At 40.4% G+C, this 144,179-nt stretch overlaps 2 protein-coding genes and 1 non-coding gene across 3 annotated transcripts; 1 reads left to right on the forward strand and 2 right to left on the reverse strand.

Moving 5' to 3' along the window:
- The first annotated feature begins 4,596 nt into the window (after positions 1 to 4,596).
- Positions 4,597 to 8,235, forward strand: Ct47c1 (cancer/testis antigen family 47 member C1). The gene is made up of 3 exons (XM_027931766.3): positions 4,597 to 5,311; positions 6,146 to 6,305; positions 8,211 to 8,235. Exons 1-3 carry the CDS (start codon positions 4,597 to 4,599, stop codon positions 8,233 to 8,235), a joined length of 900 nt encoding a protein of 299 aa, XP_027787567.3.
- Positions 8,236 to 12,273: 4,038 nt separating this feature from the next.
- On the reverse strand, positions 12,274 to 62,921 carry Kiaa1210 (KIAA1210 ortholog). Its single transcript, XM_027931776.2, is given in 16 exon segments — positions 12,274 to 12,467; positions 13,923 to 14,028; positions 16,895 to 17,058; positions 18,068 to 20,337; positions 20,746 to 22,369; positions 24,514 to 24,622; positions 26,066 to 26,094; positions 27,397 to 27,474; positions 27,477 to 27,588; positions 35,723 to 35,875; positions 40,244 to 40,381; positions 40,700 to 40,826; positions 48,004 to 48,172; positions 54,164 to 54,234; positions 55,845 to 55,960; positions 62,736 to 62,921. Coding segments are annotated over 16 exon segments (5,646 nt in total).
- LOC114092428 (small nucleolar RNA SNORA61) lies at positions 52,900 to 53,031 on the reverse strand. The gene has a single exon (XR_003582716.1). It is a non-coding gene; the product is annotated as a small nucleolar RNA SNORA61 (small nucleolar RNA).
- Positions 62,922 to 144,179: the final 81,258 nt, after the last annotated feature.

Genomic DNA, 144,179 nt, shown 5'->3' on the forward strand with positions numbered 1-144,179 from the left:
CTGAGAGGATACAAAGGAAGAAAGGAAGGGTGATAGGAAGGCCCTTGGTAGACAGTCAGGTACTGGGCAGGTGGAAGAGAAACGGCACTAATGATGATGATGATTCCAAAGCCCCTTGATTCATTTCATGAATATTGTCCAAACACCTCCCTTGTGCAGAGCCCCATGACAGGTGCCATGGGTGTTACAAACTTGAGGAAGGTCTTGACTTTCACCCTAAAGGGGCTGTGCTTTTCTAGAGAAGTTAAACCATGGCCACACATAATTCAGGATAACCTGGGTAAGGGGAAGCAGACACAGAATAGAAGGCTGCTCAGAGGTGGCAAGTTTTGAGCCAGACTGTACAGGAAATATTTGGATTGGTCTTCCAGGGGTGTTCCCTACCATCCCCAACATTAAATAGAACCCACTTCAGGTTGTGTGGTTCGAGGCCACACCCCTCTCCCATTCTCATCTGGATGATGGATTTATTAATGGAAAAGATTTGGCCACTTACGTTGACTGACAAAAGAGTAGGGTTAGAAAAGAGAGAAACTTTCCCTAAGAAAATCTGAAATCTTGTCTTGTGCCAACTACCCAGCTTGGAAATAATCATATGGGTGATCTTGAGGAGATCAAATGGGTGAGATGGATGGACATGGAAGAAAGGCACCAACTACATACCAGAAATTGGGAGTGTGGCCTCCTGGATGGGTTTTCATCCCCAGACTGTCTCAGGCAGATGACTGAGGCTATGGAATCCATCTCATGTATCTAGGTTACATACCTGTCATAAAGAGAACACACATGTGGGAGCTGAGAGGCAATTTTCCCTGTTTCACTTCAGGGAGTTTCATGAAGCTTCCTGAAGGTACACCTACTCAGTTTTCTCTTTCTCCTTTGTTAGCTAGTGCCAAACTTTTCCCTTTCCAGGGTCTTGGAACCACCTTCAACCATATGGGGAAATAGTTTGATCCCACAGTGAAGGAACCATCTGTTTTGGGATCTTCAATACTTCTTCACAATACCTTGTTATGTGACAATCCCAGTGTCCAGTTCTACCTACTAACACAAACAAGAGAATTCAGGTGTGTCCTTCATTGCCAGAGACTTTAATATTGACAGTAATCAATCAATTCAGTGTTTAGTCCCACTAATCAGTGCAGGATGAAACTGGAGAGGAAATGATTGAGTATAAACTAGACTTTTGGCAAACATTTCAGAACACTGACATTCTATGCAGCCAGCAGGACTTAGTTTCCAGAGATCCTAGACAATCCCCTCTCCCAAGGGGCACAGGAATAACAAGGTATAAAGCACAAGGATGTAGACCATGAACAGTTCTGTTATATTTAGATTTCTTCAAGCAAGCAACAAACAAATCGAAGTTCTAAAGGGGCATTCCATTGATGCATGGAATACACAAATAAATTTGATAAGTGAATAAATGTATGGTTAAGTGAATAGTTAATCAGTTTAGATAGCAGCTGAAGAGGATGGGAAGGCACTCACCAAGGGAATGGGGAAGAAATGAAAGCACAAAGAGGAGTATGTGCTTGTATGGAATGCAGAAAGTCCATATAGTAAAGATTATTTGTAGTAATGATTAATTATCAATGGTAGTAATTATGGCCCCCAGCTGCTTTCCAGGTCCATTTGCCACTCTCCCCTACAGAAATAATTTCATTCCTCTGACAGGTAGGTGCACATGCATGGGCACACATATCCAAGTACTGTATTTATCAGAGCTCTCCAGCAAAACAGAAGAGTATATATAAGATAAGGTTTGTATATTATATATAATATGTATTCTATAATAAGATATGTATAAATATGATAATGGCTTGTGAAGTTATGGAGGTGGACAAGTCCCATGATCTTCTTTCTGCAAGCTGAAGACCCAGGAAGGAAGGTCAGTGGTGTAGTTTAAAGGCCTGAGAACAAAAGAACCAATGGTGTAGATCCAGTCTGAGTCTAAAGGCCTGAGAACAAGTAGTGCAGAGAGCAAAATTTCAATGTCCCAGTTAAAGTAGTCACGCAGAGAGAATAAATTCTCCATTATCTACCTTCTTGTTGTATTCAGGCCCTTGATGGATAGGATGATGCCTACCCACATTGAGGAGAGCAATCCACTTTACCTACTCTATTGATTTATGGAAACATCCTCACAAACACACCAAGAAATAATTTTTAACCAGCCATCTGAATATCCCATGACCCAGTCAAGTTGACACAAAAGATTGTCACACACACACAAACACACATATGCATGCACACACACATCCCTACCTGTGTTACTCTATATCCTGTTCTCCTAATGATGTCCTTTCACTACCAGTTAAACTCTTAGTTTCAGAGCACTGCTGAAATACTTCATCTTGAACACACTTCCAGGCACCAATTCACTTCCCTTCTCCCTCTTCCTAGCTCATAATTCTCTCTCTTGTGCTCCCATAGCACTTTTCACTCATCCCCATTTTTTTCACTTGACACCTGTGCTATCATTATCCAATATCTGTCTTCCCTATAGATAATACAATAGAGCAAGCCAAGAGTTCTTAGACATCTGTGAGTCCCTAGCCACATGCACAACTCTCAGAACAGGGTAGATGCCCAATAAATGTTGGTGAATGAGTGAATGACTAAGGTCTGAAATGTTCAACATGAAGTTTTATGAGTTGACAGATGTTGTATTTATTGCTAGTTTGCTATTTATTTGAGCAGTCATTGATGCTCAAAGTGACTTAAGAATTAGTATTTATGAGTAGCCTGCATGGAACAAATATAGAGGAAATATTTTTGAAAAAATTGAAAAAAAAACTCATGAATTTAGAATAACTTGAAGTAGAATCTGCTAAAATGTGTTACAACTGATGGTGATTAAAAATTATGTGTGGAGCAGAAAAAGGGTTAGTGAACAAACATACACAAATTTTGAAAATAGAATGTATTTAACTCCTATGGTCTAGTCATTGTATTATTTGTCTTCAGTTACATTGCAGAAAACCTTTTAATCCCTCGTGTGCTATTTAGCTAGTAGTGCTGCTGTGGAACTTCATTTACTTTCATGAACTTAACCACTACTGTTCTATGAACTTAATCACAGCAATTCTATGGCTGAACAGTGGTAATGGAAATTTTTGTATGTGATGTTTTTTAGCTCAGGGCTGATATTGAATTATTTTTGATCAAGAAAAATACCTCTCAGTTATTATTATTGAATACTGAATGGCTTTGGAAATTTATATTTGTTGTATGCCTGTTAATGCTTCTTAATAATTCAACCTAAAATCACAAGACAAGCAGTGCTTATATATGAGATTTATACTGGTTAAAGTCATCTCAATGACAATTAATGTTGGTTGAATCAAAGTAATGTCAGGTTACTTTATGTACTTCTCACACGAATGTGCAGTGGATATTTTATCCAAGTTTAAAGTTTCAGTATTTTTCCCAGACTTCTATACAAGTACAAATAAAATTTCCATATTTCAAACATACTTAACTGTACATTTGAATAACTTCCACCTAACTGTCAATTGGAAGTGATTACTCTGCAGTATAATACATGCTCAATAGCACATGTGAAGAGAAGAATCTAATTGAACTTTGTAAAATGTCTTCCAAGAGATGAATATGTTCAATTAAAATCAGATGCTGGCGAGTTGATACCAGTGTTTGAAAGTACCTATCTCTTCGATTTGTATTAGTGCTTCCCATCATATAGCTGTGTGAAGATATTTTCAAAGATGAACAATGTAAAACCTCATTAGAAAAAAACAGATCAACATTTACAATCATTTTTGATGACAGAGAACATTAATACTGAATCTTAACTAAGCAAATGTCATCCTCCCAAAAGAGTTTCATTCTCATCTTAATGAACCCATATCATATTTAAAATATATGCAATTATCATTATGTTCTTAGTTTCAACAATAAAATATTTGTGGAAATTTGTTTTTTTCTCCTGTTATACAAGTACTTTCATAATAACCTCGATTCTGCCTGTAGGCCCTGCAGAGACTAATGTTAACTGTGTGCCCTTTACAGAATAAGTTTTCCCAGCTCAAGGTGCCTTCAAGTAAGACCATTATACTTTCACCAATAATCATCAAAGCAAAATAGACAGGACTGGCGTGGATCTAAAGGGTTGACTTCATTACTAAGACTTCAAAGAAAAGGTAGGTAATACTGAATAGTCCTAGAACCTCAGAGCCTTGATCATTCATTGGATGTAGGGTATGTCAATCTTCACTTTTCAGCAAATGAGTTTAGAGCTTGTTATGAAGGGATGCAGTCCTTTATTGACCCTTTTGACCCTGCCCTATCTCCTGTCTCTCGGAAGTTTTCATTCCTAGTGGGGGTCTTCGGAGGCACAGCCTTAGTTGACAACTCCTGGAGCCTGAGATTGACCCCCTGCCCTTCGCATAGTGGGGCCTCCTTAGGCACCACCGTAGATTGTCCCCTCAGTGGGAGGCTCCTCCACGTTCCCCTCCCCCTCAGACTCCACTACCAACGGCCTTCCCTCAAGGGCAGCCAGCTAGGCCTCCACCATCTTCACTGTCCTCATTGCCCCAGTCCGATTGCAGCCCAGTTGAGGTACCCACTGGTGTCATGTCTGCCACAGGGGATCGAGACCCAACCCAAGAGGGCCCAGTGGGAGAGTGGATGGGGGCTGCTGGAGTGGGTGAAGGGATACACCTCGACTTGGGCCCAGATGGGGGCAACATGGCACCTGAGACCATGGAAGCCCAGGTGGCGGGTTCTGGGGGGATGGAGATCCTGGAGCCTGAGGGAGGCCTAGAGGAGGAAGAGGGAGCTCAGGGCCTAGTCCCGGCCAGAGCCCGGGAGGGCAGCGACGCCGAGGAAGACTCGGACATTGGGCCGGCAGAGGAGGAGGGAGGGGACCTGGAAGAGAGCCAGGACATCCTCGTGGACGCCCGTCAGTTCCCCATGGTTGGCTTCCGCTTCATGTTCCTGGATCTGGTCCACTCCCTTCTGCACCGCATCTACTACAACAACCACATCCTGATCCGCCCCTACCGTGGCCCTGTGGTGGTGCGATCCCTCTCGCCAATGGCGGATGGCTCAAGCGAGCTCCCGGTGCTGCACATACCCCAGAGGCTGAGAATGACGGCCCAATCTCGGGAGGTCCAAGGCGAGGGCCTTCGCTTGGGTCTAGGCCTGCCTGAGGTGGCCACCTCAGTCCTAGAGTTCCAGGAACCAACAGACAACGCAGAGGCAGCCCATGTTTCCGTGGAGCAGACAGAGGAAGTGGCAGAGGAGGAGCAGGCAGACGAGATGATAGATCAGGTCACAGAAATAAGGGGTGAGGAATGGGTGTAGGGGCAGCTGCATGGGTACTTGCTTGTGGCCAGTGGCAGCAAGTGGGGATGGTGTGCTGGCTGAGGGAAGTGGCGAGATCCCCGGGCCTTGGGTTAGGGAAGTGGTGGGTCCTGACCTCCTCCAAATTAAGGCCGAATGTGCCAGGGTAGAAGCCCAATTCAAAGCAACCTTTGCAGTTTTGAAAAAAAATATGCTGTCCTTTACCAACCTGTATTTAATAAGAGTTGGGACTGTCAGTGCGATTTGCCAGCGGACAGATGAATGTCAGGTGTTTAGGAGGGAGCTCGGGAGGAAATGGAAAGAACCCTGGAGGAAAAGAAATAGCAAAGGGTGCACCTCCTCTTTGGTTCACAGCATTTGAAAGTGAAAAAGGTCTTAGAAAGTTGAGCCTAAAAATGATTTGGGAGCACTTGGTAAAAAAGACAGGTTCTGGGGTTAAGGAAACAATTGGCTTCACTGCAGAATTTGTCTTTGAGACAAACAAGTATTTTCCCAACAAAGTTCTGACCAAAACATTGAAAATGCAAACTGACCCAATCACTCTGACCCTTTCTTCCCTAAAGGAGAAGTAATCAGCAGCATTAGGAGGGAGATTTCCTGGGAAGAGGGGAACATGTCACTGTGGAAAAAATTAAGCAGCAAAAATATGAGGGCCATGGAAGGGTGATGTCAACCAGCAGGAAGGTGCCTGGCCATGTTTTCTTAGCTACTTCTTACTTCTCCTGAGGGGAGATGATTGGTGCTGCTGCTGGGTATGAATTGGGCTAGTTTTTCTATGAGTATCTGATTTCACTGTTTGTATTATTCTTCACCAAAGAAATAACTAAATATCAGTATGGTAACTGGAGTGAAGATGATGTAGACTTTGGAGGTGAAGAAGAGAAAGAACAAGAGGAAGAAAAAAAGATGGAAAATGAAAAACAAGAAGAACCTGAAAAGGACACAGATCCACTGGATGGCAGCCCCAGAAAACCCAGGTATCTGTGTACAGCTTTGGGTATCACTCAACAGTTCTGGCCTTTATCTGCTACTGACAGTTTTATGTTTTTGGTTGATTTTTTTTTTGATTCTTGGAAATTGAGAAAAAGTTTATTTAAGATCACATTACATTTGATTTAGCATACTTAGAATGTTACTAGAATACTCATATACCCCTAGTAGTATAAAATATACAATATTGTGATATATACTTCATAGCTACTCATCTGTTCTTGTGAGTCTTTCATCCTCTGGCAACCGCTACAGTGTGGGCTGGGCCAGGTACTAGTGGGGTCTTCATTACTTGGCCATTGAATTGAATTCTCCTGTACTAACTAGGAGGCAACACCTTATAGAATGTGACTACTAACAAATAGCAAAAGTTAGGAACTTCAAGTAGGACCACATTTAGTGCTTAATACCTAAATATTTGTTTAGTTGTTAAGTTTTGTATTTTATGTTAGTCAAAAGGAAGAACCTTGGTCATAGAATGATTATTTATCACTGAGATGTTAATTAAGTCTTAAGCTATGTCTTGTCTTTGAGCATATTTAAATCATCTTTTTTTTTCTTTTTTGCATTTCACAGCTGTGTATTTCACAATAGCTCGTTTCTCATATGGTAGATGTGAAAACTAAGGATCTGGGAGGGTAAGGGTGTGCCATTTGTGGAAACAGCACAGGATTTTAAAGCTTGAGAGATTTATTTAAATGATAGAATGGACTTCAAGTAAAACAAACAACACACACACACACACACACACACACACACACACACATACACACACCAAGAATGTCTGGTGTTCGGCAAGAGAGAGACAAGGTTGGTGTCATCACATAATTGAAGCCCTCAGTTGCATGAACACCTTGATACCCAAGGGTTCGAGCTACTTAGAGGAAAATGTGTTGTTCTTCTGTACTTGTTGAGATACAGCATAAATGAGGCAGGCAAATGTAGAGCCTATTTTCTTAGATATAGAAAGCAATTTATGTTGTATAATTGTTCCTTCATTTTATTCATAGTTGGAAAGAATAGAAAAGGATGAAGAAAGAAGAAAGAATCTGATCTTCACTCTTTTTATGTGTTTGCTTTTCAGAAGCCCAAGGCAATTTTATCAATATTGGTTTCATTCCACAGATCATTACCCCAAAAGTGACATCCAATGATACCTGACTTTTCTATTTATTTATTACACTAATCTACTTATTTATTATGTTTTAATGGCATTTGTTCAAGAGAACAAATAGTTTGTTTTCAATGACTAACTTGAAATATAAGTATATTTTTAAAAAGATAACACTCAAATCTATGTTTTACCTCTTTATCTTCATTTGAAATGGATCACGTTCTACCACTTGGTAAACTTTATTTATAAAGTCTTTTATAGCAGCCTAAACAATTACAATGTCAAGTTTAAAAATGTTTTATGAGGAAAGAGATCGAGGTCAAACCTTTAGTTAAAACTATGTTAGTCATTATATTAGTCACTTAGCCATGTGTGGCCCTTGAGCATGTAAAATGTGATTAAGTCCTATTTAAGATGTACTGTGTGTGTAGAATAAATCTAACATAATTCTCCTATGTATACATATGAAAAAATCTGAGTGAATCTCACCATTGTATACACCCACAAAGATGGGGTCTTAATTAGATATAAGATATACCTCATACTTGTATAATTTTATCAAAATGCATTGTCTTGTATAACTAAGAAGAAACAATAAAAAAGAAAGATCACTTGACTCTTCAGAGTTTGTCCAAAGTGTTTTAGTAGTTCATGGATCCAGGTGATCATGGAGTAATGGGAACTCATAAGTGGGTACTAATGTTCTAAATTCATTTGAGCCTTGGAAACAAGGTTGTGATGGCTAAAATTCCCTCAAATGTTAATTCTCCTATTATAGAAGAGTAGCAAACAAAAAGGTGTAAAAGAGCATACAAAGAAAATAATTTATTCAAGATTTTTGCCCATATTGTCGATTTCATCTATCTCTCAATTCCAATTCATTTTCTTAATCTTAATAAAATATACTTCTTTCAAGCCCTCAAATAAAGATGTACTGTGTGAAAAACAATGTAAAATATCTCAGTAATAACTAATGATATATTGAGATGATAATATATTTGGTTAAACAAAATATGATATTAAAATTATTTTCATCAGTTTCTTTTAAATTTTTTAATGCAGCTACTAGAACATAGATCGAGTTATATGTCTTTTGGACAGAGCTGCTCTAGAGCATGGTTTTGAAGGAAACTTCTTAGTACTTTCCACCTCCTGCCCCCTTCGATGTCAGGCACTTTGTTAATCTATCCTTGTATTGATGAACATTTAGGTTTTTTCCTTCTTTTGGCTATAGTGAATAGTGCTGCTATAATAATTTGCTTACTAGTACTTGTGCAATATTTAAACATGGGTGTATCTACTCCCCTGCACTGGAAACTTCTGAATGATCAGGACTTTAAAGGGTTTTATTTATCTTCCTCTCCCAAAGCCCTAGACACTGAGTTTTCCACATAGTATTTGTTCAGTTAAAGTCTATTAATAAACTAAACTTAGCACATTCAAAAGCCCTTTTTATTGTCACCAGTGCTGATATTTTAAAGTGTACTATCATGTAGTATTCCTTATGGCTAGAATTACACAGTGAGACAGAGGCACAGGGCCTCTAACCATCATTACTTAATTTGAAAGGGCAGGCCAATAGATTGTTTTCCATATAGTGTTATTTGAGGGTCTTCAAACTGGTGTTTATGTTTCATAAGTTGTTAATATGGTATTTCTCTTAGACTTAGACAGGAAGGATGTATGTACTGAGTTCCATACTTTAGAGTCCCTACTTTCGCCCTCTACCAGCCATGACCCTACATATAGGTCCAGGAGACTGTTGAGAACAAGGGTTATTTCCTTGCTAGGCCATGTTTCAGGTAGCTGGGACCTCTGAATAATTTCAAGTCTGCTGCCAGGTTCTGCATGCTCTTCTTGGAACTGTCCTTGGGAGGTTGACTATCCTATCAGGGTATCTGCTCCCAGACCCAAGGGGTGGCTGTTATGCCTGGAACAGAGCATGGAGCCTGGTCTTGGAGACAGGCCAGAACCAAGATCAGAGGAGCAGGGATGGGAAAGAGAACCATGGCAAGGAGGCGGGACTTTGGGGAGTCTGAAAATTCAAAAATCCAACCTAAATCTTCAGGTCATTATTAAGGCACACTTGTTATTTGTAGTATTAGTTTTTTTAAATGTACATTTGTACATTTGTAGTATTAGTTTTTTTTTTAACATGGATCCGCAACTGAACTCTTAATCCAGTTAAATATCTAGTTGGTTAGGCTAAATATCTAATCTAAAACCCTTTTACTTCCCTCATTCCATGCCACACCTTATTGCCTAAGTATAGTGGTCCCATGTTTCCAAAAATGCTGGTTCCAGGAACCCATCTTGCTGTAAGAGTTAGAACTAGTCCCTGAGCTAGGCTGAAGGACAACCACGAACAATCATGTCCCTTCCACTCATCTAGCTGCACCCCTCCACCCATCTCTCTCTTTGCTCCCCAGCTATTCATACACAAAACTTCTTCAATAGCAGTCCCTCCCAATACAAGTGCCCACCTGGAGCCACTGGCTTGGTCAGGCACAACTATGTAGAGACCCTTTATGTGTAGCACAAGGTCTTAAGGACACTTTACTCCTCTGACAAACTTCAGGTCTGAGTTGCCAGGATTCTATTTGACTTCCCTCCCCAAGTCACCAACAGACTGAGACAGACTACCAAATAGGTTTTGTTGAATTTATTTGGTTTGCACATATCAAAAAATCAAGAAAGCTAAAAGAAGCTGAAATCTTGCCAAAATGTGCTTTAGGCGTTAGTAATTCTTAAACTCTTCATTTTAAAACAGAGCTTTGTTAACAGTGGAAAAGAAATTGTTAATGGAAAGTTCTCAGCGTGAGAGTAACCTAATAGAAGTCCACTGTCAGAAAAGTGGGAAGGAAGATATAACAGCTACTCTTCCAAGATTAGCTGGAAAAAGGGCTTCTACTTTAATAAAGTGTTCACTATGGGGATACAAAGGGAATAAATCAAGTCAACTGAAAATCTAGTATACCCAAAAAGGCTAAGCTACAATATCAGGAAAAAAAAAGATATTTTATAGAGAAAATGCAAAATCTAGCATGTATTTGCACAGTGTCACATTATACCACCATCTGCAAAAACCAGCACCAAGTATCTAAATTAGCTCTGGCATCTCATTGCCTCTCTGGACAGTTTTGCATAAAGAAGCATCCCACTCAGAATGTAAAGTCACAGTTAAATTTCTAGGCCTATATTTCTGTTCAAGCAAAGTAGCCCCGGTGACAGAGGATGGTATGGTGATTGCTATCCTGAGAAGTTGTTTCTGAGTCTCTAGGAAAATGAGTTATGTTTACTTCGCAGGTATCTAAGGGAGTGCCCCCCAAATGTTTGATGGGCTTGGGGGTGGAACAAAGGGAAAGGACATGGAAAAGATTTAAGTGACTTCTAGTTCACCTGGATGAGGTTCTAGGGTGGCCTGCACCTTGGAAAGTGAGCCAATTGAGAAGCCAACTGGGGGTCAAGGTGCCCACATCTTTACTCCTGAGCCTGGGAGTTTAGTGGAGACCATGCCACCAGGATGGGAAGGGAGCAGTCAAAATGTACTAGGCTATTTCCCCCTCCCCTCACTGTGACCAACCCTCTCCTCCTGCTTCTTCCTCTCCCACTCTTGTCTTTTTGCATTTTCTCTTCCTCATGTTGGGGGTGAGCAGGTCACTGGGGAGGTTGGGGCTTTCTGACGTAGTAACTTGGGAGGTGCCTGTCTCTAGGAATGGAGGGTGGGGAGAGGCTGGTTTCATCATTTGTGGTTTCCTAGAAGCAGAAAGTTCATTTCTCTGTGGCTTTGTCATAGCAGTGTTGCTTTGGGCTAAATCCTCATGAAGCAGACTGCTAAGGGGAAGGGATTAAGGCTACATGGAGTTCTCCATTATAAGACTGGAGTCAGAGGAGACAGGAGCCCTCTAGTAGCCCCAGACATGCATCAAAGTAGTGAGGTGGTGAGCTCACCAAGTGCCTGATGGAAACAGCAGCTTTTGGCATCTGTAGAACATTGAATTTTGACAAGTACTTGGTGCTTAAGCACTAGGATATTATAATAGGAGGAACATTGACATTTCTGGGCAACTGGAGAAGGTCCCAATGGAGTTGGGATAAGAAGCCAAAAACCGATGAACTAACCATCTAGAGAAGTAGGATAACTTCCAAGAAGCATCGTGCTCATAGAGATGGGTACACATCTGCCAGGGCTGCCACAGATTGAGATGGGGCCTGTGCTCTGTGTTACTGTCACCCAAGTTGAAAGATTGATAAGTGCTGTGTTACTATCACCCAAGTTGAAAGCACTGGAGGCCCCCAGGGACATGTAGAAAGTGTTTCAAAGGGTAATGGGTTGATTAGAAGACTGGCCTTTGCAAAATTTTTCTTGGAGATGCAAAATTTTCACTTCCACCAACCAAAGTAATTCAGCATTTATGTAGGCTCATAAAACCTAAAAACCAATCCCTGGGCCAAATCATCTCAATATTTATTTCCATTAGGATTGCTTTATTTGGTTGAGAAAAACAACCATCTTTTAATTGCTCTAACAAAGTGTTTATATTTTCTTCATTTGAAGGCATATTCTCCAAATTTAAATATTTCACAATTCTACAGCAGTGCAAAGATGGTTCCATAGTTTTATAGAGGAGATGCTGGGTTTCTAGATGCTGGCAGTGACAGTACTGAAAGTTAGGCATTAATGGCATTTATTTCATTCAAAGAGTTAAAAGTTTTAATTCCCATTTCTAAGGCTCTTTTGCTTAATAAAAAATTGTCATAGTAAAGAAATCACTACACAGAATTACTACAGCTATTTGGCAATTATCATTTAAAATGCTGACGCTCCACCCAGGAGCTATTTATTGCATGATCTCTGCTATGTGACTCCATGCTTTGGCTTTCTTCTTGGCCATAGAGAACCAAACAGGCTCATCTGGCTCCACAGGCTCAACAGGCTCCAGTGGCTGTTCGGGCCCAGCTGGAAGACTTGAAGATCGTTTAGTTTCTTTATCTATCGCAGACATGCGAAGTGTCTTCTGATCTTCAAAAGCAACTGGAACCACAGAAAATAAATCACAACCAGTAAGAAGTCCCAGAGATGTTGGTGTATTTTTATAACATGAAATAAAATGTTTCATGTTTTCAGATTTCCCCTGAGTCCCTTTCTCTTAGTACTTTCCACCTCCTGCCCCCTTCGATGTCAGGCTTCTAAAAGTCAGTGCCATGACTTTGGAATGTCAAAGGAGTAAAATCGACATGTGGCCATAAGGGCTTGGCCATGGGAAGTCTTGAGAAGTAATTACTATGTTGTACTGCCAATCTTTGGGTAGTTATTATTGGCTTGTCTTACACTTTTGAACTGAGACCAGAAGGGAAACATATCTGATTGATTCTTTTAAAATTTCAAATCAGGTAGTGTTTTTTTGTTTTTGTTTTTTTTGCCAATTCACAATGTAGTATGAAATTAAATCACTGGTGTCTCAATAGCTCCATCCAATAAAAGTCAATATTAAACAATATTGTAGCAACCACCCCATCCTGGCCAAGCACACTACCTCCCTATTTTCCAGTTCCACACCCTCCCTCATCCTGCTCTATGACTGATTGACTCAGTGACTTCGACTCAACCAGTATTTCTCAATCTTGAATGCACATTAGAATCGCCTATGGCTCTTTTAAAAAATACCAGTGCCCATGTATTTGCTGAACCAACCTCATTGGATAAGCCAGGGCCATCTAATTTTTTTAAAACTCACCAGGTGATTCTAATGCTCAGGGAGAGTTGAAAATGACTTGACAGCAGTGTAGTGCCCATGAAGCAATGAACAGGTCAACTGTTGCTATTTCATGGCTAAAATAATGGGTTCCTGAATTCCTAGTCTAATTTCTTCATGAAGGGGATTAAGGGAGAAGGCAAAGATGGCATCATTTAAATCCATCTTCCCCTCATCCTACTCATGCTGGGAAAATCCCTCTGGCACACAACTCTTACTGATGAGATCACATTATTTTATCACATCACAGTGGTCTTTCAGCAGTTAAAATTTCCCCACTTCTCACATCCCTGCTGAGAATACAGAGGGATTAAACAGTTAAAAATGGTTCGATACCATTAGGCCTTCATAGTGGATTATTTTCAACAATTTTATGGGGGATATAGCAGGTGGAAAAACATCACTGTGCCATGAGCTGGAAAATGACTTGGTATTTTTCTCTTGCATAACTTAGCCGCAAGAATGTTATTAGTGAGTGACAACAGTTTTGTGCCTCCACAGCTTCCTCAGTGAGATGAAAGGCTGGAAGAGCTTCTGAAAGTTATACACTGGACTTAATGTTAGTCATAAGAAATGAATTTTCCTAAAGTAACCGAATATCTGTTATCTTCTTATAGAAGAGTCATGACTGTGATTTGGGGAATAAGAGACAGGTTAACTGAGCTTGCAATTGCAGAAATTTCACAACATTCTTCCAGAGCAGGTTTTTGTGAGATCAGGGGATGTGCTTTTACCTGATTTGGCAGGCTTAGGTGGCTTCGTTGGTGGCATCTTCTCCTGTATATGGACAGTAGAAGTCAAAATCTTTTTTACTTGGCTTTCATTTGCAGAGCCAGCTCCCTTTAATATAAAAATGAAAACAGAAAGCTTGTAAATCCTGACCAACCCCCCCCTCAGCAAATTGCTTATTCAGAAAATCATATGGGGCATTGTATTTTTTGGGGGGTAGGGGAACCAGGGATTAAACCAAGGGATGCTTAACCTTGACCACTGAGCCACATCCTCAGCCCTTTTTATGTTTTATTTAGAGATAGGGTCTCACTAAGTTGCCTAGGGTCCTGCTAAATTCTTGAGGCTGGCTTTGAACTTGCAATCCTCCTGCCTCAGCCTCCCAAGTTGGTGGGATTACAGGAGTGCACCACTGAACCTAGCCATATAGAGCAAGTTCTATCCTGGGCACTACAAGTAGTTCAACAGGATAAAAGGGGGGGGGGGAGATCGACCATATATATATATATATATATATATATATATATATATATATATATATATATATACACATATAAGAAAAGAAATAGCACTGAACCTTTGGTTTAGAATGTATGGTGACAAAACCTAAGCTGGCTCATGTTTACCACCTTTCAGACCTGGAAGAAAAGGTTGTCTGATTATACAAATAGTGTAAACAGAATAACATGATAATTATTTAGCTTGAAAACAACCTTTTCCCCGGCACTTAACAGCAAGCTAGCAGAATGTGATGGCTACAATGAATCTGATCAATTCATTAATTCATTGAAGTGAGTTCCATAGGATTTCTACTTTGCAAAACTTTCTGACATGACTAGAACATTCTTGCATTAGAAAGTGTTGGTATAAGTCTTTTCTAAATTTTCAAATTAACCTCTCCACAATTGGCACACTTTAATGACTTTATACATACTAGGATATTTCCCCCTGACAAAACCTTTCACCAAGGTGGACTTAACTTTTGTATGGTACTCCTCCCATATAAACACAAATGATAAGAAAATATCTTTAAGCAAAAAATTAGTTTTTCACATGATCCTTCAATAACTTTAGTAAGCCCTTAAACGCATTGGAATTGCTGGATGCTATGGTGCACACCTATAATATCAGTGACTCTGGAGGCTGAGGCAAGAGAATCGAAAATTTAAGGCCAGCCTCAGTGACTTAGTGAGAGCCAGTCTGAAATGTTTAAACTGAAAATAAAAAGGGCTGGGAATGTAGCTCAGTGGTAAAGTGCCTCTGGGTTCAATTTCCCAGAAAAAAAATGCATGGGACTTTAGATATATTTTGATATGTTAATTTGATATGATTTCTTGAGACAGCTTTGAGCAATTTTTATAAGGGAGGAAGGCTTCATTCTATCATCCTTGATCCACAGGTAGTACCATTAGCCTAGTTCATTGCATAATATTTTTTTCAAGATTCAGGTAAGTACCACACCAAACCAAATTAACACCTAGAAATCCAAATGTTGAACACATTAAGGTGAATTGTTATCTACTGATATGGAAAGGTGCCCAGAAATGAAATGCTCAAGAAAAAGTAGACAGGCTGGGGTTGCAGTTCAGTGGTAGAGTGCTTGGTTTGCATGCATGAGGCACTGGGTTCAGTCCTCAGCAACATATAAAAATAAATAAATAAAATAAAGATATTGTGTCTATCTACAACTAAAAAAATATTTTATAAAAAAATAGTAAAGTAATCCCCCTTTATCCATGGCTTCACTTTCTATTGTTATAGTTACCTGTGGTCAACTGCAGTCCAAAAATATTAAATGGAAATTTTCAGAAATTTACAAATTTTAAATTGCTTGCTTTTTTTTCATTAACATGATAAAGGTTCAGGTCATCTCACTCCTACTGGGATGTACATTATCCCTTTACCTGGCTTATCTACACTGTATATGTTATCTGACTGTTAGTCACTCAGTACCCATTTTTTTAAACTTATTTTTTTAGTTGTAGATGGATACAATACCTTTATTTTATTTATTTATTTATATGTGTTGCTGAGGATCAAACCCAGTGCCTCACATGTGCTAGGCAAGTGCTCTACCACTGAGCCACAACCCCAGCCCCTCAGCAGCCATCTTAATTATCAGATGAACTGTCAGGATATCACAGTGCTTGTGTTCAAGAAATCCTTATTTTACCTAATAATGGCCCCAACTTGCAAAGAGTAATGATGCTGGCAATTCAGATATACCAAGGAGAAATTGAAAACTGCTTCCTTTAAGTGTACAGGCAAAAATTCTTGACTTAATAAGGAAATAAAAAATCATGCACTGAGGTTGCTTAGATCTATGGTAAGGATTTGACTTCCATCTGTGAAATTGTGAAGAAGAAATAAGAAATACATGCTATTTTTGATGTTGCTCCTCAAACTTCAAATATTAGGGCCACAGTGCATGAACAGTGCTTAGTTAAGATGAAAAAGGCACTAAATTATGGGGCTCAGTACTATATATGGTTTCAGGTATCTACCAGGGATCTTGTATCCCTGTAAAACTAAATACACTAGTCCCCCCCCAGTTAAGGGGGGAACTAGTGTATTTATAGTTTGATTCCCATTTATAAAAATACACATATGTATTTATAAGTATAAAATATGTATAAAGATAGACACTCAACTTTTACCCCAGTGGTTACCTTCATGTTTTTTTTTTTTTTTTTCGTTGTTGTTTTGTCTATTTACACTTATTTCTCAACCAATTTCATGGAATCCTGCTCTAGAATATTTAGGACAGGATTTGATTTATTCATTACTTTTGGCAAACCCTTTAAGAGCATCAAGTAGGTCACATTTGTACAAGTCTTTTCCCCTGCAGAGTCCTCCTGTCTTGATAAATGCTCCCAAAGGGAGGGGGCCTGAATATCTGACAAAGTTCTCAGTGCAAACGTAATCAATGACTCCAGAAACCCTTTTGGAGTGTTTTCTGAGCTGCTTCACATCCTACCCCATATCTAGGATCCTTGGTCTCATCCTTGGCTCCAGTTCTACTTGTGGGTTTTAGCTCCTTTTTAGGAATATAGGCCTGGGAGCCTCTCTGTCTCTGCTTTGTCCTGGTTATCCAAACTGCCTCTGTGATGGCACAGTCTGACTGGTGACAAGAAGACTTTCCTGAGAAAGAAATGAAAGGTATTAGAACTGAAGCAAGGCAGGCACAATAATGTCCCAAATGGGATTCGTGTTAATTACCAAATGAAATTAAACAGATGTCAAGTAGAAAAGGATTCCTTTCTTTTGTGCCCTCCATATAACCCGGCAAGGCAGGAGTCCCTTGGGTAGTTAAGAAGCTGTTCTTAAAAGTGAGCATACTGTCCCCTTACTGGATCCTTTCCTTCTTTTGTCCGTCTCGCTTCTCATCCCCAAATTGGGGCAGGACAATGGTCGTCAGGTGGGCTGGGAAAATTCCTAAGAGGCCATAGGCTTGGGTCATTGATATCATCCCTCCAACTCCAAAGAAAATCTTTGAATTTCCTGCTTGATAGTTCCTCATGCAAGTGTGTGGTTACATAGGTATGTATATACCAGACTATGTGTGGGTTGGAATGATGGTAGAAAGGTTTTGGGAGAGACTTGTGCTCACAAGATCACCTAGCTCTGGATTATTAGACATTTCAGGTAAAGGTCCTAGCTCTGGATTCTTAGACATTTCAGGTAAAGGAAGAAGCTGTGTAAATACAAATATTTACAGTAAACTACAATTTCAGGCTGAGAGTCTGAACATCATGCTATTCTTGAATTGGCTCTGAACAATGTACATGGTGGTTTGGAGGGGTATAATACATGTAAAAGTATTTTGAGAAAAGTTATAAGTCCATCCAAAAGTATGGTGTACAGAGGGTGGGGAGAGGGAGTGAAAAGGTGATCATGTGTCTATTATAAATGTGGGTAGATATCCATACCAGTGCCCCCTTGGGAAGGGGAAGAGTCAAAATGAACTACCTCCAAGTCTATTCATCTAGATTGAGGCATTCCCCTACTCCTACATCCACAACACAGCCCTAGCAAAACAATAACCTAATAGGCAAGGCTAGAACAGACTTCAGACTCATTCAAGGCTTTGCTTTCCCATTCTTTCCTCCACATGGTACCTACTTGCCATCTGGAGAGATAAAAGTCTCACCTGGGGGTATATAAACTGGTGGCCTCTTGAGCATGCTTTCCAATTTATTCCTGTTCTGTTGCTTCTCTGCAAAGTTAGCAATATCACTGAGGTCTTCTGGGGTACTCAGGAACACCTGTGGATTGCTTCTTCTCATGTGCCGTTCCTTGCCCACAGAGTGTGCAATTGGGCCCAAGCGCACTGAAGAAAATTGTGCCAAATTATCTCGTTTCTCATTCTTAAATTTCTGTGGAGAAGGGATTCTTCTCAGTCGGACTCCAAAAAGGTTTTCCACCTCAGCTTCACTGCTGGGTATGCTGGTATGGCCATCATTATGTCCAGTACCACTCTGAAGAACTTCCTCCTTAATGTAAGCACTCCCAGAAATGGGTGTTTTCCCAGGAAGAGTAATGTTGAACTTCCCAGGTTTGTTAGCAGAGACTGGGATGCTCTTAATGAAGTCTTCTGAAACTTGGCTGAATTTCTTGGTTTTATTTGGAGAAACAGGGCATTTTGATAAGGACCAATTGCCTGGATTGTTCTCAAAAATGGTTCCCTCAGCAGCAACATTCGTGGAACTTGAGTGGGTCTGTTGCTGGTATCCAGGATTTCCATATGCCTGGAAAGGATTAACAGGAAAGGAGGCCTCTGCAGGACTGCTCCAATCTACAGGAACATTCCCTGAGCCTGGTGATAAAATTGGTGGCTGCTCAGATCCATCCAAAGTTTGGGAAGGGTGTCTGGAAGGCATATGCTCTTCAGAGATCCTCCACTCTTCTGGGGAGTCATCAGAAACTGAGGAGACTTCCTGCTGGTACTCAAACTTCCCCAGGACCTGGGAAAACTGTCTGGTAGGTACCTGCCCTTTAGAACTGCTCCACTTGCTAGGGACATTCTCTGAATATGAGAGACCTTCTTGTGGGCCTTCAGGCCTCCCCACTGACTGTAAAGGGTGCTTCATAGGTAGCTTCTTCAAAGAAGTGCCTCCCTCAGAGTCAGCATTCTCCCAATCTGAGAAAACATGGTGTTCCATTTTAGGCCTCAGCAAAGATTTGAAAGGATGACTTAGCGAGAGAGGATCTGCATACATGCCCCCATGAACAGAAGCACTCTCTGAGAAGATCTGCTGTGCCATAAACTTCACAAATGACTCGGAAGGACTGGGAAGCAGTGGTTTCTTAGAAAAATCTTCTTCACCAGCAGGATTCTCTAGACGTGAGGACATTTCCTGAACTTTAGACCTCACTGAGAACTGGGTGGGATACTCAGGAGGCAATGCCCTCCCAGAATTACCTTCCTCAACAGTAGCACCCTCAAAACTTGGGGACCCTTTCTGGACTATGTGCTTCATAACAGAACGGGAATGAGGGTTGGAAAGCAGCACGTCTCTAGTACTGCCTCCCTCAATGGTAACACTTTCTGGACTTGTAGAGGCTTGTTGCTCAATTTGAGGGTTCCCGCATGGCTGGTAAGTATATCTGGGAGGTATTGGACAGCTCCGTTCTATAGAAGTGCTCACTGAACCTGAGGAGATTTCTTGCTTGACTGCTGGTCTCTTCTGGGACTGTAAGTGATGTCCAGGAGGTCTCAATTCCATTGAACCACTCCCTTCAGCTGCAGAGTTCTCTGGACCTGCAGAGGTTTGTTGCTCAAGTTTAGAGCTCACCCATGACTGGAAAGGGTTTCTTGGCATTGGCTCCAGAGAACCACTCCATTGTGCAGAAGCACTTGCTGAACCCATGGAGACTGGTTGCTTCATTACTGGTCTCATCGGGGGCTGAGGAGATATTTTGGGAATTGGTGGAGCTTTAGGGATGCCCCACTGGGTATCAGAGCTCTCTGAATTTGCAGAGGCTGGCTTAAATGCAGAGAACAGCCACGACTGCAAAGGGTGTCTGGGAGACACTGACTCTGTAGAAACGTTCCCTTCAACCTGAGGGTTCTCTGCACATGCAGAGACATTTTCCTGAAATGTAGGGTTCATCCATGGTTGGAAGGTGTGTCTGGCAGACACTGGCTCCTCAGGATTGGCCCATTGTGAAGAAATGTTCACTGAGTCTACAGTCATCTGTGGGTGGAAATGAGGCCTCATCAAATGTTTTCCAGGGGGCAGGTCCATGAATATGCCCTTTTCAACAGCAGTGTCTTCTGAGAACATTTGCTGGACTTGAGGATTTGTTATGGACTGGGGAGAATACTTGGGGTACAGTGGTTCCACAGAAGTAATAACTTCTGAACCCGAGAACATGTTTTGTTGAACTTTAGGGTTTATCAAGGGCTTGGAAAGAAGTATAGTAGACCCTTCAATAGCTTTGCTCTCTGGAAATAAGGAAGTTTGCTGCCCCATTGGAGGGTTCAGCCATGTCTGGAAAGGGTGTGTGGGAGGCCTTAGATCCACAGAAATGCTCCCCTCCACAGCAGTACTCCTCGGACTTGCAGAGACCTGTTGTTGGATTAGGGGTCTCCTCATGGACTGAGAATGAAGTTTTGGAGGCAGTGTCTCCATAGAAACCTCTCCCACAACTGCAGCACTGTCTGCACCCAAAGATAATTGTTTCTCAACTTTTGGTCTCACTGAGGGTTGGGAAGAATACCTGGGCAGCACCTCCATAGAAATAACTTCTTCCCTAGTTGTAATATCTGAATGTAAGGAGAGTTTTTGCTCAACTAGAGACCTCTTTAGTCGCTTAGAAGCCATTCTGGGAGGGAGTGGATCCATAAAAATGCCCCACTCAACTGCACTGTTCTCTGGACCTGTGGGACCTTTTGGCCCAAATTTAGGGCTCACCCATGGCTGGAAAGGACAGCTGGGAGATACTGGCTCCAAAGAACTGCTATATCCTGCAGAAAGGCTCACTGAACTTGAGAACACTTGTTGCTGAACTATCTGAGGAGGGTGCCTGGGGGGCATCTGTTTGACGGAAACTTTCCACTCTTTAGGAGTGTTCTTCGAAACTGAGGACACTTCTCTTTGGTCTTGTGGCTTCCCCAAGGCCTGGTCAGAGTTTCTGAGAGATACATCTTCCTCCAAGCTGCTCCAATCATCATCACTGTTGCATTTTTCGGCATAACTATTTGATTCTGTGGAGAATTCTGTATCTTCAGGTTCCTGTAAAACCAGCTTCTCCTGAGACCTGGAGGCGGCAGCAAATCTTTTTGATTCTGAGAAGACTGCTTCAAGCTTTCGCAAGGATCGGGAGAAGCGAATGGTGGCCATTTCCTCAGGACCTCTCCCCTCCTCAAGAATACTATCTGTTTCTGAGGAGGCATCTTCAGGTTGAGGCTTTCCCAAGAACTTGTGAGAATATTCAGGACCCTGATTCTGTTCCAAACCACTCATTTCAACGAAACTTTCTGATTCTGGGAAGCCTTCTTGTTCGCCTTCAAGCTTCTGTGGGGACTGGAAGGAATGTTCAGGAGCCCGCTGCTCCTGAACACTCCCCTCCTCTGAAGCACTATTTGAATCTGAGGACACTTCTTCATCTTCAGGCTTCTCCAAAGACTGGGAAAGGCTTCTGGGAGATAGCCTCTCTGTAGAAAGGCTTCCCTCTGCTACTATATTTGCCACACCTGGAATAATGACTGTAAAGCCCTGGAGAATATTTCCAGGAGACTTTTCTTTGCAGATAGTTGGGACACCCTGGGCTAACTCCATTTTGGACTGGGAATTTTGCAAACCATGGCTGGAAGCTTCTTCTTCCCCTGACTGGACATGTGAAGGATCCCTAAGCACCTGAGCCTCTACTGCCACTGAAAGAATGTCCTCTTCTTGGGCTTTAGAAAGTCTTCCTACCATTGGTAAAAGAGAAGCTCTGCCATCTGGCTTCTTGGCTCCACAGGCCCCATTTTCATGGTAGAGTGGTGGACCACTCACCATGGATTCTACCATGTCTTTAGGTATGGGTTGTGGTGCTGATGCTTTTTTGGCTTTAACTTCTAGGCCAACATTCTTCTTTACCATGTCACCTTTATCTGAAAGCAACTCCTGAGAAGTAGTACTTTCTGCCTGTGGAGTTGTGAACTGCTCCATGGTTTGCTTCTCGAAGGTTAAGTGCCGGAAAGGGCAATCACTGGCAGTCTTCTCCAAATGTGAATAATCATATCTATCACCCAGGATATGCAGTTGACAAGATGGTAGAAGGCATCCTGTTCGCCCATACTCATTTGTTCCCAAAATACTTGAACCTTTCCTTCTACGTCTTCTTCCATATGCTGCCAACATTGGGTAGCCCATGCTCCCAGTAGGATCTGTGTTTGAAGCCTGTTCGGCTATCTTCTGATCATAAATCTCAGTTTTGTTGCTCGGGTCCTGGTTCAAGGTACCTGCACCAAATAGAAATTAGAAAAGGAGAAATGTGTATGCTTTAGACTTCCTAAAACAGGAAATGCTCTATTCTAGCCCAGTTGGTACCTATTTGCTACTGAATTTACTAGCATGAAGAAGCACTGTTCAAAAGACAAAGAATAAATGGGTCACAATTAACTTTCTGTTGTTGAAAATGGTTTCAATCAAAGGGAAATTTCAATTGCATGGACTGATTCCAGGGTTAGCTCATCATCATTTAATAATCGTCTGGTCCACCATTAGGTGCACATAAAAAGAGGCAAATTTTGAACTTGTAACAATGATTATCTTTGAAGAAACTGATGGGGGCAGGGGGAAGGGAAATTTTACTTTCTCTTTAGTATTTTTATTTTCTAATATTTATCTGAACTGCTTGAAATTCCAAATTATGTCCATTTATGCTTTATTTTTTTAGAAAGGTATCATCAGAAATTATCTGAGAGGTAAGAATTTTGCCCAGTTTTCTTCTATTTTCTCCTTTCTTATGTTAAAATAATTCTATGTGATATACATGCACAGCAAATGTTTGAATACATGAAAAGCAATACTTGCAACATTTTAATAATTCAATTGGTCCACAGGCTTCAAGTTAAGCACAAGGTAGCAGTTATACAAATTGCTCCTCTCCTTTCTTAAGGAATTCCTTTTTCTAAGAAACTCAGTTTGATCCCCTGGTGGCAGGGCCCCTTGCTGCCTATCCTTCCTCATAATCCACTGCTTCCCTAGTTCAATCTTGTGTTTTTTTTATACAGCATACTGCACTGAAAATAGCGGGTTGTGCTCCAAAACACTTCTATCACATGGAACACCAAACAAAATGTCTGCCCCTGTAGGTATTGACTCAGTTCTGTCCTCTTTTTGTAAAAAATCTGAAAAAAAAAAATTACTTCCTTTTCTCAGATCTCCCTTCCTCCCTCTATCCATTTTTTTCCTTTCTGGATTGATTTTGTGGTTTGGTTTGTTTTCATGGGAAAATATGATTGAGGATATCCTGTCTTTGAACCCATGTGTGAATCTTTTTTGTAGCAAAAACATTAAATAACTGTTCAACTTAATTTGTGGAACAGGAATTTTGTTTTATCAAATATTGCTTGAAATTAGCTGGCCATTAGCTGCAGCCAATATCCACATTCACATACCCATTAACACACAGAGAGTTTTACTCTGGAGGTATCCATTGGTTGGGAATTTGACAGGTCTTGACTGCCAAGGACATCTGCCTGCAGCTGTACAAGCCCTCTTTGTCCATGGATATGGGAACTGCTTTTGCTATTAACACAAAACCTTTTCTCTGTACTGAAAGGGAAAGGCAACTAAAAAAATTATTTCAGGCCAATTCTGGGGATTTATTTTGTTGTTGTTGTTGTTTTTCTTTTTCTTTCTTTCTTTTTTTGTACCAGGGATTGAACCCAGAGGCACTTAACCACTGAGCAACATCCCCAGCCCTTTTTTTAAAAAAATATTTTATGTTTTATTTGTAGATGGACATAATATCTTCATTTTATTTTTATGTGGTGCTGAGGATCGAACCCAGTGCCTCACACATGCTAGGCAAGCACTCTACCACTGAGCCCTTTTTTGTATTTTATTTAGAGACAGGGTCTCACTGAGTTGCTTAGGGCCTCATTAAGTTGTTGAGGCTGGCTTTGACCTGCGATCCTCCTGCCACTGGGATTACAGGCGTGCACCACTGTGCCTAACCAATTCTGTTATTTTTATCTGGTTCTATTGTTGAAGGGGAATGCAGAAGGGTAATCACTAGCTGTATTCACTGTACTCTACTCTGATATCTGGGCTCATTGAAGAGCTCCACATACACATTAACCTCAGAGAAAATTAAACAAATTTACAAACACACAAAGCACTTCCCTGGTTGGAAATTCATTTAGATAAAACGAGGAACCCATACAAGGTTTACCTAATCCCATACAAGTGACAGCTGTATTAATTTGACAGTTTAGATGGAGAAAACTGGACCAAATTAGAACACATTTTAAACTGGAAGCTCTCTGAGGACCAAGGGCACAGTCTCTGGTAATTCTTGTTCATAACTCATGTCACACTGTACTGTGCAATGAAGTCTAGGATACATGTTTCTGGGTGAGGGTGAAGATGAACCAACCTGTACCATCTTTATTCAGCTTCTTTTGATCAATTTCTTTTGGGTTATTTGTACTCTTTTCTCCTTCAGAAATCAGTGAAAGGCTTGTCTCGTCCTGCTTTGGTTTCATCTAAAACATGGAAAGAAAAATATCAAATCTGATTGACATGCTCTCTACCCTTGTATGATTGCTAAAAAAAAATCAGGAAAAGGGTCATTGATGCTAGGTTTATAACAGTACCAGTAAAGATGGAAGTTATTTCTTTATTTAATGACTTCATTTTACTTATTTATTTTGTGTGGTGCTGAGGATCGAACCCAGTGCCTCACACGTGGGAAGCAAGCACTCCACCACTGAACTACAATCCCAGCCCTAATGGAAGTTAGTTCTAATGACACTCATCAAGAGTTCCCTAGGGATGATTTTACCTATTGAAAGTGAGTGATCCAGATCTGGGGTTCCCAGACTCTAAGTGACATGCTGTAGGAATCTACTGTACCACATTGGAAGGACATAAATCTGAAAATGGAGTTGTTGGACCTTACAACAATCATGCTTTTGGCAACATTGGAATTCTCAGATTTGCTCACTGGACCATGAACCAAATTCAAATCCTGTTTGGCTCTTCTTTGGGAAATTTAATGAAACCATGAATGATGTCTTTCCAGCTCAAAAGAAGAAAGAAGATCAGGGTTTGTTAAGAGGGAAGACAGAAATAGATGAAGAATTCAGTCCTTACACTGAATGGGTTGCAATTAGTTTAGTATAAACAAGGTTTGTAGAGAATTATAGTAGGGTTCTAGAAATGCCAGGATAGCATCAAACAGAACAGTGTTCAGATATTGCTTAGAATAAACCATTTATGACAAGCAACTAAAGGCAGAAATACAACTTTTTATCTTCTCATTCATATTTCCTGAGCTCAAAATAATTTATTGTTGAGTAAATGAGATCAGACAGACCTGGGTTCAAATCTCTTCTCCATCATTTACTTGCTGTGTGACCCTGGGAACATTGTTCTATATATCTCCATGTCCACATCTATAAATTAAGAATTAGGACCCCTTATTTCCGAGCAGAAAGAAAGAGGTGGCAGCCCCTGTATCATAAATGATCCTGGAACTTTTTATATTCATTTATGTGTCAGGGAGAGAGTCACAGAGATGAGGCAGATGTCCCAGCTTTCTCTGAGAGTGATGCCCAGACCTTTTCTATGCAGAAAGAAGAATGTCAGAAGGGTAACACCAAGGTTCCCTTAGCCAATATTCCCTGACTGCCAAGTCTGTGGTGAGGTGTCCAGGGGGATAACATAAGCATAGGGTTTAAAATTGTTCATCCCTTGCTTGACACCAAACCAAGGAGATTGTCTCTACTGCTACCAGAGGTTCTTCCCTGACCCCACACACCTCCAACTGTTCTTTCAAGTCATATTTTGTTTACGTTCTAAAGCAGAGTTAAAATGTCTAAGCAGAGGCAACATTTGGGGTAAAAAAAATCCTGGGCTGGAATTCAGAAAATTGGATTCTGGCTCTGGCTCTATTATCACCTGGGTGTCCACCTTTGGGCCAGTACCTGAACTAGTTGTGTTTTAATGTCTTTCCCTGTGAAATTCTTGCACTACACAGTCATTTAGTCTTCCAGTTCTGATTTTATAGCCTCTTACTTTTAATCCAGAATTGCAGAAGAACTGGGTATTTGATCAAAGTGAATCTTCCACCCAGCATTGTTAAACACCAACATCTTTAAATTCTTAACTTTGGGGGAAATTTTTTCCAAAACATTCCCAATTTTCTTAAACAGGGATCAAGGAACACAATATAACTCTTCTTGATTACCCAAACAAATAGCACACATGATCTATTACATTGGACTATGATAGAGTATATCCCTGAGAGGGAGATTGAAGTAGGAAAGATTCTTTTTTGTGTGTGTGGCGGGGGTGGGTAACCAGGGATTGAACTCAGGAGCACTCAACCACTGAGCCACATCCTCAGCCCTATTTTGTATTTTATTTAGAGTCAGGGTCTCACTGAGTTGCTTAGTGCCTCCTGTTGGCAAGGCTGGCTTTGAACTCACAATCCTCCTGCTTCAGTCTCCTGAGACGCTGGGATTACAGGTGTGCGCCACTGCGCCCGGCAGGAAAGGTTCTTGATCCCTTATACTAAATGATCTCATATTATTTCTGTCATCTCTTTCTGCTATGAGCTGTCATTTCCCTTTGCTCTCAGATCTGAGTCTGATCTGCAGCCATGATTTTATTGTCGTTGTTGTTGTTCTGTTTTGTTTTTGTGATGCTGGGAACAGAACCCAGGGCCTTATACATGCTAGGCAAACATTCCACCACTAAGCTATACCCCAAGTCTATTTTTTTGTGTGGTCATGTTTTTAATACTAGTTTGCCTAAGTACAGCTCTGTTGCTAGAAAGTTGTGTGGTCAAACTCTGTGATAACTCTGCAGAGGTCTTTAGCAGGGTTAACAACACTGTTCTTCATACTTGGAGTTGCTGGAGCCTGACTTCCATACAAGCGGAACAGCGCTATAATTTTTAACTCTCAAATGGGTCTCATTTGATTAATAAGTTAAAAAAAATCCTGATCTGGGCTAGGGTTGAATATCCTCTACCAAGCAGACTGAGTGACCTCCCAGATGCTAAGCCAATAAGCAGGTTCTGGGGCTTACATCCCTGCTTCTGCTTTTTCAGGCCCTCTTATATAAGATCCAAATGGTCAGGACCCACCATCCAACAGACACAAGCTTGCTCATCCCTCTGGAGGGTCAAGGCCAGGACAGCACTCTTGACTTTGCCATCCCAACACCATACCATTCCTGGGGGCAGTCTGCAAAGATGGAACTCATCTTTTCTTATGCAGGAGTTTATTCCCAGGTCTCTTGGAGGACTTACACTCGCTTGAAGGCTCTTCTTTTTTTTGTTTCCTGGGATTTAAAGCCATTTTGTGTCGAGCAGCTGAAGAATCCAGGCGCCCTGGGTGGTGGCTGGGATGCTAAAGCCAACAGGCTGCTGGGTAACATTGGAAGAAGCACATGCAGTTGAGGACTGTGAGAGACCGGTTCCAGTTGATGCTTCAGAGTAGTTCTGGAAAGCGTGGGAGAAAATAAATGAGTCAACCTATATGTTGCCACTCGTCTCAAAGTTGGAAATTCTGGCTGAAGAATTCCTCAATTCCTGGCTGAAGAAATTCTCCTTGAACTACTTTCCCTTTTTCTTCCACTTCTGGTCAATAAAGTTCCACAGTTCCACTGGTCACCTTATAGATGAAAGCAAGAAACAGGAAGCAGTTTGGGTTGTTCTCTTGCTTAGAAAGCATTCAGGGGTTCCCCATTGCGCTCAGGAGACGAACACAAGCACTTAATGGATTTTACAAGATTGGAGGGTTTACATGTTTTCTTGTCTCATATCCCCTGCTTAGGGACAGGAGGACATTTGGCTGGGATGAGAGGTACAACCTGTCAGTGAAACCCAGCAGGGCTCTGGGAGCTTATATTGGCGGGCTGGGTAGTGCAAACAAAATTAGTTTGGAAGAGGACCTGCCTGCAAGTTATATTTTCATAGAGACCGTAAGACCTTTATTTATATTTATGGCTCATGGGAGCAAGGTTGATCTGAGGACCCTAAGGAACTGAGGGCTCCCACCTCTAATGGGGTAGAGATGGAGCTTGTAACCTTGTCACATTATGGCTAGTCTCTATCTCTCTAAACTATTTGGTTCTGGCACACCTAGATAGTTTCCCTGGTAGGAACTTTACATACTCTCCTCTGGGCTTTTGGATAATATTTTCCCTGCTTCCAAGAGACCTCCAGATCTCCTTCCATTCCTAATAAGCTTCAGATTTCTGTGTTTACAGATACCTCTTTGAGGACCACATGATAAGCTGTCTCTACCCTGGACAAGAATAACAAGTGATATAATTTAGCAGGTAGACAGAAATTTATTTTTTTGTTTGTTTTTTGGTACCAGGGATTGAACCCAGAGGTGCTTAACCACTTGAGTCACTGAGCCACATCCCCAGCCCATTTTATTTTTTTTTATTTAGAGACAGGGTCTTGCTAAGTTGCTTAGGGCCTCACTAAGTTGCTGAGGCTGACTTTGAACTTGTGATCCTCCTGCCTCAGCCTCCTGAGCCACTGGGAATACAGGCATGTGCCATCACACCCAGGTAGGCAGAATTTCCATTTGTGTTCACCCACTAAATTCTTTCAAACTACCTCTGCACAGCAAACAGGGACCCCTTTGGTATTTTCAGCTTTCACATGCCTTTAAATTTCCTAACACCAGTATATGCTGATCCAGCAATAACCTAAGCTGCTATCTAAGTTCCAAGAATGGCTCTTTTTTGGCCTGAGATTCCAGTGTCTGGGGACTTAACAGACAGCTAATGGGTCAGGATGATGACAAATGGAGCTCACCGATCTGTTTCTGATTCTGAGAGAAATGGAAAGGAATACTACAGTTGTCTTATGGGACCTATCACACAAATTAAGGATGGTCTCAATCCTTTCTTAACTTCCTTAGGCAATTCATCCATAAATTTATATGACACTACTTCCTGATGTTATCTATTTGTCTTGTGTTCTCTTCATCATGTCAACTCAGGATCTGACTTTCTTAACAAGAGTCCTAAAGTGCAAGAAGTAAAATCAAGAATCAATAAATAGATGGCATCAAACTAAAAAGCTTCTTCACAGTAAAGGAAACAATCAACATGAAGAAAGAGCCTACAGAATGGGAGAAAATCTTTGCCACCTGCACTTCAGATAGAGCATTAATCTCCAGGATATATAAAGAACTCAAAAAACTTAACACCAAAAGCAAAAACAACAACAAATAATAGACACTTCACAGAAGAAATACTATCGGTGTTATGGTTTGGATGTGACGTGTCCCCCAAAAGTTCACATGTAAGATAAATGCAAGAAGGTTCAGAGGAGAAGTGAGTGGATTGTGAAAATCTTAACCCAATCAGTGAATTAATCCTCTGATAGGGATTAACTGAGTGGTAAATGAAGTGGTAGAGTGTTTCTGGAGGAGGTGGGCATTGGGGGTGTGGCTTTGGGGTATATATTTGTATCTGGCAAGTGGAGACCTCTCTCTGCTTTCTGATCATCATGTGAGCTGCTTTCCTCCGCCACACTCTTCCTCTGTGATGTTCAGCCTCACCTTGAGTCCTAAGGAATGGAGCTGACTATCTATGGACACAGACCACTGAAACCATGAGCCCTCAAATAAACTGTTCCTCCTCTATCATTGTTCTGGTCAGGTCTTATTCACAACAGTGAAAAAGCTGACTAAAACAACCAGTCAACAAATATGTGAAAAAATGTTCAACATCTCTAGCAATTAGAAAAATGCAAATTAAAACTACATTGACATTTCATGTCACTCCAGTCAGAATGGCAATAATCAACAATACAAATAACAATAAGTGTTGGTGAGGATGTGGGGAAATGGGTACACTCATACATTGCTGGTGGGACTACAAAATGGTGCAACCACTATGAAAAGCAGTATGGAGATTCCTCAGAAAACTTGGAATGGAACCACTATTTGACCCAGCTACCCCGCTCCTTGGCAGGACTTAAAATCAGCATACTACAGTGACAAAACCACATCAATGTTTACAGCAGCTCAATTTACAATAGCCAACCTATGGAACCAACCTAGGTGTCTTTCAATAGATGAATGGATAAAGAAAATGTGGTGTATAGAATATACTCAGCCATAAAAAAGAATGACTTTATCACTTTTGTCAGAAAATGGATGGATCTGTAGACTTTCTAAGTGAAATAAGCTAATTCTAAAAAAAAAAGGTTGAATGTTCTCTCTGATATGTGGATGCTAACATACAACAAGTGTGGTGGGGGAGAATAGAAGTTCAGTGGATTAGACAGAGGGGAATGAAGGGAAGGGAGGGGGATATGAAATAGGAAAGACAATAGAATGAATCACAAATAACTTTCCTATGTTCATATATGAATATACGACCAATGAAACTCCACATGATGTTCAATCACAAGACTGGGATCCTAATTAGAATAAGATGTACTCCATGTTTAATATATCAATATATACTGTCCTGACATATATATCTAAAAAGAACAAATTTAAGAAACTTCTTGTACAACATTAAAAAAAAAAGACGAAGAAGTACAGGAAGTTCCTAATCCCACCAAATGTCTTAGAATAGGAGCCAGAAATGTATGGATTTCCTCTGGGAAGTAGAGCTCCTTATTAGGCTCTTTCCTCTCCCTCAGCCCTACTGGTTAGGAGTAACCTAGAAAAGTGAACACAGGAGCCAACCACAGGATTTTATAGTTACCAGAGAAAGCAAACTGAACTTTTCCTGGAAAGACTAAAAATTGAGTAGAGGAAATGGAACTCCTTTCTCTACCTCTCCTTCCCCAACCTCTGCAACCCTATTCTTCCCTTCCTGTACTCTGACAGCCAACATGTCCTCTCTGTACCAAATGTGCACATTATTAAGGAAGACTGAGAAATTTTCAATTCTCCTGTGTTTTAGAAGGGGTTTATCACAGACATCTTCTAATTAACATCTGGAGTTAATAAGCTCCTTTTGCCTCAACATCTGCCCCAATCAGTGCCAGGCCTGGCCCTACTAACCCAGAATCTTCCTGAAGAGGAAACATGGTTGGACCTTGGACCAGGAGAAGAGATCCTTTGGCACTGATTGGTAGGTGGCCATACACTCCTTTGCTGTTAGCTAGGGTAAGGACAGCTCTTTGGAAAATTAAAACACATTTTGGCTTCATGTTCTCCTTCTGTCAAGTATCTAGACCCAGCACAAAGTAGTTCAGTCAATTTACCCTTTGGTCATCCTTTTAATATCTTCCTTTTCTATGGTATGATGCTAGTTTCCCCACTTCCTTTCCTGTTGATAAGGAAACACTTGAGGAAAGAGACAGAGCAGGACAGTTGTCTTATTGGACAAAGGAAAACATTGGCTGTTATGTGTGAGCATCACCCGGAGGCTATGTAGGCCCAGGTTTCATCAAATAGTTGGTGGAAAGGCTGCTGCTCTGGGGTCAAATACACTCTGAAACTATCTGGGAAGATGTCAGCCTGGAATTCCAGGAAGCTGCATTCAGTCAAAAGCTGGAAAGGCACGTAGTCTCGGGAAATCTCCAGCAGAAGCATCTCTTGGTAGGAAAAGTTGTTCTTGGGGGGAGGCTTCTGTGCCAGGAAGTACTGCAACAGGGCATGAGACCCCATATTGGCTGTTGAGATTTTAATTCTCTGAGTGTATCAAAGTGGCTTATGTGGCCATTCCTGAGAGTGCTTCTGCAGCTGTTACTTTCCTCAAAAACCTCATCACATAAAAGCTGTTGTGGCCAACATTTTTGTCAACTTGAACGTTCCAGGAGTGGAATTTCAGATATTCCCTGCAGCCCCCCTCCCATCATCCCTTCTGAAATTTGCAATGTCTTAACTTTTATAGAAAATAGAACGTGGGTTAGGGGACCTGGGGCATAGCTCAGGGATAGAGCATGTGCTTAGCATGCATGAGGCCCTGGGTTCAATCCTTAGCACTGTACACACACGCACACACACACACACACACACACACAAAAGTACATGGACTTTGGAATTGAGTCTGAGGTCCTAGCCACAACATAGATTGGCTCTTTGAAGAAGTTCCCCACTTCTTTGAGACTCAGTTTCTATGTCTGTAAAATGGGGATAATAGTAATATATACTTTGGTGTGTTGTTACAAGTATTAAATAAAATGATACATGGAAAGTACTTACCACAGTGCCTTTTATATAAAAAGTCTCAATAAATATTAGCTGTTATTTAAATGTTAGAGTTTAAGTAGCTGTCAATCATTCCATTGTTTTGGCTAATAAACAGTGTTATTTCTAGGACTGGGGATGTGGCTCAAGCAGTAGCGTGCTCGCCTGGCATGCGTGCAGCCCAGGTTTGATCCTCAGCACCACATACAAACAAAGATGTAGTGTCCGCCGAAAACTAAAAAATAAATACTAAAAAAAAAAAAAAAAAAAAAAAAAAAAACAGTGCTATTTCTATTGATAGGCATTGGTTGTACATATTTACATAACTTGTAAGAATCACATGGTTCACTGAAAAGCATTTGGGATTGGGGCAGGAATTCTGGGTTCAAGTCTCAACTCTTTCTCCCCACCTCCCCTGGCATCAATTGATCCTGTGGTCTTGACCAAGACATTTCATCTCTCTGAACTTCAGGGTTTTTGAAAATCTAAAATGGGAATAATAGCATCTTTCCTATCCACCTTACAGAGTTATTGAAAGAATCAAATGTACCTCTATGTGAAAAATCACTTTGTAAACTGCAACTTTCTATGCAATACTTGGGAGAGATCATCTTGCTCTCCTTTGATACATGAGAAGATTAAAAAAAAAAGATGCCCTGGTCTTCAGAGATTTTTTTGTAAAAAAAATTAAGATGTATTTTGGATGAAGCCATCAGAGGTAGCTCAAGAGACATAATAAGAAGGAAGCAACCTTAGGGAAATATAACATAATCTTCATTAGCTGTTATACTTTAGTTATGGAATACCCCCCAATATGTCATATGTTGAAGTCTCAGAACCCAGCTGGCAGCACTACCAGGAGGTGGTAGGTTCTTTGGGAGTTAGGGCCTAGTTGGAAGAGGTAGGTCACTAGGGTGTGCCTTCAAAGGGTATATTTTGTTCCTGGATCTTTCCTATTTCTCTCTCTGCTTCTTGGCTGCCATAGGTGAGCAGCTTTGTTCTGCCACACCATCCTCACTGTGATGTTCTGCCTTAGCACAAGCCCACAGTGAAGGGGCCAAGCAACCATGAACTGAAACCTCCAAAACTGAGAACCAAAATCAATCTTTCCTCCCTTTAATTGTTCTTTTCAGGTATTTTGTCACAGCAATGAAAAGCTAACACATTTACCAATATAATGGAAACAGCACTGAGAATCCAGATATAAACCCATTCATCCATAAACAATTTTCAACAAGGGTGCCAAGAAATTCAATGGGAAAAGAAGAATCTTTTTAACAATGGTTCTGAGAAAACTGTATCCACATGCACAATAATAAAAAGTTGCGCCTTATTTCACACCGTACAAAAATTAAGTAAAAATGGACCAAAGGCCTATATAAGACCTAAAACTATAAAACTCTTATTTACACAGGAGTAAATCTTCATGATCTTAGATTACATAATTAGATGTGACACTAAAAAAATGAATATCAAAAGAACTAATGGACAAAACTAAACATCATCAAAAAAACATTAAAGTTGTTCATCAATCTGTACATGGTGGAGAACAGTTCAGGATGGTGAGGCAGGAGGATTGCAATTTCAGAGCCAATATTGGCAACTTAGAAAAAGGAATCTTTATACACTGTTGATGAGAATGTAAATTATTACAGCCACTATTGAAAATAGTATAGCGGTTCCTCAAAAAACTAAAAGTAGTAATTTCATATGATCAACCACTCCTAGTTATATACCTGAGGAAAATGAAGTCATCACACAAAAGAGATACCCAGTTTATTATGTTATTGAAGCACTATTCATAATAGCCAAGATAAGGAATCAGCATAGATGAATGGATAAAGAAAATATGGTATACATATACACAATGGCATATTATGCAACCATAAAGAAGAATGAAATTTTGTCTTTTGCATGAAAATGTGTGGAACTAGAAGATATGATGTTAAGCAAAATGAGTCAGACTCAGAAAGACAAGTATTGCATATTTTCTCTCATATGTAGAAACAAAAAGATGATCTGAAAGTAGAAAAGAAACTATTAGGAACTAGAAGGGGCTGGTGGGAGTGGGAAGAGAGAGAGAAAGGGGAGAAATGATGTAGAACAACAGAGAAGGGAAGGTGGACAGGATCAATTCACGATAATACATGCATGGAAATGTCACAGTGAAACTCATTAATTTGTACAATTAATATATGTTAATAAAAATGGTAAAAAAGTTAAAATGGTAAATTTTAACACAATAAAAATGTTTCCCATGATAAAAAAAAAATGTTATCTAATTCAGTCCTTCCACTTGAATTTCAGACTGTCCATCCTAATTCATAAATAGGGGCACTCTTCGTATATTCATAAGCTAACTCCATAAATCAATGATCATTCATCTACTGACTACCAGTCTGTGGTTTAACTTTGGTCCAATACATTTTATTTATTTATTTACTTATTTACTTACTTATTTATTTATTTATTTTATGTGGTGCTAAGGATTGAACCCAGTGCCTTACAAGTGCTAGGCAAGCATTCTACCTCTGAGCTACAGCCCCAACCCCTAATCTATGTTTTTGACATATATAACTGAAGGCTGCTTCTCTTCACAGGATCATTTAACTTTGATATGAGTTTTATTCCGATTGATCAATTATCTTTATTATAAATTATGTTTTGGTTTACTTTGTTTACAAACTTAAGTGTTCTAAACACTACATCACTTCAAAAGCCCTTCCAAGTTCCACAACCAATTAAATCAAATACACATTAATTTGAGAATGAAAGAAATGATATGGGCAGAATCTATTAATTTTCCAGTTGTTGATAGATATTATTTGGTTGACAAACCTAAACATAAGAAATGCATACACCCATGCTATTTCATGTTTCAGCTGATTTTTCATATGGATATGTGTCTATCTAACAATACTACACGCCCTAACCTTTGAGGTTTTGTGGGTTTTTTTTGGGGGGGGGATTTGCAAGTGTATAGGCTTTGCTTCCCTTAACCATCTCTATTTTTTTAAGTATGAATTCTTTTTTTAATTTTTTAGTTGTAGTTGAACACAATATTTTATTTATTTATTTATATGTGGTGCTGAGGATCGAACCCAGGGCCTCACACATGCTAAGTAAGTGCTCTACCACTGAGCCACAACCCCAGCCTCACCATCTCTATTTTTATTTTGATAAAATAACCAAGAACATCTGTAAACTATTTTTTTCTGACATACTGTCCTGCATTGCTTATGAATTAAAATGGTGATGATTATTTGGTTTATAGAATTGGATGGAAAGTGTAAACCACCATGCAAATCAAAAGTTCAGAATGACAGCTCCATCTCCAAACTATCACTCTGACTTCCCTCCTCGTGTTTAGCTACAGCAGGAGAAATTGCACACAAGAAGAAATTATATCTCTGATGGGTTACCAACCCCACAATGCCCCCTTCAGGAGGGGCCTAATACTTTCTTTGCTGCCAAGATCTTGTGTGATGAAGCCTTCATTTGTGGGTTCATAGGTAGCTCATCATCACCAGACATTTCTTCCAAGTCCTTATTTGTGCCAGAACGGATAAGAGGTGGGCTGATGCTGGGCTGGCGCGGGCGCAGTGGTGGGATCTGACAAAGGGGGGGATAGAAGAGAAAAGTTGGAATGTGTACTTTCCCCTAAGATATTGGTATTTTCTTGTTCCTTAATTGCTGAAGGACTAAGAAGCCAAAAAAAATGGAAAAAATAGATAGACCCAGGAAACAATCTCCTATCTCTCTGACCTCACTTCTAGGACCAACTTAAATCAAAGGCTAACAGCCTTGGTTTATCCTCTGGATTGCTGCACACATTTGACAAACCCCAAACAGAAACTTCACATTGCTTGTTTGATCAAAACTGAATTCTGGTGTTATCGCATTACTGATGCTAACTACAAATCTTTTTTTGATTTTGATCTTTGTTTGAACTTCAGCCATGCCTTTGGAAGCTCAATTCTTGTGGAAGTGACTTTTTGAGTTATGATCTGGAATTGGCATCCAAACTTCTATCCTTGCTCTTGTTATTCTAGGAATTGTCTAGACTACATCTTGGCTATTTGTTCCTTATCTTATCTCTGTCCAGATTGATTTTTCTGGGATTTTTTTTAAAAGAAAATCTATAGACCTAGGGCTTAGAGGAGTCACTCAGCAGTAGAGTAGTTGCCTAGTATGTGTGAGGCCCTGGGTTCAATCCTCAGCACAGAGAGAGAGAGAGAGAGAGAGAGAGAGAGAGAGAGAGAGAGAGAGAAGGAAGAAAGGAAGGGAGGGAAGGAGGGAGGGAGGGAGAAGAGGGAGAAAAAGAGGAATGAAGGAAACAGAAAGGAAAGAAAATCTAGTTCTGGTTTTCTAAGGGAATAAAAATTTGTCATTTGAATTTTCTTTGTGTTTTGGCAGACTAACTTAGTTAATCCCAGTTTGAAGATGATGGGACACTTGACTTCAAGGCACTGTTTTTTTTTCCAGGGTCCTCTTGATGTGGTTTAGAATCCATGATTTTATTTTAAACAAATGCTGTATAAGCATCTACAATGTGTTACACCCAATCCTAGGAGCTGGACCTACAACAACAAACAAAGCAAGATTCTTTCTTTTATGAAGTTAACATGCTTGTTTCTGTTGTAGGCTCTGCCAGGCTCAGGATGCATAACCTTCAGACACTGTAGCCAAAGAAAAATGGCAACAGGGGAGGCCTGCCAAAGTTTTGCCTCTGAGTTTCTTTAGATCAGGGTCTCCAGTGCACCCTTATTACTACCAAGTTCTATTGGGGGCTCTTGAGAAGAGGCCAAATCAACCATCTCCAAACCCAGTACCAATAATAATAATTATAAATAATGACAAATAACTTTTACTAATCGGTTACAATGTACTTATCTGGGAAAGCTCTCCATATATGTATGTCTTAAAGTTTCACAATTCTTTGAGGTGTTTGCTAGTGTGGTCTCCATTTTATATATGAGGATAACAAACATTGAGAAATGATGTAATTGGCCCAAATTCTCTCAGTGGCAGGGCACGCATTTGAAAGGTCTGTCCAGCTTGAGAGCCCGTGTTCTTAACCACTCTAGTCTTTGTGCACGCTAGTGTGTGACCTATAAGAGCTGGGAAGGGGAGATCCCATACAGAAGGCCAAATTAAAAAGAATCAACCAGAACAGATGGTGTGCCTGCCTCCTTAAGAAGAGCCACAGAGGGCAAATTGGACCTGAGAATAATAATCAACACTGCTTTGTAGTCTTGGTTTCTTAAATAACTGAATTCAATTTGATTACATAGCAGAAAGATACTATTAATATGCTGTCACATCTTCTTAACCATGTGTGCTCAAATAAAGAGAACAGAAAATGCCATAGAGAATAATCTATGAATCCACATTCCTAACACTTCAGAGAAGGCATCAGGTAAATATCTGGCAGGGAATAAAATTGTCTCAGTCTTGGTATTTCTGACTCAACTACAAACCTTAGTTTCCTCTCTCAGAAGCCTCTAATTGCAATCAGGTGTGGTGGCATATACCTGTAATCCCAGCCGCTCAGGAGATTGAGGCAGGAGGATCATGAGTTCAAAGCCAGCCTCAGCAATTTATCAAGGTCCCAAGCAAATCAGTGAGATCCTGTCTCTAAATAAAATATGAAAATGGCTAGGAAAGCCTGGGGTTGTGGCTCAGTGGTAGAGTGCTTGCCTAGCATGTGTGAGGCACTGGGCTCAATTTTCAGCATCACATATAAACAATAAAATAAAAGTCCATTGGTAATTTAAAAAAAAAAATTTAGAAAAAAAGGCTAGGAATATGGTTCAATGTTTAAGTACCCCTGGGCTCAATCCTTGGTACCAAAAAAAAAAAAAAAAGCCTCTAGTTACTCAAAATGTCATCTATAATTCATTATGGGGAAGGCCCCTTCAAGGGACTCAGCCACTGGCCAATTCCCTACTTGCCCCAGCTTCTATGTAGCACTGGGTGTCAGGAACCTTGGCTTAATGCTATCAACTACCCTGCATTTAGAGTTGTCGCATTGGCACTTAACTGGAAGTTTCCCATGTAGAGGTCAATATAATTGTTGATGGCTCAGGATTTATTGATATCCTCTGCTGTCTTCAGTCCTGTTTACCAGCAGAAAGCCTAAGGGAACAGGCCAAGGTCCTAAGCATTGGCCCAAACCAAACATTAAAGAAAACCTGCCTTTGGGCTACTGTGACTGTAGTTTCCCCCACCCACTTCATGGTGAGAAGCAATGCCCCTAGAATCTTTGTTCCTTAATTTTCACACACACACACACACACAAAAAAAAATCACTCTTTAAAAAAATGGAATATCTCTGTTGTATGGAACTCTCAGTTTCTGGGATTAATAGAGGAGGTGGAAACTGGGTGCAGTGGCTTATGCTTGTAATCCCAGAAGCACAAGAGGCTGAGGCAGGAGGATCATGAGTTCAAAGCCAGCCTCAGCAAAAGTAAGGCACTAAGCAACTCAGTGAAACCCTGTCTCTAAATAAAATACAAAATAGGGCTGGGGATGTGGCTCAGTGGTTGAGTGCCCAGAGTTCAATTTCCTGTACCAAAGAGAGTGAGAGGGAGAGAGAGAGAGAGAGAGAGAGAGAGAGAGAGAGAGAGAGAGAGAGAGAGAGAGAGAAGGAAGGAGGAGGAGGAGGAGGAGGAGGAGGAGAGGGAGATGTCCAGGAAACAGGTATTGTCTTTTGCAAATGTAAGAAATAACCCTGTGACATTTGGTCATGGTCATGAGGAGGCAGGAAGTGTAACTGTGAAGGCAAGTGAAAGCTGGTATTGATATTTAAAGTTGAAGACTGAAAAGTGCATGGAAGTGACTTCCTGCTATTATGCAAGATGGCAACAGTCTGCTGACCCTAGGGGCTTTACAACCATAAATTCATCACCATTGGTAACTATTTCAGTGTTTTCTTCTCCACCCTCCAGGCCTAAAAAACCTAGCAGAACTTCCATGCACTGTACAGAAACTATGGCAATTTGTATGGGGACTCAGGCAGATATGTCATAAATAAGTCAAATTTACTATTTGCCAAATGCAAAGTAATCAGGTCTCCAGTAGAAAAGATGTCCTTCTTGTGTGGCCTTCCCAGTTACATAGGAATTTTTTTAATATTTATTTTTTAGTTTTAGGTGGACACAATGTCTTTATTTTACATTTATGTGGTTCTGAGGATCAAACCCAGTGGCTCATGCATACTAGGTGAGCACTCTACCACTGACCCAAAACCCCAGCCCCAGGAATTTTTTTTTTTTTAACATGGAAATCTTTAGGCATAATCCCACACATAACTGAGAAAAAGAAGATGTAGCTGCTATGGGTTAATGCCTCAGCAACCCTTAGCAGCTCCATCTGGGACATTTCTGAATCAGAGCTCCAGAAGCATCTGACTGAGCAACGGATGCCTACTATATGATTAGGATTAGGGGGCTGGAGATATAGCTCAGTTGGTAGAGTGCTTGACTCACATATGCAAGGCCCTGGTTTAAATCCCCAGCATCACACACACACACACACAAAAAAAAAAAAAAAAAACAGGTTAAGATTAGCAAGAAGCAAGAGATCATTCTATATACATCCTGTATTTTATTGGGGCTAAAGCTGTACCTTTTACAAGCAGATACAAAGAGGTTGGGCATCTTAGAAACTGGGATAAAGAAAATACCTCAGTTAACACATCTTAGTCAGATTTTCAAGTCTACAACTTATTATTTAGGTAATCTTGAATGATTTCCTTAACTTTTCTGAGTCTCCAACCAAGTAATTCTTTGATGTAGATATTACATATTATGCCCATTGCAGATTAGAAAAGGAAATCTCTTATACTCGTTGTAGATTAGAAAAGGAAACCTCAGCAATTAGCCCATAGTCACATAGTAAGTAGCAAAGGGATAAATCAAGCACAGATCTGTCTGTCAGACTTATCTGCCCATGCACGGAACAATTTCACCCTATTACCTCAGTGATCTTGGAATCTGCAACCCAGACTCCACTTCTGGGTACATATCGAGGGACAACTCCAAACTTAGCTCCAGATAAAGCTCCATGTACATTACTAGTCCCAATTCTAGGCAGAGTTCTGGAAACATGACTTCTCTGTGGAAGAAAGAGAAAAACTTGGGGGTTGGTATGCTGGCACATAAACAGTGTACTGTAACTTCTAAAACTTCGAAAACTTCATAACTTTGTGTATGTGTGAAGAGAAGTAAATATATATTAACCAACACCATGTGCTGGGCTATAGGTAAGCATGTCACATTTAGTCATTCAATACTCACAACAGTTCTATAGAGTAGAATTAGTTGAGAAGCAGAGGTAAATTCCTCCCTCCTTTTGCAGGGAATGGGCAGAGTAGGAGTAGGGAATGGAAAAATAATAGGCCCATTAGGCACTAATTCCCAAGTCCACCATTACCTGCAGAGATCTGCCTCTCTGGGATTCCAAAGAGGGGTGCATTTTGCCTGTTGATCTTTCAATCTCAGGATCCAACATAAAGATGCTATCATGGGGTAGGGCTTTGTTCCCCATGTTGCCCTTGATCCTGAACAGAAAGGAAAGGTCTTGTAAAGCAGGCAATGGGCCACAGGAACAGAAGACAAATGTATACTCACAATATGGCCTACCATAGATACCTCAGAAAGAGTGTTGAGGATGCATACATGGTGACACCGAAAGCTCTTCTTAAGGTATTAAGTGAAAAAAATAAAGAATATCATTCTTTATGTTTTTAATATATACACATATATTGCATACATATATAGTTTATGTTCAAAGAAAAAAGTCTGGGAGGACATTTCCTCTGAGGAATGGTACTAGGGACAGGAGGGGAATTGTCATTTTCTATTTTATGTACTTTTATATAATTTTAATTTTAAAAATTATAAACATGTCATATATATGATACTTTTATTGAGGTATGTATTACATATCACACAATTCGCCCATCTAAAGTACACAATATAATAGTGACAATTATAGGGACTGAAAAGGTTATTAAAGATCTTTCACACCCAATTGCTCTCTAGTGTTTTTGTTTTGACTTTTTTTTCAATAGCAAAGATCTTCCCAGATGTAAGAGGCTTTCATTTATCATTTTTTCCTCTTTCACACAAGGGTTCTGTGATACATCTGTCCTATTTTCAAACTCATCTTATGTACCATCCATTCCTTCCCTCTCCAGTTTGCATCCCCCAATTGGAAATACATTCTGATTAGGAATGGAGCCAGGTCAACCACAATTATGTGTTAGGAGAAATCAAGGAAAATCTAGAAACAAATGAAATCTAAATGTCTAAAAGACTCCTTTTGGGTTGTGGTAATAATTTATTTTACCTTTAAAATTTATCCAAAGGCATCACAAAAAGTGAAAACTACAGACCAAAATATCTAATGAATAGATATCTAAAAACACTCAATAAAATATCAGCAAATTGAATCCAGTAACATGTAAAAATAGTTACATGCCATGACAAAGTAGGATTTGTGAGGAATGCAAAGTTAGTTTGACGTGAAATATAATGCATGTGATACACTACATCAATAGAATAAAAACAAGAATCACATGATTGTTTCAATAGATGCAGAAAAAACATTGTAAAATCTGACACCCTTTTCTGATAAGTGCATGCCAACTTGATAGAAGACATTTATGACAAAACCACAGCAAACATCATACTTGGTGGTGAAAGAGTAGATGCTTTTTCCCTAAGATCAAGAACAACACAAGGGTAACTGCCTTTGCTACATCAACAGTGTATTGGAATTTATGGCCAGGGATATTAAATAAGAAAATTAAATTTAAAAAAACATTCAGAATATAAAGGAAGAGTGAAATTATCTCTATTCACAGATGATGCAATTTTGTAAATAAAAACTCTTAAGGAATTCACTAAAAACTACTAGAACTAATAAATTAATTCAGCAAGGGTGCAGGATATAAAATCAGTATACAAAGTTGTATTCTATTGATTGGCAATGAACAATCTGAAAATAAAATTAAGAAAATATTTCCACTTATATTAGCATCATAAAGAATAAAACACTTAGGAATAAATTTAACAAAAGACATGCAAAATGTACCCTGAAAACTATAAAGCATTATTGAAATAACTTAAAGAAAGCCTAAATAAATGGAAGGACATCCCATGTTCATGGATTGGAAGGTTTAATCTTGTCAAGATGGCAATACTCCACAAATTGATTGACAAATTCAATGAAATCCCTTTTGGAACTCCAGGTGAAAGGTAGTATAGCACTGGCATAAAGATAGACATATAGATCAATGGAATAGAGAGTCCAGACATAAACCCATAATCTATAGTTATTTGGTTTGCAACAAGGATTCCAAGACCATTCAATGGGAAAAGAACAGTCTTTTCAACAAATTGTTCTGGTGCAACCTGATATCCACATGCAAAAAAAGAAAATGAAGTTGCACTTTATCTCATACTATATATAAGAATTAATTCCGGCTGGGAATGTTTCTGAGTGGTAGAGCACTTGCCTAGTATGCATGAGGCCCTGGGTTCAATCCCCAGCAATACACACACACACACACACACACACACACACATACACACACCTCAAAATGGGCCAATGATCTAAATATAATAGCTAGAACTATAAAACTCTTAGAGGAAACCCTAACAGTAATCTTCATGATCTTGAATTTCACAATGGATTCTTAGACATGACACCAAAGCTCAAGGAACAACAACAAAAAATAGATAACTATATTTCATCAAAATTAAAAACAGTGTTGGGGTTGTGACTCAGTGGCAGAATGCATGCCTTGCATATGTGAGGCATGGGGTTCGATCCTCAGCACCACATACAAAATAAATAAAAATAAAGACATTTTTAAAAATTAAAAACATTTGTGTTTCAAACGTTACTAGCAAAGAGCTACTTTGGATGGATAGTAGAATGAATCAGATATTATTACCCTATGTGCATATATGACTACACAGTTGGTATGATTCTACATCATGTACAACCATAAGAATGAGAAGTTATACTCCATTTATGTATGATGTGTCAAAGAATATTCTAGTGTCATGTATAAATATTTAGAACAAATTAAAAAATGAAAATAAAAAGACAACCTACATAATGGGAAATATAATTGCAAACTATATATCTGATAAGGGATTTGCATCCAGAATATATAACAAACTCTTACTATTAAGAACTCTTACCAATAAGGACATTTATTATTAAATTCTTAAGTAATTCAATAATAAAAATATAAATAACCAATTAAAATGAAAATTATCTAAATAGGCATTTTTCAAAAAAAACACAAATTGGCTAACACACATGAAAAGATCCTCAACCACATTAATAAGCAAGGAAATTCAAATCAAAACCATAATGAGATACTATTTTAAAATGTCTAGAATAGATAAACTCAAAGCTTCAGATAATTATTATTGGCAAGGTCATGGAGAATTTTGAACCCCCATATATTGCTAATGAGAGTATAAAATGGTACAGCCACTTTGGAAAACAGTCTGGTGGTCTCTCAAAAAGTTAAGCATATAACTATCATTTGTCCCAGGAGTTCCACTCATAGTATATACCCAAGAGAAATAAAAACATATATTACCCCAAAACTTGAATATAAATATTCATAGCAACATTATTCATAATAGCCAAAGGGTGGAAACAACCCAAATATCCATCAACTGATAAATAGATAAAATATGATATATTCATGGAATGGTATACTATTTGGTAGGAAAAGGAATGAGGTTCAGAGGCATGCCAAAACATGGATGAATCTTGAAAACATTAAAAGAGTGAAAGAAGCCAGTCAAAATAGGTCAGGTATTGTATCATACCCTTTATGAGAAATGTCCACAATAGGCAAATCCATTGAAACAGAAAGCAGACTAGTAGTTGGTAAGAGGAGGGGGGCATGAAGAATTATTGCTAGTGGGTACAGGGTTTCTTTGGGGAGTGATAAAATGTTCTAAACTTGGGGAATCATAATGGCTACTACACACGTAAAAGGTAGGATTTATAGCATGTGAATTCTATTCCAATAAAAATACAAAATTATGAAGCTATTCCTATTAGGTGGGGAAGATGCATATATACATAGCAAAGATGACATTAAGCATGAAAAGAAGGCAGGGGGGCTGAGGATGTGGCTCAAGCGGTAGCGCGCTCGCCTGGCATGCATGCAGCCCGGGTTCGATCCTCAGCACCACATACAAACAAAGATGTTGTGTCCGCCAAAAACTAAAATAAATAAATAAATAAATATTAAATATTCTCTCTCTCTCTCTCTCTCTCTCCCCCCCCTCCCTCCCTCCCTCCTCTCTCTATCAAAAAAAAGGAAGAAAGGAAGGGAGGGAAGGGGTAAGAAAGGATGGGAGGAACGGAGAAGGAGTAGGAGGAAGGGGGAGGGAAAAGAAAGCGAGCAAGCTACATGCTACAACATGGACGACCCTTGAAAAGATGCCAAGTGAAATAAAGATGACCTTTGTATTATTCCACTTATATGAAATGTTGAGAATTAGTGAATTTACAGAGGAAGAAAATAGATTCGTGGTTCCTTAGGGATGGGGATAGAGGGAAATGGGGACTGATGGTTAATGGTATAAGGTTTCTTCAGGGAAGGATGGAAATGATTTAAAATTAGATAAAATAAATTTGTTTAAACTTGAGTACTTTTATGCTTATTACCTTCATTACAAAACAATAACTGTAGGTTGGCACTTTTAAAAATCTGTCTACAAATAGTAACTAGAGAAACAATTTGGATATTATAGGGCTGGCATTAGCCCTGTCCCTGTAAGCCTATCTGGTTGTGGGGCCTGCACACAGGTGTGCTTAATCCCTACAAAACTCAGCTATCCAAATAGCCCTGATAATAAAGGAAACACACTCTGCTTTACTAAAACAGCAGTCCAGGAAAAAAAAGTAAGGTGACTATCTGGGTTAACACTTAATGGGCATATGTAACTGATCTAGCACTGACAGAAGACTGTTTTCACACATGTATATACCCACATAGACTCATTATGCATACATATCATTCATTCAGTGCTGCTCTATGGCCTGCTGGCTCCAATCAGGCTGAGAACCAGTATAACATCTGTGACTACCTTGCCTTCTGTGTTTTGTGCAGAAAAACCCAAAGGAAATCTCAGGCTACAAGTGGGCTTAGAAAACTCTCTCATTTCCATGCTGTGCATCAGCCAGAGTGAAGCTGTGGAACTGGTCCTATAATGCCAAACTCTTCCTGATCAAGAGATGACATTAATATCAGCTGTGGCCTAGTTTGTCAGAAACCAAAATTCTGGGCTGGGGTCATAGCTCAGTGGTAAAATCCTTGCCTGGCGTAATGAGGCACTGGGTTTGATCCTCAGCACCACATAAAATTTTTTTTTTTAAAAATATTGTGTCCATCCACAACTAAAAAAATACTAAAAAAAGAAACCAAAATCCTTCCCCCCAACATATCTGGTATTCATTGATCTGCTCTCTGGAGGAGGAGGAAGAGGAGGAGGAGGAGGAGGAGGAAGTGGAGGAGGAGGAGGAGGAAGTGGAGGAAGTGGAGGAGGAGGAGGAGGAGGAGGAGGAAGTGGAAGAGGAGGAGGAGGAAATGGAGGAGAAGGAGGAGGAAGTGGAGGAGAAGGAGGAGGAAGTGGAGGAGGAGGAAGTGGAGGAGGAGGAGGAGGAGGAAGAGGAGGAGGGGGAAGAGGAGGAGCAGGAAGCAGAGGAGGGGGAGGAAGAGGAGGAGGAGGAGGAGGAGAAGAAAGAGGAAGAAACTACAACTCCAAACAAAATCTCAACCTTAATTAAGAGCAATAAAGAACATTACAACACCCATTAAGATATCAAATGAAGAATGGGATTTGTCTATTCTATCAGATACATCTTAATGTAGTCTTGGAAATAGATACTAGTTCTATTGTACAGATCAAGAGAAAGCTGCCAATATGTTTGGTTATAATTGGTTGTTTCAGTAGATGAAAAATGAAGCTAATCTCCCTAAATTCTTCAGGATTTCATCCCTAGCACATTAGGCAAGATATTGGGGTTGGGGGTGATCTTCAGAACCTAAGGTTATGTTCTTTTTTTTTTTGAGAGAGAGAGAATAATAATTCTTTTAATATTTATTTTTCAATTTTCGGTGGACACAACATCCTTATTTTATTTTTATGTGGTGCTGAGGATCGAACCCAGTGCCCTATGCGTGCCAGATGAGCGCGTTACCACTTGAGCCACATCGACAGCCCTCTTTTTGTTCATTTATGCTCCTTACAAAAGGATATCAATCTCTTTCCCTTTCTCTCTCCCACTCTCATACACACACACTTCTTGTTCTTAAAGAATCTTTTTTCACAATAGTTTCATGCCTCACATGTGCTACGCAAGTGCTCTACAACTGAGCCACAACCCCAGCCCACACACACTTCTTAATATGGAGAATACATCAGAGTAAATGGATCATTTGGAGCAGAAATTGCAAGTAAGAAGGGGAGATTGTAGAACTTTGGTAGAGACAGTCCAATAAATTTTCAGAGACAATGAAAGTAAACCTGGACACCCCTTCCTCCTCACTGGTATTTAGCAAGGCCAGTGTTAGTCTTACTTATAGTTATGGTCTATAAAGCAATGGTCTATAATGTCATTACTTATGAGATATGGAAGAAGCCTCTGTATCCAAAACCATCTCTTGCATGGCAAGGCTACCACAAAGTCCTTACTCTGAATGCACTCTTTAAAGTCTTTCTTATGGAGCCATATATGTTATCAGACCATTATGTCACAAAAGTGTTGGAAGGAGGGATTAAGAGCAGCATAACATGGTAGCTAGCTGTCCCACTGCCATCAAGCAAGCCTTGAGAAAATGAATGGCAGCACTGGTAAGTTCTGTTTGGAGTCCAGGAATTCTGCAGTTTAAGGCCAGGAGAACAGTCCCAAGAGAGCTTCATAGAAAAAGATTCAATGGATCCAGGGACAGCTGGGGGCACTAGATGCCCAGATAAAAAAGCACAATAAGATGTTAAAATTAGGGCACTGCAGATTAAAAAAAAAAAACTAAATAGGAATGGCAGTGGTAGCTTAAAGTCTTCCACATATACCCTTTGTGACAAGTTAGTCTACTGGGGTGGAGGGAGCAAGGGATTGGGCTTGCTTGCTTGCTTATATACTTTTATGGCAATGCAAGGATTTTTATGCTCAAGTCCCACCCCCTCCAACTCCATGGTTTTAATATCTGGGATTTTAATCATTCATTTTGAGATCTGGCTCCCCTTGACTAGATTTTCAGCTTACAGTCCAGGCACGCAAACCAGACCAAACCTTCTGAATGACATAGGCCATACTTATGGTAAAAAATAGGCCCCTAATTCCTCATTAGCTGTAGGCCCCACATCTTGAGTTACTCTAGCTAGTACAGGAAGGGTTTCTGGATCTGTCTATACCCTCTAACCCAGTGCTGTTGAGGAATGGAGTGTGCGTTGACCATGTTCTAACCCACTGGGATGCTTAACCCAGACAACAAACATACATATGTGCACAAAAAAGAGGAGCTGGACACAGCTGCCTTGGCAATGGCTGCAAGCCCAACCCCTAGCACCATGGAGGCCAAGAGTCCCTGAGACCAAATATCCATTGGTAATTTGCCAAAGGAGGGTCTAGACATAGCTGTTTGCGCTTATCCCAACCCAGTCCCTTTGCCCACCCCTACCTGAGCTTACCTAGGTTCACCAGGTTGGTCATTGTCAACTTGCTTCAGAGAAGAGGTGTTAATATTGCTGTTGGACAAACATGGCTTTAAGAGTCTCCCTCCCTGTAGGTCATCAGGGTCTTTTTTCTTTTTCTTGCCAAAAAAGCTCCTAAAGGCTTTAAATTTGGATTTCTTTTTTCCTGAAAATGAGAAATGAAAGTGAGGCAAAGTGTGATAGAGGAAGGAAAGGTAGGAAAGGAGACAGAGCCTTCAAAACTGAAATAAACACTGTGGATCTCACCCCCAGGGCCCACTGCACCTCTCATTTGGTTTTTACCTCTCTTGGAAACTCAGTAACCAAGTATTTGAGATGCTGGCAAAAGAAGCAACCCAAACCATAGCTTTATGCAGCCTCTGTTGAAGTCAAACGAGGTATTCACTTGCTTCTCAATTTCAACCATTAATTAATATGCACACTGATAAATCCAAACCAATCAGCAACAGTTGAACAACACACACAGTAGTGAACGCACACGCACCTCTTTCTTTTCCTAAGAACTTCGTTTGCCTGAAGTGATGATTGAGCCAATGGAAGCACTTGGCACCTCCCAGATACCACACTGGTAGCTGGAGTGACTGCAATCCAGTGGAAGAGCCAAGTTTACACATGTGAAAAACCACTTTCAAACCCTAAGAAATCTAAGCAGGAGCTGATACCACCCAGACTATGTGCTGAAAAAATGCAGACCTAAAGTGTGAGTGCCATTGGCTGGTATAGTGAATGAACACTTCCTTGAGGAAGGAGTTTATGAGCAAGAGAGAGGGCTGGGAATGGGAAAGAAGAAAGGGTCTTCCAGGTGAAGAAGCTGCCTGTGCAAAAGCTATGTCAAACTCAGGTAACAAAGGGCTTTTCAAAGTGTGTTTGTCTGTGTGTGTATGCATGTGTATGTGTGAGCGTGTGTACTGCTGTGCATGTTGTTCAACTATTGTTACTTGGTTTGGATTTATCTACACAATTGTTGCCCTTTGCATTTGCAGATAAATGAATGTTTGCTCCATCTATAACAAGTACCAGGGTAACAGTGAGAAATGCGAGCTTTAAATGTCCCTAAGGCTCTCTCTGTTTGGGCTTTCTTTAATTTCCTAATAAACACATGTACATATCTATATCAGCAGAAGAGAAGAAGGGGAGGGGACTCAACCTACATTCTTCAGAGGGAAAGAATTAGCTCTTATTTCTCTCAGTGCAATGATTTACCAACTCAGGTGTCTCATTTCAATATTCAGCAGTCTGGTCTCTGGAAGGCCTCACCAGCATAGCAGTGCTGCAGTGGTGGTGAGAGGTCTGTACTAGGGAGTTGTCAATATAGCTGCCATTTTGAAAAGTGTGATGGTATAATGGAAAGTAGCACCCAAGAATCTGAAATCTGGAATCCTAGGCTTGAATCTGATATCAGTAGCCTCTGTGACTTTACCCTGGGTAAGTTACTCAATCCCTATGGGACTCAGGAAAACGAGGGATTACACTGGCTCAGCATCTCCCAAAGTGTGTTCAGAGGCATGCTCTAAAATTTTGTTATGTGAAAAGGGGATCTGCCAACCAGGCAATCTGGGAAATGTTGAATTAGACAAAGTTCATTGCTTTCCAATAAGACTTTGCTGAAACTTCAAAATGCTAAAGTGTAGAAAAGGGAGGTCAGTTGAATAGAAAAAAGGTACCAGGGGATGGGAGGATGGGAGGAAGGAGGAAAGTGCTTGGGAGAGAGATATTGGCCAAATTATATTGTTATGTTATGTGCATGTACTGATAAATTACAACAAATCCCACCATTGTGTACAAATTAATGCACCAATAAAAGTGGAGAAAAAATAAAAATAAAATTTAAAAAATGTTTCTATGTTTAATGAAGAAACTGGGCAACAATATGGTCTCCCAAATGCACATAAGCAGAATATCTGGCAAAATGCAATTTTGGAAATGCTACCTAGGGTTCCCTCTAGCTCTGAAATGCTATGACCTATTTATATATTAATTACTCCTATTAGAAAGGTTTCTAAGCTGGGCATGGTGGCTCATACTTGTAATCCAAGTGACTCAGGAGGCTGAGGCCAGAGGATTTCAAGTATGTGGCCAGCCTCAGCAATTTAACAAGATCCTATCTCAAAAAGATAAATAAATAAAAAGGACTAGGGATGTAGCTCAGTGGTAGAGTACCCCTGGGTCCAATCCCCAGTACCAGGGGAAAGAAAAAGTCAATTTCCTAACCTTCAAGGATACCATTAAATCTAGTTTCCCACCAATCTGTACAATTCATGCCTCTTTTCTCTAGACAAATAAAACTTGACTGTTATCACAATGAGTTTTGCATCGGAATACTCTCTAGTCTGTCCACTAATTCATTCATCTATTCAAAAATATTTATTAAGGTCAAACACTTACTCTGTTCTGGGTGTCAATGAGAAAGGAATAAGATATGGTCCCTCTATCTTAGTTACTGTCCCCACATCTGGGTATATTTAAAATGACCTTTAACCTCACAAACCACCATGAGGATTTCATGTGAAAGTTCTAGGAGGTATACAGCACACAGTAGGCGGGTTCAAAATCATCTCTATTTTGCTCTTTGGCCTTCTATCTTAATCTCCTCACCTCCAAATGGTTTCTAAAACCTATGGAATTGTGAGGATTTTTGTAAAATGCTCATTAATATAATGACAATTTCACAGTTTGATGCTAAAAAATACTTCACAACAAACTCTCTGGGAAAATTCCTTGATACCTATTATTTGCCTATTGATGTGGTGCAAATACACTTCCACTATGACCAACTTGAAGCTACCAACATGACATTTGGGAAGGAGATGGGCCCCATCTCCCAAGCCAGCCTGAACCACCTCCAACACACTGGTAAGTAATTCCCACCCAAGGAGGATGAGTTGGGCAGAAGGTCTCTCACAAACAGAAAGCAGCATGCTACATTTTAACCTTGGGAGATACTGCCATTTTCCAAACAGAAGGAACAAGATTTATTGATTCTTAACAAGTGGGTATCCTCCAGGCCTCCGAACCATTATACTCAGAACATAGTATAAAGAATGGTCTGAACATTCACTAGGTTTGGAAACACAGTGACTATTGTCTCTCTTGCTTCAAACCCCCAGAATGCAAGAGAGGAGGGCAAAGCTAGAGAATTTGGCGTTGCAAACCTACTTCTCATAAATCAGCAAAGACAAAGAAAGGAGAATCAATAGCCAGTAGCTCCACAATCTATAATCACTGAATAGCTGAATAAAGCATTTCCAATTACCTCTTCAGGCTGTGAAACCAAATTTACCAAACATGATCATTGTACAAACAGACAAAACTATGCACTAAGATTTTTATGTTTCTGAATTAAGAAAATGACTTGTGACTGTAGCATGTACTAAAATTGAACATACATATATTCCAATTTTCTCCCAAGTTTTCATTCTTTGTTGATAAGAAAAAAAAGAACTTATTTCCCACAAGGATTCAAAACAGCTTAAGCAATGTGTGTCTTTTCAATCATGGCCCTAGAAGAAAAGAATGCTTCCATTCCATATAGTATGGAAGTCACATAGCTTTTGTAAGCATGGAGTTGGGCAACACAGAGAGAAGGTAACTGCCAAACATGGTGGATTAGCAGCTTGTTGATCCAGAGCAGTGAGATCACATCCTTAGTGAACAACCTGTTGCTGTGGCCAGGCATAATATGTCAGTTGCAGGAGTCTAAATCTTCATTTTTTTTTTTTACTTCTTTTCTCCCAGTACTGGGGATCACACCCAGGGCCTCACACATGCTAGGCAAGCACTCTACCACAAACCTATATCCCCAGCCTCTTCAGTTTGCTTTTGATTAAAACACCCCAGTAATCCTGACTTCAATAGGTCTCCAAGAATGGAGATGAGCTCTGCTCTCAGCTCTGGAAATGAGATGCAAATCTGGGAACAATCCACATGCTATGTTATTTTTTTTTTTTTTTTTTTGGTGGGGAGCAGGGTACTGGAAATTGAACCCAGGGGTGCTTAACCATTGAACCACATTCCCAACCCTTTTTATTTTTTATTTTGAGACATTGTCTCTCTAGTTGCTCAGAGCCTCACTAAGTTGCTAAGGCTGGCCTCAAACTTGCAATCCTCCTGCCTCAGCCTCCTGAACAACTGGGATTACAGGAGTGTGCCACCACACCCAGTACTATGCTGCTTTTGAAACCCTGATGGAATTCAACATGGTTGACATATATTCAAATGCATTTCTTTTTTTTTGTTGTTGTTGTTGTTTATTTATTTTTATGTGGTGCTGAGGATCGAACCCAGTGTTTTACCATGTGCAAGGCAAGCGTTCTACTGCTGAGCCCCAGCCCCAGCACCCATAATTAAGCATTTCAAGCTTTCTTTTTAAAGTGTTGCCTTTATACTACCAGAAGTTGAGCCCTGTAAAGTCTGCCTTTCAAAAATTAATAAAAGTACAAAGGATAGATAGGCCTAGACAGCAGGTAGGAATCAAAACCCATATTTGTATTCAGCAATGTTTACATAGGCCACCTATATACTGGGCAATTTATGCCACCAAAAAGAATAGCAGTCATGGTCAGTGAACTGAAAACTGAGAGCTGACAGTTATCTGGACTTCTCCTATAACAAAGCCATTGACTTCTCTGTCCAAGCCCAAGGACTGTGTATTCCCAAACAGCAAATAGCTTTCAGTATTATCACCCGTGAAAGCCTACAGCATGTTACATGCCAGAAAATAACCCAAAGAAATCACAGCTAAATCCAAAGAAGAAATTGTTGCTTTTTAGTTATATATTTGCTTATCCACCATACATGTAGGCAGCCCATCTAGGTTGAATTTAGCTTTAAAAATGGAACAGTCATTGCCACCTGAAAAGAAAACATCTTTTACCCTGCTTGAAATTAGCTCACATACTATGTACCAAACTGAAAAACTTTGAGGTCAACTTCAGTATGATTTGTCCTTCTTTTGCAAACACCAAGACCAGTGTTCAGAGCTGATGAGAAAGGGAACGAGAGGTTAAAGAAAACATGTCTTACTAACCTTTCTCCCCTTTAACCTCCTAGTAGCCAACTTATTCTCTGGCCAGCACTGACTAGATCTAAAAATATACCTAAATCTTTTATCTTGAAAGAATGTTGAGAACAGAGAAAAGGCATTTCCTTAATGTGTACTCACCTTTTTCTGTAGGCATTTGTCTAGCTCAACGATAGATCAATTGGCTTGGTAGTTGGGTCTGCCTTGGTCAGGAGACCTTTCATTCATTTACTTATCCATTCACTTATTAAATATTTTGGAGTGCCTGATCACTCTCTCTGAGACTTAAAACTAAGCAGCAGTATCAAAGAGATGAAGAAGACACAAGTCTTGCACTTAAGGATCGGTGACCAACCTCAGCATCCCTTGGCCCACATATTAAGTGAAGTCAGACCTCCAGGAAGTAAAAAGGAGGTTCCAATCTCTCTGTCCTTCTTGACAAAGTCTTCTGTACCATATACAACTAAAGAAAACTCAGCAAAAAGAAAAAACAACCTGAAGAATAACCAATCCACTGTTAAATTCAGTTCTGACTTTAAAAGCAATGTCTCACTTTGTGTCTTTCTCTATTGTGTGTGTATAGCAAAATCTTATCACTATTTGTCACTTTTATCTCCTTTTCTACTACTCCATTTATGACACCTGTCACTCACAGAAGGAACCACAATTTAGACAATGAATATATATCTGGTAAGTTTTGTAAAAGATAATTTTTTTTGTAAATTGAATCTTATTTAACAGAAGTGTGAGGTGGGATCTTTTGTTCCTATCCCCCTTTACTCCTAAAATCCCAAATTCCTCCATTTGTTAAACATGGATTACTATCTACCATAAAACCTCAGTTGAACCTGTCAAGTCATGGGCTATTCTGATTTTTTTTCCCAAAGAAGATTGCAGACACACCGACAGACCATCAGAGTTGGAGATGACAGAGAAAAGGTTAGAAAACTGAAAAGTATATATGAAGTCAGTCTAATGTTATTAGAAATTTCATATGAACTTATTTTCTTACAACTTGGTTCTTTTTCCTAGGAGCTTTACAACTTGGTTCTTTTTCCTAGGAGCTGAACACAGTAAATCTAGTTTTAGTTATCACGATTTTATTGAGTGACTTACCCTCATCGCTGGTCTCCACAATTTCTGTACAGCTAGGAACATCAGTTAGTGACTCAGCCATACTAGGATCACTAAAAGAAAATACAGAGCAAGAGAAAGATAATTGTTTGATATCCAGGATCTGCAGTTGTTTCACCCTACTCCTTATGCTTCAGTTAGATCCTGAAACTATTCAAAAAATGTTCAAGTAGAATCACCATTAGGGAGAATTGGACTCTTAAAAAGACAATGATTCTGTTAATATTAAATGTCCAGAATTGACAAATGCATAGACATAGGAAATATCTTATTTAGGGCTAGGGTGATGGGGCTTTTGGGGGTGACAGATTAAAAATCCCTATGATTTTACTGGCCATTGTAATAAACATGGCAGCATCCCTACTTCCTGTCACTAAGGAAGACTTTTTAGATGTTGGGAAAATAAACTATCTCTGAGTTTTATGGAAGCCCATAGAAAAGGAGCCTGTACACTAGAGCAGATTATGCTTAGTGAAGCTAGCCAATCCCTAAAAAACGAATACCAAATGTCTTCTTTGATATAATGAGAGCAACTAAGAACAAAGCAGGGAGGAAGAGCAGGAAGAAAAGATTAACATTAAACAGATACATGAGGTGGGAGGGAAAGGGAGAGAAAAGGGAAATTGCATGGTAATGGAGGGAGATCCTCATTGTTATACAAAATTACATATAAGAGGTTGTGAGGGGAATGGGAAAATAAATAAGGAGAGAAATGAATTACAGTAGATGGGGTAGAGAGAGAAGATGGGAGGGGAGGGGAGGGGAGATAGCTGAGGATAGGAAAGGTAGCAGAATACAACAGTTACTAATAGGGCATTATGTAAAAATGTAGATGTGTAACCGACGTGATTCTGCAATCTGTATTTGGGGTAAAATTGGGAGTTCAAAACCCACCTGAATCAAATGTATGAAATATGATATGTCAAGAGCTTTGTAATGTTTTGAACAACCAATAAAAAAAATAAAAAAATAAAAATAAAATAAAATAACAGAAAACTCCAAAAAAAAAAAAAAAGAAAAGGAGCCTGTAACCCAAAACACCAGGTCATACTAGGCTGACATTGCTCTTAACCCACCACGTTTGGTGTTAGAAGAAAAGAAAATAACCATTAAAGAGAAAACTCTGGAAGACAAAAGGCAAAACAAAGAGGGCACTGTGACAGCATCCAAACCCCTAGAGCATTAAGAGAACCATTCAATCTAACCCTAGAGTTTAGATGGTCTGAAATTCTTTCTGGCATGCTTGCCTTATTTCCCCAACCAAATCCTAAAGGCCCTAAGGATAACACCACCATCATCCCCTCAGCTGGGACATGTGGAACTGTCTCTCCCCCAACAAAACACACCAACCTCCCTGTGATTTCAATCTCTCTTCCTATTACCACAACAGCTGTCTGCTTATTTTTAAAGCAAAACTCAACAAAAGAGTTATCCATACTCACTGTATTAGGTCCTTACTTTCTATGCTCTTGATAACTCTCCATCCAACCAGGCTTCCAAAGCCAACTGCTTCCAAAATCCATCACTAAAACTGCTCTTATTAAATTCAGCAGTTGCCTCACCTTCTGGGAGCTTCTGACTTTTCTTTTGGGCACTCCTCCTTTTTTGAATAATTTTTTCACTTGCCTTTTGGAACATCACACTCCCCCAATTTTCTGCTTACCTTATTGGTTGTTCCTTCTCAGTCTCCTTTTCTGAATCTTGAGTCTCTCCCTGACTTTGAAATGTTTTATCATCAAGGCTCTGTCCTTGGCCTTCTCTGTCATTTACAATCATTTCCTAGACCAGTCACATTAAACAACAATGTCAACATTAGCATAATTACAAGCCATATATGTAATTTTAAATTTTCTAGTGACCACATTTTTAAAAGTAATGTTAATAATAATCAGGTGGGATCACATTTAATAATATATTTTATTTAGCCCAATATAACCAAAATGTTATTTCTACATTAATGATGTATTTTAAATCCTTCTTTTCATACTAAGCTACCACATCATTTGCATGAACCCCTTACTCAAACTCGTCCTCTCCCAGTCAGTGACTTGTCATTAAGCTCAGAGTAAAATCCCAGCCTCTTACCATGGGTCTTATGTGATCTGGCTCTATGTCCATTTCCCCACTGACCCACCAAGCATGCTACTCTCCTACCTTGTCCCTGGGCTCCAATATACCAAGACTCTTTCAATCTCAGGATCTATTTTTTTAATTTGTTCTTTGAGTTATAAATCTCAAGATCTTTACATTAGCTGCTCCCTTGCCTGGAGGGCTCTTTCCCAAGACAGTTGTATGTAGCATTCACACATTCAGTATTACTCCCCTTGGTGAGCACTTCCATCATCATCCTTGTTAGAGCACCCCCATTTCTCCATCCCATTGTCCTTTATCAATATCTTCACAGCACTTCTCTCTACCTGAAATTATATCCCATATTTTTTAAATATTTATTTTTTAGTTTTAGGTGGATACAATATCTTTATTTTATTTTTATATGGTGCTGAGGATCGAACCCAGTGCCTCACACATGCTAGGTGAGCATTCTACCACTTGAACCACAACCCCAGCCTAATTATATCCCGTATTAATAACTTATTTGCTAGTTTCTCATCTGTTTATGTTACTAGAATATACACACCATGAAGTCAGGAGTTTTGTCTATTCCATTCACCACTGATTCTTCCATCACCTAGAATGGAAGTCACAGGATTTACTGGAGGATTTGACATACAATGTGAAGGGAATAGCAGACTCTATAAATATTTGTTGGATGAGTGCGTAAATTCAATAAAAGAAAGGGAAATAATCTAAGAGCTGCTTCTGTAGTCAGCAATAGAAATAGAGGCATGCTAGTGGAGACAGAGAAGGACTCATTCTGGTGGAGAAACTCCCTTGTTCTCAATTTAGCAGGACCTGCCCTCTTCTCCAGCTAGGTGGGCCTCACCCCTCCCTGGGTGATTTGCCTGTGCAGAACATTCTTGGATCCTTCTTATCCTTGATGTGTAGAGAATATTCCCAGGAGTCCCAGCCATATGAACCCTGGATGTGGATCTTCATTCAGTTGGACTAGGCCAGGACACTCACAGAAGAGAAAGGGGTTTCTCTTCCTATTTAACAGCCACCATCCCTGATAGAAGTTCTTTCTTTTTGTTCTCAGGCTGACCTTACTAAATAGAACCTTGCTTCCTGACATGGTTTGGAACTAGACAGTCCTCCAAAGTCATATTGCTTAAGGTTTGATCCCCAATACAGTAATGTCCAGCAGTAGAGTCTTTGGAAGGTGATTGTATCATTCGGGCTCTGATCTCATCGTAGACTGATCCATTGATGCATTCATAGCTCAGTGGGTTTGATGGAAAAGTGCTTTGTTATAAAAGCGAATTTTCTTTGCTTCCTATTCACCATGAACTCAGCAGCTTTCCTCTAGTACATGCTTCAACCATGATGTGCTACCTCAACACAGGCCTAAAAGTAACCAGACCAAATGACCACAGACTGAAACCTCTGAAACTGTGAGCCAAAATAAATCTTTCCTCCCTTAAGTTGATCTTTCTCCTGTATATTGTAACAGTAACACAAAGCTAACACACTTCCCAAGTACTTCCTCATAAAGGCCTGTATTTCTCTTATGAGTCTCATTGTGGCTAACATGAATTTAAAACAAAATTGCTCCTTAATTATACCAGTACTTATTAATTATGGCCTTGGGCCTGACTCATCTATATTTTTATTTATGATATCCAGCAAAAACTTTAGGCCCGCTATAATCTGGTGTTCCCTGAAGCCCTCCAGTCTCCCAGCAGCCCACCCTCTCTCACATTGTCATGGTCTGGTCACCCAAAAACAGAATCATCAGTCATTCGTAAACATAACACGTTCTTCTTTCTCTGTGGTCTGTACAGGCTGTCCACTTAGCCTGGAACACCATCCTTTTAATCCAACATCCTTGTAGTCATACACATTCTTTAAGACCCGGATCAAATGTTGCCACTTCTGCTCCAGGCTTTTTTTTTTCCTTTCTTGTAGGTTCTTTTATTGTTGATACTATGCTTCTTGTCTTATGAGGGTTTTTTTTTCTTTTTTCTTTTTTTTTTTGTGTGTAATCTTTTCGTTCTTTTTAGATATACATGACAGTAGAGTGTATTTTGACATATTATACATACCAGAGTATAACTTATCCTAATTAAGATCCTATTCTTGTGGTTGAATATGACATGGAGTTATACTGGTCATGTATTCACATATGAACATAGGAAGGTTATGTCTGATTCTCTACTGTCTTTCGAATTCCCATCCCCTCCGTTCCCTTCATTCCCCTTTGTCAATCCAATGAACTTCTACACTTCCCCTCCCTAGCCTCCCTTATTGTGTCAGGGAGAACATTCAGCTTTTGTTCTTTTGGGATTGGCTTATTTCACTTAGCATGATAGTCTCCAGTTCCATCCATTTACTGGCAAATGCCATAATTTCATTCTTCTTTAAGGCTGAGTAATATTCCATTGTGTATATATCCACATTTTCTCTATCCAGTCATCTGCTGAAGAGTACCTAGGTTGGTTCCATAGCTTAGCTATTGTAAATTGAACTGCTATAAACATGGATGTGGGTGTGTTACTGTAGACTGCTGATTTTAAGTCCTTCAGGTATAAACCAAGCAGTGGGATAGCTGGGTCGAATGATGGTTCAATTCCAAGTTTTCTGAGGAATCTCCATACTGCTTTCCAGATTGGTTGCACCAATTTGCAGTCCCACCAGCAATGTATGAGTTCCCCCTTTCCCCACATCCTTGACAACATTTATTATTACTCGTATTCTTGATAACTGTCATTCTGACTGGCTGCTCCAGGCTTTCCTCCTTTGCCCATACTTTTGCCATAACTGATGTCACCTTGAGGACAGGGACCACATTTTGCTTATCACCAGTACCTAGCATGATACTAATAAGCACATAGAAAGTGCTCATTGCATGTATTAGTGAAAGGACGATACAGGAGCAAGTAGGGAGGAGTATTAGTGTAGCAAATAGGAGGCAGGGAAAAAAGTGATCCCCTTATTTGAACATATGGGGACACACTTTAAGTAAAAGGCTTCTTTGCATGAAATCCTATGAAAAAGCTGGTTAGACAAGTAAGGAAAGAAGATATACAAGTTTTTTTCTTCCTGCAGTACATGATAAGAGACCTTCAGAGCCACTTCCAAGGAGCATAAGCAGTCATGTAATAATGATCATCAGGAAGGCTGTCCCAGCAGAGATATAAATTGCATATCAAGTCACAATTAAACTGCTTCTTGGCCTGAGGTTGTGGCTCAGTGGTAGAGCGCTTGCCTAGCATGTGTGAAGCACTGGGTTCAATCCTCAGCGCTGCATATAAATAAATAAATTTAAAAAATAAAGGCCCATTAATAACTAAAAAAATATTTTTAAAATAATGCTTCTCTAGGGCTGGGGTTGTGGCTCAGTGGTAGAGCTCTTACCTAGCATGTGTAAGGCACTGGGTTCAACCCTCAGCACTACATAAAAATAAATCACCAAATAAATGCTTTGTGTCCATCTGCAAATAAAAAAAAAAATAAATGCTTCTCTAGGCCAACCCCAAATGCTCAGGTTCCAAAGTTGCTCTTTCCTTTTTAGCTGTCTCACTTGAGAACTGGACAAGAGCTCTAGAAGTTTTTTAAAAAGGGGGGGGGGAGAGAGGGAAACAGGCCTGTCTTCCAAGTCTTCCAAGGTTATTGAAATTGTTTAACCATATCCTGGTTTAGGTTAAAGGATTCAGAAGACTCTGCTTGACAACTCTACTGCCTTCCTAGAATGGAGAGTACTAATAGAAAGCAGCTGTCCTTGTGTTTTTTTTTAAAAAACAATCTAATAGAATGATATGATTTTCATACAGTTGGTGGTATATGGAATTTTAGGTTAGCCTCCAAGATTTTCACCCCCAGTAGGCATGAATGTGGGTGGACCTAACCTAATCAAGTGAGCCCTTTAAAAGGGATCTATGGGTCAAAGAGATTTAACCCTGAAGCACATGCTGTCTTGTTGGCCTTGAAGGGACAAACTGTCAGGTTGTGGAGAGCCACCTGGCAGGCAGCCACTAGTAGCTGAGAGTAACCCTCAGTTGAACTGCCACCAAGAAACCAAGGACCTTGATTCTCCAGTCTAATTTTGAAAAGAAGGAATTCTGCCAATAACTAGTTTGGAAGATGACCTTGAACCTCAGATAAGACTTCAGCCCTGGCTGACACACTGACTGCAGTCTGATGAGACCCTGAGCAGAGGACCCAGTTAAATCACACCTACACTCTTGACTGGTGGAAGCTGAGATAATAAATTTGTGTTATTGCAAGAAACTAAATCCTTTATCACTTGTTATACAGCAAGAGAAAACTAAGAGTCCTACAAGTCCCAGCTGTAATTAAGAAAGAAGCCAAAAGTGGGGTAGCTTTGGAGTTATGTAAGCTGCAATATGGAACTGTGTACTCCATGATGGGTCATTTTTACCCTATTACAAAATTCTTTTTTGATGCAGGGTACCAAGGATTGAACCTAGGGACACTTAACCAAGGAGCCACCTCCCAGCTTCCCATTTTTATGTTGAAACAGGGTCCCTCTAAAATGCTTAGGGATTTTCTAAATTTCTTAGGCTGGCTTTGAATTAGGGATCCTCCTGCCTCAGCCTCCTGAGCCACTACAAACACTTCTTTATGAAGAATCTATGTTGCTATACTTTTAGGTGAGTTGTCAGCTGGACAGATGAGACCCTGCCAACACGTTAGAACATGTGAAAAGCCCTGAAAAGGCTCACCTTGTCTGAGATAGATTTTCCTGCCCTCAAAAGAATGTCTTAAATCCATTTCAAACTATGATTATACTCCATGCCTTCAACAAGGGGTGCATCTGCCAAGCAGCAGATGAAGAGCCCTGGAGTTGATAATAAGTGGAGGCAATTATCTTTTTCCTTGAAACTGCTCAGCTAGCTCTACAGGAAGGGTCTGATGCCTGGACACCAATTTATTAAGGAATCTGGGATCCTCCTGGAATGAAAATACACAAAAGAGGGCTTATATAACCACTAATTGTTGACTCAGCTAACCTCTAGTGGAGAGGGGTCTATTATCACACCTCTTTCCTCTTTTCCTTGCATGAGGTTGGCAGGAGGGCACCAGAGGTTCAGCCAGACCTTGAAATGTAGCCCTTGGACACTATAACAAGGAGAGCTGTTCTTCAGAGCACACAATGAGCTCTAGAAGTTCCACTCCAGGAACCCACCAATAACCAGGATGGCTCCATTGTGAACAGTCACCCCACTGTTTTGCAGAGTTCATTTGGTTGGGTAGGGTTTTCATATCAAGTTCCATTCAAGATAAACTATTTCCATGCAAAAATCAAGGCTTTGTGAGGGAGTAGGCATGATTGGCATTTTCTCAGCAGAGACCAAGAACAGCAGCCCTCTCAGTAGGCTCAAGGCCAAGTAGTTAGCTTTCAGTTTCTGTTTGATTATGTCCCTAAAAGCAGTTGTGAGTGCCCTCAAGGAGTATGAGTCTCTAGGGCAGTAACTTTAGGTGGGGTGGGTCAAACAAATGGCAGATAAAAGTTAGCAAAGCTTGTTAGAATAAATTCATCTGGTCTCATCTCAAGTTGATGAGGATCTAAGGCTGTCTTCAGTGATTAACCTATGTTCCCCTGGTTGAAGGAGAGATGGGATACCATTTCTCTTTGTAAATCTAAGTCCTGCTTTTAGGCAAGTAGAAGAAGGGCAGAGAACTTTCCTGATCTGCCTTTTGTGTGTTTATTTTGGTACTAGGAATTGAACCCAGGGGTGCTCAATCACTGAGCCACATCCCCAGCCCTTTTTTGTATTGTATTTAGAGATAGATTCTCACTGAGTTGCTTAGGGACTCACTAAGTTGCTGAACCTGGCTTTGATCCTACTGCCTCAGCTTCTCAGGGCTGCTGGGATTACAGGAATTCATCACCACTCCTGGCTCTGCTTATTTTTAAAAATTCACAAAAAAGCCTCCATATTTGATGACTCATATTCTGGTCTCCCATAGTCCTTTCCATTGAAACTTTATTTTCAGAAACTTTCACATGTTAAAGTAGGATCCATAGCTATGGAGATGTTTGAATTAGGAATTTTATAACAAGTTGGCAAAGGCAGAAGAAACATAGATTGTAATAAGCAGAAAACAGCAAATTGGAGCACAGAATCTCATATCTTATTGAATCAGTCTCTTAGTCCTGAGAATAGATCAGTTCAGGGAAATAGTCTTATTTCAGGAGGTAAGCTCCCATCTATAGGGGCTGGGGTTGTAGCTCAGTGGTAGGCTCGCCTACTATGTGCGAGGCACTGAGTTCGATCCTCTGCACCACATAAAAATGAATAAACAAAGATATTGTGTCCATATACAACTAAAAAATTTTAAGAATAAAGTTAGACCTCTATATAGTGCAAGCAAATGGGTATTTAAAAAGAGACATTCTCTGGAAACAAAAGAAAAACAGCTCAAAGTCCTCATCCCAGAGAAGCAGCTGCAACCACCACATCAGTAGCACCTTTTCCTCCATTTCTTCCTCCTTCTGCTCCTCCTTTTCTTCCTTCTTTGTGCCTTTTCTCCCTGACCCCCAACACTTCTGCTTGAATGGTCTTAGCTTCTCCTCCAGCTCTGCTTTCCCTTCCTCCTCATTACACCTCCCCTGTCCAGTCCCCCAGTAACCCTGTAGAAGCTCAGGAAGACCCATCTTATGCCACCTCTAACACCTTAGATCCTGAGAGGGGCACTGAAATGCAAATAGTGTGGCCTAAAGGTTCTTTCTGACATCCCTCTAGTGGCCTCAAGCTTAATTGACATGGAGTCTGTCTTTTAATACCTTTAATACCTTTTAATCATACCCTATGATTAAAGGCTCTGTTCTTAAATTTTAAAAAAAATAGAAATAAAAATAAATTTTAAAAGACTCTATTCTTGCCTTTAATCAGGGTAATTAATATTTTACAATTAGAGTTGGGGATATAGTTTTGTGGTTTTGCCTAGCATGTGCAAAGCCCTGGATCTAATTCCCAGCACCACACACACACACACACACACACAAAGTATGTCATGCAAATTGTAAGTAAATAATAAGTAATAAGGCTAGGACTAAAATCCAGTTCTGTCTGATTTAAAAGGCTGTGACCTGGCCACTGTACTCTTCTCCCTCTTCACTTAGTGAAATCTGGTAAATATGAAATGCCCATTCACTCTTGCCCCAAAGAATGTGCACAGGCCTATTACAGGACCTGAAAATGGTGTAACTCACCAGGTCATCATCAGCCCCCAACATCTTTGCAGAGATATACTGATTATTTTAACAGTAAAGAGCCCTGCCATATATTTTTATGAGGGAACTCAAAGGAGATAGATCTGGGGCATGGGGCACCCTCAGATTGTCAGGCTAAAATGGTGTAGCAGTAATGGGGGTCAGGAAAGCCTGAGGATACTGGGGAACTCAAGAGAAGAACTAGGCCAGGAACAGTTGGGTGTACCAGCGACTCAGAAGACTGAGGCAGGAGGAGCCAATGAGTCCAAGAGTTCAAGGCCAGCCTAGGCAACATAGTGATAACCCATCTCAAGAAAAAAGGAAAGGAAGGAAGGAAGGAAAGAGAAGACAAGAGCAAAAATGAAGGGTCAGAATTTAGGGGCCCTAAGAATTTATTTCATAGCTTGAATTGTGTGTTGGGTGCCAAGAGCTCTGTCCCTAAACTCTCCATCAGTTCTCTATTGCAAGCAGAGTATATCTGAGGTCTCTATTTTATGATTTGTGGTGGTAGCTCCAATCACTGCTCTTAGCAGTCATTAATACATCAGTTAGGGGAGGGGTTGAAAAATCTCCAAAGAAGAAAAAAGCAAAAGCAGAAGTCAGGGAAGAGCGTGCTAGTGCAAGATGAGAATTTTACACAATTCCTTGGATTCTGTTGGACTTGACACACATTTCCTGTCCTCAGAATTCCAAAGACACTGAGGAGAGGAGACAGTGAAGGTCACTTCCAGGCCAGTGAAGGCATGGGAGATAAAGCAGGATGAGAAATCAGTCTTCATGAATGTGCCCCTTTCCCTGGCTGAACTACCCATTCCCTTTGTGAGGGTGACTTGTAACTTTCTGGTTTCATCTTAAGACCTTTCAACCCACAGGGCAGGGACAGGGAGAAGCAATTTTGGCATCATCCCGTGGTTATGATAAATAGCCTTTGTTCTGCCAATTCTGGGGTAAAACAAATAGTCTCCAGATGAACTTCATCTTAATGGGAAGGAAAGGGCAAAGAAGGGTAATGCTGTTGTCCCCAAAGGGTACACGTCCACAGGAATAAAAATGCTTTCAAGAATCAGAGCCCTAGACATTTTCAGTCAAGGTGATACCTGTGAGCCTGTAGGACCACAGATTTCCTTAGCCCTTAATCCCCTAGAAAGCTGTTTACTTGGGCTGCCAGATGCCTACCTGGAATGTTGGAAGAGTGATTCCTAAGGTTCTCTGGCCCAAAATCATAGGCATTGTCCTCCCATCCTGCTTCGCCTAAAATAGCCACCCCTAGACTCATTCCCTTTGAACCAGACAACAAAATCAGAATATTAATCCCCAGGACCTCTCTACTTAGTACCCAGAATATGTCTACACATCTACTATATGTTCAGGTCTGTTCCAGGTACTATGGAGGCAATGACAAAACAAAATAGTTAACATTTACCGGACAATGAATATGTGCACACACTATTTAAAATATTTTCCCATACATAACCTCATTTAATCCTCAGAGTATTCCAATGGGGTGTTTACTGCTTATTCTCACTCTCTTTCATTCTGTAGATGAGGAAGCTGAATGGCTAAGTAACTGCCAATGGTCATATGGCAAGTGTATAGCATATTCAAGTTCAAGGTAGGCTTTCAACCTATGTAGGCAATTTGACTTCAGAGCCTATAAGTGTTACATAAAATAACATACTTCCTGATGATTAAGAAAAAGAATATACATGAAAACTATAAGAATAGTATCAAGGGCTGGGGATGTGGCTCAAGTGGTAGTGCGCTCGCCTGGCATGCGTGCGGCCCAGGTTCGATCCTCAGCACCACATACAAAGAAAGATGTTGGGTCTGCTGAAAACTAAAAAATAAATATTAAAACTCTCTATCTCTCTCTCTTTCTCTCTCTCTTTCTCCTCTATCTCTCTCTCTCTTAAAAAAAAAAAAAAACGAATATTATCAAGAGTAGGAATCAGAAGGCCTGGGTTCTTATTCTCCCTGGGAAAAAGGGATGTAAATGAGACAAGTTCCTTCCCTGTGTCTTGTTACACCATGAACATCATTCTAGGCCAGAGTCCTCAGGCTCTTCTTGGTCATTCGGGGTTTATAGGTGTTATCTGTTCTCTTTGTCCCCATACCTACCTCACCTATGCTGACCCTCAGTGCCCCAATGCAAATGGTCCATCCTGAGGTCTGCCAAAGAATAAGAGATGATGAAAGTAAAGGGCAAAGGGCTGGGGATGTGGCTCAAGTGGTAATGCGCTCGTCTGGCATGCGCGGGGCCCTGGGTTTGATCCTCAGCCCCACATAAAAATAAAATAAAGATGTTGTGTCCACCGAAAACCTGAAAAATAAATATTAAAAAAATTCTCTCTCTCTCTCTCTCTCTCTCTCTCTCTCTCTAAAAAAAAAGAAAGAAAGAAAAGGGCAACAGCAAATGGGAGAACAAGAGATAGGAGGTAGCCTAGCCACAGGAGGGCTGGAGGGTGCTTTGTGGATGGCTCAATTTAAAGGCAGAAAGGACTAAAAGAGATCCCTTGGAGCAGGCCAAAGTAACCATGAAGAGGGGAGGCAGACTTCAGGATTGACCATTTGCACTGGAGCACTGAGGGTCAGCATAGGTGAGGTAGGTATTGGGACAAAGGGAACAGATAACACCTATAAACCCCGAATGACCAAGAAGAGCCTGAGGACTCTGGCCTAGAATGGTATTCATGGTGCAACAAGGCACAGAGAAGGCATTTTCTTATTCACATTCCTTTTGCCCAGGGTCAAGTCTGCTCCCACACTTGATTCTTGTACCTCTTAGATCCAGGGCCTGAAGCAGAAGCCAGATGCTTCTGGAGCAATTTGACAGACCAGAGAAGGAGACTTCAGAGTAAGAGACACCAGATAGTCATGGAGTAAAAAATGGCATGTCCCAGGGCTTGAGGCTAGACAGGACACCAGAAGGGCAGAAAAAAAAAGGATCACTTGAAAGAGGGTCTAAAGCTGAGCCAGGCTAGGGGGCAGTTGGTAAGGTAAGAGAGAAAGGCTCAAAAAGACAAGGGCACAAAGGAGATTCCTGGTTCACTCCTTCTGAGCAGAAGCAGAGAGAACCCCAAGGGACAGTGCTTTAAGTATTTTTTTTTTTTTTTTTGAGAGAGAGAAGAGAGAGAGAGAGAGAATTTTTAATATTTATTTTTCAGTTTTTCGGTGGACACAACATCTTTATTTTGTTTGTATGTGGTGCTGAGGATGAACCTAGCGCCCCGCGCATGCCAGACGAGCGCTTTACTGCTTAAGCCACATCCCCAGCCTTTTAAGCATTTTTATACTCATCCACTCACACAACTCACTTCTTTCCTAGGCAGGGAAAGAAATAAGGCTACCACTTTTAAGAAACAAATGGTGTGCCCAAAGCTCTTCCCACTAGGCAACACTACCTGAAGGGAAAAGAGAAATAAATGGCAAGGAGAAGCAAGAGAACCAAAATCTGCTGTGTTCCCCTAAACATCAGGCACAACAATCCCTTGTTGGAAGGGCCTAGGAAAAGAAAAAGCCACATTGGGAGTGGTGTCCCCATTGTCCTCACAGTGCCTAGGAGGAGTGTTTAAATGAATATAGGAAGTGGCTGGCCCCTGCCCACTAGACACTGCTCTATTGTCCACTTGAGAGTGAGAGGGAAGCACACAGCAAGCATATGAGGAATAATTGAGATAATGCACATAAAGAAGCACTGTGCTGGTATAATTGAAGAGTTTTACAAATAGCATGGTTTTACAAACTACTATTACAAGCTGGGCATAGTGATGCACGCCTGTAATCCCAGCAACTTGGGAGGCTGAGGCAAGAGGATCACAAGTTCAAGGCCAGCCTTAGCAACTTAGCAAGGCCTAAGCAACTTAGCAAGATTCTGCCTCAAAATAAAAAAATAAAAGGGGCTGGGGATGTTGTTCAGTGGTTAAGTACCCCTGGGTTTAATCCCCAGAACCAAAAAATAAAATAAAATAAAACAAAACTACTATTACAGCAGGAATACAAACATGGATTTCTTGTCCTCCAGGGATTCTGATTTTTCAGTTGGAGTGGGTCCCAGCAACATGTACTATCCAGGGCTGGGGTTGTGACTCAGTGGTAAAGTGCTTGCCTAGCATGTGTAAGCCACTGGGTTTGATCCTTAGCACCACATAAAAATAAATAAATAAAATAGAAAAAAATGTACTTTCCAGAAGCTCCCAGATGACTTTGAGGCAAGGGATCCAGACATCATGCTTTAAGGAAATCCTGCTGCAAAGCATGTTGGGTACTAGGCATGGCTAAAACAGAACTGCTGAATTGGGCAGCCATAATAAAAGTTGAAAGGCAGGGCAAGAATAGTGAAGGAAAAGCAATTTGAATGATATAGAGAAATGTGGCCACAAAGGTAGATATTTTAAAACATGTCTAAAATGTCAGCCTCCAATGAGGACTCTAGCAATTTTTGGAGAGTGCCACCCCCAGCTCTGTTATTAATCAGCTGTGAGGCCTTGGGCACATCAAGGCCCTTTGCTGGCCTCTGTTTTCTCACCTAAGAACTAAGGGGGTGGTCTAGACTTGGAGCCTAGTGTTCCTTTGAGCCCAGGCACTCAGGATTCTAGTTCATCCTAGAGAATCCATATTTTGCAGAGGCTCACCATAAGGTCTAGCCCTCATTTTGAATATCTCCCTTATATGTTATAGTAGATAACTGAATTATATTGTTGGCCAGAAGGGGACCAGACTTCAGAGCAGGGCCTTCAGAAGCCTGTCAATATGTTCAGAATAGTCTCCTACTTTCTGACTGTTTAGAAACCTAAGCTATTGTTTTTTTTTTCTATTTAAAAATATAGAGTTACAGGAGATTTGATTCAAATATCCCACTCATTCTTTCCTGCATTTCTAAAGAGATTTTTAAAATATCTTCTCAAATTGGGAGTTCATCTCTATCAGAAAATTATCATCCCAGAGAAATTCCTCCTTCCTCCAATTATGAATAAGCAAAATAAGCCATTTATGCATGAAATGGCTTTCAGTCGTGGGCATTTGGCTTCTAGAGCCAGAGGGATGGAAGAAACAAATATTTCTCACATATAAAAGTAAAGCTATGTCCTTAAAAAAACAGCATGGGGGCTGGGGATACAGCTCAGTTGGTAGAGTGTTTGCTTTGCAGGCACAAGGCCCTGGGTTCAATACCCAGCACTAATAATAATAATAATACAGCATGGAGGTTTAGTGGGGATTTCCCTCCTCCTCTTCTGGAGACCACTCCAACCATCACAAATGAACAGTGAAATCATGTAGAGACATCTGTCCACATGCTTGATGGCAAGCTCAGTAAAGTAGGCCTTTCCCACTTGGTCCACTGGTTCAAAATATGGGTATGCAGATGTCCCTAGGCTCCCAGGATCCTTTCCTTTTCCCCAACCCTTATGGGTCTCAGAAGAATCTTCCTTTGGCTTCCTTTACTCTGCATTTTCCCAGGATGGTTGAGTTTCTAGAAAAGGAAAATTTAGATGCAACAAGGACAAGAAAGTATCATGACCCTCAGTTTATAAAATGGGCTGATATTTGGTCCATAAAATTTACAGGGTAAGAAATAAATAAATACTTTGTTGATATAAAAATGCAACAAGATATTATCAATCCGTAGTAACAATATTTTTCTGAAATACAATGCCTATTCTGTTGTTGATCTTTTCTTATCCATATCTAGACTTTCCCATGTCTGTATCTTTCCCTTTTCTCATTTCTAGCCCTCATTTTGAATATCTCCCTTATATGTTATAGTAGATAACTGAATTATATTGTTATAACTTAGTGTTTAAATTGTTTCAAAAAAAATTGTTCAAAATTTTCAAATTAGATGAGGAAAATATTTTGTTTCTACTTTTAAAAATTCAAGCAAATTGTTTAACATATGAAAAACTGTGTTATTTTCCCTCCCATTGAGCCTTGGCCCCAGTAGTTGAAACTCTTCCTCCATCTATCAGGCTTGGAATTTTTTAAGGACCATAATGTCAGATTAATGCAGATTCTGACAAGCTGGGTGGCCTTGAATAAGCCATATAATCTCTTTATTCCTCATTTGCCTGACCTATAAAATAAACACAATAGAATATGTCTGGGAGATGGAGGGAGTGGGTACAATGAATGACATTAAGACTATGTTTTTCTGCAGTGCTTTCACTTCTCTGATCCAGCAGCTCCTTAGAAGATGTGTCTTTGGCATAGAAAGAGAAATCTGGCAGACTGACCTTCTAAGGGAGAAGTATAACATAGTTGCAAAGTTGTTAGGCTATGGAGTTGGCCAAACCTAACTTTGAATCCTATCTATTGTTGATCACTCTTGTGTATGATCTTGGGCAAAATACTGGCCTATCCAAAAACCTAAATTTTCTTATCATTAAGTGGGGCTAAGTGTAGTGCCTTTATCAGAGGCTAACTATGAGTGCTGATTTATATAGTAAGTATTTATTGAGTATCTATTATGTGCTAAAAAGAGCTCAGAATAGGGCTCAAAAGAGAAAAGGGCCCTGCTATCAAGTTTGGTGAACTAACTCATATGAAGTTCTTGGCATAAGGTATATAGATGTTAGCTGTTGTTATTGTTCTCCCTTCTCCATAAGAAGATTGGCCTTCCTTGGGTTTAAGGACCTGGCCCAAAATACCAAGTTTTATTTATTTATTTTAAAGTATCTTTTTTAGATGTTGATGGATCTTTATTTTATTCATTTATTTATATGTGGTGCTGAGAATCGAACCCAGGGCCTCACACATGCTAAGCAAGCTCTCTACCACTAAGCCACAACTCCAGCCCCTAAAATACCAAGTTTCTTTTAAAGAGAGAGAGAGAGAGAGAATTTTAATATTTATTTTTTAGTTTTCGGCGGACACAACATCTTTGTTTGTATGTGGTGCTGAGGATCGAACCCGGGCCGCACGCATGCCAGGCGAGCGCGCTACCGCTTGAGCCACATCCCCAGCCCAAATACCAAGTTTTAATGCATCCTTAAAGTGGTGCCTGGGTCTTCCTGCTACACTACTTCTGGGTAACTGATGAGCAGGGCCTGACATTTGTGAGGACCTCCTGGTTTCCTCCTGCTTTACAGTTCAACCTCTCCAATTCAGGCACTCTCATTCCAAACTGAAGACAATTCTACCTACCAAAGCAAGGTAGCCTTGGATACCAGGTACAAACTCATATCACAAACCTTAAACATAGGGCTGTGGATGTTTTATTGTTGTTGTTGTTTTGTTTTGTTTGTTGGTTGGTTGTTTGGTACCAGGGATTGAACCTAGGAACACTTTACCACTGAGCCACTTCCCCAACCCTTTTTAATTGTTTTTATCTTGAGGCAGTTTTGTCTCAATAAGTTGCTTAGAGCCTTGCTAAGGCTGGCTTTGAACCTATGACCTTCCTGCCTCAGCCTCTGGAATTACAGGTGGGTACCACCATGCCCAGTGGCTGTGGACTTTTTAAAGAACTTCCATATCCCAATGACTCTGTGACATGGAAAACTAAGGAAGTGGCATTATCATGATTATCATTTTTATTATCCCCATTTTACAGATGGGGAAACCAAAGTCCAACAAGGCACAGGGACAGACATCTAGTAATAAATAATGTAAAGGCTGGGAGATAGTACTCTGACTCTGAAGTGACCTTTAAATAATCTCCCAAGGAAGATATTGTTTTTATGACCTTCAGAAGAACCATTTATACAATGACAATTACTATACTCACTACAATTCTCTGGCAATAACTGGTAGCATCTCTGAGATGTTTTCTCTGCTGGACACTGCTACATTCTTTATTTCTCATGCATTATTTCATTTGAAACGTACAATCCTAGAGAGTAGGTTCCATTTACTTTGTGTTTTATAGATGACGAAACTGAAACTCAGAAGATTGGGTAACATGGGGCTGAGATTGTAGCTCAGCAGTAGAGCACTTGCCTACCACGTGTGAGGCAGTGGGTTCGATTCTCACCACTGCGTATAAATAAATAAATAAATGTCAATGAACAACTAAAAATATTTTAAAAGATACGAAAGAAGATTGGGTAACAGACTTAGACCATAAAGCTAGTAAGTGGTAGTGTGTATACAAAGCAAGAACTATGCTCCACCTCTAAAGTTGAGTCCAATACGGAAGCCACTAGTCACATATGGCCATTTAAATTAATTTACGTTAAATAAAATTATACTGAATTCCTCAGTCACACTAGTGCAAGTGCTCAATAGCTACATGTGGCTAAGAATATTATAACGTTCAGCATAGGCAGAGATCATTTCCATCATCATAGAAACTTCTATTGGTCAGTGTTATTACAAACACTCTTAAGTTAGTCCTCCTCAGAATTTTGCTTTGGTAAAATGTTATTAGTTTAAGGCAGGATTTCTTAATCTCAGCACTAATGAGCTAGAAAATTCTTTGGCAGGGGAGGGGGTGCCTGTGCACGGTTAGATATTTAGCAGCACTCCTGGCCTTTACCCACTAGATGTCAGCAGCACACCTTGTCTCCAGACTGCCAAATGTCTTCTGGGGAGCAAAACTACCCTCTCACCCACTCTCAACTGAGAACCTCTGGGTAATAGTTACTATATATGTGAACTAATCGAATGGCAAGTATTTTCACTAACTTAATTTGGCCTCTGAAAACATGCCAATTAGCTGACACTTGCTTTTTCTAGTGAATCATAAAGTTATAGCAATTTGTACTGAATGTGTGGCTTTAATGGCTATTAAAGATTTCATGAAAGAGTAAAATCATATAAAACAGCTGAGCTAGAGTGAAGATGTCAAGAAGGGATTGATACAATGTATTCTATAATTAGTTCCTCAAATTTGCTATATGTTAACTATGCATAACTATGAAATTGTGAAGGAACATAAGAAATGCATTTGTTTAAAAAGCTAAGAGAATGTTAAAGTAGAAAATAAAATAAGAAAAAACAAGAGCAACCACATCACTTACTATATTTTGGCTACTAATTTCCAAAATAACAAACAACAAAAGATTGTGCTGTTTGAGAAATCCATGAAAGAATTCCCCAAATGCTAAAGGTAGCACAACCAAAAATGCACTTTCAAAGGATTTAAATAAAACCAGTGTACAAAAACTAAATATGCAAAGTGATTTACATGGTAATTGATTTCATTTAGTCATCTCACAATGCTTATATACATCAAAATATCACATTGTTTACCATAAATATGTACAAATACTCATTTACCAATAAATAAATAAAATTTTAAAAGGAACTGCATTCCCATATGCTAAAATTTTGGTTCCTGGTAAAATATACTTTTTCACATTTTTAGGATTTTCACAAGAAAATTAATCTTCCCTACAACAAATGGAACCCTCCTTAAAATGTTGCTTAACATCAAATGAAACCTGTCAAGCATATCTTCAGAGAAATTTCCAAAAGCTTTTTAAAACCATTTCCACTTAAATGAATTTTTATATAGACAAATATTTTGTAAATAGTCAAAAGATTGCCCAAGGGTCAGCCTTCCCCCAACCTCCCACATAGGGTAAGGCTGGCAGCCTGGGACAGTGCCCACCTCTGCTCCTGCTGTGTGTATCTGTCACTTCATCAATTCTCATATTGATCTCATGAATGGAAAGTGTGATGGGCAGATGCCATGGGGTTAATGTAGATTAGCAAAGTGAAGTACCCAGACTTGGCCTCTGGTCAGGGAATTGGAGTTAACAGCGGTTCCAAAATTAGGGGGAAATAGGGGTTATAGCTCAGTGGTAGAGTACTTGCCTAGTATGCACAAGACCCTAGGTTTGCAGTATCCCCAATACTGAAAAATAAATAAATATAAAGCTATGGAAATTTTTAAAAAACAGGAAAGAGGGCTGGGATTGTGGCTCAGCGGTAAAGCACCCTCCTAGCAAGGACAGGACCGGGTTCGATCCTCAGCACCACATAAAAATAAAGGCATTGTGTTGTGTCCATCTAACTTTATTTTTAGAACCACACACGCCAAACAAAACAGCCTGTCAGGAAAAACCCTCAGAGCCTCAACTGCCACCACTGGCTTTCCACAAGCCTCTCTGTCTGTCTGTTCCTTGATCTATTTGTATTGGTGCTGCTATACCTTGTTCTTGTTTTTCTAATCTTTTTCCTTTCCTATAACCTTGTCTAGTCATAATAGTGGGTGCATTTTGGTTGATGTTATTTGTTAATGTCAAACCTAATTGATCTAGGACATCTCGTCCCCATAAATTTACGGGAAGATGATCCAATACATATGGCTGTATAGTTCCTTCACATCCTTCAGGATCCTTCCAATCTAATACCATTGCACTTCTATGGGGATTAGTTGCCACTCCTAGGCCTCGAAGCATTTGAGTGGCTTGTTGTAATGGCCAATGTTTTGGCCATTCTTGACGAGAGATGATGCTAAGGTCTGCACCTGTATCCAGTAGCCCATTAAATTCATGTCCTTGAATATTTAGTTTTAGCATTGGGCGAGAATCTAAATTTAAAGAAAGCATAGCCCAATCTACACCTGTGGAGCCTAATCCCTTGGAACCTCTTTCTACAGTACGACTGGAAAATTTATCATGTAGGCTGGGTATTATTAGTAACTGTGCTATTCTATCTCCTGGTGAAATTACTGATATACCCTTTGGAGAACTGGCTATAATTTTTATTTCACCTTCATAATCAGGATCAATTACCCCAGGACTTATCATAAGTCCTTTTAGAGTAGAAGAGCTGCGTCCCAATAATAAGCCTACTGTTCCTTTGGGAAGAGGTCCTTTCACCCCTGTGGGAATGATTTGAACTCCCATCTCTGGAGTTAGTACTGCTCTGGCGGAGGCGCAGATGTCCAACCCTGCGCTCCCTCTGGTTTGTCTGATGAGGGATCTGATGGACAATGTGTCCTGGGCACTACCCTGATGGGGTTGCTGGGTTCCTCCAGTGCTCCGTATATTTGTGGTTTTGGGCCCCGGAGCATTGGGCCCCCCTGTCCATTTTTTGGCAATGGAGCCTGATGCCTTTCTCCACGATATCGTGGATAAACACCTGGTCCTTGTTCATTTTTTGATAATGGAGTACCCTCTATGGTGGTTTGAGAACGGCATTCATTAGGCCAATGTCTCCCTCTACGGCATCGTGGGCAAATACCTGGTATTCTACTCCTTTGATACCTAGTTTTGTTAAACCCTCCTCCAATGGGGCAATTCCTTTTAAAATGTCCTGTTTGTTCACAATTGTAGCATGTTCTTGGCCTGGCATCTAAAGCCTGTTTTACTGCAGCTGCCACAATTTGCCCTTGTTCATTAATGTCTCTGGCATCTAAAGCCTGTTTTACTGCAGCTGCCACGACTTGCTCTTGTTCATTAATGTCTCTACATAATTTATTATATGTGTTTAAATCTTCATGTTTCCATGGTCTAATGATATCTCTGCACCAACGATTCGCTTGCTCATAAGCCAGGTGTTTTAGTAATGGCATTGCTTGTTCTGTATTCCCAAAAACTCTGGTAGCTGTTTGAATAAGCCTATCTACAAATTCAGCATAAGGTTCATTAGCTCCTTGTATTACCTTAGATAATTGACCTTGTAAACCTCCATGTCCTTGTAAAGTCTTCCATGCCTTAATTGCATCTGCAGCAATTTGTGCATATACACCAGGATCATATGCAATTTGTTGCTGCTGATCCTCATAAGGTCCCTTTCCTAACAACATATCTAGATTTCTCTGAGGATAACCAGCTGCTGCATTTCGCCTAGCCGTCTCCTTGCAAAATTCCTCATTGGCAACCTTCCATAACAGGTATTGTCCTCCATTTAGCACAGCTTTACACATATTAGCCCAATCTGCTGGCGTCATGTTCAAGTTGTTAATGGATTCGACCATGCTTACAGTGAAGGGTGCTTGAGGACCATAGGTTGTTACAGCCTCTTTTAGCTGCTTCACTGTTTTGAAATTTAAAACTTGGTAAAATCGCTGCCCTCCTGCCTCAAATACAGGGCATGTTAATATTTGAGATCTTGTCTCAGGATCCCAACTATCAACTGCGGGGGTTGGGGACCTCCCAGTATATGGAGGTGGCCTTGTTAGTTGGACACTTACGTCCTCTGGTGATAGAAAGGTGTTAGTAGCAGTCTCCTGTAGAGGTGGTGCTGTTGGTTGGACACTTACACCCTCTGGTGATAGAAAGGTGTTAGTAGCAGTCTCCTGTTGTAACTTTCCCCCTGATGGCTTTTTCTGTTTTACACTTTCTTTCTCTGTCTGACTAGCTTGAGAGGCCTTCTCTTTTACTTGAATCTTTTCCTCTGTCTGACTAACTTGAGAGACCTTCTCTTTTACTTGAATCATTATGTCTTCTCCTTCCTCTACCATTGTCTGAACTGAAGGCTTTGGACTAAGCAAACAAGATACGAACGTCCACAATGGCAATGTGCCAACTGGCAGAGTCCCTGGGCTTTTCTTTTCTATTCTTTTTAAATCTTCACCATGGTGGTTCCATTGTGATATATTTAACAACTCCTCCTTAAAAAGCCATGGGCTACATTTTTGTATTGTATCAACGTATGCCCTGACTGTTCTTGATTTTACTGGGATGCCTCCTTCCTCTAACAATTTACTTAACACTCTTTCAGTTTGTTTTTTGCTAATTTCTGATCCCGTATTTCTACTATAATACAACCCAACAAGATGACGCCAAACAAAACCGAGACAGAATGAAATAAAAAGGGAACAACAAAAAGTCATTATAGCCTTTCTATCCTCCTGACATGTGCATCCGTCCTTTCTCCCTATCTGTTCCTCAGACGTAAATAGTTTTTCCTCAGATGTGAGCGGTTTTTCTTCCGTCTCACTCATCTCCAGGGACAGGCAACTTAAAACAAAAGTGAAGCAAAATAAAAGAGGAATCTTAAAATGGCTACCCATCCTCTCGCCCTGCCCTCAGGGGCGAGCAGTTTCACTTACCCTCAGTCGCTCCCTGTGCGAGCCACCAAATGCCGCAGTCTGGCTGGGCACAATCAGGAGCCACTTGTCAAAAGAAACTAACTTTATTTTTAGAACCACACATGCCAAACAAAACAGCCTGTCAGGAAAAACCCTCAGAGCCTCAACTGCCACCACCGGCTTTCCACAAGCCTCTCTCTCCCACACAAGCTTCTCTCCACCTCCCACAATCCTCCTGCTCTTGAGGCCGATTGGCTGGGTCACGTGGGCGGAGCCAAAAAAGTCCCCCAATGAGCAGCTCCGTGGTCTGAAAGGGCAGGGAAACAGCCCAATGAGCATCACCGCAGGGGAGCCAATCAGCTAGATGTTGCTGGGCCGCTGTGAGCCAATCATCAGCCGGCAGCTGGAAGTTTGCTGGCAGCTGGAAGTTTGCTGGGGCCCCTTCGGCTGTGGCTCTCAACACATCTATACCTAAAAATATTTTCAAAAAAAAAAAAAAACAGGAAAGGAAGAAAGGAAACAAGAAATCAGAGTGCTATAGGGATCTCTAATGAATACATTAAACACTTTTAATCACTAGAAGTTGAGTTTTGAGCTGGCAGGCTGAGAAACTGCAGCTACGTTTCTGGTGCTTTCTGAGAGCCTAAATTTGCCTTCCCCCACTGTAAGCTCATCTAGAACCAGACATCCTGTTCATCTTTGCTCCCTGAATGCAACTAGGCATGAGCCAGTCTTCACGTTCAGAATTCATTGTAGATGGAATGGGGGGATAGCCCCAAGACTGTCAGTCACTGGAGGGATTCTGCAGGGTCTAGCATCTGGATTCCAAGGCCAAGAATGTATGCACAGCAGCTGGGTTTGGTGGCACACATCTGTAATCCAAGTGACTTGGGAGGCTCAGGCAGGAGGATTACAAATTCAAAGTCAGCCTCAGCTACTTAATGAGACCCTGAGCAACTTAGAGAGACCCTGTCTCAAAATAAAGAATAAAAAGGACTGGGGATATGGCTCATTCAATCCCTGGTACTAAAATTAAAGAGAGAAAAAAGAGAAAAAGTATGCTCGTCCCCCTGAATACTGGCAACTGAGGCTCATACAAGTCTTATTTGTGACATATGAAAAAATGTTCAACGTGTTTGACAATCAGGGAAATGCAAATTAAAACTACAATGAGATCTCATCTTACTCTAGTTAGAATAGTAATCATCAAAAATACAAATAACAAATGCTGGTGAGGATGCAGGGGTGGGAGAGGAACATTTACACACTGTTAGTGGAACTGTAAATTAGTAACACCACTATGGAAATCAGTATAGAGGTTCCTCAAAAGACTAAGTATGGAACCATCATATGCCCCAGCTTTACCACTTCTTGGTATTTATCCAAAAGAATTAAAGTCAGCATACCAAGCAGCATATGCATACCAATATTTATAGCAACACAATTCACAATAGCTAAGTTATGGAAACTGCATAGGTATGCAACAATAGATAAATGCATTAATAAAATATGGCATATATAAACAAAATGGAGTTTGACTCAGCCATAAAGAAGAACGAAATCATATCATTTGCTGGTAAATGGATGGAACTGAAGAACACCATGCCAAGTGAAATGAGTCAGACTTAAAAAGTCAGGGGTCAGGCTGTGCACAGTGGTGCATGCCTGTAATCCCAGTGGCTTGGGAGGCTGAGGCAGGTTGATCACGAGTTCAAAGCCAGCCTTGGCAAAAAGCAAGGCCCTTGGGCTGGGGCTGGGGCTCAGTGATAGAGAGCTTGCCTAGCATGTGTGAGGCACTGGATTTGATTCTCAGCACCACATATAAATAAATGAATAAAATAAAGGTTCATCAACATCTAAAAAAATATTAAAAAAAAAAAAAGACCCTAAAGCAACTCAGTGAAACCCTGTCTCTAAATATATACAAAATAGGCCTGGAGATGTGGCTCAGTGGTCAAGTGCCCCTGAGTTCAATCCCTGGTATCCAAAAAAAAGAGTCAAGGATCAAATGTTTTCACTCATATGGGGAAGCTAGAGAGAGAGGAAAAAAGGGGTAAAGAAAGGGGATCTTACAAAAGTAGAAGGGAGACCAATGGAGTAGAGGAAGAGGATTGAGAGGGAGGGAAGAAAGGAGGATATGGGAAAGTACTAGGGAACAAAATACACCAAAATTATGTGATATCCGTACAAATACATAATGAATCTCACTTATATATAATTATAACACATTAATTAAAATAATAATAATAATAGAAGGGAGATCAGTAGACTAGAGCACACAGATCAGTGGGAGGAAGGAGAGATGGGAAAGGGAAGGTACTGGGAAATGAGATTAGTCAAATTTTATCATTCACATGTACAAATCCCATTATTATGTATAATTATAATGCAACAGTAAAACAATGTAAAAAAGAAAGTCCTTTTGCTGTTGCTTCATCTCCTCTCTACTTCTGCTGTATGTTGTAACATAATCCAAGACTACAGCTATTTTCTCCTTTCCTTTAATAAGCATATTCAGTGATCCCTTCATAATTCTCCTGTTATCTACTGTCATTTATGTCTATGAAGATAATAACAAAACTTAATAATTAGTTATCTTGAGCAAAAGCTTTATCTACTATAACCATTAGATTAGAACAATTGTCAATGAGGCTCTTGGCAGAGTCAAGGCCCAGAAAGATCTAGATGGCTTCAAACATTCCCATTTCCACCAGTGGCCAAGCATTTCAAACATCTCCAGATCATATAATAAATATATATCTATACACAAAATCTAGAATTCAATTGTGAGCTGGAAAGGAGGCTCAACTAAACCTGTGTTACTGACCAGATTTCACTTACCAGGCCTACTGGGGTTCCTTGAAAAGGTGTAACCCTGCTGATACAGCCAAGCTATGATTCCAGGAAACCATGTGTGCAGGAGGTATTAGGCAGATGGATGGTGGGAATGTGCCTAAGATTTTCAAAGGAAGCAGTAAATGTTTGAATAGCACAATTTCCCTCCTAGGTATCCTCTCCCACTATCCCTGGAAGCCAGGAAAACCAGAGGACCATAGTTCCATCTGCTCTTGTCCTTCTTTCATCCTCTTCTACTGAGCTTAGGCCTGCTTGTTCCATCTCTTACAAACTGCTGTTTCCTGGGCTGGCCATCCCTCAAGAAGGCAAGTTCCTCAACTGCACCTTGGTTCAATCATGAACATCCCTTCAACTAATGTTTGTGCCAGTTGCTGTGCTTGCTTGGCTCTAGGAGGGTAAAGGAAAAGTTCCTTCCAGAAGACTAGGCATCAAGCTAGCTATGGGAGCACTTGGGAGTAATAATGTCACTTCCATTATAATTTTCCATTGTAATGGCCATCATTATTCTTGCCCTCCAAAAGCATACAGGATCATCCTGTCATCTGTTGGTACCGTGAGTTATACACAGAGAACCCTGTAATTTCCACAGCATCCATCCAAGGCCATAGATTGAGACCACAACAACAAGGTGAAAACTTTGGAGAGAGAGGCTTTTTAAATAGTTGGCCAGGACATTTTTATATGGGGGTCAGCAGAATTTCAAGAGTTCAGGTCTTCTCACCACCAGGAGAGTGGGAGCACACTGTGGTAATGATCTTGAGAAAGAAGCAGAAAGGGACAGCAATCCCACACCTCCATGCCCAAACCACTTCCCTCCACCCCCAGCACCTTAAATAAAGTGCCACTAAAAATCCCATGCAGGGCTGAGGATACAGTTCAGTTGCTTACCTGGCATGCACAAAGCCCTGGGTTCAATCCCCAGCACCACATGTTTAAAAAAGAAAAAAAAAGAAAGAAAGAAAGAAAAAAAGAAAGATAATAGAAGAAAACATGAAATTCCACTTTGGACCTGCAGGCCAGAGACTGCCAGTCCTTATCCATCCATAGTTTTTCTGTGAGGGAACAGAAAGAACTGCAAGACAAGGTGAACCCACGCAACCCTCAACTATTGGAGGTCTGTAATTGGTAAACTGCGTTTCTGGCTGAGATTGCAGGTTTTAATAGCTGAGAGAGAAGAGAGTTCTCTTCACCAGGGAAAATGGCAAACAATCATATTCACTTACATACTCACTAATTAACCATATAACTAAATCTATTTTGGTGATCTTATTGTTGGCACTGTTTGAAATATGCACATTTATGCATACACCACATCCCAAAACAGCTCTATGGACACATACTGAGAAATACTGCCTGAAGACAATGTTCCATCAAATAACTAGAGACTGCACATAGTAGAGCTTGGAATACATTTAGAAAATTAAGACATCTCAGAAATTTAAGGTGATGATCTTGAATCCAAATTCTCTTTCTTTGCCTCTTGTCCTCAGCACCTCCTTCTTTTTTAAAACAATATTTATAGTTGTAGATGGACACAATACTTTAATTTATTTATTTGTTTGTTTATTTATTTATTTATTTTTTATGTGGTGCTGAGGATCAAACCCAGTGCCTCACATGTGCTAAACCAGTGCTTTACCACTGAGCTCACCCCCTTCTTTTGAAATTTCTTTTCAGCCATTTTGGCTGCTGACTTGTGCTAGGCTGTTTCAGTATAACTGGAACTTATTATTTAATAGAATTATTACTGAGAATGTTATTTTAATGATGTTACTTGTCAATGAAATTAGCTTTGTTAAAATCCAGGTTTGTGGGGTACTTTAAGTAAATGTTGGCTATGTTTTTTGACACTTGCAAGTTATAACCATATACCTTTGCCCCAGACCCACTACGCCACCCCACCCCCACCCCCACCCCGTCTCTTGTCTCTTTCCTTAGCCCATCACTTACATAGACACTGGCCTTTTGCAGTTCTCCAGTCTCAGACTCTCGATCCATTTCTTACTTATTCGGGCAAAACCAAAGCTGCAGGAAGAACACAAAAGTAACTTTACATCACAAGGCCAGGAATCACAATGCACACAACAGAAACCCTCCAGGAGCATCTAGGTATTTCCATATCTTTGGTGCATCTCCGCCTTGTGTTTGCAAGTTTTAATCAACAATTTAATCAACTGCTTTGGGAAAATGCCTACCTTTCCATGCCGACCCCTCCTTCTCTGGGACTCCCGTAAGCCAGGTAGGGGTCGGGAAGAGAAGGAAAGGAAGCCAGAAAGTCATAGAAGCCTCCTGGTGTCCAGACGCCGGGACTGCCCTTTTCTGCCTCTGCCCGTGACTCCAAAAGTTCTGAAGGCAAGCTAAAGGGGACCCCACCGCCGCACTTTCCCACACTCCCACGCTCGCACACCTGCACGAGCTCTTCGGGGAGCTCACGCTGCCCGCAAGGCGGATGCACCCTGGCTGGGCAGCGAAGGCGCCCACCCGGTAGGTTGCTCCTCCCTACCCCTCAAGGCAAAAAAGCGCCCCGCTGGGGACAGGAGCGCTGAGGTGCCAGCCGGCACTCTACCACCCTCTGCTCTGTGGTGTCTAGTGGGAAAAGATCAGCTGTACCCACCACTTACTCTAAAATCTTCAGGCACCCATAAAAGCCGGACGTGGTACTTCTGATGTAGCCGCTGGACGGTTAAGCACTGTGCTCGCTGGCATGCCCTTGTCGACTGCCATGTGGGGGCAGCTTTGCCCTCCAATCTCCCGCGTGCTGCAAACCCTTGTCACGCGGATGCAAAAAGTAACTAGATAAAGTTCCTTCTCAAGGTCTCTCTGTCTTCTAAACTAGATCCAGAAAGGGCTGAGATTGCTCCTTACATGGTTAGAAACTGTTAACGCCCCTTCTTCCTCTCCCTCCAACTCCCACTCAGCACAGCATCCCTCGTGCAAAATACCAGATGCTCTTTCACAGCCTTTCTATATCCCTGCGGGGCTAACGAGTGTGAGGAATAATTTGAAGGAAAAGCCCTAAGGAAAGAGTGCAAGTTTTTATCCAGGCAGGGAAAGACACTCAAGGGCTTTAGGAAGGAAATGTAAATATGTCACATTCTGGCATTTTAGACTGTGCAAGCTGGAAGGGAGAGGGAGCAGAGAGGAGAAGCCAGAGATTGAAACAGAATTTAAATGGCAGGGCTACATGTGTCCCCACCTCTATCTAAATGCTGTTTCTGAACCATCTCAAATGTTCTTGTTCAATTCTAAGCAAAATACTCCCTAAACCAGTCTAGGGCCACAAACTGAAAATGCAAGAACTTGCTTAAAGTTAACTATTAAATCTTTCCTGCCCTTGAAATGAAAGTGCCTACCAAAGATGGATACATAGACACTGTGCACCCCAGTTATAACATGGCTTACATTACATGGATTCACAGATATTGCAGATCAGAATGTATCTGCAGAAAATCAAAAGAACTGGGGGCCAGGGTGTGTGTGCAAAGGTGTGATCTATGGCTGCCTACCTCAGTTCAATATAAAGTGTCCCAGGTCTAGCATTTGAGATACCCAGATTTACAATATTTTGATTTTTGAAATGTCAAGTGGGAATGTGAAAGCAAATCAAAGCAAATGCAGATGCAGGCTTTTGGCTTTTTACAATTACTTTGAGGAATCAAGAGTTTTAAAAGTTCAAGATTTCTCCTGTGCATTCATGTGAGGAGGTCATTAAACACTGCCTGGCTAGGCCTAATATCACAGCTTTTCTAAATCCAGCTTTCCCACATTAAAAAAAAAAAAGAAAAGAAAGAAAGAAAGAAATCCAGAGCTGGGGACCTTCAGGGTATATTGAGCAGTTTGGCAGTCTTAGAGAATAGATAGACAAGGATGGTAGGAATAATTCTATAAAATGAATTAAGAATTATGGAAAAGAATTAAAAGAATAATTCTGTAAAATGGCCCCACTGTGCTTACCCCAGCATGCTGACTTTTGACGCCCCCACACACATGCTTTCTTTGTAAAAAAAAATTTACCTGCACCCCTGCCTGGCAAATGGACAGGATATGTCACGTTCCTCAGCAGACTACCTGTTATCTGCAAGGAAAGGCTGGCAGGAAATAACGTTGATAAGAGGAACCCAAGTTACTCTGGAAGGGAGAGAATTTTGTGATCCTTTTCACAGACCAGATTCTGAAAGATAAGGATAATTCCTCCTAACCATAAAACCTGTAAAAAATGATTAGGAAGCTAATTGGAACCAGTCAGCATGGGCCAAGGTGACAGAGTTATCATGACAATGGGGACTTGAAAGTCTAATGTCATCTTACTGTCAGTCAAAAGTCAAAAGGTCCTGGGTGGAAGTCTCTGAAAACTTCCCTGGGATCCTGAATTATACTGTAGTACAGTACAGGCACATTGTTTCTCTCCTCTCTGAAAGAACCCATTCTCTTCCTTGGAAGTGTCCCCGTTCCCCTTTTACTATCACTTTAATGAAGTAATTCATATTACTCTGAGTGACATGTCTGAACTCTTTCTGACTTGATCACAAGAATTAGGTTTGAAGAGGGGGTCTTCATGCTGCCTCAGTTTCCCAAAAGGCCCCAATTCTATTAACAGTAGTAGAGGGCACACTTTCTCTTTCAGTCTGAAATAGGCAACATTCTGCTTGTGGAATTTCATTGGGTAGATAGACTGGGCTCTCTGGAGCAAGATCAGTGCATGGGACCCTTTCTTCTTAACTCTGGGGAGGGAGAATGTGACTGAGCAAGGGCTAGATTCATATTATAGATGTTGAATCTGTGTCTAGAATTTCTAGCTAGAACTCCTCTCTTGCTAGACTTTGTGGTTAATTCTCCATTATTCATACATGGCTGTGGCTTACCCACTTAGTGGATTTTATTTTCCTTTTCTTTCTTCCTTTTTTTTTTTTTTTTTTTTTTTTGGTACCTGGGATTGAACCCAGGGGCACATAACCACTGAGAAATCCAGCCCTTTTTAAAATTTGAGACAAGGTCTCACAAAGTTGCTTAGGGCCTCACTAAGCTGCTGAGACTGGCTTTGAACTTGCAATACCCCTGTCTCAGCCTCCCAAGCTGCTGTGGTTACAGGCATGTGCCACTTGTGCCTGGCTGGATTTTCTGCAATTATGTTTTTAATCAAAGTACAACTTCTGGAATACTACCCAAGTTATAATGTCTGTGAGTGGTTAAGAAAGATTTTAATATTTGCCACAGAAGAAATTAATTAGGAAGGCAAATCTGTCATTCCCTTCCCACTCAAATAGAACACACTCAGAAAACCATGAGGTTTGGGTTTTTTGATTATGCACGCTTTGTGATTATTTGCCCAACTCCTTCCTTCCATTGCTATAAACAATCAGGTCCACAGAAAATGTATAATTTCCAGACTCTATTGATGGCTCCTTCTACTGAACTCTCATAGCACTTGTGGTCAGGACTCTTGAGTCACAACTGGGTTCAAATCCTGACTCTGCATTGTGGCACTGTAGAAAAATGTCTTCTGTTCTTAGGAGATACATGCTGAAATATTTAGAGGGGATACATAAGGATGTCTGCAATTTATGCTCAAATAGAAACATTTGGTATGCATGTGTGTGTATACATATATATGGAGAGAGAAGAGATGGACAGAGAGAAAAACCCTATAGATTTTAAGCAAACATAAAACATAATAGGTAGCAAGTCTAGCTTAAGCATACATGGGCCTTCATTATAGTATTCTTTCAACTTAACCGTAGTTTTTAAGTGTTATCAAAATCAAAAGTCACATGGGCTGGAGATATAGCTCAGTTGGTAAAGTGCTTTCCTCGCATGCACAAGGCCCTAGGTTCAATCCCTGGCATCACAAAAATAAATAAATAAAAGTTGCAGATGAAATCTAGCTCTATCTGCCCTTATCAGCTGTGCTATATTAAATGATTCACTCTTTGTAAATCTGGGTTGTCTTGACTAATACGGAGATATTAACAGAACCCATCCTAAAGGGTTGTTAGGAAGTTTAAATGAGGTAATAAGTGTGATATCCATACTATGGTGCCTGTCCATTAGGAAGACTTCAATAACTGACAGGAATTGCTACTATCATACCATTTTCACTTGACATTTGATTAAATAGTTCTCAAGGTGTTTCAAATGCACATATCTTACCTCCTTAACTTAGATTTTAAGCTTCCAGTGGTTAAGGCACATTTATTGCATCTTCCATAGTCGCTGGCACAGTGTAGAATTCTAGTCAACAGAATACCTTTTTGAGTGATTTTAAGATGATTTGGGGTGGGTCTGTGGTCATAACATTGGCTGGAATGATGACGTGCCCCAAGTCAGTAATTATTTATGGCAGACTGCTAGAAGAAAATGTAACATAACATAGTGGGAAGAGATTACTTACAATAATAAGACATGAGAGCAAGTATAACAATATACTGTAATAAAAATTGTGTGAATGTTCTCTTTCTCAAATACCTTGTTGAACTGTACTATGTTTTCAGACTATAGTTGACTGTGAATAATGGAAACTGATGGAAGCAAACCCACAGAGAAAGGGGGGGCTATTATATGGCTATTTGTTAATGGTAGTTCCCATGCCAGACTACTTCTTCTTCCTCCTTCTCCACCATCAGTCTTCAGAGTCATTGGCATCTCCTGTGTGGATACCTTACCTGGAGTTGGGGGGAGGGGACAACCAGGAAAGTCACCATCACGTAACACAGGCTTGTTCTTATGGTGGAAGAGAACAACCAGATTTGGAGGAAGTTTGTATTATACAGAATGTTTAAAATGTACTTTATTACCTTCAGGCCATATGTGCAATAACACAAACTTAGCTCCAGGTGTGGTCCTAGGGGATCCTCTTGACTCAGCAGAGATGAGGAAAGTTTGTAAATAGACATTGTGAGATGGTTTTAAACACATATAGCTACCCATCTGCTTGCATGCATGATTTGCCTGCATTTCAGATTTTCCCATTCGTAAGTGGAAACTGAAACTCAGATGGGGTCAGTGACATTGGTAATGAAGGTGCAAGGATCTGGAAGGCCCTTGCCAATTTCTTGCCGGATGCCTTCATTTCCTTTCTCCTGACTGTGAGAAAACTCTGAAATAATTCCCTACACTCTCCCCAGATCTCTGGCCTTAAAGAGCCTGGGGATGGAACAGGAAGAAGAATCAAATTTTCTTCTCTCTCACCTGCAGCCATGGCCAAAATAATGACCTCTAACCTGAAAATCACTGGTAAAAAGAAAGCACACACATTTATCATTCATACTTCACTCAGCCCAGAGCTCAGAGCAGTGAGGCTTCTGGGGCCCCACAGCTGCTACGTTTGGGGTCAGATATCAGGACAGGCTGCACTTCCCCCCAGGCAGCCCTATCCAAAGTCTAAACATACACCCTCTGCCCAACCATTCACTCAGAAGAAGGACTCAGCCAGGAGACCACCCCACTAAAGGAGGAAGATTTGCTTGGCACAGTAAGTGGCACTTTTACCACCTAGTCAGGCAAAGAACTATTCTGGCTTCCTTTCCCTGGCAGCTCAGAAAAGTGACCCCCTGAGTCTGGGATCAGTGATTCACACTGGCCTATCTGAATAGCCCCCTGCTGTCATTTATTTTCCTTCCTTCCTTCCTCCCTCCCTCCCTTCTTTACTTCCTTCTTTCATTCCTTTATATCCTAGAAAAGGAGTTTGTGGTCCTTTCCCTAGGCCACTGGCATCCTGAGTTGAATGACTGATTGTTCTGTGGGACAAGCAGAAACATGTAGCCAGGGTAGCTGGCCTGTAAGTACTAAGAAAGGGGAAAAAATGATTGGAAAATTCTAGCAATACACGAAAGTATTAAATGATGAAACATGAAAGCCCATCCGTACTCTTCACCTCCACCAAGTACATACCCTATTTCTTAGGTTCCTTCCAGGAAAAAAACAAGACTTGTATGTGTACACACACACACACACACACACATTATTTTTTTGCTATCTTGGTGATCTGTCCTTCACAGGCCAAGATGCGCCTCATAAGTCATGTGTCACTTAATGACAGAAACAAATTCTAAAAAATGCATCATCAGGTTATTTTGTCATTGTTGTGTGAACATCACAGTGTGTACTTACACAAATGAAGGTGGCTATGATGTCACTAAGCAAGATATCATCTTATAGGACCACCATCATATATGCAGTCCATAACATTTTTGTGCAACACATAAGTATACTTCGATAACTGTGCAACAACAGGCTCTTGAATGATCCTTGGGAATGAAAATTTGAGAATTGATACACTATCACTGCTCTTATACTCAACTCCAAAGTCTCTGCCCTGTTTTCTCAGTACCTCAGAGCCCTGCTGTGTGCCTGACAACAACAGATGGGAGTAGTAATAATGTTGATAAACCAAAGCCACAAAAAGCACAGATATGCCAAAATAGGGTCCTAAGGAGTGGTATAATGAGCCAGGTGTGATGGCCTGTAATCCTAGCTGAGGCAGGAGGATCACAAGTTCAAAGCTAGCCTCAGCAACTTAGTGAGGCCCTAAACAACTCAACGAGACCATGTCTTAAAATAAAATACAGACAAGGGCTTGGGGATGTGGCTAGTGCTTGCCTCCTCCAGAAAGACTTGATTTGGGATGAATTACACCCAGTCCTAGACCCAAATTATATAATCACTTTAAGTCACTTTGTGGGTGCCTTTTGACAGATAGGCATTGAAAACAGCACAATCACTGATCAAGAAGGCTGGGGAGAGGGGAAGGAGGCACACATATTGCCCACTATAGAGTCAAGAAGGCCTGTATCCTGTGCTATCCACATAGGCCCTAAGCCCTGCTCCACTGCAGGCAGGAGGGAACTACTGGCAGATTCCAGATGGAAGTAAAAAAGAGATTTATCCTTCATGACTTGGCACCTCTGTTTATCTGCAAAGATTAATACAGACCCAGCAGAAAAAGTTGCCTTTATCTGGACTCCATGACAAGTTAGACGGGGAACCAAGTGAGGTGGTGTTGCAAACCAGATATCTTTGTGTCTGAAGAGCAACATTTTTGTGGGAGGAGAGGGGAAGTTGATTAATTTTTGACACCATGTAAAAAAAAAAAACTGGCATTTCCTGACCAAACACCAGGCAGCCAAAAGTTTATCAATGAAGACTTTATGGTTCCTTTTTTTTTTTTTTTTTTGAAAATATGTAACTTGTTGTTGGAATAAAACAGCTTTAGTTCTTTAGTGGAAATATTCTGTGCAGGGTAAATAGAACCCAGAAGCATGTTCCACTGACTGCATGGCTTTAGCATTGGCAGGTCAATGAAATGTACAGTTGGTCCAGGCTTCTTGTCTTATGGCAAGAGCAAGCTGTAGGCTATTGCCAGAATCAAGGAGGCCCGAGGAGTCTATGGAAATCAAAACAAAACTTCTCAAGCTTTGCTGAAATATATCCTGAACAAGGTAGCTTTGTGGTTGTGCCTGGCCTGATTCTTCCCTACCCCTCTTAGTCGGCACCTCTAGGGCATCACTCATGCTGGTCTTCCACCTCTCCTGCCCCAGAAAGAGCACATTATCTAGCATTTCAGGCTGTATAATGCAGGCAGCTCATCACTTTTGTTTTGCAATGTTTCTTTATCTACAAATGAAAAATTTGGACCAGAATCTGGTGACCAGATGTGCTTTCTGACCCTTCCAAGTTCTGTGATTTCTGAATTCTCCTAAAAGGAACCTGGAATGTCTTTTCCCCCCATCTCCCATCTAAATGGGAAAACAGCTAGTGCTTCCCTCCTCCAGGAAGACTTCATTTAGGATGAATTATACCCAGTTCTAGCCCCAGATTATATAATCACTTTAAGTCACTTCATGGGTGCCTTTTGACAGATAGGCATTGAAAACAGCACGATCACTGATCAAAATCAATGTAAAAAAGCATTGAGGGCTGAGGATACAGCTCAGTTGGTAGAGTGTTTTCCTCTCAAGCACAAAGCCCTGGGTTCAATCTCCAGCACCACAAAAACAAAAAACAAAAAAACAAGCATTGAAAACAGCAGCAAAGCTATCACCCTCCTCTAACTTCCATCCGGGTTCACTCCCACCTTCCCTTTTTCCACCTTTGGGATAAAAGAGTTGGCTGTAGGTGTTCCCACAGGTGGGCCTCAAGTATTTTATATTTGAAATAGGCCTTGCTGGTTTCTGCATTTGAACAAGACCTCAATTTGGAGCTTCCACTGTGATTGCTGACCATTCATTATTCTTGTAAACTTGAAAACAGGAACTTTCTGGTTCTTTTTCACATCCCACTTTCCTTGTAAAACTAAATGCAACCAGGCTACTTATTAACTAAGGATGAAAGAACACTGGAAGACTTTCTGAGAGAAAAGTAAGAGAAGTGACAGTTTAAATGGCCAAATATGATTAAGAACAAGAATTCTAGAGTCAGACAGCTGCTAGTTTGAAATCCAGATCTTTCTGAATTGAATCCTGAATGTTGAGGTTTGTGCAAGTTACTTACACTCCATGTGCCTCAGTTTTCTCACTTATAAAAACAGGGATAGAAATAGCTCTACCTTGTGGAACTGTTACCAAATTTCAGTGAGATCATGCTTGAGAAGTCTTCAGCATAAGGCCTACATATGGATAATATTCCAAGCTGTCACACAGCTCCTTCATAGTGATGATGGTGATGTCAACCCATCTCATGAAGGCAAGCATCAGGGACAATGTCTACAATCTTGGACTAGTGTTACTTCCTTCTCTTCCTTAAGCAGTAGAGGTGTACTTCTAAAATCTTGGGGGAAAAAAGCCAGGTTCCTTTCTGGAATATCCACATTTGATTGCAAGGAGTCAGGAAGTGGTGATCTGAGGTACTTTTTAGTTGCCTTCATAATTTAAAGAAATGTCTTTAGGAACTGTGAGAATTCAGGAGTGCATATGTGACACAGCATGAATGGTGGACAAGAGGGCACTGGAGAAGCCAGGTGTGGAGGCACACACCTATAATTCCAGCAATTTGGGAGGCTGAGGCAAAATGATCATTCAAAGCCAGCATCAGCAACTTAACAAGGCCCTAAGCAATTTAGGGAGACCCTGTCTCAAAATAAAAAGGGCTGGGGATGTGGCTCAGTGGTTAAGTGCCCCAGGGTTCAATCTAAAAAAAAAAAAAAAAAAAAAAAAAAGAAGAGGGCATTGGGAAAGAGAAAATATAGATTATCCTTGGCTGCCACCAAACTCTGTTCTTAGAAGTATATTAAGAATGCAAAGGAACCCAGTGGCTCAGGATGCTGAGGCATGAGGATGGTGAGTTCAAAGCCAGCCTCAGCAAGTGCAAGGTGCTAAGCAACTCAGTGAGACTCTATCTCTAAAGAAAATACAAAATAGGGCTGGGGACGTGGCTCAGTGTTGAGTGCCCCTGAGTTCAATCCCCAGTACCAAAAAAAAAAAGAATGCAAAGGGTTACATAAGGAGGGAATTCACATAAAATCCAGGAATAAATGCCTCCTCCCAAACATCTCCAAACTGAGTCTCAGTCTCTCTCTCTCTCTCTCTCTCTCTCTCTCTCTCTCTCTCTCATCTCTATCTCTATCTCCATCTGGATGTTCCATGGGCACTTACAACTCAACCTGTCCAAAATGGAGCTCCTTTTCTTCCTTAATCTACAGTTCCCTCAGCCTTCTCCTGACACCCAATTTTGCAAATCAAGAACTGGAAGATCTACCTCAGCTCTACCTTCTTTCTCAACACTACTAATTAATCAGCAAACTGTGTGGATTTGAAAACCAAAACACCTCTCTCATCTACCCACAGTGTGACCTCTCTGCTGTACTGCCCTCATTGAACTCTTCCTTGAACCAGAGCACTATTATTCTCAATAGTTCCTTTACTATTTCCGAACTCATTCCATCCCCACAATCTACAAAACTGCATTCTAAAAGTCAAATCTGAAAATAAATAAATAAAAGTCAAATCTGCCTAAATTTATCCCCTGCTTTCAAAACACCTCCCTCGCCTTCCCAGAGCATTTAAAGTGAAAACACTTGATGCAACACAAACCCTGGCCCCAGCTAAACTATGTACACACTCTCTGTTCTTTTGGGGACCTCAGACAGTTCATATCAACAGTAGAAAAAAAGGGGATTACAAGTCTATGAATGGCCCTAATTTATTATTGGTATTCCGTACTACTTTACACTTTTATGTTACTTCTATCTTGGAAATTGCTCCCTTTCTCCTTCCCCAACCTAATGAATCTTACCCAGTGAGTGTTGAAAATGAACCCAAACCTCGCCTCCTCCGTGAGGCCTTCCCTGTCCTTCCCCCCCTTCACTGTAGCTTCTCCTTCCCTCTCAGACCCTGAACACAATCATCACATTATCATTGCCTGCTCAAACTGAAGCCCCTCCAGAGAAGGGCCCATATTTTATTCTTCTTTATTTTTAATACTCAACATATGACTGAGTCAAAGGAAAGCATGTAATAAAGGTTTGTGGAAAGAGTTCAAGGACTCAACTAAGCCCCTATCCCCAGTAATAAAAGGTCAGTATATAATGAGAGTTCTCTGACATTGGAACCGGACAGAATGTGAGAATTTTAAGGGCTTTGACTGGGGCTCAGTGAGAGTGACTACTTGTCCCCAACTGAACCCTTCCAACCTTAGCCACCACATGAAAAGCCCAAAAAGAAATAATACTACCTTGGCCTCCGATCCTTTGTTTAAATAGTTGCTCTACCCTTTCCAAGTCCTCTCTTCAACCTTTGAGACCTAGTTAGGAGCTTCTCCATGAAGAATGACCATTATCACCCTAGCCCAACAAGTAATTCTCTCTTCTCTGAATTTTTAAAGTCTTGATGCTTGGAAAAGTCTGGCACATAGTATAGACCACCTTGTTGAGTTACTTGGCTTTCCAGGAAATCTCAGACTCTCAGAGCAGAAAGAGACCCAGGAAATCATTTGGCCTGACCGTCTCATTATGTCAAAAACCCCAAGAATCAGAGATGGAGAAGTGGCTTGCCCAAAGTCCTCTAAGGAGTGTGATCACAATAGATTCCTGGACTGTACCCTAGACCCATGAAATCAGGAAAAAAAAAAAAGATTTGGAGAATATCGTTTGAGAACATTGACTATCCTATGCTAAATCTCTGTTATGTATCCTCAACTGGCTTCCAGAGACCAACATTAGAAGCTCTTTCTTCTTAGTTCTGTGTCTTCCATAATGTCCAGTACAATAGCATTGGTTTCTTCAATGATCAGACCCTGGGTTACTTTCCTGTGGGAAAATGGAAATGGACAAAGAAATTCAACCTGAAGTTAGTCCAGTTGAGAGCACCAAGAAAGAGTTGGCCTTGGTAGGCTTCCCCAAATTCTGTTTAATGTCTGATTTTCCAAGTGTCAAGGTCATCATCCTTGGCCAAACTGATTTCAAGTGGGAATGTTCTGTTTCTTAGGATGATAGAGGACCCCTTCAACATTTTTCTGAACTCTCCTTTGGGGAGAAAAATTAGCATTCCAAAACAAACAAATACACAAACACAATTGCATGATTGTGTTATACTGACATATATATACTGGAGTCCATAATCTTACACTTTGTTGGTATCTATTTCCAGCCTGGGAAGTGATTCTAGTTAATCAAGATTAACCACCACTGGGGCTGGGGATGTGGCTCAAGTGGTAGCGTGCTCGCCTGGCATGCGTGTGGCCCGGGTTCGATCCTCAGCACCACATACAAAGATGTTGTGTCCGCCAAATAAATAAATAATTAAATATTTTTTTTTTAAAAAAGATTAACCACCACATAAAAGTTCATTATAGTCACTAGGCTGAGTTCTTATTTTTTTAATTTATTTTATTTTATTTTATTTTTTTACTTTTTTTGGTACCAGGGATTGAACTCAGGGGCACTCAACCACTGAGCCACATCCCAGCCCTATTTTGTATTTTATTTAGAGACAGGGTCTCACTGAGTTACTTTGTACCTCATTAAATTGCTGAGGCTGGCTTTGAACTCCCAATCCTAATGCCTATGCCTTCTGAGCTGCTGGGATTATAGGCATGCATCACCACGCCCAGCTCAGGCTGAGTTCTTTAAGGTAGAAGGTAGCTTCAGATGTTTTGCTAACTCTTCCAAAAGAAGTATGACAAAACAGGCTTTCTGTTTGAGCCTCATTTTCTCAGAAATTCCCACTAGGCTCCTTCCCCAAGATTCTGAACAGTTAATATTTTGATCTACAGAGAACACCAGGGATATCTATACCTTGGGCCTACTTCCCCAGTGACTCCACTGCCCCTACAGCCAGAGGCTTCTGCAAATAAAAGTGGCCTACACAGACACAGAACCAGCCTCAGCCTGGCCTTTGAATTTCCTTCTGTTACTGAAAGGCTACTGTCCTGTCTCTGGATCTTTGATCATGGTTGAACAGGTAGGAGTCCTGGTTAGAGAAATAAAGGGTCCATCACTCACTAACTCATGTCACTAGTTATCCCACTTGCAGAGACATGGACAGCAAGTGCCCATTAATACTCCTTTGAAGCCACAGCTTACCAAGTCACCCTCTGGGGGTAGAGGAAATTGGGCAAGATCCCTTAATACGCCTGGAGAGCTGGATATACTCAGGCAGGACAATTATATAAAGTCTACAAAACAGTGCAGGCTGCATCCTTGGAAGCCAGGGGGCCATGTTTGGTTGTGAGGGTCAAGTCATGTTTGGTTGTTAATTATCAAGGAATAGTGCAAAGCTAGAAAAAAGAGATTAGACACGAAAAATCAGATACCACATGGATACTAGAATGGAAAGAGATTGGAAAACAAGGATGAGAGCAAAGTAAGAAAGTCCAATTGTCTTGAGAGTGAAGTGCATGGAGTTGAGGTATAACCATAGATCTCAGGTTGTGTGGGCAGGATTATTTATTCTGTGTTAAAAATCCAGGGTCTTGGAGCTGGGGTTGTAGCTCAGTGGTAAAGCACTTGCCTGGCACATACGAAGCACAGGGTTTGATTCTCAGCACCGCATATATCTAAATAAAGATCCACTGACAACTAAAAACAAATTTAAAAAAACAAAGAGATCCAGTGTCTTACCTGGATGGATGCTCCAGTTTTCTGGTGGGGACTGGATAGAGCCTTGCTCTCAGGGAAGTTAAAGTCAAGCAGGGCCTTTTCCTCATTTAGGGAAATAAAAAACAAACCTAACACTGGTACCTTGAAGCCCCAGATCCTCAAAGACTACCACAGTGTTGAGGCTGGAAAAGGCCATTGACATTACAGTGGGCCTTTCTTCATGTGGGATGATGGCACTGCCCCTTACTGCTCTACTGACTGCATGTGAGCTTTGCTTTGTTTTCTTACCTAGACTGGCCTTGGCTCTGGCACATTCTTTCATTGAGTCTTTAGTGTGCCAATTTGGGCTGACTTTACAATCAAGGTTTTCTGACCAATACACCATGTTCCAAATAATCAAGATAGCTTGACCACCAATGTCCTAGGGCACCTAGGGAATGGAACATTCCAGTTTCACTGCGACCTTTGCAGCGTGATGATGACAATCTAAATATATCAGGTTTCCCCTGATAACCCATGAATCAAACCAACTTCCTGATACTTTTAAAATCTCTATAATTCCTTGAGAAAGACAATAAGGCTTTCGAATTCTGGGGGAAAGGATGGGAACTGTCACTCTGAGACATTTTATTTTTTATTTTTTTAGTTGTTGATGGACATTTATTTTATTCATTTATTTATATGTGGTGCTGAGGATTAAACTCAGTGAGTCACACATGCTAGGCATGTGCTCTACCACTGAGCTACAACCCCAGCCCCACTCTGAGATATTTTTAACAAGAAAAAGAACTACCATCTGAGTGAATGTTTTTATTCATGCAAAGCAGTATTTGTGCATTTTACACATATTATGTGACCTAATTATCACAACACACCTAGGGCAGAGGTGCTATAACTAGGCCCATTTCACAGAAAACACTAGTTGTTACAGAGCTAAGACCTTTCAGGAAACTGAGGCAACATGAAGACCCCCTTCAAACCCTGATTTTTGTGATCAAATTAGAAAGATTTCAGACACGCACCTCAGAGTAACAGGCATGAGTTTATCAAAAAGATAGAAAAAGAAGAAGGGGAACTGTCAAGGGAGAGAATGGGTCCTTTGAGAGAGGAGAGAGATAATGAGTCTACTCTGCATTCCAGTATTTTTTTTTTTGTACTGCTTAACCACTGAGCCACATCCCCAGCCATTTTTATATTATATTAGAGACAAGGTCTCATTGAATTGCATAGGACCACTCTAAGTTGCTGAGGCTGGGTTTGAACTCTCAATCCTCCTGTCTCAGTCTCCTCAACCACTGGCATTACAGGCGTGGGCCACCACACCTGGCTCTGCACTCCAGTACAGAAAAATTTTCAGAGAGACCCACTCCGGTTTACCTCTTGACTTTTGACTGACAGCAGGATGACATCAAAATTCCAAGTCCCCACTGCTATGAGAACTCTAGGTCAGGTTGGCCCATGCCAACTGGTTCTAATAGGATTTTTTTTTTTTTGGTACTGGGGATTGAACCCAGAGGTGCTTAACCACTGAGCCCCAGCCCCAGCCCTTTTCGATATTTTGTTTAGAAATAGGGTCTTACTGAGTTGCTTAGGGCCTCAATAAGTTGCTGAGGCTGGTTTTGAGTTCATGATCCTCCTGCCTCAGCCTCCCCAGGCACTGGAATTACAGGAGGGCACCACCTTGTCTGGCTTAGTGACATCTCCATGCCTTCTTTTTCCTTGATGTGCATTTTCCACAAAATTTTATCTGGATATGCACCAGACCAGAGACAAAATGGCCAAAGTCTGATGTCCCTTTTCAAGCTTCATTCAGGGATAACCATTAATTTTCCAACACTCCAAGAGAAATGACTTAAATTCTAACGGATTTCACTGAGTTGGCCCCTCATGGTTCAAGTGGTAATTGCCCCCTCTCTCAAAGTCTCTAAATGAAAGTTCTTCTTTAGCATAGTGTTAGCAGAAAATGCAGAAGAGATGGCCACTCTTCCCAAAATCTACCCCTTCTTTGTTCTGTTGCTTTAATTACTTTTGTTTGTAATAATTTTCCATTATTTCTTTAAATATTTTTTTTCTATCAAGAAGGGCATGAGGAATAAAAAAAAGAATGCCTTTATGACATTTTCAGGTAATTGGATGGATCTGGAGATTATCATGCTAAGTGATATAAGCCAATGCCAAAAACTCAAATGTCAAATGTTCTCTCTGATGTGTGGATGCTAACACAGAACAAGGGGTAGAGAGGGAAAGAAGTTCAGTGAATTAAACAAAGTGGAATGAAGGGGAGGGAGGGGGTTGGAATAGGAAAGACAGTGGAATGAATCTGACAAAGCTTTCCTATGTACATATATGAATACACCACATTGAATCTCACCATCATATACAACCAGAAGACTGGGATTCTAATTAGAATAAGATGTACTCCATGTTTGTAGAAATACGTCAAAATATACTTTACTGTCAATGTATAACTAAAGAGGACAAATTTTTAAAAAAATAAAGGACATGAGGTATTTTAAAGTGGTCCAGCCTTCTAAAGGATGCTTTCTGAAGTCCAGCCATTCTACAACACCATAAGGGGAGCCCCATAATCTGCTCTTAAGTGCACACCTTTCTCTTTATTTTCATATTCTGTAAGTGGTATTTAATAAGGATGCCAATTGAGCAGCGGCTAAACAAAACCAAAAGAAACATCCTTAACTCCTAGAGAATAAGCAATGTGGAACAATGATTTTCCCTAAACAGGATCTTGAATGATTTTTAAAAAAGAAAAACAAATACTTCTTTAATGGATATAACAAAAATCAAAGGAGAGAGTAACTCACAAGCTCAGGGTGTGTCCACTTACATAACAAAACAGACCAGAGTCTTTGGTCACAACCACATTCCTCGGAGACCCTGCAGACTACGTCTGCATAAAGCCACAGGCTTTAGGGGCATGGTGAGCAGGGATCAACAGATGTCAGGAGTCCAGAGGCCAAAGAGACCATTAATATCTCTCCAACAATAGTCCTCTGGCTGACACTGGCCCCTTGTTCTGGTTCTATTGTTCTGTCCAGTACCCAGGGTTTCAGGGACAGGCTCTGGCTGCCCTTGATGACAAGACCTGGTTGTGAGAAACCACAACTGGGAAACAGAAATGTGGCATATGTGCCCTGGGTGACACTTATGGATATCATCACAGTAGAGGCATTCAGCACCTGCTGTCTGACTACTGCAAAAGCAAAGCGAGACCCTGATTTTGACAAGACGCTCCTCTTCTGCCAACTTACCATTGTATAGTCAAATGCTTCTGGATCATTTTATGTCACAGTCTACTCCCAGCCTGATGCCAGATGCCCAAACAACAGCCACATTTGGGGGGCAGAACTAGGAACCCATGTGTTAGCAAAGCAGATGGTTCCACTGGACTAGCTATCTGAATCCAGCTGTAAATGTGGTAGTCATGAGGGAGGGCACAGAGCTGGGCAAGAGTTTGTAGCAAAGTTCATTTTTCCCTAGGCATATGGAATCATATGCTTGGCTGATAGTTGTGATGATTTGTTTTAAATATTTTTTTAGTTGTTGATAGACTTTTATTTATTTATTTAATATGCAGTACTGAGAATCAAACCCAGTGCCTCACACGTACCATGCAAGCATGCTATCGCTGAGCCATAGCCCCAACAGCTGTTTTGATGAATTTTCAAAACAATTCTACATTGGAATCATTCTGCTTCTAAATTTCTATTGCTAATTGCAGTGCACACAAAGAGAGTTTGAGTCAGTAGTGGATTGAAAGACACATATGTGCTGAAGAAGCTCTCAGGCTAAAATATAAAAAATATTTCCATTCCTAACAACTTCAAATAACCAGAAATTTTCCTTGGCTTGCCCCAGTTGCTTATAGGAAATAAGCCAAATCATAAAATAGTGGTGAAATTTTGAAATAGGGAACATTTTGAACATATCACGTTCAGTCCAGTCTCCTACTCTCTATTTTTGACCCTGGGGTCATTAGTTGTCAAGCTTGAGTACCCACCACAATTATCTGAGTGTTTACTGAAAAGGAAGAATCTCAAGCTCATCTCCAGTCACTCAACTGGGTAGTCAATTAACATTTAGGAACTACCTACTGTGTGCCAGGCACCTTTCTTTCTTTCTTTTTTTGGACTGGGGATTGAACTCAGGGCCGCTTAACCACTGAGCCACATCCCCAGCCCTATTTTGCATTTTATTTAGAGACAGGGTCTCACTGAGTTGCTTAAGGCCTCTCCATTGCTAAGGCTGGTTTAGCAATCCACAATCCACCTGCCTCAGTCTCCTGAGCTACTGGGACTACAGATATGCACCACAGCACTTGGGATCCAACAGTGAAGAAGAGTCCGTGTCCACAGGAAACTTACTATTTAGTGGGCAAGAAGGAAAGAAACTAATTGGGGGTAACTGTGAGTGCCTCAAAATAGATACAATATGGATGTGATATAGACTATGGTGGGATTGTGATTTTAGAGGGGGTTGCCATGGCAGGCCTCCCTGAAGAAGTTATATTCAATAGAAGCCTGAGTGGATAAAAGGAGTCAGCCATGGAAAGGGTGTTATATCAAAAGGAAGTGCAAGTGCAGAGGCCCTCCCTGCTCGGTTAATGAAACAGTAGAAGGATAGACAGACAAAAAGACCAGAGTGAAAGGAAAGCAAGGAACCAGGAGACAGCAAGTGGAAAATGAAAGTCGGAGACCAGGCAGAGATACACAGAGTTTATTTGTCAGAGCTAACAAATAATGGCCATCTCCCCAAAGATGGAGAGAGCAACACAGGCTTAGGGTTTGGGACTTGAGGGAGGCTAAGGGATTAGAGCCCAGTAGGTCCTAATGCTAGCAGGTAAGGGTAGGGTTGGTATGGGGGGAGTGGTGAGCCTTTCTCTGAAAGGCCCTTGGGTGGGAAAGTGAAATTTTTCTTAAAATGGTGGCTGTCCAGATGCTAAGCAAGGACCTTACACAGAGAATCTGTTCCAGTAGATCTTGTATAAAGGCCAGAAAGGGGCATTTCAAACAGTATCCCCTTCTCCAGGTGATTCTGAGACACAGGCACAGTTGAAAACTCCTAGACTAGATTGTCATTCAGAATCCCAACTCTAAGGCTGGTGTTGTGGCTCAGTGGTAGAACACTTGTGTAGCACATGTGAGACACTGGGTTTGATTCTCAGTCCCTCATAAAAATAAATTAATGAAATAAATGTCCATAAACAACTTTAAAAATGTTTTTTTTTTAAAAGAATCCCAACTCTTAAGTCTTGCAATATCACCCCAGTTAGCAAAGTTATGCTAAGAGCTGTTCACTGAGAAGGGAAAGATTTCCAAAAGTTTAACTAGAAAGTTCCTTAGGAGAAGGGATTTTGTATCCATGGTGCCTGAAATTATGCTTGGTACACAATAATATCTGATTAAAATTAGATATTAATATTAGCACCCCAAACTCCCCATGCTTGATGAATTAATTTTCATATTTTAATATTAAATTTTAATATCAGATATTAATATTAGCACTCAAAACTCCCATGCTTGACGAATTAATTTTCAACGAACCAGGGTTTTTCCTCAAATGAAACTACATAAAAAGTGAAGTGTAAAGCTATTTCCTCCTGCCCAAGAAAGCTTCAGGAGAACTTTCCACTTTCTGAGCAACCATATTCAGGGTATGCTGAATTGCATTCTGAGGAAGGGGCTCAGTCTCACCATGGGGTGCTGTAGGGTTAAAGGAATAAGAACTGATTGAATCAGCTAAACTCATACCTGGGACCAACTAGCTATGGCTAGCTAGCCAGGACTACAGTCACTGGGCTCCCAGGAAGGCTCACATCTGAATTGGTTGATACCAGACACCATCTACATACAGGCTGCTGGGAGTCTGGCTGCTTCATTTACAAATTCTAATCAAAGATCTCAGTATGGTCCCATTGGGTAACCAGAGTCTGGGCATGTTTTGTCACCTCCCACCTGTCCCTTTATTCATCTCTCTCAACACCTCTTACTTTTTTTTTTATTTAATATTTATTTTTCAGTTTTCGGCGGACACAATATCTTTGTATGTGGTGCTGGGGATCGAACCCATGCCAGGCAAGCGACCTACCGCTTGAGCCAAATTCCCAGCCCCATCAACACCTCTTACTTAAGGCAACCAGGACCCATGGAATGACCTCCCTGGACCAGTTGTGATGCTTGGTCCAGAGGCATGCTCAATAAACCTATACAGGTTTGCAGGCTTGTAAAATCTGCACCCCAGGTCTCTTCTTTTCTTTCCCGTTTCCTTCCCAAAACAAAGCTTTCACTTTCAGGAAGATGGAATAGATGCACTATTCCCCATTCTTTCACCAACTGCAAATAAAAATGCTGGAAAGGTAATACAGTATATACTAAAACAAAAGAACAGTGAAGAAGAAGAAGATTCAAAGATGGAGAGAAGATGGCAGGCTAGGGAACTTTGCACTTAAGTTACAAAAATTGTGGTGATGGGGCTGAGGTAGTGGCTCAGTGGTAGAGCTTTCACCTAGCACGTTTGGGGCCCTGGGTTCAATCCTGAGCACCACATTAAAAAAATAAACAATAAATAAAATAAAGGTATTGTGTCCAACTACAACTAAAAAAAATAAATTTTAAAAATTGTGGTGAGTTCCCTGGATTTTCTTTTTTCCTTGTTTGTTTCAGCCTTTGGTCTAACAAAGTGTGTACAAATATGTAACAACAAATTCCATCAATATGTACAACTATAAAGCACAAGTAAAAAATCAGGAAATATTTAAAAAGACCCAATCTGAATGACAGACAGAAACTTTAAAAAAGAAAGAAATGCCCCCTCCAAAAAAAAAAAAAAAAAAAAGAAGAAGACAATAATTGAAAAAACAATAAGAGGGGCAGGGGATGTGGCTCAAGCAGTAGCACGCTCACCTGGCATGTGTGCGGCCCGGGTTCGATCCTCAGCACCACATACAGAAAAAAAAAAAAAGATGTTGTGTCCACTGAAAACTAAAAAATAATAAAATATTAAAATTCTCTCTCTCTCTCTCTCTCTCTCTCTCTCTCTCTCTCTCTCTCTCTCTCTAAAAAAAAGGAAAGAAAGAAAAAACAACAAGAGATGCAGTTTAAAAAATCCCCCAGAAGAGCCTGTCCTCTCTAGTCAAAGGACCAGGAAAGGGGTAGGGGTATAAGACAAAAAAAAAAAAAAAATTAACTGCTGTATGTCAGGCAAACACCACAGAATGACTGTGACCCCCAAGACCATCTGTGCCAGCAAAGCCTAGAGGGTAGCCTAGATTGACACCCTCATGAAACTATAAGAGATGTTCCTACCACCCAGCAGGGTGATGTCAGAGGAAGACTAATAGAAAATGAGGCATGTCACTACAGCCCAGCAGTAATGTGGTCCCCCCAGCCTGACTTAGCCATGGTGTCAATGGAGGCAACAGGAAAGGCATACAAATCTACAAGGAAAAGTAAAACTTGATGCTGATTATAATCCCAAAGACACAATCCCAAAAACTATTGTTCCAAACGCTGAAATCCAAAAAGTTTGAAATCCCTTAAGTCTAAATCCTGAAAGATCAAAATCCTGAAAATACAATTCTGGAAAAAAATAGTTAAAAGTTTCAAAAGACATTTACTCTTTTTAAAAAAATATATTTATTTTTTAGTTATAGGTGGACACAATGTCTTTATTTTATTTTTATGTGGTACTGAGGATGGAACCCAGTTCATGTGCTCTACTTCTGAGCCTGTTATGCTCGAATTTGGGACCCCCAAAAGACCACCAGAGACCAAAATCAATGTAAGCAGCAAAGAGGTGTTTATTGCAAGCTAGCTCAGTCCTCCACACGCACACAGCAACTGGTGACGCTGAGAGGCCCGAGCCCAGGGTTTGCAGCAGTTTTATACACTCTTTGGGGAAGGCAGGGACTTCACATACATCATAGCATCTCTTAGCAAATCATCACCCACCGCGGGAAAATCATAAAACAACTCTAAAACATGATTAGCACATTCACTGGCGGGAACAAGTTGGATAGGGGTGATTGGTTACTACAAGAGGAGGATTCATTTGAACTGATTGGTTTAAGCCAAGAAGGGTGTTAGTGCTGAACTACATGGTTTCCCAACACCATAAAGTACTGGGAGGGTCATCTGGCATCCCAGGTATTTCCCTGTCTCATGCTGATTGGTGGCTGCTAGGGATTGCTATGGGTCCCCACCTAGCCTGACTGAGTCAGGGACACCTGGTGCAACAGATCTCTCATGTTATTTGTAGAAAAACAACCTAGCAGGGTGGGAATGTGCCTAGGAGTGCTCTGTGGGTCTTTCCAAGGACAAAGGTCATGTCCCTTCCTTGGACAGGCTTTGCTCTGAGGTAGAGGCTGGTTTTTCAAGCCACAACCCCAGCCTCTCTCTCTCTCTCTCTCTCTCTCTCTCTCTCTCTCTCTCTCTATATATATATATATATATATATATATATATATATATATATATATATATATAATCATTTTAAAAATAATACCTTTATTTTGTTTATTTGTGTTTATGTGGTGCTTGGGATTGAACCCAGAGCCTTGTACATGCAAGGCAAGCACTCTACCAACTGAACTATATCCCTAGCCCTTATTTATATTTTTAAAAGAGGGGAAACAAGCCAGGAACAGTGGTACACCCCTGTAATCCCAGTGGCTAGGGATACTGGGGCAGGTGGATCGCAAGTTCAAAGCCAGCCTCAGCATTGGCAAGGAGCTAAGCAACTCAGTGAGACCCTGTCTCTAAACAAAATACAAAATAAGGCTGAGGATGTGGCTCAGTGGTCAAATGCCCCTGAGTTCAGTATGCAGGAGCCCCCTGCAAAAAAAAAAAAAAAAAAAAAAGAGGGGAAACAAAACCATAGCAGAACCCTTCATAGGTCATTTTGAAAAACCAGCCTCTACCTCAGAGCAAAGCCTGTCCAAGGAAGGGGGTGTGACCCTTGTCCTTGGAAAGACCCACAGAGCACTACTGAGTTGTTTATCTATAAATAATAGGAGAGCTCTGCTGCACCAGGTGTCCCTGACTCAGTCAGGCTAGGTGGGGACCCATAGCAACCTCCTAGCAGTCACCAATCAGCATGAGACAGGGAAATACCTGGGATGCCAGATGACCCTCCCAGTAGTTTATTGTGGTTGATAACATGTTGGGAAACCATGTAGTTCAGCAAGTACTCCCCTCGTGGCCTAAACCAATCAGTTCAAACAAAACCCCCTCTTGTACTAGCCAATCACCCCTATCCAACTTGTTCCCGCCAGTGAATGTGCTAATCATGTTTTAGAGTTGTTTTATGATTTTCCTGCCACGTGTGATGATTTGCTAAGAGATGATGTATGTGAAGTCCCTGCCTTCCCCAAAGAGTGTATAAAACTGCTGCAAACCCTGGGCTCGGGCCTCTCAGCGTCACCAGTTGCTGTGTGCGTGCGGAGGACCGAGCTAGCTTGCAATAAACACCTCTTTGCTGCTTACATTGATGTTAGTCTCTGGTGGTCTTTTGGGGGGTCCCGAATTCGAACATAACAATTTTACATAATATGGACAATTATATGTGTATATATTTATATTTTATACATATATATATATTTGCAAGCGTGTGTATCTTAGGTATACTAAATATAGTCACATGGGAATAACAATTATGAGCAGACAAAATATATTCATAAATAGGTCAAAAAGCAAAATGCATAGATGCATATCACTATGGTTGGTAATTGTGTGCACCCAACTTTATAACTGCAGTCATCTGAAATATCATGATAAATTAAGTGTAGTGGTTCATGCTTGTAATCTCAGCAACTCAGGAGACTGAGGCAGAAGGATCACAAGTTCAAAGCCAGCCTCAGTAACTTGATTAGGCCCTAAGCAACTTAGTAAGATCCTGTCTCAAAATAAAAAATAAAAAGGGCTGAAGATGTGGCTCAGTGGCTAAGAATCCTTGCATTCAATCTCTGGTACCAAAAAAAAAAAAAAAAAAATCAGGACAGTTTAAGTCTTTTGACAGACCAATCAAAAAATGGGAAGGGGAAGGGGGAGGGGAAGGGGAAGGGGAAGGGGGAGGGGAAGGGGAAGGGGAAGGGGAAGGGGAAGGGGAAGGGGAAGGGGAAGGGGAAGGGGAAGGGGAAGGGAGAAGGACAAAGGAACCAAGGAAAGAATGTAAATGGAAGCCAGACCTGAGAGCTTCTAACAAAGGGGAAATAGCTGGTCAATTAAAAAAAAAAAAAAACTGCAATGAATCATCACTGCATATAAAGTCACTCAAAGAGTTGAGATCTTGAGAAAGCTTATCTTTCACAAATGCAAATGTCTTAAAAGGACTTCTTTACTTTTCTTCTGGAACTTTCAACATTCTTGCATACACACAAAGTCAACACTGTGAAAGTACACTTTAGTCAAGTCAAATTTGCAAAAAATGCATGAAACTAATTAGAATTCTCTAAGTTTATTTAATTTAAACCTGCAGTGTTGGAAAGGATGTGAAGATGAATTACATAGAACAATTAATTGAAAAAAAAATATTGATGATTTTAAATCGTGTAAAGAGAAACAAAAAGGAAAAGAGAAAAAAACAAAAAAAATTCAATATATGAAAAAGAATGTTGTAGGGCTAGATTATGAGCAATCGTAGTGAGGTAGTTCATAAAAGCTGCTGACATTTATGATCATTAACTATATCTTTGAGTCCTGAATCAAGATGAATGATTTTTTTTTCCTTTTAGGGCATGGCTCTCTTCAGAGAACACATAGATCTTTATTTTCTTGGTGGTACTGCTTTTTAAAATTCTTATAATTTGATATGCACTGAAAAGTGCATTCCCTATTACATTTTCCCAAATTTGTGCTGTGCTTCTATGTTGTTTTGGCTATGTGAAAATCCATTTCACATTCACTCATACACAGATCATAAATTCGGCAGAAACATTATTGATAAGTGGAGAGCAACACTATAGTGTATGTTTTCTTCTCCTACCATGCACATAATTATTTTCAAATTGCAGCTTTTAGGATTTCCACATTAGGAATTTTAATCTTCTAAGATTGTGATTGGGAGAATTTTAGACTTTAAGTTGGTTTTTAATCTTTGGGGATTTTAACATTCAGGATTATGGCATTTGGGGTTGTTTCTTGCAGGACTGTGGTCTAAACCTATAAACTTGTCCCAATTTGCAGATGATATGATTGTCTACATAGAAAATCCCAAGCAAGCTACAAAAATTTAGAATCAATAAGAGAGTTCAGCAAGGTCTCAGGATAAATAATCCATAAAAATTCCACTATATTTCTTTATATTAGCAATCGAACATGGACACAAAAATTCAAAATACAATATCACTTATAATCTTACAAAAAAATAAAAATACTTAAATCACAAATCTAGCAACACATGTATAGAAGTTGTTTTCTAAAAACTACAAAACACTGATGAAAGAAACAATGTTTAAATAAATGAAGAATCATATGTGTGTTCATGGATTAGAAGATTCTACATGATAAAGATGTCAATTCTTTCCAAAATTATGTATAGGCTTAATGTAAAATCCCAGCAACTTCTAAATTTATATGGAAAGGCAGAGGAACTAGAATAGATAAAATAAGTTTGAAAAAGAACAAATAGCCAGGAATCAGTCTGATTTTAGAAACCTGTGCACTAATGTTTATAGCAGCTTTATGCATAATGACCCCAAACTAAAACCATCCCAGATCTTCAACAGATGAATTGTTAAGCAAACTGATAAATCTATATCATGGAATACTCCTCAGGAATGAAAAAGGATGAAGTATTGATACCTGAAACAACCTGGACAAATTTCTTGGGAATTCTACTGAGAAAAAAGAAAGTCAATCCTCAAAGATTACATACTGTATGATTTTTTTTGTATACTACTTTTGAAATGACAAAATTACAGAGATGGAGAACTAATTAATGATTTCCAGGAGTTAAGAAAGAAGTTGTGGTGGTAGTGAAGGAAATGTGGCTATAAAATAGCAACATGACTTAGCGAGGCCCTAAGCAACTCAGTGAGACCCTGTCTCTAAATAAAATAGTAAAAAGGGCTGGGGATGTGGCTTAATGGTAAAGCACCCCTGAATTCAATCCCCAGTACAAACAACAACAACAAAAAAAAAAAACAACATGAGAGATCCATGTAGTGATGAAATGTTCTGCATCTTGATTCTATCAATATGAGTGTCCTAGTTATGATAATATGCTATAGTTTTGCCATATTTGGGGAGAGGGATGAATAAAAGGGACATAGGATCTCTTTGTGTTATTTCTTACAACTACGTGTGACCTTATCTCAAAATAAAACATTTGGGCTGAGGATGTGGCCCATAGAGAGTGTTTGCCTCACATGCATGAGGCCCTGGGTTTGATCCCCAGCATCACAAAATAAGTTTAATTTAAACAGAAATGGTCTTTCTGTTCTTCTGTTTGTCCCCTTCACTTGGGCCCTGCTATAATAATCCTCACTGAGGTATTAGTGGGTAGCAAAGGCACTGGCATAATCCTCCCATTTATTTCTCAACAGAGGCTTTCTAGAGATTGTAGAAGAGCAACTTATTTGTAGAAGAAACTGCCTTGAATTTAAAATAAAGATACTTTGAGGCCTCGTCTCTTTAAATATTTTTTTTATTTGTGGATAGACCTTTATTTTATTTATTTGTTTTTATGTGGTGTTGAGAATCAAACCCAGTGCCTCACACAGGCTAGGCAAGTGCTCTACCACTGAACCACAGCCCCAGCCCCCCACCCCCAGGCCTAGTCTTAATATGCTTTGGAACCTTGGACAAATAACTTAGCCTCTCTAAGATTCTATCTCATAATCTGTAGAAAAACTTGAGGGCTAAATGAAAATAATTGTGTTAGAAAAACAAACGAACCTCAAATTCAAGTTCATTTTTTTTCCCTACTATGTAGTCTCACAACACAGGTCATTTCTGTGACCTCAAAATGCAGCAGTGGTCCACTTCACATTTTGAATGTAGCCCTTGTTACTCTGAAGCTTGTTTTTAAAGGGAACCTGTTTTTTCTCTCTCCTCACCCTCTCCTGCTTCCTAATTGGATTAGGGAGGCAGGGTTATCTTTTCTTTCCCTAGTGCACACACCCACCACAGGGAGGTGCCAGAAGATCTAGGAAGTCGCTGTCTCCCAAATTAACAAGTGAATTTCAACAAACACTCAGGATTCACCTGGAACCCCCTGCCAGGGCACACCTGGCGTACAGCCTTTAGAAAGCTTTCTTTAAAAGCCCTCTGCTTCTCAGATAGGCAAAATCACATCCTCTAGGACTGGGGCTAAGCACTTCCTCTACTTCTCCTTTTGTACCAAAGCAATAAACATTCTTTTTCCTTTTTCTCAAAAATGTATCCCTCATTATTGGATTGACATTGGGGACAAGGACTATGCTTTCGGTAATAAACTGGTCTGAGGATTTCTCCCCATCAACAAGTAAGCAAGTTATTTTATAGTGGCCCAAAACTGGGTTTTCTCCAATGTAATTCAAATCTGACAATTAAAGTGTCATGATCCCACAGGTTAAGGCTCAATCCCCAAGACTGTCCCCCAACTTTAGATGCCAGTTACCAGCCCCAGGTTGAATTTTTTTTTGTACTTCTAACTGACTGGTTATAAATGGGAATTTCCACACCCTCTTCCTGGGGATTGACTACTTTGGTGCAGTGATTCACAGAATTCAGGGAAATACTTACATTTACTAGTTTATTTTAAAGGATATTACAAAGGACAAAGATGAAGAGATGCAAAGGGTGAGCTGTGGAAGTGGCACAGAGCTTTAATGTCCTCTGGACAGACCACCCTTCGAGTGCTCAGCTACCTGGAAGCTCTCTGAAGCCTGTCCTTTTGGGATTTTATGATACACCGGCTTTGCCAATTTCCTTCTGGGTTCTTGTCTCACATTTTTTTTCAACTTTAAAAAAAGTTTTTTACATGACAGTAGAGTATATTTTGAAATATTACACACACATATAATAAGTATAACTTGTCCCAATTAGAATCCCATTATTGTGGTTGTATGCAGAGAGTGTCTCACAAATTTTGAAAAATAAAATCCACAGTCACAGAAGGGAAGAATAAACGGAGCAAGATTTATTTAAGCGAGAGAGAAAAATCCTGCCATGCAGGAGGGGACCTGATAGCGGAAAAATCAATTTTGTTGTGGTTTTACATATGGTTCTGGGTAGAGCGTGGAGCAGAATTTATGTTAACAGGCGTTGAAAACAGCACCAAAATCACTGATCAAAATCTATGTAAAGCAGGCAGGAAAACAGCACCAAGACCTTTAATTCTTCCTATCAACTTCCATATGCGTTCACCCCCAACCTCCCATTTTCTCACCTTCCCCCCCCCCCAGGCAAAGGAGGAGTTCCCACAGGTGAGCCTCAGTCTTTTACATTTGAAATAGGCCTTTGAAGTTGCTCATTATTATTTTCTACAAGTTAGCCTCCAGATGTGATTTTTGCATTTGAAAAAGACCTCAATTTGGGCAGCTCACTTCTGCTTGCTGACCACAGACTGTTTTTATTCAATAGGGATTAACTGAGGCTATTGGATGTGGCCAGAGGAGGTGGGCATTGGAGGTGTGCCTTTGGGGTATATATTTTGGTATCAGGTGAATGGACTGTCTTACTCTCTCTGCTTCTGGATCATCCTGTGAGCTGTTTCCCTTGAGGAATAGAGCCAGCTGTCTAAGTACGGAGACCTCTGAAGCCTTGAAGAGTGGAGCCTGCAGCCTCTGGACTGAGACCTCTGAATCTCTGAAGCCCTGAGGAGTGGAGCCTGCTGTCTGTGGACTGAGACCTCTGAATCTGTGAGCCCCCCAAATAAACTTTCCTTTTTCTAATTGTGCTTGTCAGGTCTTTTAGTCACAGCAGCAAAAAAAGCTGACTAAAACAAAAATTGGTACTGGCAGTGAGACTATTGCTGTGACTAACCTGAAGCTTTGGAGATTTTAGGGGTTTGTGAGAGGAATTTTGAAAAGTTTTAATAATGAAGGTTGGAAAATCCTTAGATCTGTATAAGCAGAGCTTAATGGGCAATGCTGGTAGAAGTTCAGGAGGCGAGGATGTTGATAGGACTCTGCACAGTAAAGACAGGGCTCAAGAAGTTTTGGAGGAGAAGGAGGACACTATTGGTAATTGGACTAGAAGCCATTTGTGTTATGTTCTGGCTGAGAAGTTGTCTGCATTTTGCCCGTGTCCTGAGAATTTCCATGAGGCCGATTTAAAAAGCAATGGACTTCTTAATCTGGCGGAAGAAATTTCTAGGCAGCATAGCGTTCAGGAGGTGGCCTGGATATTGTTGGCGGCTTTTAGCCAAGTTTATTGTGATATTCATGAGCAGAAGAAAGATTTCAACTTGAAGGACCAGAGTGAAACTGGGACTGAGGACATTGCAGTTGTTCAAGACCTTGCTACCACTGAAGAAATGCTAATGACTTTGCCCGAAGACAGTAATAAAGATGGCTTGAGGGCGTCTCAGAAATTGGCAAATCTGCAACCTTCTCAGGCTCAAGAGAGTGATAATTCATTTGAGAAGAGACCAATGGGGTCCCCTTCTAGCACAAGGGGGCCTAGGGAGTTTTTTCAACATGCTCATCCACCCAGGTACTCAGAGGCTGCTTCAGCCAAGGTCCCTGGAGACTGTATTACTGCTGGAGATGGTGATGAACTTTCGCATCAACCACATGTTGCTGGTTCTACAGGATTAAAGGATCCTGGAGTTAGAGGGTCATACACGCTTCCACCAAGATTTCAAAGGAAGGCTTTGGAGGCCAAGCAAAATGCAGCAGGGTCAGAGACCCTGCAGGCAGTCCCCAATAAAGCAATGCATGTTGAGGTGAAGAGGAAACCGAAGCTTCCTTGGAGACCTTCAAGATTAAGAAATGCCAGTAACATGGGATATCATCCTGGGAAAGCTGCAGGAATTGAGCAGAGAGAAACCAATGGAGAGGACATGGGGATGAGGGATGCAACCAGTGAGGACATAGGAGACGAGCTACACGAATCTTTTGAAGAGAACATTGAGATTCCTTGGGCTCCAGGTGCCAAGATGCCATGGACTCCAGGTGCCACATATGGAACTACAGGATTTGTTTGCCCAGCTGGATTCCGGACTTGTTTTGGTCCCATCCCTTCTTTCTATGCCTCTGTTTTTATGAATGGAAATTTTTACCCTATGCCTTTGTATATTGGAGGATTTTGATTTTTTATAGGGGCTCACACTGAGTTTGCCTGGAGTCTCAGAGGAGACTTTGGACTTGAACTTTTAGGCAATGCTTGAACTGTTGAGACTATTGGTACTCTTGGAAATGGACTAAATCTATTTTGCATTGTGAGATAAGCATGAGCTTTTGGGGGCCAGGGGTGAAATGTTATGGTTTAGGTATCAGGTTTCCCCTAAAAGCTCATGTGTGAAACAATGAAAGAAAACTTAGAGGTGAAATGATTGGGTTATGAGAGCCTTATTAAACTAATTGAACATATTGAACTAATCTAATATGGATTAATAGTGGTAATGTTAATGGACAGACAGTTGAGAATGATGGGAACACAAGATTAAGAGAATAATTTTATAAAATGGGCCCATTGTGCTAACTTCCTGATGCTTTGTTTTCCTAGAAGCAATTTACCTGCAGCCCTGCCTGGCCTAAGTGGACAGAATATGTCATGTTTCTCAGCAAACTCCCTGTTAACTGCAGGAGAAATGCAGGCCCAAGATAATGTCAATGAGAATAACCCAGGAGATATTTTGTGACCAGATCCTGAAACTCTGTGACAGCTCCTCCTAACCATAAAATCTGTAAGAATGTATGTTTAAGAATCCAATTAGAACCTGTCAGTGGGGACTTGAAAGTCTAATGTCACCCTGTTGTCAGTCAAAACTCAAAAGGTGAACTTGGGCTGAACTCTCTGAAAACTTACTTGAGATCCCAAATAAAACTGGAGTGCAGGAGAGACACATTGTTCCTCTCCTCTCTGAGAGGACCCACTCTCTCCCTTGAGAGTATCCCCTTTCTCATTTCCTATCCTTTAATAAACTCATGCCTGTTACTCTGAGCTACATGTCTGAAATCTCCCTGACTCTATGGGGGATTGAAGGGGGGCTCTTCACACTGCTTCCGTTTCTTAGAAGGCCCTAGATCTCTAACAGTAACTATGGATTGGTAGGGTGTGGCTGGAGGGGGTGGGCACTGGGGACATGTCTTTAGGGTATATATTTGGTATATATTTTGTATCTGGTGAGTGGACTCTAGCTCTGCTTTCTGATCATCATGTGAGCTGCTTCCCTCCACCACATTTTTTTTTTTGCCATAATGTTCTTCCTCACCTTGAGCCCTGAGGAATGGTGCCAGCTGTCTATGGATGGACACCCCTGAAACTTTGAGCCCCCAAATAAACTTTTCCTCCCCTAAAATTGTTCTTGTCAGGCCTTTTAGTTACAGCAGCAGAAAAAAAAAAAAAAACACAGCCGACTAAAACAGTAGGTCAGAGAATTTCCTTATGGCCAGCTCCAAGACAAAAAGGTAGGGTAGGATTCATGTCTCTTTTTTTAAAAAAATATTTTTTAGTTGTAGATGAAAACAATATCTTTACTTATTTATTCATTTTTATGTGGTGCTGAGGATTGAACCCAGGGCCTTGTGCATGAGAGGCAAGTGCTTTACCACTCCAGTCCCAGGATTCATGTTTCTATGACCTGCCCTAGGGAAGAGAAATTCTAGTTTCTGTGGCCTGCATTGGGGAGGGAATTTTGAGCTAGGAACTGTGTATTAAAACCAAAATAATTATATCATAATATGACAACTTGGTAAATTAGAAAGCAGTAAAGCAAAAGGAAGATCTTCCCTTTTTCTTCCTTTCCTGTCTCCATTGAGGTGAAGGAAGAGACTGTCTCTTAGGCTTTCCTGTATGCTTAGCCCGAGTTCCTGCCTCAGAAGGTACTTAGTGAGTGCTTGTTATTTTTCATAATGGTAGCATGTGTAAAGCCAGGCCTTGGCTCTAAAGGGGAAATAGGAAGGTTAACCCCTTAGAGGAAAAGAAGTTTTTGCTCAGTGAGACTTTCAGGAGCTTTTCATAATATCCCATGTGAACAGGCCCTTTTGGGGGCATTGCTTCACTTAGAGACTCCATGGAATATACAGCTAAAGCCTACAGAAAAGCCAGCTGCTAGTTTGGGGGACCAGAGAGGCATGATGAAAAGAAAAAAAAAAAAACTTCTCACCTTGACCAATAACTTCCCTATCCCTATTCTCCTTTGCTCTTTATCATCCTTCTGAGGCAGGCATAGCATCAATCATCCCTATTCTTCATTAGCAAACCCTAAAGACAGACAGATGAGTCCTTCCCAGGGTTTACAGAGTAAATGAGTCAGACTGGCCCCAGCTGGGGCCAGACTCATAGGACAGGCATTTTCCATAGCATAGATGGTGTGAAAAGGGAAAAGCTAAGACATGGAGAATGCAGCCGTTCCTTGCCCCAACTTAAGGCCTCTCCCTAGGAAATTGCAGTGAGGTGTCCCCAGGCTTTTCCACATAACTACCTATCTGAAGAATCTGCTGTCACAGAGGTCCTTATAGATGCCAGGGCACTGCCTGGGATGGTTTTCCTCCCTTCCAGTTCTGAGCTTTTAGTGGCCTGTTTAAAGGCAGAGAAACCAGTTTGGGGTCTGGGTCTGTCCCTTAGCAGGCAATGCCTCTCCAGGGTACTCTCAGGCACCTCTTCCACCGTCTCCTCAGTGGTAGCATTGGGAATGGAGTAGGGAGGGCTGCTCTCATCAATTGCTCCTGGAGGCCCAGAGACCAAAAAGAACAAAAAAATCAAAGCCTCCCTGGAAGGCAGGCTGAAGAGGTAGCATACTTCGTCTGGATACTTTCCCCATTGATGCACACCTCTTTACTGCTGACCCCAGCAGAGCTCCAGAATAAAACAGGAATGTGAAAATACAAATGCTGTTTAGGAGGGGGAATACTGGAAGCCATTTGCTTGGACTAGTTCATCATTTGTGGGTTGCCAACTTGGAAAGCATAGAGAAGCTCTGAGGCTAGGAAGGTATGAATGGGAGAGGAGAAGAGGGATTGAGGGCTCTTGAAATCCAGCCTTTCGGTCAGGAAGTCATTTGGCAATCCCCTACTGAGTGCCTTTTCTGTGCCTGGCTCCAATCTGTGTCCCAGGGGCCACTGTTCCTCCACTCAAGTTGCTCTTAGTTTAAGATGAGGAGACTTAACTCCCAAGGAAGATGTAAGGCAAGGGGTAAAAGGACAAGATAATATTCTCAGGCCAGTCAGTTTTGGCTTTCAGTCAATTTGTGGGACCTTTAGCATTCATTTCTTCATACATTCATTTGTTCATTCATGAGCCATTCCTTCATGTAATAAATATTTATGGAGTGCCTATTACATGCTTGGCACTATAGATAATACTGGCACCCTTCTGGAGATTACAGTCCAATGGGGAAGAAGACAAAGGAAAAGGATAAAGGAAAACTCTTTGTGATAGGGTGTTTACAGAGCCTCTCATTTCCACTATGTTACACTTTAAGAGCTACTCTTTAAAATCCACATGTGATGCCAGGTACAGTGGCACATGCCTATAATCCTAGCATCTAGGGAAGCTGAGGCAGGAGGATTGCAAGTTTGAGGCCAGCCTCAGCAACTTAGTGAGACCCTATCTTAAAATTAAAAAAAAAAAAAGAAAAGAAAAGGGCTGGGGACGTGGCTCAGTGGTTAAGCGCCTGGTTTAAATCTCCAGTAAAAAAAAATAAAAAATAAATAAATAGAAATTTTAAAAAAATAAATCCACATGTTTTCCAGTCAGTGCTGCCAAACCCAATGTTGAGCAGCATCCTGAAGAAACTGCCAACATTTTGCAGACATACAAGACACAAAAAATGGGTCCCTAGCACCTCATAAAAACCTTCCCTCTTACAGGGCCTCTCACCAGCATACTAGAGGGTTCGGGCTAGGGAAAGAGGAAAAGGGTGAGCTCTTGAACATCCAGCTGTTCCATCTGCGTGTCATTCCTCTAATCCCTCACTCCCTTTGGCTCCTCAAAATTCCTCCCTGCCTTAAAGGCACAGTAACTTATAACCAGTCAGCTGTACTTTTCTTCATTCATGTACTAAGCAGTCACAAAATACTGGGAACTGGAGGAGATTCAAGGGTGAACTAGATAGCCACGGCCTCTTTGGGAGCTTACAGTCTAGTTAATGGGAGAAACAGATTAATTTAATTGCATGAATAATTAATTACAATTGTGCTAATTGCTTTAAAAGAGACTATACAATAAGGAAGATTTGACTTGATGGAGGGGCCAAGGATGACTTCCCTGAGGAAGTAATATTTACAGCTGTAACTTGAGGATTTGGCCATGTTAGGAAGTAGAAGGGAGGTCGAGGTTGTTTTATAAAAGACATATCCTGTGGAAACTTAGAGGTCAGAGAGTGTGGCATGTTCAAAGAACAACAAGGGGGTGGGGTGGGGCAGGGGGGAGGGGGGACGGGGGTGGGGCGGGCACTGGAGTTGTAGCTCAGGGGTAGAGCACTCATCTAGCATGTGCAGGACCCTGGGTTCAATCCTCAGCACTACATAAAAATAAATAAAATAAAGATGTTGTGTCCAACTACAATTTTAAAAATATTTTTTAAAAAGCACAACAAATGGGTCAGAATTTGGGACTGAGTGAGGTAGGAAGAAAGGCTCAAAATGAGTTCCTTGAGCTGGGGATGTAGCTTAGTGATAGAGTGCTTGCCTAGCATGCCCATGGCCCTGAAATCAATCCCCAGCATCACAAAAAAAATGAATTATGGGAGATAGTCAAAGAGAGGTCAGACAGGCAGGGCTTCACATACCAAGATAAGAATTTAGATTGCATCTTGAGGATATTGGGGAGCCACTGAAAGGCTATAGCAGGAGGCTGAATCAGGTTTGCTTTGAATTTGGGGGGGCGGGCAGGCCATACTAGAAATGGGAAGACAGCTGGAAAACTACCATTATTATTCAGGTGGGAGAATACAGAAGTTTTGACACTTTGTGGTATGGTAAAGATGGAGAACAGTAGACAGAGTCCAGCACATTTAGCAAGTAGAATCAACAATAGAGTGAATCACTTTGTGATGGTTGCCTGTAGAATTTTAGGGAATGGAGGATTCATTCCCATTCCATAAAGTAGTGTTGACAACACATAGGGGAGAAAATCTTTGGAGTTGAGGGCTTAGTAAAGATTTGGATAGGGCTGGGGCTGTAGCTCAGTGTTAGAGCACTTGCCTAGCATGTGTGAGGCATGGGTGTGATTCTCAGCACCATATAAAAATAAATATATAAAATAAAGGTATTGTGTCCATTATACACACACACACACACACACACACACACACACACATGCTTGGATAGATGTCAAGGGCATTATGCTGAGTGAAAAAAGCTGACTTAAAAGTTATATACTTGGGCTGGGGATGTGGCTCAAGCAGTAACGTGTTCTCCTGGCATGCGCGGGGCGCTGGGTTCGATCCTCAGCACCACATACAAATAAAATAAAGATGTTGTGTTCACCAAAAACTGAAAATAAATATTTAAAAAATCCTCTCTCTCTCTTTAAAAAAAGTTATATACTTTATAATTCCATTTATATAACACTCTTTCTTTCTTTCTTTTTTTGATATGGATATTGAGCACAGGGGTGTTTTAGCACTGAGCCCCATCCCAGGCCTTTTTGATTTTTTTTTTTTTTTAGATTTTGAGACAGGGTTTCCCTATATAGTTTAGGGCCCCACTATGTTGCTAAGGCTGGCCTTGGGTTTGTGATCCTCCTGCTTCAGCCTCCCAAGTCACTGGGATTATAGGTGTGTGCCACCTTACCTGGACCCATTATATAACATTCTTGAAGGGACAAAATTATAGAGGTGTAGAACAGGGGTTAGGGATTTAGGATTGTGGAATGGGGCGAATGTGACTATATAGGGGCAGTTCAAGGGAAACCTTTATGGTGATGGAATAGTGCTGTATGTTGATTATGGCAGTGGTTACACATGATAAAATGGCATAGAACTATATACACACTTTAAACCAGTGTCAATTTCCTGGTTTTGATTTCATGATAGTTAACATAACATTTAAACATTGGAACAAACTGCATGAAGGGTACACAGGAACTCTTCTCCTATCTTCATGACTTCATGTGATATTGTACTTATTTCAATAAAAACAGTTCCTGGCACATAGAAAACATTCAACAAAATGTAGTCACTACTAAATACAGGTACTATTCCCTGTTTTCAGGGAGCCTCTATCTCAGCCCTGTGCCTACTGTGACATTCATGCATCTGGGAGACTTATGTATGTTAAATAGAGGGGATGGGATAAAGAGAGGGTAAGGGAATCCTTGAGGACATGTTTTAAGAACAACTTAAGAGCACAAATTAGGCAAATGAGAAGTAGGGGTTCTAGAATACCCTTAAAGGTCTTTGAAAGATCAGCCTGCTTTTATGAAATTGTTTATGGTTTATTAACTCTTTGAAAGTCTGAAGTGTGAATGTCATGGAAGCCTTAGCATTGGGAGCCCCATTATGGCATGTTAGAGGTAATAACTGTGTCCTACTAAGACCATACTACTTCTTTAATAACTTTCTCCTGATCAAAACTAACCTTTCCTTTTTAAAAAATTAATAGGCTGTTTTTAGAGTAGCTTTAGGTTCACAGAAAAATTGAGTCAGAAAGTACAGAGATTTCTCATATACTACCTCCCCCAATACAAGCACAGCCTTCCTCATAAGTCAAATCCTCCACCAAAGTGGTGCATTTGTTACAATTAAGGAACCTACATTGGCATATTATAATCACTCAAAGTCTACTGGGTTCAATCTTGGTGTGCATTCTATGGGTATAATGACATGTATCCACCATTATAAAATCATGCAGAGTAGTTTCACTGGCCTAAAATCCACTGTGTTCTACCTGTTCATCCCTCCCTATCTCAAACTCCTGGCAACCACTCATCTTTTTTACTGTCTCCATAGTTTTGCCTTTTGCAAAATGTCATATATTTGGAATGATAGAGTACTCTTTTCAAGTTGATTTCTGTCAATTAATTATATGCACTTAAGTTTTTCCCATGAAAATGGAAGCTGAAAGTAAACAGGAATGGTTATTCTCATATCTGACAAAGCATATTTCGAGAAAAAGAGGTAAAGAAGGCCACTACATCCTTGTAAAGGGAAATTCCAATAAGAAGATGTAAAAATAGTAAATATATAAGCCTCAAATATCAATCACTCAATTACATTAAAAATACTTCTTGATATGAAATTCCAAATAGACTCCAATACAATATATTAGGTGATTCATCAAAACCTTATCACGAATAGTTAGGTCATCCAAACATAAAATTAATAATGATATTTTCAACCTAAATTACACTATAAGAAAAATGGACCTAATAGACATCTGCAGAATATTTCACCCAAAACAGACAAATTTACCTTCTTTTCAGTATTCCATGGAATCTTTACAGAAATAGACCATATTCTAGGTCACAATGTAAGTCTTAACAAACACAAAATAACTGTATTCCATCTGATCATAAAGGAATGTAACTAGAAATCAACAGCAAGAAAAATAGAAACCACATAAACACATGAAGATTAAACAATACCTTTTTTGTTTTTAATTATTTTATTGTGTTTTTACACATTTTTATTGGTACATTATAGTTGTAGGTAATGATCAAATTTTTTTGTTAAATATTCATACATGCACATGATATAACAATATAATTTGGCCAATATCACTCCCCAGCACTTCTCCCTCCCTCCCCACCTCACCCCACTTGGTCCCATTCCTTTACAGATCTCCCTTTGATTTTTAGGAAATCCACCCCCACTTTTGTTTTCCATTTTCCTCTCTAGTTTCCACATATGAAAGAAAATACATGACTCTTAACCTTCTGAGTTTGACTTATTTCACTTAACATGATGGTCTCTAGTTCTATACATTTTCCTGCAAATAACATAATTTTATTTTTCTTTATAACTGAATAAAACTCCATTGTGTATGTACACCACATTTTCTTTATCCATTCATTCATCAATGGACACCTAGGCTCATTCCATAGTTTGGCTATTGAACAAAACTCTTTTAAATGAAAAATGAATCATAGAATAAATGAAAGAAGAAATCAAGAAATTCTTAGAAACAAATGAGAACAGAGATACAACATATCAAAACCTCTGGGACAGTATGAAAGCAGTTCTAATAAGAAAATGTATAGCATTTGAGTGCCTACATAAAAATAGAGAGATTCCAATTAAATAGACTTTTATTTGTATACCTCAAAGCCCTAGAAAAGGAAGAACAAACTAATTCCAAAACCAGGAGAAGACAATAAATAATAAAGATCAGAGTCCAAATAGATGAAATTTAGAATAAAAAAATACATAGAATAAAAATGCAATGAAGAGTTGGTTCTTTGAAAAGATAAATAAGATTGATAAACATTTAGCGAAACTACCCAAAAGAAAGAGAAGACCCAAATCAACAAAATAGAAGATTAAAAGGTATCACCACAGACACTTCTGAAATCCACAGAATCATTAGAAACTATTTTAAAAAATTATATTCTTGGAAATACATAAGACATTGACAAATTTTTGGATATACATGACCTGTCCAAATTGAACCAGGAAGATATAGAAAACCTGAACAGACCAAGTAATAAATTGAAACAGCAATTAAAAACCTTCCAACAATGAAAATCCCAGGACCAGATGGTTTCTCAGTTGAGTTCTACCAGACCTTTAAAGAACTAACACCTCCCTTTCTCAAATTATTTCATGAAATTGAAATGGAGGGAACACTCTGAAATATATTCTATGAAGCCAGTGTAACCCTGATACCAAAATCAAACACACATCAAGGAAAGAAAACTGCACACTAATATTGCTGATGAACATGGATGCAAAAATCCTTAATAAAGTATTAGCAAACCACATTCAAAATTACATCAAGAAGATAATACACCATGACCAAGTCATTTCATCTAAGGGATTCAAGATTGGTTCAATATACACAACTCAATAAATGTAATTCACCACTTAAATAGAATTAAGAATAAAAATCATATGATCATCTCAATAGATGCAGCAAAGGCCTTTGATAAAATCCGGCATCCATTCATGATGAAAATGCTGGAGAAACTATGGATGGAAGAAATATACCTTAACATTATAAGCCAACATCATACTGAACAGAGAAAAACTGAAAGCATTTTCACTAAAACTAGGAACAAAACAAGGATGTCCACTCTCATCACTTTTATTTAATATAGTTCTTGAAATTCTAGCCAGAGCATTCAGGCAAGAAAAGGAAATTAAAAAGCTACAAATAGGAAAAGAAAAAGTCAAACTATCTCTGTTTGCTAATGACATTACCCTATAACTAGAAGATAAAAAAATCCACTCAAAGACTTCTAGAGCTGATAAATGAATTCAGAAAAGTAGCAGGACACAAGATCAATACTCACAAATCAATAGCCCTTCGGGGCTGGGGATGTGGCTCAAGCGGTAGCGCGCTCGCCTGGCATGCATGCGGCCCAGGTTCGATCCTCAGCACCACATACAAACAAAGATGTCGTGTCCGCCGAAAACTAAAAAATAAATATTAAAAAAAAACTCTCTCTCCTTTCTCTCTCTCAAAAAAAAAGATGTAAACAAATCAATAGCTTTTCTATCAACAGTGATTCTTCTAAGAAATCAGGAAAACCATTCCTTTCACAATGATCTTAAAAAAAAAAAACACCACCAACAACAAAAAACCTTGGGAAATAATCTAATCAAGGAGGTAAAATATCTCTGCAATGAAATTATAGAACACTGAAGAGAGAAGACATTAGAACATGGAAAGGCCTCCTTGTTCTTGGATAGGCAGAATTAATATTGTCAAAATGGGCATACTGTCAAAATGGGCATACTGTCCAAATTCAATGCAATCCCCATCAAAATACCAAAGCCATTCTTTAGAGAACTAGAAAAAACAGCCCTTAAATTCATTTGGAATAATAAGAGACCCTGAATAGCTAAAGCAATCTCGAGCAAGAGTGGTGATGCAGGAGGTATCACAATACCCAATCTCAAATTATACTGCAGTGCTATAGTAACACAAGCAGGATGGTGTTGGTATCAAAATAGACATTAAGACTAATGCAATAGAATAGAAGACACATAGACAAACCCACATACTTGCAACTATCTGATATTTGACAAATGTGACAAATATATATAGTAGAGAAAATATAGCATTTTTAAAATGATGCTGGGAAAAATGGGTACCCATATCTAGAAGAATGAAATTAGATCCCTGTCTCTCCCCCTATACAAACATCAAGTCAAAATCTATCAAAGACTTAGGAATTAGACCAGAAACCCTACAACTGCTAGAAGAGAACATAGGGTCATCTCTTCATTATGTAAGTGCAGGCACTGACTTCCTCAATAAGACTCCTAAAGCTCAATAAGTAAAACCAATAGAGTGCTTGCCTCACATGCACGAGGCCCTGGGTTCAATCCTCAGCACCACAAAAAATAAAACAAACAAAGTGAAACCAAGAATCAATAAATGGGATATCATCAAATTAAAAAGATTCTGCACAGGGCTGGGGTTGTGGCTCAGCGGTAGAGCACTTGCCTAGCATGGGTTCGATTCTCAGCACTGCATATAAATAAATAAACAAAATAAAGATCTATCAACAACTAAAAATTATATATTAAAAAATTCTGCACAGCAAAGGAAATGATTAAGAGCATAAAGAGAGAGTCTACAGGATGGGAGAATTTCTTTGCCTGTTGCTCTTCTGACAGGGGATTAACATCCAGAATATATACAGAACTCCAAAAACTTAATGCCAAAAAAATAACCCAATCAATAAATGGACAAAAGAACTGAACAAACATCAAAAGAAGAGATAGAAATGGCCAAAAAATAAATTAATAAGTGTTCAGCAAATCTAGTAATCAAGGAGATGCAAATCAAAACACTAAGATTTCATCTTACTCCAGTTAGAATGGCAAAGATCAAGAACATGATGTGCAGATAAAGAGAGGTGGGCAGGTTGAAAGTGAGAGAACCCATAATAGGATAAGGGAAGGACTGAAGAATGGTGAAGTTGAATTTATTCCTTTTGTGGACATTTCAAAGAAGAAAAATCACTGTCTCCTAAGATAACTAAGGAACAAATCTAAGTCTGGTGCAATGAGGCACACCTGTATCCCAGCAGTTTAGGAGGCTGAAGCAGGAGGATGGCAAGTTCAAAGCCAGCCTCAGCAACTGAGTGAGGCCCTAAGCAACTTAGCGAGACCCTGTCTCAAAATAAAAATAAAAAGGGCTGGGGATATGGCTCCGTGGTCGAGCGCCCCTGGGTTCAATCCCTGTTGCCCACCCACCCCCTAAAAAAAGCAACAAGTTTAAGGTTATTTTTTGTTGTTTTTGTTTGGGTTTTTGTTGTGGTGGTGGTTTTGCTTGTTTATTATTTGCTGAGGATGGAACCTAGGGCCTCCCTCACACATGCTAGGTAAGTTCTCTATCATGGAACCACACCCCAGCTCTTTTTAAAAAATCTTTTTCTATTTTGAGGCAAGGTCTCACTAAGTTGCTGAGGCTGGCCTAAAATTCGTGGTCCTCTTGCCTCAACCTTATGAGTCACTGGAATTACAGCTGTGTGCCCCAACACATGGCAAGCTTATGGTCTTTATGCAAAGAAAACCAACAAATAAAAATCTAGGCACTGAAGAAATTACTACAAGGAAGAATGTTAATTATAGTTGACTCTAGATTATGGGAATATGGATATATGTGTATGCATATATAAATAGAATATATAAATGTATATAGATGTATATATATTTTCATATGTGTAAATATCATATATACATACTCACAGCTGGGCCATGATGATCTGTTGAACAGCAACATCAGACAAGGCCACACTCAGTGACAATGTAGGACTGAGGCAAAAACTAAACCATACCATAATTATATTTCAGCAAAGACTGAACATTAACACTGTCCAAACTGCAGAAATGACTCAACATCTTCCTCTTCTGGTGAGTATGAGTGACTGCTACTGCTTTGCCAATTACAGCTTTAGCCTTAAGTAGCTTGCTCTTTTCCTAGAAAAAATGTATTGAAATACCTGAAGAATTGGCCCCACTTTCTGAAACAATTCAATTCAGAGCAACACTCAGCTTCTTTAAACTCTCCCCAGGTCACAGAACACAGACTAATTCTGTAGTAAGTGGTTTCAAACACCCTTTCATTGAGATGGCCACAGATCCCCATAACATACTAGTCCTCACTGGATAGTATTCTAGAGAGAAAGTGGGGGGGGGCAGTAGGGGGGAGCTGATAGATAGAAACATACATTATTTTCTCCATGATTTGATCTTAATTTTTAAATTATTTTTATTTTTTTTTTGTATCATGGATTGAACCCAGGGGCATTAACCACTTAGTTACATTTCCAGCCCTTTTTAAAAATTATTTTAAGACAGTCTCACTGAGTTGCTGAGGGCCTCACCAAGTTGCCAAGGCAGGCTTTAAACTTGTAATCCTCTTGCCTCAGCCTCCTGAGCTGCTGGAATTACAGGCGTGCACCACCTTGCCGTGCTTGGTCTTAATTTTAAACTCTTCACTTAACATTAAAATAAAGCCTTGGTTGGATTTCTGAAAAACAGAGTGAAGTCTCATTAATTGAAAGACCCATAACTTCATATCTGGCAAGTACTATTACAAGTAGCTGAAATTTGCCTTTGCCCCACAATTAGAAAATGCAAACTAAGCAAATTGATCATGTGAATAAAAATGGTTGGGAGACAGTTTAATTAATTTAGAAGCAGTATCAAATTTTCTTTCTAATTATATGCTAATTACTGTAATTTACCTATTTATTAACAAAGGTCAAGGTAACCTCTACTTGGTTACCTTCTGTTAGGCATTATTTGAGGTTACTATTTTACTCAAAAGTAACTTAATTTTAAAGAGCTTATAAGTCACATTTATTACTATTGCACAGGCCCTTTTCCTTCTTCTACTAATTATTAAGAAATGAGATATCAACCACCCATCATATACCATCAGTAATCTAGCTAAGACAGACAAGCACCAGACAATCTCAATGCACTTTTAACAGGTTTGGAGAGAGAAGAATCCAAGGAGACAGTGGGATCCAAAGAAATGTATCCAGCCCAGCCTGGGAGGTGAGGAAGGGGCTCCAGAGGATATGACATTTGAGCCCAGTTATAAAGAAATGGGAATTTGCAAGGGAAAGTCAAAGGCAAAGGCTGGGCTGAGTAGCAGGCAGTGGTAACTCCAAGTTGTTACATAATAGCCCAGCTTCAGGAGGGCAGCCATAAGAGATGGGAGCAGAGTAGTAGGCAGGGACCTGCTCATGAAAGGCCTTATATGCCAAGCTAAGAATGGCATCCTTTATCCTGAAGGACAAAGAAACAGCTGGTGGACTTATTAAGATGCAGATTTCCTACTCCTGCTCCTGAAAATGCTGATTCACCTGGCCTAAGTTCCAGGGGAACTACATATTCTTCTGTAGACGACTGTTAATATGGTGGGTTACATTAATTGAATTTCAAATATGGAATCTGCCATCCATTACTATGTAAACTCCATTTGGTGTATTATTCTTTTTATATATTTCCCAGTTTCATTTGTTAGTTAAATGTTGGAGATTTTTTAACCTACCTTCATAAGAGATATTTGTCTGTACTTTGATATTTATTTATTTATTTATTAAAAATATTTATTATTTGGGGATTGACAACTTTTTTTTAAGAGAGAGAGAGAGAACTTTAACATTTATTTTTTAGCTTCCGGCGGACACAACATCCCTGTCTGCATGTGGTGCTGAGGATCGAACCCGGGCCGCACGCATGCCGGGCAAATGCGCCACCCCTTAAGCCACATCCCCAGCCCTGTACTTTGATATTTATACCAGTCTCTTTCAGTATCAAGGTGATGATGACCTCATAAAAGATACTGAGAACATCATCTTCTATTTTCTGAAATAAATTGGGTAAAACTGCTGTTTTCTTCTTTAAAGTTTTGGTAGAATTCATCAATGAAGCCACCTGGGCCTGGGATTTTCTCTTTTTTTTTCCTTTTTTTAAATTTTTTAACATTTATTATTTTTTAGTTTTCGGCAGACACAACATCTTTGTTTGTATGTGGTGCTGAGGATCAAACCCGGGCCGCACGCATGCCAGGCGAGCGCACTACTGCTTGAGTCACATCCCCAGCCCCCTGGGATTTTCTTTATGCAATGTTTAAAATGAATAATTAAGTTTTAATAAGAATAATAGGTCTATTCAGGTTATCTACATCTTGGGTGAATTTTAGCAGCTTGTACTTTACAAGGAATTGATCCATGTCACCTAAATTGTCAAATTTATGGATAGAATTGTTAGAGATATTCCTTTGTCTTTCCTTTTGGTATCTAAGTGTCCATATCAATATATATATCTTATCCTGTGTTTCATTTCTTTTCTTTTTTTTTTTGAGTACTGGGGATTGAACCCAGGGATGCTTTACCACTGAGCTACATCCATAGTTCTTTTGTTTTTTATTTTGAGACGGGCTTTCTAAGTTGCTGAGGTTGGCCTTGAACTTGCAATCATTCTCCTGCCTCAGTCTCCCAAGTAGCTGGTGATAATAGGCATGTACCACCACATCCAGCCTCTGTTTCATTGCTGATATTAGTCATCTATAATTACTCCAGTTTTTATTTGTCAATTTTGCTAAGGGCTTGTAAATTTTCGTTGTTCTTTTCAAAGAATTTGGTTTTGGTTTCATTGCTTTTTTTCTATTGTTTCTCTGTTTTCAACTTGATTGATTTCTGCTCTGTATTAGTTCCCCCTTTTCTGCTTTCTTCAGATTTATTTTCTTCTTTTTGTAGTTTCTTGAGGCAGAAGCTTAGATTGTTGATTTGAGAATTTTCTCTTCTTAAACAAACATTTAATTCTATGAATTTCCATGTCAGCACTGCTTTAATTTAGCCCACAAATTTCAATGTATTGTATTTTCATTTCCATCCAAAATATCTTCTAATTTCCTTTGAGTCTTCCTATTTTGACATATGGTTTACTTAGAAATCTGTTGTTTGCTTTCCCAGTACAGTATTTGGAAATTTTCTTCTCATTTTTCTGTGACTGATTTCTAGCTTGATTCCATTATAGTCAGAGAACACACTCCATGATTTCAATTCTTTTAAATTTGTAGAGACTTGTTTTATGACTCAGGATATGGTCACCCTGGTGAGTGTTCCAGGTACAGTTGAAAAGAATGTGTATTTTGCTGTAGTGGGTGGAGTGTCCTTTAAATACCAATTATATCTCCTTGGTTGATGATGTTGAGTTCAACTATAATCTTTGCTGATTTTTTTCTCAGGTGTCTACATTTTGTGGAGTGGTGGGATACTGCAGATTGAACTCAGGAGCACTCAACCACTAAGCCACATCCCCAGCCCTATTTTGTACTTTATTTACAGACAGAGTCTCACAGAGTTGCTTAGTGCCTTGATAACTTGCTAAGGTTGGCTTTGAACTTCCAATCCTCCTGTCTCAGCCTCCGGAGCCACTGGAATTACAGGCGTACACCACCGTGCCCAGCCTCAGGTATCTATATTTTTAACCAAATGTGGTGAAGTGAAATGCAGACTTTGCTTGAGACCCACTGCTTTGGAGACTGAGTGGAGGAGGATGAAAGTATGATTTATGGGGCACTAGGAAAAAAAGTTTCCCTGACCTAAGTGTCTCTCACACCCAGGTGCAAAACTTGAGGAGTTTCATCAACCCAAAGCTCCAAGCTCTCTGGGAGGATCCACCTCAGATTACATACATTTAGCCCATTAATTCTTTTCTAGTCATAGAGCATGATGTTGAAATAAGTTGCCCTGCAAGAGTTTTGATGGGGAGAAAGGAAGGGAAAGGGCACAAGCAGGGAAGCAGTACATTTCTATTACAATCGTTTCTATTATAATTTTGCATAGTGTCAGCCCCTGGCTTTGGGGATCTGTGGGAACCTGGAGCTGCTGGCAGCTCCCATAGGACACATGGGAATGAAGAAAACCTTGATGTTCCTTCACTGGGAGGATCCCAGCCTTTGTTCTAGCTTGGTCCTGCTCAGCCCACTCATAGAGAACTGAGCGCAGTTCCTCCAGGGTACGCAGCCCAGAAGATAACTGGTCTGAGGGATGGAATCTTCCTTCCTTTTTCCGGTGGTGCAGTGCCAGTAAGGGCCATGATTTTCTCTTGTTACCTCCTTTGTTTGCTCCAACTCCAAGAGTACATTGATTTCTCCTCCTCTCCACCCCATATACCCCCTGATCCCACACCCCCAGCTGAAATTTTCCCTCAGAGCACCTGGGTGAAAGCAAAAGTGTGAGTAATTGTTGGGTAGGGGAGGGGAAACCCCAGGTTCCCTGAGCCAGATCTTCCTCCTCCTTCTCTCCCTTTACTTCTCCCAAATTATGGCTGGAGTAGGGGCAAGGGCTCTGAAGAGGGCCTGGAGGGGAGTAGGGCAGGATAGAAAATAGTCAACGGCAGTGGTTCTTAATCATCAATGGGTCCCAGAGTCTTTTGTAATGTGCCTGCAGTTATGCCTTTCATTTTAGGGGTGTTTGCAACTCCCAGAGGAGTTGTCTTCAGACCCCATTTTAAAAACCCTTGAATTAGAGGAACTTACACCTACCTGTCCTTTTTCCCTTCAGATATTAGAAAGCCTACTTCTCTCTGACCACCAAAGCATTCCCTCTACCTTCTTGATCACTAAAAATGATACTTCCTCTTACTTTCATGTCCTTTAGCTCACATTTCATCTCATTGATTTGTGCTTCCAGTCCCTAGCAATTTGGGCTATTTGGGGGATGGAAAAGTCATTGATTTTCTGGTATTATTATGTCTGTAGACAGAGTATCTTTGAGTGATGACTAGGGTGTCATGACTGCAGGTTTAAGCAAAGTAAGATATATAGAGAGTTACAAGGGTGAGAGGATGCTGTACATTTGAACTTAGAAAACATACAAGTATATCCAATTTGGGGCATGAAGAGAGAAAAAGATGATTTGGTGGAGAGTCTGAATTCCTATTAAAGACTTCTATTTAATCCCCACCCTGGAGCCTTGCCAAGATCAAAATGCATCTTGCATCATTTTATGATGTCATTGACTTTGTACCCTTTACCTGATAGATCTTGGGTCCTCTCAACCAAGTACATCTTTTGATTGTTTTATCAGGCAAGAGGAACAGAATATTTTACTTAGTCTTCCTGCTCCATCTCATCTGTTAGCCTAGTAAGTATTTTCTCATGGAGATTCCAACAACTGTGTCTGAGAGAGATCAAGGGCCTGATTTGTATTTAAATTTGTATTTAAATCTTACCATTAATGTCCAGAATCATTTAACAACTGTTGTCCAAACATGAGGTTGCTTCTTAGACCCAGACTCCCAAATAGTTGTACACAAGTAGCCCCAGCTCCTCAGGCTGGGAGATATCTTTGAAGGTGACAGAAAAAAATCCATCTTCCTGCACATTCATTGGACATTGAATAATATTCCTGCCTGTGTATTTCTACCACGTGTAGATTTCTGTGCTCTAGTGGCCCTGAGGAACAAAGACTGTAGTCAAGTTGAGGGAGGCATTTGATTACTGTGATGCCTTGGATGTTTGAGAGACATACCCTGCACCTTCAGGTCTTGACCTCAGATCCTGAAACCATAAAAGGCACAATGGAATCTGTTTTATAGAAGACAGTAAATGAAACCACTTCAGGACAAGAGCTGAAAATCATCCCATCCTATCTCACTCAGCTCTGCCATTTTTCTTCCTAAACATTTTTATTTCTATTTAATTTTAAGTCGTTAGGCTATTTGCCCTTCTTTTTGGTGGGGGGACTAGGATTGAATTCAGGGGCACTCGACCACTGAGCCACATCCCCAGCCCTGTTTTGTATTTTTATTTAGAGACAGGGTCTCACTGAGTTGCTTAGTGCTTTGCTTTTGCTGATAAGCTATTTGCATGGTTCAAAACTCAAAAAGTACAATAAGGCATTCAGAGATAAACATCCTTCCTGTGTCTGTTCCCACCCAGATTCCCTGACTAGAGGCAAACAATATTAACTGTTTCTTCTATGTCCTTCCATGGATATTTTGTTTCATTTCTGTTTCATTGCCTCCTCTCAAAGTTTGCATTAGATTTTTTGCAATATTTAAATACAGAAGTGATGGCTCTTCATTTAAAATCAGAGTTTACAGAACAGGTGTTTTCTTGGCAAAGCACTGTTCTGCAAGGCTTGCTGACTTTTAGCAGTTTTTCAGCATTTTGATTTAATTCCACCAGAACAAATGCCATGTATCCAACTTTAGGCCTTGTGAGGAACTACAAGATAAGTGAAGCCTTTGTCACTCCCCTGATAGAATCTCTTTATTAGTAAGGAAGATAAATAAAACTACCTATCTCAACCAGATGACTAGAGCAAATTGGATGAATTTTGGGGATTTATGAGACAGTTTTATATAAAGTTTAAATATCAGGAGAAGTTTGATCTCAATACTGTTAATCTTCAGTAAGCTGCTGGTGGTTCAATGTCTTTTGCATCAGAATAGATCTTGGCTTCAGTGCCAACTCTGTTCCTTATCAATTCTCTAAACCTCTCTGAGCCTTAGTTTCTTCCTATATAACTTAAGAGTAATGATTTATCAGCATGAATTATAAGAGATGATGAAGATGCAGCCTCTGGCATACAATGGGTGGTCAAAAAGGGGATTGGTTGTTTTCTTAATGTATCTTGTTTAAGTTTTAGTTGGACACAATACTTTTATTTTATTTATTTGTTTGTTTGTTTGTTTTATAGGGTGCTGAAGATTGAACCCAGTGCCTTGCACATGCTAGACAAGCACTCTACGGCTGAGCCACAACCCCAGCCTTGGTTGTGAAACTTAGGACCACTAGATAGACATACACATTTATGGGTTGTGGGGAGGTGGGTAGAAGGAATAATATTGACAGTTAGGTCCATGAAGAGTGTGAATAGGGAAGGGGCAGAGAGAGGGACCAGATGGAGGCTTTGCCAATGCATAGAAACTGATGCTGAGATCATGAAGTTGAGCTTCCTTGTTGACTACTAGAGTGGGAAATGAGGTGGGGGCCTGTGACAGTTTATGGTGAGACTTGAACTCTTTTTATTTTCTTGCAGTGCTATGGATTGAACTTAGAGCTTCATGCATGCTAGGCAAGCTCTCTACCACTGGGCTACATTCCCCAGTCTGATCTGTGACAGTTTATGAACATAATCATATGTTAAAAGTAATGTCTTACAAGATTCACATGGGTGTGGGGTGGAGGCTGGTATAGAAAGATGCAGGAGTACAGACAGGTAGTCCAGTAAGGGTTGTCATCAAGGTGACAGATTCTAAAAACTGGTACCTTGTTGGGTATGGAGGAAAGGGATATTTAAAGGTGACCATAGAGTTTCTGGTCAAGGGAACTGGAGTTATGATACTGCCTTTAAGAGAAAGAACAAGTGAGAGGGTTCAGTTTGGAGGGGAAAGACAGGGTGAAGATGCCAGCTGTAGGACACAGGGAGCAGTAAGACACCTAAGTAAAGTCAAACAGAGCACTGGAGTAAGTAGTTTGAAAGTGATTCCTGTAAATAGAAAGAATACAACCAAAAAGTTGCATATCTACTTATGGAATCCTGAGATAGAGCAGATTGCACTGGGAAAGCTCCCCAATTTTCTCACCCTCCATCCTTAAAGGAGAGAGGGAGAAGCAGTGTGACTTTACATGTTTTCTTGAGATCAGGGACTGTCTGAATAGCTATGGTGACCAGAAAAAGGAACATGATGTTTTTATCACCAGCCATATCCTCAGGCTGTGCTCCTTTATACTGCCTTGTAACAAAGGTTCTGAGCAGCTATGTTGGCCTAATAGTCTTAACTGGGTGAAGGATGGACCTAGGGCTGCACCCCGATAGGCTATGGAGATAGATAGGGGAGGCCTCAGCTATACCACACTGCCTGGTAAGCACTAGCTCTGGGATCTGTCCCATAATTCCACCAGTTCAGGTCTTTATGGGCACTGAAGCCTAAATTGAAGCAGAGAGTGATGACCTTTGTGATATCAACTTTTCATGTCCTCATTATTCTGGCACATCCCCAGCTTCCTGTCATGTCAGCCTCTTTTCTTGTGCTTGTTGCCTAGAAGATGATGTTGACAAAGTTCTCCGAAGGATAACAGAGAGGCCTCATTAAGGGAACATCACACAGAGATCAGAGAGGCCACATTTGAATGATTCTACGATATGCTCAGAATAGGCAAGCCCCTAGAGATGAAAAGCAGATAAGTAGTTGCCAGGGGGTAGGGGGGAGTAGAAATGGACAGGGAATGTTAATGGGTACAGGGTTTCCTTATGGAATGATGAAAACGTTCTAAAATTAGAAACTAGTGATGGTTGAACAACTCTGTGAATATACTTTCAAAAGACCTCTGAATGATACACTTTAAATGATTGGATTTTATGATATGTGGATGATAGCTCAATAAAGCTGGTATTTTAAAAATGATCATGTAGATTGATCTGCATTCAGATCAAAATGATTTGCATTCCTGTTTCCTACAAAGTTCATAAATATGTATATGCACTGTTGGGGAGGGGGATGGGTTGCTGCTTTTTCCCTGTCAAATTGCTTTTAAGAGTTAGCCATATCCTCATTACCATATTAATACTTAGCAATAGATTTTAAGTTTTCCAAATCCTCCTTTGCCAGAACTAAGGAATCTTGGGGATGGGGTCAAGATGAATAGGGGAGGGTTATTTTCTCTGATGAGATTATAGAGTTAAAAAGGGTTAAATGGAAACTAATAAAACAAAATCAAAAAGTTCAATAAAACCCATGAAAGTGATGAGTGCACATGTTTTGGATAACCTGAGGTTTTCTTGACTTTGCTAGATCTTCTGAAGAACTCTGGCATCAGGATTAACTATACTCATCTCTTTTTCTGGAATGCTAGGCATGAGCAAGTTTTTCTTCAACATTTACCAGACATTTAATTTATCTCCCCATTTTGAATGAGTTTTCAAAGGTGTTCTCAATGTATGGTACAGCACACATCTTCATCCATAGAACAGTGAAAGTATTTCCCCTCAGAGTTATATGAAATTCAGTTCAACAAGTGTTTATCAAGCGCTTACCATACACAAGATATCACAAAAGAACAAGATAGTTTCTCAAGCCATTTTCTCCCCCTGGCTGTGTAATTGCTCTTCCAAGCAGTGGAAGAGTTTATTAGGTGCCAAAATACTTCAGCAAAAAGGAGAATGTGTGATTATTATGTGCCAAAGTACATCTTCACTTCTGTTCAAGGCTAACTCTGCTGCGGGGGCAGGCTAGGAGTCCTGCAGCACCTTTGTGAGGTCCTCTTAGTGGGACGGTTATAGTCATGCGTGGTCACTCTCATGACTTCATTTGAATTTATACTCTGGAGATGTGCCTAGCCAATCATCATAACACTGCTGTCAATATTGGGACTTCAGGCCCTAGACATGACTGTCAAAAACTCAGTGTGCATCCTAAGCTAAATCAGTTTTTCCCCCTTTCTGGTATATTCACTTTTGTAAAATTAGGGACAGAAGGTGTATCTCATTGTTAGCTAAGGTTCTTTACATTTTGGCTTTCTTAAAATTTATAGAATTATGTGTTATGGGGGTAAAGAAACTTAGAAGAACAGATCCAGGAGGGTTTAATGCTGAGACTCAGGATTGAGAATCAGTGGGATGCTTCCAGTGACCAAGAAAAGAGGGGCAGGAAACAAGAAGGCATGCTCAATTCAGTTTAAAATTTATATGGCCTAATTTTAATGGGAAAATATGTCAGTGGAATTGGAGGGCATTTACACTTACTCTGGATTAAGAAGAGGTAGAAATTGGCTTTTTTGTGACTGGTTAGGAACATTACTAAAATTCACAATAGTTAAAATAACCTCATCTAAGGACTGACCTTAAAAGTTGTCTGTAGGGGGCTGGGAATGTGGCTCAAGTGGTAGCGTGCTTGCCTAGCATGCATGAGGCACTGGGTTCGATTCTCAGCACCACATAAAAATAAAAAAATAAAGATATTGTGTCCACCTAAAACTGAAAAATAAGTATTTAAAAAAAATACTGTGGAGGCTGGAGATATGGCTCAAGCAGTAATGCGTTCACCTGGCATGTGCGGGGCGCTGGGTTCCATCCTCAGCACCACATACAAATAAAATAAAGATGTTTGTCCACCGAAAACTAAAAAATAAATATTAAAAAAATATTTTAAAAATTCTCTCTCTCTCTCTCTCTTAAAAAAAAAGTTGTCTGTGGGCATAGGAAGACTCCTTCCCTCTACCCCATTAAATACCTCTTTCCCAAGTTTACTGTTGCAAAACCAATCAAGAAACTCATAACTAATTAACAAATCTCAATATTATTCTTATTAGTGGAAAGAGGTTTACTGAGGGCCCATCTCTGTGATAAGAATTTTATTTCCATCCAATAGTTCATTGAATCCTCCAGACAAGTCTATAAGTTAGGGACTATTAACTGTGGCAACCCCACAGATGAGAAAACTGAGGCTACTTAGTCTGTGCTCAGCACATTTGTGGAAACTGGGGGACACTAGAAATTAGAGGCTTAAAAGAGGACATTCCCTAAAATCTGGAACAGTTCTGTTAACAAAAGTTTTATCAATTGTCAACAATAAAATCACTGAAAGAATTTGCAGGGAATAAGGGAGAACAAAGATGGCTCACTAGTGATAAGTTTTAATTTTCTGGCTTAAGGAGAAATTTTCCCTTTGTGTGTGTGTGTGTGTGTGTGAGAGAGAGAGAGAGAGAGAGAGAGAGAGAGAGAGAGAGAGAGAGACAGACGCATGGGTGTCCACCATGTTGTCTAGTCAGGCCTTAAACTCCTGGACTCAAACAATTTTCCTACCACAGCCTTCCTAGTAGCTGGGACTGCAGACCTGCACCACTGCATCTAGCTAAGTTTTCTATTTTTATACAACAGACTGAAGAGTTATCTCTCACAATTTATGTATGAAATTGTGAGCACCTTTATCCATTTTGTCATGCCACAATCACCATCTTTCACTTTCTGGAAAGCAGACAGGTGGCATGTGAACTTCTGTCTCTACAACAAAGAGGATAAGAGGATAACTATTTTCAAAAATGGAAGGAAGAAAGCAACTTAGTGTGGCCCAGTTTTCCACATCTGATGCCCTAGATCTGGCCCCAACCATGGCCACAGCAGACTGCTCATTCTTCAAACCCATGATGTTCTTTTCATCTCTGAACCTTCAGACAAGTTGTTCTTGAGGCCTCTTGTTAACTTCTCCCTTCCTCATCAGACAAATTTCAGCCAAGATTCTGATCAAGTACTGTCACTACATTTTGTGAACTCCAGTTCCCATGCACACCAGCAGACTGGATTTCTTTCCCTTTTTCCTGGATACCAAGGAGAACACTAGGGTATAGCATAACACCATCAGTGCATGGCCGATCACCAGCTAGACTGATCTCTTCAACTGTGTAACCTCTCCAATATGCATACACACTCACACCACACGTGGCGTGCATCTTACAGAGTACAATGAAGTATTGTGGTTAGGTGGGTGAACAATGGATCTAGACAATCTGGGTTTCAGTCAAAGCTTTGTTACTAACTTAAATCAGTGACCTTGGAAAAGTATCTGAACCAGTCTGATTTAGTCATCTGCTCTATAAAATTTGGATAATAACACTTCTTTCAAAAAGTCATTTTAAAGAAGGAATTAGGAAGATGGCGGCGAGGGGAGTGCATTGCCCCCGTGTGCTGCTTCACTGTGTGGGAGTATGACAAGTCAGGACGGCTAAAGGCTATCTTGTTAGGAATTTCCAGCAATAGTGGGGTGCTCCGGAACCTGGAGGAAGGATTTCCATCGCACGAGGATCGGCTACGGGGACTCAAACGCGAGAGGTTTGTCGCACGGAGGGTAACACTGCTTATTCAGCAAATCGCCCCACGGCTAGAGTCTGCAGCGCGCTGGGAAACGAGGAGATAGGGACTCAGGGATACAGCGCTGCAGTTTCTGCCAGCCGTGCAAGCACCGTACTCAGGGCTGAATTCTGGGTTCGAGACGGGGGAAGGAAGTGGTCCATCTCGGTTCTCCACACCAGTCAGACCACAGAGGAGGCCAGCGGCCACCATGTTGGAAAGCTGACGTCACCATCCCTGTTTTCGACTGACCGCAGCTCATTCAGCCATAGAACAGGTAATTTCAGGCTGCCATTCGCCTGTGGCTTGCAGACAGATTGCTCGGGCTCAGTGCCTGGGTGCTTCTTAGAACCTGCTCTTATCCGAGCGAGCACCAAGCGTGGGGCGGCCGAGTTCCGGCTCCCGGAACCGCCCTGGCCCAGGGCTATGAGCCCGCAGAAACTGCTTCTCGGTCCGGGTCCTGCTGAGGGCCGGTCAGGACTCACCCGTTGCTTTGGTTGCCCAGCAAGGGGAATGAAATGCTGCCATTCGCATAGGATACCAACATGGCAGAGATCTGATGTCATCAGAAAGCGGCAGAGGAGAGAACTTCATCAATACCAGCGGCGACAGAAACAGTTGGTCTCCTGGTAGGGGGGGTGAGGCACAGACACCCGAGTCTCCTCGATTTGTCGTCGAGCCAGAGGGGAGGAGCCAGGCCGCCACCAGCGCCCGGAGCAGGCCCAGCGGCTTGCCAGCGTGGTGACTGCGTGACCCCAATTGGAGAGGGGGCAGAGCGGAGCCACCACCAGCGCCCGCAAGGTGGGCAGACCCGTGACCCAGTGGTACACGGGCGTGGTAGGAGGGGCAGGGCAGAGCCGCCGCCCCCGCTTGCAAGGTAAGCAGACCTGTGACAGACTGGCGGGTCAGGCCCAGTGGCCTGCCAGCGTGGTACACATGTCACCCCAACTGGAGTAGGGGCAGAGCAGATCCTTCGCCCACGCCCGGATCAGGCCCTGCCGGTGTGGTGGTCACGTGACCCCAATTGGAGTGGGGGCGGAGCGGAACCGCTACCCGTGCCCGCAGGGTGAGCAGACCTGTGACCAACCTGCAGATCAGGCCCAGCGGTCCGCAGGTGTGGTAGGAGGGGCAGGGCAGATCCGCCGCCCGCGCCTGCAAGGTAGGCAGACCTGCGACAGACCGGCAGATCAGGCCCAGGAGCCTGCCGGCGTGGTACACACACCACCCTAATTGGAGTAGGGGCAGAGCAGAGTCACCGCCCGTGCCAGGAACAGGCCCAGCGACCTGCAGGCGGGGTAGTCACGATACCCCAATTGGAGTAGGGGCAGAGCAGAGCCACCACCCGTGCCCGAAAGGTGGGCAGATCTGCGGCCGACCAGCGGGACAGGCCCAGTGGCCTGCCGGTACGACAGACACGTCACCCCATTTGGAGTAGGGGCAGAGTAGAGCCGCCGCCCGTGCCTGCAGGGTAGGCAAACTTGCAACCGACCGGCGGATCAGGCCCGGTGGCCTGCCGGCGTGGTACAATCGTCACCCCAATTGGAGTAGGGGCAGAACAGAGCCGCCGCCAGCGCCCAGAACAGGCCCAGTGACCTGTCGGTGTGGTAGTCACGACACCCCAATTGGAATAAGGAGAGAGCAGAGCTGCCGCCCGCGGCTGCAGGAAAGATAAGCAAGCAGTATGAAAAGACAAGGAAAGAAAGGACCACAAGCAATGCAGGTCAACGCAACTTTAGAAGAGGTAACAGCTGCAGCAGATGGAATGTCAGATAAAGAATTCAGGATATACATGCTTCAGATGATCTGGAGTATCAAGGAAGACATTAGACAGCAAAATCAGACAATGAAAGATCACTTTGACAATGAATGACACAAACAAATCCAGGAAGCAAAGGATCAACTATACAGGGAGATAGAGGTTATAAAAAACAAACAAACAGAAATCCTAGAAATGCAGGAAGCAACAAACCAACTTAAAAACTCAATGGAGAATACTACCAGCAGAGTAGAACACTTAGAAGATAGAACATCAGACAATGAAGACAAAGTATTTCAACTGGAAAAGAACATAGACAGCTCAGCAAGACTGTTAAGAAACCATGAGCAGAACATCCAAGAAATATGGGATAACATTAAGAGACCAAACTTAAGAGTCATTGGGATACAGGAAGGTACAGAGCTCCAAACCAAAGGAATGAGCAGTCTATTCAATGAAATAGTACGAGAAAACTTCCCAGACTTGAAGAATGAGACAGAATCCCAAATCCTAGAAGCCTACAGGACGCCGAATGTGCAAAATCATAAGAGATCCACACCTAGACACATTATAATGAAGATGCCCAACATACAGAATAAGGAGAGAATTTTAAAAGCTACAAGAGAAAGGAAGCAGATTACATTTAGGGGTAAGCCAATCAGGATAACAGCTGATCTTTCAACACAGACTCTGAAAGCTAGAAGATCCTGGAATAACATATTTCAAACACTGAAAGAAAATGGGTTCCAACCAAGAATTGTGTATCCAGCGAAATTAAGCTTCAGGATGGAAGATGAAATTAAAACCTTCCACGATAAACAAAAGTTTAAAGAATTCGCAGCTAGAAAACCATCTCTTCAAAACATCCTCGCCAAAACATTACAGGAAGAGGAAATGGAAAATAACAATGAAAACCAACAGTGGGAGGTAGGACAGTAAAGGGGGGGAAATAATCAAAGAGGAAAACAAACCATGTTTAGTAACAGAAATAAACAAATATGGCTGGAAGAACAACCCATATCTCAATAATAACCCTAAATGTTAATGGCTTAAACTCACCAATTAAGAGACACAGGCTAGTAGAATGGATCACAAAACAAGACCCAACAATATGCTGCCTACAGGAGACGCATTTGATAGGAAAAGACATACATAGGCTGAAGATGAAAGGTTGGGAAAAATCATATCACTCATATGGACTTCGGAAACAAGCAGGAGTGTCCATACTCATATCAAATAAAATAGATTTCAAGCCAAAGTTAATCAAAAGGGATAAAGAGGGACACTACATACTGCTTAAGGGAACCATACACCAACAAGACATAACAATCATAAATATTTATGCCCCAAACAATGGTGCAGCTATGTTCATCAAACAAACTCTTCTCAAGTTCAAGAGTCAAAAAGTCCACAATACAATAATCATGGGAGACTTCAACACACCTCTCTCGCCACTGGACAGATCTTCCAAACAAAAGTTGAATAAGGAAACTATAGAACTCAATAACACAATTAATAACCTAGACTTAATTGACATATATAGAATATACCACCCAACATCAAGCACTTACACTTTTTTCTCAGCAGCACATGGATCCTTCTCAAAAATAGATCATATATTATGTCACAGGGCAACTCTTAGACAATATAAAGGAGTAGAGATAATACCATGCATCTTATCTGATCATAATGGAATGAAACTGAAAATCAACGATAAAAGAAGGAAGAAAAAAGCATACATCACTTGGAGAATGAACAATAGGTTACTGAATGATCAACGGGTTATAGAAGACATCAAGGAGGAAATTAAAAAATTCTTAGAGATAAATGAAAACACAGACACAACATATCGGAATCTATGGGACACATTGAAAGCAGTTCTAAGAGGAATATTCATTGCTTGGAGTTCATTCCTTAAAAAAAGAAAAAAACCAACAAATAAATGACCTCATACTTCATCTCAAAATCCTTGAAAAAGAAGAGCAAAACAACAGCAAAAGAAGTAGAAGGCAAAAAATAATTAAAATCAGAGCTGAAATTAATGAAATCGAAACAAAAGAAACAATTGAAAAAATTGACAAAACTAAAAATGGTTCTTTGAAAAAATAAACAAAATCGACAGACCCTTAGCGATGCTAGCGAAGAGAAGAAGAGAGAGAACTCAAATTACTAGCATACGGGATGAAAAAGGCAATATCACAACAGACACTTCAGAAATACAGAAGATAATCAAAAACTATTTTGAATCCTTATACTCCAATAAATTAGAAGATAGTGAAGGCATAGATAAATTTCTTAAGTCATATGATCTGCCCAGATTGAGTCAGGAGTATATAGACAAACTAAACAGACCAATATCAATTGAGGAAATAGAAGAAACCATCAAAAGACTACCAACTTAGAAAAGCCCAGGACTGGATGGGTATACAGCAGAGTTTTACAAAACCTTTAAAGAAGAACTAATACCAATACTTTTCAAGCTACATCAGGAAATAGAAAAAGAGGGAGAACTTCCAAATTCATTCTATGAGGCCAACATCACCCTGATACCTAAACCAGACAAAGACACTTCAAAGAAAGAAAACTACAGACCAATATCTCTAATGAACCTAGATGCAAAAATCCTCAATAAAATTCTGGCGAATCGGATACAAAAACATATCAAAAAAAATTGTGCACCGTGATCAAGTAGGATTCATCCCTGGGATGCAAGGCTGGTTCAATATACAGAAATCAATAAATGTTATTCACCACATCAATAGACTTAAAAATAAGAACCATATGATCATCTCGATAGATGCGGAAAAAGCATTCGACAAAGTACAGCATCCCTTTATGTTCAAAACTCTAGAAAAACTAGGGATAACAGGAACATACCTCAATATTGTAAAAGCAATCTATGCTAAGCCTCAGGCTAGCATCATTCTGAATGGAGAAAAACTGAAGGCATTCCCTCTAAAATCTGGAACAAGACAGGGATGCCCTCTCTCACCACTTCTGTTCAACATAGTTCTCGAAACACTGGCCAGAGCAATTAGACAGACGAAAGAAATTAAAGGCATATAAATAGGAAAAGAAGAACTTAAATTATCACTATTTGCAGATGATATGATTCTATACCTAGCAGACCCAAAAGGCTCTACAAAGAAACTATTAGAGCTAATAAATGAATTCAGCAAAGTGGCAGGATATAAAATCAACACGCATAAATCAAAGGCATTCCTGTATATCAGCGACAAATCCTCTGAAATGGAAATGAGGACAACCACTCCATTCACAATATCTTCAAAAAAAATAAAATACTTGGGAATCAACCTAAAAAAAGAGGTGAAAGACTTATACAATGAAAACTACAGAACCCTAAAGAGAGAAATAGAAGAAGATCTTAGAAGATGGAAAAATATACCCTGTTCATGGATAGGCAGAACTAACATCATCAAAATGGCGATATTACCAAAAGTTCTCTATAGGTTTAATGCAATGCCAATCAAAATCCCAACGGCATTTCTTGTGGAAATAGAGAAAGCAATCATGAAATTCATATGGAAAAATAAAAGACCCAGAATAGCAAAAACAATGCTAAGCAGGAAGTGTGAATCAGGCGGTATAGCGATACCAGACTTCAAACTATACTACAGAGCAATAGTAACAAAAACTGGTACCAAAACAGGCGGGTGGACCAATGGTACAGAATAGAGGACACAGAAACCAATCCACAAAACTACAACTATCTTATATTTGATAAAGGGGCTAAAAGCATGCAATGGAGGAAGGATAGCATCTTCAACAAATGGTGCTGGGAAAACTGGAAATCCATATGCAACAAAATGAAACTGAATCCCTTTCTCTCGCCATGCACAAAAGTGAATTCAAAATGGATCAAGGAGCTTGATATCAAATTAGAGACACGCCGTCTGATAGAAGAAAAAGTTGGCTACGATCTACAGTCGGTGGGGTCGGGCTCCAAATTCCTCAATAGGACACCCATAGCACAAAAGTTAATAACTAGAATCAACAAATGGGACTTACTCAAACTAAAAAGTTTTTTCTCAGCAAAAGAAACAATAAGAGAGATAAATAGGGAGCCTACACCCTGGGAACAAATCTTTACTCCTCACACTTCAGATAGAGCCCTAATATCCAGAGTATACAAAGAACTCAAAAAATTAGACAATAAGAGAACAAACAACCCAATCAACAAATGGGCCAAGGACCTGAACAGACACTTCTCAGAGGAGGACATACAGTCAATCAACAAGTACATGAAAAAATGCTCACCATCTCTAGCTGTCAGAGAAATGCAAATCAAAACCACCCTAAGATACCATCTCACTCCAGTAAGATTGGCAGCCATTATGAAGTCAAACAACAACAAGTGCTGGCAAGGATGTGGGGAAAAGGGTACACTTGTACATTGCTGGTGGGACTGCAAATTGGTGCAGCCAATTTGGAAAGCAGTATGGAGATTTCTTGGAAAGCTGGGAATGGAGCTACCATTTGACCCAGCTATTCCCCTTCTTGGTCTATTCCCTAAAGACCTAAAAAGAGCATGCTACAGGGACACTGCTACATCGATGTTCATAGCAGCACAGTTCACAATAGCAAGACTGTGGAACCAACCTAGATGCCCTTCAATAGACGAATGGATACAAAAAATGTGGCATTTATACACAATGGAGTATTACTCTGCATTAAAAAATGACAAAATCATAGAATTTGCAGGGAAATGGATGGCATTAGAGCAGATTATGCTAAGTGAAGCTAGCCAATCCCTAAAAAACAAATGCCAAATGTCTTCTTTGATATAAGGAGAGTAACTAAGATCAGAGTAGGGACGAAGAGCAGGAGAAGAAGATTAACATTTAACAGGGATGAGAGGTGGGAGGGAAAGGGAGAGAGAAGGGAAATTGCATGGAAATGGAAGGAGACCCTCAGGGTTATACAGTGGAGGGGGTAGAGAGAGAGGAGGGGAGGGGAGGGGAGAGGTGGGGAGGGGGGATGGTGGAGGATGGGAAAGGCAGCGGAGCACAACAGACACTAGTATGGCAATATGTAAATCAATGGATGTGTAACTGATGTGATTCTGCAATCTGTGTATGGGGTGAAGGTGGGAGTTCATAACCCACTTGATTCAAAGTGTGGAATATGATATGTCAAGAAATTTGTAATGTTTTGAACAACCAACAATAAAAAATTTTTTTAAAAAGTCATTTTAAAGATTAAATGAACACAACAGACACGAGTATGGCAATATGTAAATCAATGGATGTGTAACTGATGTGATTCTGCAATCTGTATATGGGGTAAAAATGGGAGCTCATAACCCACTTGAATCAAATTGTGAAATATGATATATCAAGAACTATGTAATGTTTTGAACAGCCAACAATAAAAAAATTAAAAAAAAAATATATATATCAGTCTATTGTTCTAAAAAGTAAACTTTAGAATATACTTACCTAAAAAGTAATGCCTAAACTCTTTATTATTAATGATCCCAGTTCTTTATTATTTCTGATAATCCATCACACAAAGGTCAAATCTAAGAAAAGAAGATTCAAGATGCGAGGGTTAAGAGGCCTTAAAGGAATATGAGAAATGAGAAGGAAATTGTTAAGAAAAAGACCCTTTTTCATGGGCTTTCAATGGATGGGGAAAAGTAAATAAAGTTTGCCTACAATTATCTGGAAAAAAAAAAGATTAAATGAAAAGAATAGAGTTCAGTGTTTGATATACAATTTCAATTGCTCAATCAGTAGTACATAGCATTATTATTGCACAAAACCTGATATATAGAGTATATATAGGCTACCAAATACGTATTTAATGATCTGAACACAGTAAGCCTTTAGGTGATATTAAATCATGTAAAGAAGGGGCCAAGGCTGGGGCTCAGTGGAAGCGCTCTTGCCTGGCATGTGTGAGGCACTGGGTTTGATTCTTAGCACTGCATAAAAATAAATAAAATAAAGCTTTGTCAACAACTAAAAAAATTTTTTTTAAATCACCTAGGGGCTGGGGTTGTAGCTCAGAGGTAGAACCCTCGCCTATCATGCATGAGGCACTGGGTTCGATCCTCAGCACCACATAAAAATCAAATAAAGATATTGTGTTAACCTATAGCTAACTATAACTAAAAAACAAATATTTTTTTTTAAATCACCTAAAGAAGAAGTCAGGGACAGCTGGGCTATCCAAGGAAGCTGTTTTCCCTGACCTCATTAATCTAGCTCACTGCACCTTGTTCTTTTCTTTAAGTATATATATATATATATATATATATATATATATATATATATATATGTGTGTGTGTGTGTGTGTGTGTGTGTAAATATTACACATATAAATTTACTTATTTAGTATTATCATTTCCCAATAAACTAAGTTCTGTGAGACCAGAGACTATGTGTATTTTAGTCATCACTGTAGCTCATGTACTTGGAACAGAGCCAGGAAGACCATAGTTGCTCAAGAATTATTCATTTGATTAACAAATAAGTGAAAGAAGAATTCAGGGGGGTTATTAGATTTAGGTGAGACTAAAGAATGTTTAAGAAGTGAGAAGGCAGTCAAGAAGGCTTCTAAATGGAAGGAATCCTGGGAAACTTCAGCATGCATAAGGTATTTTTTAGCAGGTGAGGGAAGGGAGAATGGGGGACAGCAAGTACTTTTATTTGATGGGAAGAACAAGAAACTGTTCCTACAGTTTAGTTCTCCTAGGACATTAGTGAGATAGAAAACTGGTGGGAGTAGGCAGTACATGGCCTTGAATGCCAGGACATCAGAGACATTCTGTTGGTTAAGCTTTAGCCTCTACTGACGTGCAAACAGTCCCAGGAAAAGTATCTAGTAACAGTGAACTAGAATTGAGAATAAATTGGTTTACTTACTCTTTGCCTTAGAGCAATTTTTTTGCCAGAGGGAAAAGTGATGATACCAAGAAACTACTGCAAAGAAAAAAATCAAACCCTTGAGAAAATTAATATATATATATAGAGAGAGAGAGAGAGAGAGAGAGAGAGAGAGAGAGAGAGAGAGAAAGTGAAAAAAAACCTTATCTATCTCCAGCATTACCTTGGTCAAGAACCTGGACCCCAAACTATTTAGAATTTTTTTTTTTTATCACAAAATAGTCTTCTTGGGCTGGGGCTGTAGCTCAATGGTAGAGCACTTGCCTAGCACGTGTGAGGCACTAGGTTAGATCCTCAGCACCACACAAAAATAAAGAAAATAAAGGTATTGTGCCCATTTACAAAATAGTCTTCTTTACAAAAGGTTCAGTTAGAGAGTAAAGGTGGTATGTGTGATAAGGGAAGGATTTTTAAAGTGCTGATTCAATGTCTTGTTGTAGGTTTATTCAGCTTTTCCATTTCTCCTTGAGTCAGCTTTGTTAATATGTATGTTTCCAGACAAATATTATGATCATTTTGTTAGGAGGGCTGGTTCCCTTTCAGAGTTCTTCATTACACATTTTGGGGGCTGCCTAATTCCCCTATTTTTATCATGAGACAACATCCTTATAATGTGCAATTTAAGAGCCTAAATAAGCCAGGCTGCAACTATACTTTTAGCTTTCATATCTTTTTTCATTCTCAAAGGGAGAGATCTAAAGAGTAAAACTACTTTGGACACGTTTGTTTGAAAAGCTCAAATGAAAAGAAACAGCTTACCACATCAACCATGTTGAAAGTGTATTTTTCCTTCTCTGCAAAGTAGAATTAATCTCTAAGGTGACAAACATTCTCTTTATTTTCTGTGTTGATTTTTGTTTTTTATTAACATCATGAAATTATACTTACTAATGTTCTAAGTTTTGTACCTGTCTGTGGAATAACAACTAATCATGTATTCTCTCTGAGCCTCAGTTCCCTCATATAAAAAATATCAGTAATGACCTCATTATGCAATATGCTTGCTCTGAGTCTGGCTCACAGTAGGCAATCAGTGGATGACAGGCATAATTACTGAACATTTTATAAAGAAGACTATTTTGTAAATGGGCACAATACCTTTATTTCATTTATTTTTGTATGGTGCTGAGAAT

The sequence above is a fragment of the Marmota flaviventris genome, chromosome X (assembly GCF_047511675.1).
Source record: "Marmota flaviventris isolate mMarFla1 chromosome X, mMarFla1.hap1, whole genome shotgun sequence".
Lineage (NCBI taxonomy): Eukaryota > Metazoa > Chordata > Mammalia > Rodentia > Sciuridae > Marmota > Marmota flaviventris.

Bases quoted from the DNA above. Each gene is read 5' to 3' on its own strand.
- Ct47c1 (XM_027931766.3), top strand. From the start codon at position 4,597: ATGTCTGCCACAGGGGATCGAGACCCAACCCAAGAGGGCCCAGTGGGA. The intron at 5,312-6,145 runs GTGAGGAATGGG...TCTTCACCAAAG, and splicing joins TCAGGTCACAGAAATAAGGG to AAATAACTAAATATCAGTAT. The intron at 6,306-8,210 runs GTATCTGTGTAC...CTCCTATTATAG, and splicing joins GGCAGCCCCAGAAAACCCAG to AAGAGTAGCAAACAAAAAGG.